This window comes from Eretmochelys imbricata, chromosome 3, assembly GCF_965152235.1.
Source record: "Eretmochelys imbricata isolate rEreImb1 chromosome 3, rEreImb1.hap1, whole genome shotgun sequence".
NCBI lineage: Eukaryota > Metazoa > Chordata > Testudines > Cheloniidae > Eretmochelys > Eretmochelys imbricata.
Window position 1 is genome coordinate 169486380 of NC_135574.1, and position 144179 is coordinate 169630558.

Here is a 144179-nt window from a genome sequence, read left to right on the forward strand (position 1 = left end):
GATACTTAAGAGACAGGGCTGGCTCCAGGTACCAGCTTTGCAAGCAGGTGCTTGGGGCGGCATTCAGAGTGGGGCAGCAGTCCGTGTCCCGCGGTGGCAATTCGGTGGCGACTGCTTGGGGCGGAAAAATTGGTAGAGCAGGCCCTGTTAAGAGTTGCACTTTAAGGGAAGGAAGAAGTGGGATTTCTAAGCATGGACATTACTAGGTTCGATAATGGGCTGGGTTCTGGCCCCTTCGAGCTGTTCTGGCAGAGCAAAGGGGCCAGGAAGCTGCCATGACCACATTCCCCTAGGACTGGTGGCACAGATTTGATGTAGGGGCCATGTTATGGGTGTGGCTGGAGTGTCACTGGTCTCAGGCTGCCCCAGGGCTGATGGAACAGGAACGTGGCTGTTACCATGCCAGCCAGGGCAAATTAGGCTCCTCTACTTGATATTAGGGGCCAGACCAGCCTTGGGCTAGCCCCTGTATGGCTGGTGTGCGTGTAAGGAAGCATAAAGTCACTTTTGGCCTCCATTCAAGCCCTGCACTGAACATAGCTCAACTAGACCTAAGGTCCTCCCATAGGTAGGCTTTCATGTCTAGCAGGAAAAAAAAATCACAGGTTTGTAGTAGCTGCTTGCACAATCGCTACAGCAGCACAAAACTGAATATCCCTGAATTTTTGGATATTCTGAGAAAATTGTTAGCTGGCAACACTGCACTACCCTTCCAGGTATGGATGAGCCCCCTTCTGAAATACATGTAATCACTCCTAGTACTGCAGGGCCTATTTTCAAACCTGGCACCTCAGTTCAGGCACCCTATCAGAGAGCTGGATCCAAAGCTTTCTGAAGTCAAAATGAAAGATTTGTATTGGTTCCAATAGGTTGTGGATTGGGCTTACAGTCCTCATTTTAAAATGAGGGCCCCCATCATTCCAAATGATCATAAGCATTACCCGTCCATTTCCTTATGGTTTATTCCAGCAAACGCTGGTATAGTCTAACAATGAGCATTGCAATCATATATTGAAGCTGAAGTTAATAAACATGGAAATGAAGGGAAAGTATTACTGCTCTGCCTATCAAGCATGGCCACTCCTAATCAAGAGAAAGTTTGGTGTATGGTGAATGGATACTGTTTATCCCATCCTCTTTTTCAGATGGACATCTATCATTCCAAACAGCTGCCTGCAATATGTATGGTCATGTATCTTGGGAGAGGCATTTTGATACTCTTGGAGGTTAACATTTAAAAAAATATGTTATTGAAAAAAAGTCCATACTTTGAAAATTATACTCATACTGCAGATAGTTATAAAAAGGGATGTGTATGACCCAGTTTGAAATCCACACTTAACTTCCCATGTGGTTCACATATGTGTAAAATGGGCATGTTTTTATGAATCATTTGTATACTCCCTGGCCAGGATCCTGTGTTTAAACAGTTGAGGAAACAACACAATACAGCTGTATAAGGAATTTTTTTTGTTCATAAATAGGATCTATAGATTTTAAAAGCGGCATTTCAAGCAATAAAGAAATTGTCCATATTGCTGGAATGTATTTCATGCTTTGTAAAATCGTTCGTTCTTTTGGTCTGGAAATAAGGACCTGAGCACATGAGATTGATGCCAACTGAACATTGTTATAGTTATTAATAGTCAAGGCTGAAGGTGCTATTCATTACGAAGATATCAAAACAGGCCTATCTATTTGGCAAGAAAGAGTAGATCTGGTGTTTCTAAAAATTAATAACATCTTATTAAATGAAAAAGTTCAGACTTGGATAGTTGAACATTAAAACACTGAACAAATTAAATGTAAAAGGTATTGCATTTACTGGCAGTTCCCTCAACATATTTCTAAACTTTTTCCCCCTGAAGACCCTGGAACGAATAGAAGATTAGACGAAAGTGGCCCCATTTGTTGTACTGAGTGACTTAAAATATCTCCTTTTGGAACTGATGCAGTATAAACAAAAACTAAAGACCTGAAAAGCAAATACTTGCCAAAATAGAATGTTGAATTTGGACAGTTTGAATACTTTTGGGGTCAAATGCACTGATTCAGTGGTAGGATGGTGCACACAGATAAATTGCGTAGTCTTTCCCTTGTCTGAGATGAGCAGATGAAGCGTGTCCAAAGTCTATCTTGTTATATAAAGAGAACCATCCTTATTCTGATCTCATTTCACCACAGTAAGTTAGGAATAACTCCACTGAAGTCAGTGATATTACACTGGAGTGAAACTAGTGTGAGATCAGAATCAGGTCCAAAATGCTTATGGATGGGATTTTCAAATGAGCCTAAAGAAGAGAGAAACACAATGGGATTTGAGTGACTATGGGAGTTGGGTGTCTAGTTCCCTTAGGTTGCTTTGAAATCCCAACCTATATTTTTAAAAGAACATATTTATGTTGGTTGTGTACAGTACTGACCCCGGGCTAAACTGTGGCATTTAGCTGTACCTTTGTGTTGGTGGCAAAGTAAAATTGTATCACCTCAGAGGTAGCACAAGGCAGCATTCTGCTTCTGACAGGCACAGTGCTTCCCAGAGCTCTCCAGTAAGGGAGAAGGAGCAAAATCCAATACTCATTTAAGGGTTAGAGCATATCGCCTCCCCCAGAGCTGGCCTGCTTTGTTGGCTGGTGCATAGGTTTTTTGATGAAGTGATTCCCAAAGGGTGCAACTCAATAGCAACTTACTGGCCTTACCCTCTCGTAGTATTTTAAAATGCCTTTCCAGGAAAGCTCACTCACATACTAGTGTATTTTTGTTCAGATTAGTTTTTGAAAAAGATGATCTCTACAGGTATCTACTAGATTTAAAAAAGTAAATCATTTCCCTACCCAGAATGCAATCAAATAAAAGTCAGTGGGTTCATGTTGACCCCAGATACGAAGAAGGAGCGTGTGGAATTGATGTGAGAGATGAGGTGCGTTCCGGAAGTTTCATAAAGTCTTCAGAAGAAAGTGAGGAAAAAAAATTAAGTTTTAACAAATAAATAAAATGTAACGGACTCAAGGGTTCATTTTAACTTTACACAAGAGCTTTTAACTAAAGTTAAGAATCTACCTACACCCTGAGTTCTCTATTCAACACGCCATTACGCAGTTCACTTCAAAAGTCACTGGCATTGCTATCTGAGCTCAAGAGGTTAATGCATTAAAACGTCATGACATGTTTGTGGTTTCAGTATGTAACGTACTGGTAATATCAGCAGCAACCACAAAATACAAAACTTCACACACAAAACTAGAGTGACTTTCTTGAAGATCATGGGTTAATTTTAACCCCCCTGTAGACACTGTACTTAAAGCACATTGGGCCAGATCCTGAGCTGGTGTAAATTCCCAATTTACACCAGCTGAGAATTTGTCCTATTGAAGTCAATTTATAAACTCTTACGCTCAGCTTTACTTTCTGCACATCCAAAAACTTCTTTAATTTCCATTTAAGGTTGCAAAGTAGAATTTAAGGAAGACGTATCATTAAACATACATACTGAAACTGAATACTGACTACTCCTGAGAATATGGAGGCCAAAACATCATGAAACACTAGGAAAAACACAATTTTTCATTAATTAGTTTATAAACATCTGTCTCCTTTCACATTAAAAAAAAATCTGGAGAAAAAATTAGTCAGTCATTCTCCTTCCCAAATGGAAGTATCCCAATTTGTAAACAAATTAGTTAATCCAGACTCCAGTCAAAAGTTAGAGTGGAAGCATCGGGCTTAGAATGGAAAAAACAGCCTTAATTACGCAACTGATGCCTCCTTGATATTGCATATTGGGGTGTATTCCACACCCTGCAGTGTACCATAAGTTTTATCCACGGTCAGAGCAATTGTGACTTAATTTAGGTAACAAGACTTCCCCCAAAGTCACTGGAGAAGAAGTTGACATTTAAATTACGCTGGTACAAATCCAAAGTAATTCCACTGGCTTACCATTGCTGTGAATTAGGGCCTGGGAGCTTTGCAACTGATTTCTGAGGGAGCTGGATTGGGCCCTGAATTCTTCCATGTATGTTGCTTGTCAGAACAGTTTTAGTTACCTACAGCATGCCATTTTCATGAGAACCCATATATTTGGAGGGCAAGACAGGGAAAGATGCTAATGGAGATCAGAGATGTTTAGACACTGTAATATCAGCATGCATTGGTAATTGAGAGAATTCTTCATTTTTTTGGCCAGAAGAGAGAGAGTGGATGTGTCATTACACAAAGTAAAACTATTTCCCCATGTTTATCCCCCCACCCCCACCCCACTGTTCCTCACATGTTCTTGTCAACTGCTGGAAATGGCCCACCTTGATTATCACTACAAAAGGTTTTTTTTTCTCCTGCTGGTCTGATGAAGTGAGCTGTAGCTCATGAAAGCTTATGCTCCAATAAATTTGTTAGTCTCTAAGGTGCCACAAGTCCTCCTTTTCTTCTTGTTACAATATATATGGTAAGACCCATTGTTTCATGTTCTCTGTGTATATAAAACCTCCCCCCTGTATTTTCCACTGCATGCATCCGATGAAGTGAGCTGTAGCTCACGAAAGCTTATGCTCAAATAAAAGTACTCCTTTTCTTTTTGTGGATACAGACTAACACGGCTGCTACTCTGAAACCTAAGAAGACTGGAGATGGACCCTACTAACAAAGGTTGGAGAAGTTCAGATTCAGGTGGGGGTGGGGGAAGGTGAAGAGAGAAAGGATAAGGGGGCAGGCAGGCAGGACTGGCGTATTGTGGAGATTGAATCCAGATCCACACTTGTAGCAAATGTGGCAATGTGTCTAAATTGAGATCTTCACAAATCCAAAAAAGACGTGTGGAAAAGTATGAATATCAGGAGATGCTGTTTGTGACCTTTAAGTTTTCTTATGCCCTGGACTATGAGAAATATTTAACAAAGCTATCAACATCCTAACAGTTAAACAGATCACCAAAGCATCTGTGATCCCACTAGAATGAATTTTTACCAAAACTGATCCTGTGACATTGAAAAATGCTTTATGTCCCTGTGTGACTGTATAGATGGTATTAGAACATATGCAAATAAGAGCCTAATTAAGAGGTTCATAACAAAACATGAAAATTTACCTGAGCAATCACCTGTTGGTTTGCAACATCCCATTCCAAAACCTCTTCTTTAATTTTTTTTTAATTAGCAGTGTGGAAACAAAAATAGATCTCCACTAGCTGCAAGTAGTTTATTCAGCTCTAAAAGTTGCTGCAGTTTTGGTTTGGGCCTCTCTCTAATAAAGACGAACTCCAAAGACTGCTCAATTAGAAAACCTTGCTAAAAGGAGCAGCATCATGCCCATAATTCAGAATTTTACACTTTCCCCCTAAAACAAGAAGGGATAAATATGGGAAATTTTTGGGGTGGAGTGTCATATGAGAGACAGCGGGGGCAGACTCCCCAGGACATGTGGGCTGTCATGCACTGCTCCAATGACACAAAGCAGCCATAAACCTAGCGTAACTGGCCAGCTAAATTGGGTTTATGGCTATTTTGCGTCACCAGAGCAGCCCAAGGCAGCCAGAGCAAATCACTGACTCTGGCCCTAGGTCGGCACAAACATCAGTAGAACAATCATATATAGATCTGAGGCTGAGATTGATTCTGTAGAAAATGTAGTAGGAGACATCTTGTTGGATTCCTGGCAGGATGCACAGAGTCAGTATCTGTATTAGTAATAGGTGCTGAGATTCAGAAGAATGATATACTCAAGTTATGCTACTTCTCCTTTAGTTCTTTCCTTTTGGAAGTAAATAGTTATGTTAGTCTAACCTTGCATAAAGGCTCTCTTCCTCATCCTTGACTTTCTATTAGGGGATTTTAATAATTTATCAGCTATTAATAGGGTACATGAAGTATTTCTGCTAAAGGCTAGCATAATAGCTAAAAGATTAAAATTTAGGAGTCAGCATAAAAATACACACTACAGACTGGTATTTAGTACTGAGTTATGGCAAACTCAGAAAAAAGCACTTAAATAAATGCTGGATTTGAGAAAGTTCAGAACATTTGCTCATTCCATTTGGCAGCATATTCATAGATTATAGGGTCAGAAGGGACCATCATGATCATCTAGTCTGACCCACTGGACTTGCCTGAATTAATTCCTGTTTGAAGTAAAGAATATCTTCTAGATAAAATATCCAGTCTTGATTTTAAAATGTGCAGTCATGGAAAATCTACCACAACCCTAAGTATGTTGTTCTGATGGTTAATTATCTCCACTGCTAAACATTTGCTCCTTATTTCTACTCTGAATTTATCTAGCTTCAACTTCTAGCCATTTGACCTTGTTATACCCGGGTCAGCTGGAAGAGCCTTGTATTATCAAAATTTCTGTTCCCGTGTGGATATTTATAGACTAAGATCAAGTCACCCCTTAACTTTCTCTTGGATAAGCTAAATAGATTGAACTCCTTGAGTCTTTCACTATAAGGCATGTTTTCCCATCCTTTATTATTTTCATGACTGCGTTCTTTCCAATTTATTGACATCCTTCTTGAATTGTAGAAACCAGAACTGGAAATAGTATTCCAGTTTCCATCATATAGTATTCCATCAATGCCAAATACAGGAGTAATATAACTCTCTACTTCTATGAGAGATTCTCCTGTTTATACATCTGATAGTTGCACTCTCTCTGAGAGCCCATGTTCAGATGATTATCTACTCTGACTCTTAAGTCTTTTTCAGAATCACTGCTCCCCAGGATAGAGTCCCCCGTCTAGCAAATATGGCCTGCATTCTTTGTTCCTAGATGTAGGACTTTCCATTTGGCTGTATTGAAATGCATAGTTTGCTTATGCTCAGTTTACCAGGCAATCCAGAACTCTTAATTAGTTACACTTCCCCATTTTTGTGTCATCTGCAAAATTTATCAATGATGATTTTATGTTTTCTTTCAGGTCAGTGATAAAAATGTTAAATAGTGTAAGACTAAGAACCAATCCCTGCAGGACCACACTAGAAATAGTCCTGCTTGATGAGGATTCCCCATTTACAGTTGCAATTTGAGATTAGCCAGCGAATTTTTAATTTACTTAAACTGTGCCATGCCAATTTTGTATCATTCTAGTCTAAGCCCTGGTCTACACTAGGACTTTAGGTCGAATTTAGCAGCGTTAAATCGAGGTAAACCAGCACCCGTCCACACGATGAAGCCCTTTATTTCGACTTAAAGGGCTCTTAAAATCGATTTCCTTACTCCACCCCTGACAAGTGGATTAGCGCTTAAATCGGCCTTGCCGGGTCGAATTTGGGGTACTGTGGACACAATTCGACGGTATTGGCCTCCGGGAGCTATCCCAGAGTGCTCCATTGTGACCGCTCTGGACGGCACTCTCAACTCAGATGCACTGGCCAGGTAGACAGGAAAAGAACCGCGAACTTTTGAATCTCATTTCCTGTTTGGCCAGCGTGGCAAGCTGCAGGTGACCATGCAAAGCTCATCAGCAGAGGGGACCATGATGGAGTCCCAGAATCGCAAAAGAGCTCCAGCACGGACTGAACGGGAGTGCTGTGCAATACCAAGTCAAATGCCTTACAAAAGACTATCACATCAACACTATTGCCTTTATCATCCAAATACATAATCTCATCAAAAAGATACAAGTTAGTTTGACAGCATCCATTTTCCATAAACCCATGATGATTGGCACTTATTCTCCCATAATTCTTTATTAATCAAATCCCATATCAGCCATTCCATCATTCTGCTTGGGATTGATGGCAGGCTGACAGGCTATTACCTGTGTCATCCCATTTACCCTTTTAAAATATTGTCACATTAGTTTTCTTCTAGTTCTCTTGAAGTTCCTCAGTGTTTCAAGACTTATTGAAAATCAACATTAATGGTCCAGAGAGCTCCCTGGCTCCTCCTCAAATGCAAATTATTCAGACCTGCTGATTTAAGTGTCTAACTTTAGTAGCTGGTGTTTAACCTGAGTTACTATTGCAATGGAAAATATTTTATCAGACACAAATACATAATCCTGTTTTTTTCCCCAGATACAGGACACAAATATTTATTGTCAACTTCTGCCTTTTTTTGCCTTATTCTACCATTTCCATCTAATAATGGACCAATACCATTATTAGGATTCCTCTTGTTCCCAATATACTCCTTATTGTTATCAACTCTTCAGCTATTGATTTCTCCTTGTGTCCCTTTGGTTCTGTTATCCATTTTCCACAATTCCTAGCTCTAAATTATGTTATCAATTTCCCCTCTCTCTCAATTGATCTATATTATTTCTATTGCTGTTTTCACTTCTCTAAGCCAGGATATATTTTTTTTCTCTCTTTTCCCTCAATTGTGGATTTTTGAGCATATAGTAAAAAAACAAAAACAAAAAAGCAGTTCCCAAATGTATTTGCTTTTTAGTTTTAAATTCTTTCTTCCAGCTGATTTGGTTCTTAATTATGCTTAGCTTTTGAAACTGGCCTTTTAAAGAACCAAGTATACATGTTATTGGTTTGGAATCTATTCTGTTTGTACATAACAAATGTGATCAAGTCATAATCACTTGCACCCAATAACCCCTAGTTTTCAGTTGTGTGATCAATTCCTCTTTGTTTTTCAAGATGAGATCTAATACAGAATTCCCCTATGTTGGATGAAGCATCTTTTGAGTTAGGTAATCGTGATCTATAATTTTTAGGAGCCTGGGGAATAAACAGTGGGAATTGGAATTGTATGACTGAATAACATGGCTGATAGGGCTAGTTATCTCTTTAATTATATCTTGCTTGTGTGTGTTTGGGATTACTACCAATGCACATGAACTATATTTCTATAGAACGAATAGTTATAGGGACAAACTCTGCTTGCAATGCCACTGAAATGGCCCGCATAGATTTTTGTCCTCATATGTCCGGCTGTATGGTTCCTGATATGGAACTCCAGCTGGCCACTATAGCAGTCCTGTGCCATGAGAAGCCTTCTGTCATTGGTGCTCAGGGTCTCGCCAGTACAGGAGGATCTCTGAGGTTCTGCTGCCTAGGGGACAGGCTGGAGCTTCTGTAATAGGTATAGAGGGGACTGCCTGTGTGCTCTGAAGCATACCTCTGCAGAGCTTTTGAACAGCAGCAGCTCTTTGGTGGAAGGGCTATGGTGGCCAGGAGATAGGACTACAGTCCCTATGCCAGGCCTTTGGCAAGATTAATGGCTGTGGAGTAGCCTGGGGAGTGGGATTCCTCCCACTGTGTTACAGAGGAAGTCTCCGGCACCCAGACAAGTTACTCATGTGAGTATACTGTCCAAACCCACTGCTGTAACACACGCTCAGTATGGAAAGGAAACCAAAAGTCACCAAAACAAATCACTCCAAGATGCTGTATTATTACTTCCTCTTTCCATTCAACCTGAAACAATTTCTTTCTTTTAAATTTCAAGCAAACTGAAAAATTCTTTATTTTGCCAGCTCTACTTACAAGGCAATGTTCAATGGAGGCTGTAAACTGGGGGAACAGCTCGACAGATACACAACACAGAAGCCTCTGGCTAAGCTTTTCCTCAAGGGAAAAGGTTTATAACCAGAAATCAAAACAAGTTAACATAAGCAAAGAAGAGTAGTAGCAGAAAACTTCCCATTGTGGGCTCAACCAAATCCTCTGACCTATTTCCACATACATCCTCCCTTTGCGGTCTTTCACAGGTTCACCTGTGCTGAGCTGAGATTAACCCCTTGCCCTCCAGAGATAACATCATGTACTCTGCATCAGGTCATATAGGCAAGAGAGGGCACGGATATTTGGCTAAAGGAACCTGTCACAAGGCACTCCACTCACTGTTTGGCTGATGCCTCTTCCTGATCACTCTGGGAATAAGCTCTTGAGGTCAACACCCGCATCTGTGGTTTGCGTACCATCGCTCTCTCCCCTCCTCTGGTCTGGAGCCCCTCTCTTGCTCCAAGAACTGCAGTGTCCTCTTTGTGATATAGTCCTCCATCTGGGTCACTCACTGTCCCCCCTTCCAGGATTCAGTCCATCAATAATACTAGGCAGTCTTCCCATTCACTTTCCTGGTACCACTCCCTCAGTGGCTGGTAGGGGAACCTGGGCCTGCCCTCTACTTCAGGTTCCAGTCCAAGGATCCTCAACTCAGCAGTTCTGGGCCTTCCTCTCTCTCCCATCAATGCTTCTTCCCTGGACTGCTTCTTACTCTCTAGTTCCCCCTCTCTCTGTGAGTGTACCAGCTCTAAGAACCCTCTTCCCAGGGTGTCACTGCCTGCCTTCAGGCTTTCCCAGCAGCCCCTGAGCACTGCTCCCTCTTCCCAAAGAGTGACTGCCCTTTCTCAGGCAGCCATTCAGTATGTAGCTGGCTACCTGGCACAGGTGAGCCTGTTCTCTAATTAGCTGCCTCCAGCCAAAAGCTCCCCTGTTTGCAGCCTAATTAGCTGATTGGGTCCACCTGACCCAATTCCACTCTTGAAAACTAGTGTGGGGATCTTTTCTCACCCCATCACAGAACCCTGGAAAGTATCTTCCTTGCTGCTCTTGAGCTCAGCCAGTTCTCAAATGAGGAGATCATGCCTTTGCTGAATTAGCTAGTAATGAAATTCTGAATACAATTAAAACCCCCAACATTTTCAGTATCTGTCTAGACACAACACCAGATGCCATTAAAAGAGACCAGATGTCAAGTATTTTCTGTTACGTCCTAAAACAAGGGGCAATAAAAGTCTCTATTTTACTTTATTCATATCAGCCCCACATGGTGAATCATTGTGCAATTATGCCCAGATATTTCAGTGACATAATAATTACATTGGGGACACGGATGTTCTGCAATGTCATGATAAGATCAGCACCTCCAGAATAATGTTTGGGGGAAATTATCTGCACGATTTACAGCTTCAGTGCTTTAGTCACAGATGAAAACTTGGCCTGACATATACATTGGGCCGAATTCTCCCTCAAATGTTCATGCACAATTCCTATCAAAGCCAATGGGAGTTGTGCACATGTCTATGAGGGCAAAATTTGTCCCACTGTCTATTCGGTGTCCCTTTTGCCACAAACCTTATTTTTAATAAAGCTAAGGGGTTTTATCATTCATTTTATCAGATACAAGAGATACAAAGGGCAGCTAGAGTCATGTTCAGCTCCAGGTATCATAGAACACGGCTTTGACCCCAGCAAAATACTTAAGCAAGTTTTTAACTTAAAGCATAGGAATAATTCCATTGACTTCTACAGGATTATTTATATGCCCAAAGTTAAGTACATGCGTAAATGCTTTGTTGGATCAGGTCCTAAACAAACTGACAGCAAGTGGTGGCAAATCCGATGTATTTGAATGAATCTGGGATACATTTCTTATTTTGCAGATTTTCTAAAATTTCCCAGGAATGTTAAATTTCCAGTTAAAATATTTATAATCTGAAATCTTGCTGCACCCATTTGATAACATCTCACTAAAGGGATGGAAAAATGAATATGACCCAGAAGCTAATGATAGAAGATGGAAGCATGTTCACCAGTTTTCAGTAGGCTAGTTGTTGTAAGCCACAGTTTGCAGTTGGGACCACTTGTGTATCAGATAAACTTTAGGGGAAACTTCACTAATATTCTGTATTTCTAAAGCAGATCAAACAGAAATCAGAAAACCTGTTACATTTTGTAGTCAGGAATATGCATTTCCAGAAAACTACATTTTCAGTGTTTATTTTTATTTAGTTAGTTCATGCTTTTGGCCTTTCTGAGGCAGTCTGGAGTTTTCTTTGTAGAATTTAATGGAAGTTGGTGTTGCTGGGTTTCATGCAAATCTTGTTGGTTGGTTGGTTGGTTTTTTGTTTGAGTGATTCTAGGGTATTTAAGCCCTGAGGCTTGGGGTTTAAAACCCAAATCTCAAAGCAAATCTCAGCTAAACACCTCAAATTTTGATTTGCTTTGTGTTGATATCAGGCAACACTCACCTAAGGCTCACTTGGAACCTGACCCTAGATTTGCTATAAAGCATTTCAGTCTTCTATGTATGTATTGATGTGGCCCATCCAAACACCTCTTCCTCACTAATTATTTTATCCCCACAACACCTCTGTAAAACAGGAAAATATTACTCCCCACTTTACAGAGCGGGGTCAGGGTAGATTAAGTCTCTTGGGGTATGTCTTCACGGCAGCTGGGAGTGTGCCTCCCAGCCTGGGTAGACAGACTCACACTAGCTTGGCTCGAGCTATTGCACTAAAAATAGCAGCGTGGATGCTGCAGCAATGGCAAGCCACTTGAGCTCAGACAGCTAGCCTGAGCCTCTGCTGGTGCCACAATAACCACATTTTGTTCGTATTGTTAGCTTGAGCCAAGCTAGCACACGTCTATCCATCTGACCTGGGAAGCGTGCTCCCAGCTGCAGTGTAGACGTACCCTTACCCAAAGTCACACAAGATGTCTGTAGTCAAGCCAGCAATCAAACCCACATCTCTTCAGGCCCAGTCCAGTTCTGCCTCCACTGGAGCATCCTTTCTACTTTTGCTCCTCAGTAAAATAGTATGAGTTTTAGGCTTCCAAAGGAACCTGAAATCAGGCGAGCTATTTTTGTGCCACTCTATTAATTTGCAAAGCAGTTGCTTCGAGAGGGGATGAAAGTGTGTAGTCCGCCTTCCCCTCCAAACATTTCAAACTTTTGCTTATCTTCATTTTTGATACCTTGCATGAGCTGAGCTGGAGTCTGGGCAGCCTTAATTTGTCTGTATGCCAGAGTACTTTGTAAGCAGTCAGTTCCTTAGCCTCTTATCTTTTGTAAGAGAAGAAAAAAATGACTTATGTGAGCTAGCCGGTCATGTCATAGGTCATTTCTTTTCATTCTTGCCAAAGCCAGCTACATTTACAAAGTGATCGAACATTTTCCTCTAGAAAAAAAAAAGGCTTTTTGAAAAGCCATTGGAATTCTCATGCAATGCATCATCTGAATCCATATACTTTTTAAGAGAAGACATTGAAATAGTAAATGTGAAAGGTTCACTAGAAACCTTGCTTAACCTTTCAGTTTTACAAAGCTTATATAGTCCAGGGTTGCACAGCAAGATGCCCTTTTCAGTAATGTTAGGTTGTTTTTTTTTCATTGCACTATTGTTGGACCCACTATGAGGAGAAGAGGTCAAGCCTGTTTGCTTTTTTCCTTGCAATTTAAGCATTCCGTCCTGTTAGGGTTCACTGTTCGGTGACCTCTGAATTCATCTAAAATTGCCCCAAAGAACCCAAGTGAATACAAGTGTGGGAACCCGCCTGTTTGTCATCTTCACAATCAGCAGACCTGCTGCAGGCAGCTTACCATTGTTTCTAAGTGGAGACAACAAACATGTCTAAGCTGTCTTGATAAAGCTCACAGATTCTCCACTCTTTATAACACTTGCCTGCTAGGCTCAGTATTAAAAATGAGTATGAATTGAAAGCTGCTGCTATTTATGTCCCAGATTTTTAAAGTGACTTATGATTTTGGGTGCCTTGATTTTCAGGAGCCCAACTTGAGACACCTTACAGATCCTTCATTCTCAAAGCAGGGAGTGCCCAGTACTTTGAAAAATCCTAGGTACGCATCTGGGTTTAGGCAGTGTACTTAATTTGCATGAGAGTGAAGATAGTTGGTGAGAGGAAAAACTGCTGAAGATCAGAACTAGAAAAAGATGCATCTTAATTATTTCCTTCTTGGAATTTTGTTGAAACTCTCCTTAGAGTCAAGAATTTTCAGAGAGTACTTACCAGACAGAGGTCTGCAGCTTTTCACTACTGGGATCTTGAATTCTAGTCTGTGAGATGGCCTGACTTCTGCCCCTTTTCCCATCTTTTACTTAGAGTAGATAACATGCAAAGACAAAATATTTCTCTCTCCTTCATTATCAAGACATATTATTTATTAATGAACTGAGCATTCATTTACAACATTTGGGTCTGTTTAAATGTCATCTTCAACCTGTATATTCAATAAGTTATTAATGGGAAAATGGCAGAAATAAACTAAAGAGTCAAATCCTCATATGTTAAACAGCTGTTTTATATGCGCATGTCCTGTACATAGCATATAAAGGTTCAGAAATGCTCCCTGGAATGTTGGGATTCAGGTTTATTCTACTAAATTTACAGTTTACATTTGCAGATATTATACAAAAGTTCTGCATGAAATTAGTTAAGCACTAGATTTAGGCAAATTATTTGCAACAAACCATTTATTTGGTGAATCTAGCCCTTTTTTCAATCCGTGAATTATTCACAAACAGACTTCAATTTTTACAAAATGTTTTTGTTATTCAAATAGAGCCTGGTCTGATGCCCAGTGAATAGAGCCTGGTCTGATGCCCATTGATTTCAAAGGGCTTTGGATCAGGGTCTTGATCCAATTCTCACTGAAGTCAGTAAGAATTGGATCAGACTCATGCAAACATATCTCAGCCAGTGAATTGCTTACAAAACTTTTACTCTATTGCATAGACTATTCATAATTCACTATTCATGTTGGATGATTGGTCACCTACGTCACAGAATATTGTTCTGCTCCCTGATTGGATTCCCACCCCCAGAAAGAGTTTGCAAGATGGCTGTGCGAATCCCTCCGGCCTGAAAAATCATTGAAGCCTTTGCTTTCTGTGAACATTTTAGAAAATTTGTGAATTTCATTCAAATGAATATTCATGAATAATTCTTTGCTGTGTCCAAACAATTCTGTTAAGCTCTGTCATGCACCTGGCATGTATTTACTCATTATCTTTCAGATGTTAATTTCTATTTGTGAGAAACAAGCTGTTGGTGAAAAAATAAACATTGAGCCTATTTTCAGTCTACAAAGGCCAGTGGTTTTGTATATATTTAGACAGGTCCTGTAGGGAACAAAACTCTTTGGTGTTCATTACTTAATGGGGTTGACATGTGCACCCACTTTGGAAAGTTTTAAGATCAGTGACCCATGGTAAAACAATACATTCCAATACACCATGATGCCAGGGGGCATTAGTTCTAACACTTATCACCTTTCAGGACAGGAAAGAAATAAAACATTATCATCTTATATCAATATATCTTTCTAGCCTTAAGGATTTTGCAGTGTGGTTGTAGCCATGTTTGTACCAGGATGAGAGAGAGACAGTAGGTTAGGTAATATCTTTTATTGGACCAACTTCTGTTGGTGGAAGGCAGGGCCGGCTCCAGCTTTTTTGCCGCCCCAAGCAGTGAAGAAAATAAAAAGAAAAACCCGATTGAGCTGCCACTGAAGTGCCGCCGAAGAGGAAGAGAGGGAATGAAGGACCGCTGCTGAATTGCCGCCGAAGACCCGGACGTGCCACCCCAATAATGCACGGTGTGCCGCCCCTTTCTATTGGCCGCCCCAGACACCTGCTTCCTTCGCTGGTGCCTGGAGCCGGCCCTGGTGGAAGGTACAAGCTTGCTAGTTTCACAGAGCTCTTCTTCAGATCTGGGGAAGGAAACCAGAGTGTCTGAGCTAGATACAAGTTAGGATAGATTGTTAAGCGTATCTGAGTGCATAGCTATATAATAACAGATTTTTTGGTGTGTCTGGGGTGATTGTTGGATCAGTGGAGATAATTGTGGTGATCTGGATTTCTTGTATATAGTCATTTGCAGGGTTCCATTTCTGAAGGTAATTGTGGTATTCAGGACATTGATGCTGGTTTGGAAGTGTTCTAGAAAGAGTTTGACGGATGGGTGGCGGTTGTGAAAATTGTAGTGGAAATCTATGAGGCAGTTTAGGTCTCCTGTGTGGTGGATAAAGCTATCATTGATGTATCATGGGTGTATCATTGGTTTCAAGGTGCATTTGCCCAGAAATTCTTCCTTAAGGCAGCCCATGAAGAGGTTGGTGTACTGGGGAACCATCCTAGTACCCATGGTTTAGCAAAGTATTCGCTGTTAAATGTGAATTTGTAGTCAGTGAAATGAAAAGGATGAGTTTGATGATGTATTTAGGGTGGATTTCCAAGCATTGTACATTATTGTGTAGATATTTGAGGCAGGCAGTGATACTGGTGTATAGGGAGGTGTTACGCATGGTGACAAGGAAAGTGTTCTGGGGGAGGTTGTTAACTGCAGAATTTCTGGAGAAAGTTGGTAGTGTCTTGCAGTAAGCTGGCCCCTTTGTGTGGTGAGAGATTTGAGGATGGTTTCTATGAGTCCCACTATTCCTTCAGTGGCCAGATATGATGGGTCTGTATGGGTTCCCTTGTTTGTGCCTCTTGGGAAGCATGTAGAAGGACCGTGGGGTGGGTTTGTGGGAAGGATGAGGTGGTTCCATTTTTCTTGGAATTGTTTGGGAAGTGATTTGATGGTATCTTTAAATTCCTGTGTGAACTGTGGTGTGGGATCTTCTTTGAGTTTTTTATAGTAAGTGGTGTCAGAGAGTTGTCTGTTGGCCCTGGTGATGTAGCCATCATGATTAAGGACTATACAGCACCCCCTCTGTTGGCTGGTGTGATGGGCTCCCCCCCCCCCCAGGATTCCACCTGGAAGTGGAGTACCTCTGAGCTCCCCGACCCACCAGCCTGGGCTCCTTTTTACATTGTACTTCTGTGACAAGCTGCAAAGCCCTCTCTAGCCTGCACTGTCACCAGCATCTGTACAGATAGGGACCCACTCAGCTGCAGTTACATGCAGGCAGGCTCCCTGACCAGCCCCTGCATGGGAAGGCTCCAGCTAAGGCACCTTCCAGCTCCTCAGGCACTCACCCCCCTCTGGAATGTAAACCCAAAATTATACAGTCTTGCCCTGCACAGGGAAAAGTACAGTGCAAGCTCACAAAATTCACCCCCTCCCTCAATTTGGAGAGGAATATGCAACAGACTTTTGCCCCGAGTGATGATTCCCATCCACTGGTTCAGATAGAGAAAAATAAATTTATTAACTACAACAGACAGATTTTTAAGTGATTATAAGGGATAACAAACAGATCAAAGCAGATTACCTAGCAAATAAACAAAAAATGCAAACTAAGCTTAATATACTAAATAGATTGGATATGAATAGCAGATTCTCACCCTTAGTGATGATACAAGCAGGCTATGGATTCTTAAGGGGCTAGCTGCACTTGCTTACAGCTTGGAAACCCCAGGTGTTCCACTCACAGGCTAAAAATCCCTTTAGCCTGGGTCCAGCACTTCCCACAATACAGGCTAGGTTCGTCAGATGTTTCCAGGAGTCTTCTTGTGTGGGGAGTGAAGAAGCAAGATGATGTCACTCCCCTGCCTTATATAGCTTTTGCATATGGCGGGCACCCTTTGTTTCAAAGCTTGGGTCCTACACCAGTCAGTAGAAAAATTCTGACATCCCAAGGTGTAGTCCAGCACCAGGTGACCTGGTCACATGTCCCTGTAGAGCAGCGGTCAACAACCTTCGGCACACAGCCTATCAGGGTAATCCGCTGGTGGGCTGCGAGACGTTTTGTTTACATTGACTGTTCTCAGGCAGGGCCTTCCGCCGCTCCCAGTGGCCGCGGTTTGCCATTCCTGGCCAATGGGAGCTGCAGGAAGTGGTGCGGGCCACAGGGACATGCTGGCTGCCACTTGCCACAGCTCCCATTGGCCAGGAACGGCAAACCGCGGCCACTGGGAGCTGTGGGGGGCCGTGCCTGCAGACGGAGAACGTAAACAAAATGTCTCGCGGCCCGGCAGTGGATTACCCTAACGGGCCGCGTGCCGAAGGTTGCCGACCCCTGCTGTAGAGTCACAGCAGCCATCCCCGATGAATTATTTGGAGCGTTCACAGGAAGGCTCACCAGGTGGGAGATAGGCTTCTCCTAAGGTCTATTGTTTCTTCCTAATGGCTCATTAACCTAAATGGTCCCTTCCCAACCAGCCATCTAGACTGAGAACATTTTGCATATTGGGCATTGCCCAGGAATAGATACATAGTCAATATTCATAACTTCTGACACACAAATGATACATGCATACACATAGGATAATCATATTCAGCAAACCATAATCTTTCCAATGACACCTCACATGCCTTATCTTGCACAAAATACATCATAATTATGATATAATCATATCATAATAATATAATCATGAATAATATGGGGTGCACTGTCACAGCTAGTTTGATCATTATCTGGTGGTTTGTATAGCTATTCTCTTGGTGGTAGAGAGATTGGAATGGATGTAATGTTTGAGGATTTTACAGTTGATTTTTTTCTTGAAGCAATTGATATAATGATCCAGCATGTGATTTTGTCTGTTGCGGATTATTCTTTTTTCTTATGACTGTCATGGGGATGTGGTAGGTCTGGGTGATGTCATTTTTGTTGTGGAAGAATTCCTTGAGGCAGAGACGGCAGAAGAATTCTTCTAGTTCTCCTCATGCTAGTAAGTTCAGTCTCCTGGACAGTTCGTATACTCCAGTTCTGGTTAGGGGTTGTCTTGATAGGTTGATGAAGTTGTGGTGTCATGTGGTGGGTCATGGTGTCTTGAGTTTCCCAAAGGTGGTGTTCTGTTGGTTGTGGAGTTGTTGTAGTTGGTTTGTCCACTTTTTGTTTTTGTCCCTGTTAAACCTTAATTGCCCATTTCATTTTAAGAGGTATCCCACAATATAACCCCATATGCTTAACAATCTGTTCCAACTTGTATTTTGCTCAGACACTCTGGTTTCCTTCCCCAGACCTGAAGAACTCTGTGAAGCTTGCAAGCTTGTACTTTCCACCAACAGAAGTTGGTCCACTAAAAGATATTACCTCACTTGCCTTGTCTCTTTCATAGCCTTAAGGCTAAAGTTAGAATGAGCAGATTCTATTAACCTTTTTTCTGTTTATTATTTCATGGCAAAATTTTAGGCTCTCAAGAACAAGAAGTAACAATTACAAATTCAAATCAAAATGAGATTACTGTCCCTAGAAATTGTTCCAACCCCAAGGGGCTAGATGGAAATTGTAGCATCCATACATTTAAAGGTTATCAGCAAAGTAGAAAAATGGATTAATGTGCTTTTTTCTTCTTTATAATATATAAAGAAGGTCTGAATTTTTTTTGTTTTTTATAGTGTTTCTTTTTTTACTTAAGAAATATTAAGTTTTGTCTTCAGTGTTGAACCCCTCATTACAGCTGATTGGAGAATCTTTGATCTAACCACATTCTGTTGGAATATGCCATTTGTCAAAAACACAACTTTTCAAAATTGAGTTGAGTTTACCAGAATTTTGTTCCCAAAGAAAACTGAGGAAACCCCCAACATCCTATTTTGATGTTTTTAGAATTAAACATTTTGGTTTTGCATTTTGAAATGACTCTTCATTTCAAATACTTTATTGTGTATTATTATATTTTCTAATATAATACAAAATAAAAAAGTCAAAATGTAAAAGAAATTTTTTGACTAACCTGAAAGAAACTTTTTTAAAAATTTCATTTGCAGAGAATTTCAAAAAGTTTGAATTTCATTCAGAAAGAAGCCAAATTTCAAAATCTCAAAATCCTTCAGGAAATGCAATTTCCATCCTCCATGCCACTCTACTCTTTAAGTCTCAAATTTAGATCTTGCATTTTTCCAACTCTTAACTGAAGAGGCAGAAGTTTAACATACATATCTTTTCTTCCAAATGTTTCTCATTTAGGTTAAATAGGTATTTTTTTAAAAAGAGGGGGGTGTTAATCAGTAGACTAAAAATCTCTTTCCCTACCAACTGAACTAGTTTCACTTAGTATCACTGATGTAATAACCCCACTAGTTCTACAATCAATCACAGAGTCTTTCAGAAAAAGCAGGGTAGAAAAGACTTGAATTTATAATATAAAATAAAACAAAACAACCCCTCCCTTTTCTTTTGTAACAAATCCAAACCCAAGTCTTATTTATATATCATAAGAAGCAGGTCACCTTCAATAACAAAAGGTTAGACTTTGACTAGTCCCAATATAAGTAGCCCTGCACAGTTCCTGTGCTCAGCTGCTCACCCTCAAGCAGATTGGTATGGAAGGTTGTGGACAGTAGCTGAGGGTCAGGCTCTTCTCCATGCATGAGCCAGAGGAGCTGAGCCAGCACAAGGGGAAAGGTAAATTGTTTGATAAATGCCTCCTGAGCCCACCAGTAACTTTTCTTCAGTACTGAAAGATAAAACAGTGGACTCCATCTGACTATGTAGTTTAGTGAGAAACACATCCATGACAAGGAACTAATAAACAACTTTCAGACAAGTCCTAGTTAACCTAGTACTTATGTATACAGACTTAGATGCCCCTGCAAACAAAATGATGTGCTCATGTCCCATGAGCACATCAATTCAAATCTGATGTTAAAACATAAAGCATGTAGTACTATAGAGAATAATAAGACAATTGCTCTAATACAACCAATGCATATCAACCCTTCTCAGGATGGGTAAAATTCCATCCATGCCTCCCCCATTCCATCTGCATAGGGAATTTCTAAACCTCCTGCTTCCAGTCTGTTAGTCTGTTAATTGCTAATACTTTACAAACATGTATCTTTGAGGCAAAGAATCTTAAGTTTGTCACACGCCATTTTAATGGTCTAGGCCCTGATTCTGCAGCTCAGAAATGTTCAGTTTCTATTTTGACTTCTACGTAAGGATAAGATTTTCAAGAGAGTGTTCAGTGCCCAACATGCCCCGCTCTTTTGAAAATAGTTTATCATACCGGTTTGTGAGGGTCGTTCGCTCCACAGCAGAGGAGAGAAAAACATGTTCATAACTAGGCAAATTAGATTGTAAAACCACAGAAATTGACTGGGTGGGATCTAGGGTAGGTGTTTTTTTTAAATTGTCTAGATTTCAAACCTCTGCTATCTCTCTAACCAACTGTTAAGTCACATGCTTTGATATTAGCCTCAGAAATGTGTTTCTGTAAGATATGCTGCAGACCAGAGCCAAGTTTAATACATCTTCTGCTAATTCATTCTCTTTTGACTCACCTGGAAGAGCTATTTCCCTATTGACCTCAAGGGCGACGTGGTTGAAGATTCAGCTGCAGTGCACAATTTAGGTCCCAGTTTTGAGAGTCAACAGTTCAAACACAGCCAAGATGATATTTAAGCGCTTCTTTTAAAAACACGTTAGATCAAATTTTGCCCATAAACAATACCATTGAACTCAACAGGATGGCATGTATACAAATGAGAAGAAAACTTGGTGTGATGTGTATTTTACCAACCCATGGAAATAAATCTATTTTCCATGGTATTTCTTTTCTGGTGGTACTCTGGATATCAGTTATAGCTACTGAGGACTGTTTTAATCAATGCTGTGGCCAATCCTCACCCAACAAGCAGAACACCTTACTTACCTGTTCTCTTTAAGTACAGAAGTGCCTTTGACCTAGAGCTATTTTATATTCCAATAGGCAGAATGATATGATGATGCACCGAACCAGACTAAAAAGAAATTATCTACTGTACGTGGCACTGGAACGACCACGGCTGGAATACTGTGTCCAGTTCTGATGCCCACAATTCAAAATGGATGTTGAAAACTGGAGAGGGCTCAGAGCAGAGCCAGGAGAATGATTAAAGGATTAGAAACATGCCTTATAGTGCCAGACACAAGGAACTCAATCTATTTAGCTTAACAAAGAGAAGGTAAAGGGGTGACATGATTACAATCTATAAGTAAGTAACTCTTCACTTTAGCAGAGAAAGGTATGACATGATCCAGTGGCTTGAAGTTGAAGCTAGACAAATTCAGACTACAAATAAGGCATACATTTTCAAGCGTGAAAGTAATTTACCATTGGAACAATTTACCAAGAGTCAAGGGGGATTTTCCATCACTGACAATTTTTAAATCAAGACTAGATGTTTTTCTAAAAGATCTGCTCTAAGAATTATTTTGGGGAAGTTCTATGGCCTGTGTTCTACAGGAGGTCAGACTAGATTATCACTTCTTGCCTTAGAGTTTATGAATCTATGAATATGGCTAAAAAAAAACATGTTTGATTTTGGGTCCAATCCTTCATTCCTTTGCACACTCTAGACTGCCACTGAAATCAATAGCAATTTCTCATGTGCAAGGAATATAGGGTTGAGTTCCACTGCCGTGTCTATACAGGATCCATATAAAAAAGAAAAGATAATCCATTTAATCCATTTTAGCAACAACCACTGTTGTGTCTGAGTACTGCACAGATATTTTACATCTGCATAGGGAGGCCCACAGTCAGAGGTGGATTAAGGTTTCCTGGGGCCCTGGGCCAGAGCAAGTGGGGATCCCCTCCCCATCCCTTCTAACTGTGGCTCTGCCCCTTCTGCCTGTGGCACCGCCCACAGCCCCACTCTTTCTGCCCCTTCCCAGGGGCCTGCCCCTGTTCCACGCAGGATTTCCCCCCATTCTGCCCCCCCCAACTGCAGCCCCGTAACTCTTTTGCTCCTTTCTGCCCCCGCCTCCCCACTGCAGCCCCAAGACCGGAGAAGCTCTGTCCCTGTGCCACAGGCCTGGGCTGCAGCAGGGAGTGAAAGCTCCTCCAGTCCCAGGGCTGCAACGGGGATCCGAATGCTGGGGCTTCCCCTGTGACCCCCCACTTCTGTGGGGGACCAGGGTCAGAGTGCTGGGCCTTCTCCTGTCCTGCCCTCCCCATACTTCTGCCGGAGAGTGGGTCGGGAACGGGGACTTGCCCTGCTGCCCCACAGCTTCTGCTGGGGACGGGTGGGGGGCACTGGGGATTCCCCTGCCTGGGGGCTTCTGTTGGGGATGGGTGGGCGGTGCTGGGGGGGAGGGGAGGAGTTTGCCCTGCCACCCTTCAACTTCTGCCGGGGACTGGGTCAGTCGCCGCTCCGGGCAGCTTGGCCTGCTGCCCCATGGCTTCTGCTGGGGATGGGATCGGGGCCTTCTGGGGAAAAGGGGAGACTTCCCCCGTCCCAGGGCTGCTGCCAGGGTTGGGGGCCACTGTGGGGTGGCTTCCCACACCCAGCGCTGCTGCTTGTGGAGTAGGGTCATGGCACGGGGGCTTCCCCTGCCCTGTCCACCCAGTGGCTGGGGCTTCGGGCTTTCGCCAGTGGCAGCAGTTAGCTGGGGACGGTGGGTACGGGGACCAGTGGCTAATCCACCACAGCCGATAGTGGACTTAATGAAGTGTGCCGCTCTTCTCTTCTCCCTCCCCTGTCATAGGAAGGTATTTTGTGAGTGTGTGTGTGTGTGTTTTATTCCGGCTATGGTGGGAAAAATTACTCAAAGATGAAAGTCTTGCAGAATGCCCTAAAGACAGAGTATATATTAGTTTGCTCTCTGGAAGCTCCACATTCCACAGCCAAACACCTTTGATTGAGAACATTTTACCTCTGGCTGTCATTCAATTCACTCTGAGCTTTGTAAGCGGCGTTGTCCAGAGAGTCACAGCTGTCTTGTAAGGTTATGGATGAAGATACGATTTCTGATGTAGCTGGGTTCTCACCTGTAGATGGCTGTGATGTCCAGGACCAAAGCACTCAAAGTGGACCAGGAGCCCATTAAGGGACTGGAACACAGAGGTGACTACTGGCCATCAGTAGTACATTAATATTGGACTACAATTAACTAGTGTGTCACCAGGCTATCATTCCACTGAAATATTTTAGGGGTGGGGGATCATAAGCCATGAAAATAGATCTTTGCAAAGTTTAACCTTTGCATCTTTCAAAATGGAATTTCTTCCTCTTACATCCTTGTCCATTTTGGGGTTACACTGCATCTGCACCCACAGTGAGCATGCAGTAGTGGGGAGGATAGAATGGGGAAGAAACCTTCCGCACCCAACATACCCCGTGCTAAAGCTGGGGATACTTGCCATCACATTATGCTTTGGGGGTGCAAGCAAAGCTCCTTCTGTGCAGTCACGGAGAGTTCAATCCATTCCAAAGTAGGTGGGGAGGGATATGAAAGGCATTGGGCCCACCTTCCTCCACACTAGCCTACAGAGTTGAGCATGTCTCAGACAGCAGGCTTCACAGGCTTACAGGATGAGGCAGTTTGTACACTCCTCCTGTGTAATGGGGAACTCAGGGCGGGTTGTGTCTCCTGTGGCAGAATCTCTCCCAGAGTGCTCCCTGGAGTAGTGCAATCCATCAATTAAAGCCCAAATTAAGGTCCTTGTAGGTTTAGTATATTACAATATGTTATATCTTACATTAGGTATACAACAGAGTTCATATGGGAGCTCCACATAAATATGCTTTTTAGGGAATTTTAGGAAATATATATTTTAGAGGTCAGTGTGCACTGGAACAGCAGGTTTGAAAACCTGCATCAAAATTTCATGACTGACTGATTTTCTTTCCCACAGCTATCAACATGGTTTCTAAGCACCTTTGGATCCAGTCTCTGAGGCTTATGTTCATCTGCACTGTATTTATCCAGGTGAAGTCAGTATTATAGTTTCAGCTACACCATATTTTTCACAAATAAAAGGAATCTTAACAATGAATGACTTTAAGAATATGCCATAACGACATGTTTTATGCATTGATGGATCTCTCTCTCTTGAATACAAAAGTTTAACAAAGCAATTCAGTGCTTTGATTATCTAATACTAGACATCAATGGGTAGAGAACTGTAGAATTCAGTGGGTTATCTTTCCTGGACTTCTCTGGATTCAAAGGGAAAAACTGTTTCCTTTCCCCAAGCAACAAAAATACTTGTCTTCCATATTGTGTGGAAATCAAAGGCCTTCTCTACACAAGGGAAATTGACTGGTATAGCTATTGCAGAATAACTATTCCAATTTTGTTATTTCAGTATAATTTAGCTATTCCAGAATAACTCCCCCCAGTGGACACTTCCTTCCAGAATAAAAGTGATTTTACTTCCAAATAATTACTCCACTTCCAAATTATTCTATAATAAAGTCTCTTTTATTTCAGACTAGATTCCACACAGGGAGTAACTATAGAATAGCTACAGAGGAATAGTTATTTCAGAATAGCTATCCTGGTCAATTTCCCTGTGTAGAGAAGCCTAAAGATTCACCTCCTCTTTTCAATAGATATGGAAGACAAGTGCCAGAAATCCTAAAGCACTCCAGAGGTCTTAATGAGTACACTCTGGGTGGATTCTCTTTAAAAAGTAATTAAGATAAACAAACCTCAAAAGAGTGAAAAGAATTAACTGAAGGCATGGTGCCAACCCTCACAGAGGGAGGCTTTCCCTCGCCTGCATGGAAAGAGGCCAGATACTGAGTATGGAAGAAAAGAATCTGAAAATAATATTTTTGCTAGCTTGGTTCCAGTACCTGGATGATGATCTGTTGGTTTGAATGGGACTTTATCCAAGTTTTTAACAAGATTGACTTATTTTATAAACAGAAAAAGCAAAGTGATTTGTTTGCCAAAGAGAGACAAGTTTTCATCCACTCAGATTAGGCTAATCATCACCCCCTTGTTCTCATTTGTCTCCACCCCCAATTTTCTCTCCAGGAGATGTACCAATAAGTCTCAGTCAAAAGAATTCTATGACCTATGGACTGTCCTACTGACTTAGTCACTAGAATTCTCTCCTATAATATTCTAACATGTCATGAATGGGATTCTGATCACAAGAACACAAAGGGTAAAGGCACAAGGACCCTTCCTGCATTGCTCAGGGACCATGGCGGGACAGTGCAGAACTTGCTAACCTCTTGCACTCTTGGGGGTGCTAGCTGTCTGACCAGGGGCAGGGTGAAGCCAAAGCCCTACACATGGTCCTGTGTGAAGGGAAGCACATGCTGCAACATCCCCCAGGGTAGCAGAACTTCCACTTGGTTCACAATACCAAGGAGCTACCCAGCAGGAATGATGCCTGAGTCAGCCAGAATTCCTTCCGAGCAGGGCCGGCTCTACCGTTTTTGCCCCGCCAAGCAGGACGACTGAAGACAGAAGCTGCCACCGAATTGCTGCCATGGTAGCCTGAAGAAAGAGGCTGCCCCCAAATTGCCGCTGCCGCGGAAAGACGAGGGCCGCCCTGATGGCACACGGACTGCCGCCCCTTTCACAGCGCCGCCCCAAGCACCTGCTTGGAACGCTGGTGCCTGGAGCCGGCCCTGCTTCTGAGTATGGTCCCTGCAGAGCTGCTCCTCCATGCCTCCTATTGGGCCTGATTCAAAGCTCATTGAAAACCTCAATAAACTATGAAACAGGCCCAGAGAGTGATTCTGCTTGCAAAAGGCAAAATCTAGCCTCATGTCAGTAGTTCAACCAAACAGTGCTCACAAGAATAAAAATTGCTCACTTAATTAAGAGCTGCAGGATCAGGGCCTACACCATTAAAACGGAGTTTGACAAACCTAACATTCTTTTCCTGAAAGATCCATATTTGTACAGCATTAACAATTAACAAGACAACAGACTGGAAGCAGGAGGCTCAGAAATTCCCTGTGCAGGTAAAATGGGGCTGGGCGGGGGGAGGCATGGATGGAATTTTGCCCATCTGAGAAGGTATTATACGCTGTGGTTGAATTATAGCAATTGCCTTTCTCTGTGCTATTACACACTTTTTTGTCTTAACATCAGATTTAAATTCACGTTCATGTGAATGTGTCCATTTTGTTTGCAGAGACAGTTAAATCTGTATGCAGATCCACCAGCACTAGGTTAACTGTGACTTGCTTGAAAGTTGTTTACAAGTTCCTTGTCACTGGTGTGTCTTTCATTAAACTACATACCCCATATGGAGTCCACTGTTTTATCTTTCAGCACTGATGAGAAGTTACTGGTGGGCTCAGGAGACATTTATCAAAGACATGACTGCTAATTTACTACACAGGGCTGCTGAATTCCTCTAGGAATTGTCCTTTGACCCTACTGCCATAAATTCTGTATTATAGAATTGGCAGACTTTAACAGCTCTTTGTTACTAAGTAATGGAAAAGAAGCCCTGACCTGAAAAGACCAAAGTATTTTAAGGCATGATACTGTATTGTATATTAGGTGTTAGATAAAATATAGGAAATAAAATATCGAATCTCTCGGGAAAGTGGCCAGATAAAGCAAATACTTAATCTTAAATGATTTATTACTTTTAGGAAAACATTTAAAACTAATCTATGTTATTAATCACTTTTAACATTTTCCCCTAAGTACTGTTTTTTTTGCCTATGTAGCTGCATGTATAATCACATACTGTATGAAACCCCACCAATACATGCTTTTCATATGAAATAGCAGGTAACATGCATTAGCGTACGTCAGGTGTTTGCACCTGCAAAATGATGGGTTAAGTTTATAGACAAAATATTTTGTATGCAACCTTGTTAGGCTGATGGGAAGTTTGGTGGATGATGAGGAATGAGTGAGCATTCAAAAGCATTCTAACTTTATCAGGGAGGTGACTACTGACACACAGAGAAGGAAATATTGTATCTGGCCACCACCTCCTCCCCTAAAGACTGCAGTGGAGGCAGGGTGTGTGTGCTTCTGCCACTCCCACTGAGGTGCACATGTGTGGCATGGATGAGCTTTACAGACTGGCAGAGGAGAAAGAAAGACTGTGCTGAATCCAAATGTAGTAAGTTCTTCTTATTCATATAGGTGGCACTGGGTCAAAGTATCCAGTTCAGCTCCTCATATGAGGAGGGACTGGAGAGACAAAGGAGATTGGAGAGCAAGGAGTGGGAAGAGAGAGAGAGAGAGGGACAGGGCAGAGGGAAGGCAAAGAGGTAGAAGAAGCTGACACATTAATAGGAGAAAGGAAGGGAGAGAGGGAAATTGAAGAAAGACAACAAAGGGGGCTAGCTGAGGAGAAAAACCAGAGAGATGAGGAAAAGTGAGAGAAAAACAGCAAACAGAGGGAAAGAAGATACAGAAAACAGAAGAGAAAATGGAAGGAAAAGAGAAGAAAAAACACAAGGACTGGGATTTTTAAAGCTGCCCAGGAGATTTAGATGCACAACTCCTGTTGCAATTCATGGTAGTTGTGCGTTCAAATTCCCTAGGCAGCTTTGAAAAATTTCAACCAGGAAATCCATCCTGCCAGAAACAATGCCTCAGACAGGAAAGCACTGCTTCCAGAAAAGCCATTTCAGGGGCTGAGTTGCATCATCTGTCCACATTTTTAAAAAAAGAGAAAGAAATGAGATAAGGCAAAGGAGAGAGGAGTGGCTGCTGCCTGGTCTGTGTGGGCATTTCACAGCATGAGCTTCCAGACTTCATACACTCTGCAACATTTTCCCAGAGAGGAACCTACTGCCCTTCCTCATTTCCCATCTCTATTAGTATTTTCTAAGAATCAGGAAATTTAGCTTCTTCCCTTGGCATCTCTTTCCTCCATCTTTCTTTCACCTCCACTCCCGTCTCCCCTATCTCCATTTCCGTCTCAACTGGCTGCTGGGATGGAGCCTGCCAGGGCTTTGCCACTGGGGCCCCAAGAGACTCGAGATCTCTAACCAAATAGAGCTACCATTTGTTATGACCTCCTTCTTCCAAGATTTCAGCCTGCATGCACCACTGATTCTGACATTTGCAACAAGATGAATAGGTTCATTGTACCTGCCTTATTAATGCTTCTGTGAAGCTACACAAAAAGGAGTACAGTAGCTTCGGTGTCTGGTATGAATGCAGTAATAATTCTATAGGCACAGCAAGGACAGATCCCACGGACAGAAGGTTTACAGTGAGTGAAATACATTAAATTGACTTCAGTTACTGTAACTGCTAAGGTTATCGAGCCTGTGGCCTTGAGCCATCTCCCCAAAATTCCTGAAGAACCTAGGAAAAGCTAGCAGACAAGAGCTAGCCATCTTTCTATTTACAGTCATCCAGGAGAATAAAATACCTACAAAGCCAAAGTAATATGCTTTGTAACAAGTTACTGCCTTGTTTCTTTGCTAAGCGGCATGTACAAATTTCTTGAAAATCTTACCTTTCAAAGAATTGCCTCCAGCTTTGATGATATCCTGAGATCAAGCAGGTTTCAGACCAAACCACAGCACCTATGATTAAGTGCTAGCACTCATCACCTACATCAAGATCAGGCAGAAGACAGATGCGTATTTCTTACTGCTTCATATGACACTAATCTGGTATGCAGGCCTACTGTACAAACTGTCATTGGTTCTACTACAACTACCTATCCTTCAGGAGAGGTTGTAGATCCTTGATGATGCGTTGGCGGGGTTTTAGTTGGGGGCTGAAGGTGATGGCTAGTGGCGTTCTGTTGTTTTCTTTGTTGGGCCTGTCCTGTAGCAGGTGTGGTGAGTTAACTTGATTTCGATTTTCTGGATCTTGGGAACTTATGTCCTAAGGGAGTGAGGAACCCAACAGTCCTATTGAACAACAACAGGTTTTGGGTTCCTCATTCCCTGAGGCCTGGTCCACACTTAAAATTAGATCAGTCACTCAGGGATTTGAAAAATCTTGTGCTCCGAGTGCCATCTTAGGCACTAATTGCCAGTGTAGGCGCAATTAGGCCAATGGAAGTATTCCTCTTCTGTCTTTCTGAGAGGTGGATTAGCTACATCGATGGAAAAACCCCTTCCATGGATGTGGGCAGCGTCTACCCTACGTGCTGCAGAGGCATTGTTGCACTGCCGTAGCTGTGCTATTGTAGCAACTGTCGTGTAGACATGGTGTTAGGTCCCTTGCAAAATCCCAGCCTGATCGTTACACTGCCCTTTCCCTGTGGGTAGCCCATCTCCCTCCATGCTGATCTGTATCCAGCATAGTTGAAGGTGCTCAGTTTCTGCCCCCCAGCTTTCCCAGCTGGAGAAGGCACAAATGTTGCCTTGCCTTAAACTGCACAATATTTTTTCCAGTTCTTACAAGGCATAAACTAGTCACAAAACACGCACACTTTGTATGCTTGTCTGGAGGTCAGCCCGTGTGAAACTGCTGCAGGCACGGTGTTTCCACTTGGCTGAAGATCCCGTGACCCCTTCCATTCTTTTAGCTTGTGTCTTGCAAACTATGTAGTCGAAAGGCTATGATAATCCATTGACCAAATTCTATGCTGAGTTACACTGGAATAAATCACTGTAGGATTTCATAAGGGAAGCAAGTAAACACTTCCCTTATAATGACTTCTAATCTAGCCTGTATTCTGAAATGCAGATATCTAGACAGACCACAGTCTACCTAAACACTTATGTGGCTCTCCTCACCTTCGTATCTGAGAGTCTCACAATCATTAACAGACTTTATCTTCGTTACACCTCTGTGACAGAGGAAATTATCATCTCCATTTGATAGCTGGGGAACTGAGGCACAGGTTAGACTCAATGCCTTGCCTAACGTCACAGAGGAAGTATGTGGTACAGTCAAGAATTGAACCCATGTGTCTAGTACCCTATCCATTAGACCATCTTTCCTATCTGTAGGCTCTTCACTAGCCAAACAAAATCCTTTAATTCAGCTAGTTAAGAGCCATAGGACCAATTCTGCCCTCTCATGTACTGGTATAAAAATCCAGAGTAACTCGACGACTTCAATGCAGTTACTACATGCTGTGTATGTGAGAGCAGAATTGGGTCCTATGGCTTTTCACTGGCTTGGCCCTAAACTGGCAAAGCATTTAAGCACTTGTGCTTTAAGTTAAACGTGAGCTTAAGTGCTGCGCTAGATCATAGCCTAAGGTGCAGTGTCTTTAGAGCAAGGTGAAGTTCTGGAGCTGCTCTCCATACCGGCTTTACTTGCTTGCATGTTGTAAACTTACTTATGGTCATCCAGAATTTGGCCCCCTCTCTGCGCAGTAACTGGAAATCCGGTTCTTTGCATTTATATTTCTATAATTATTATTATTTATGATAACAATTCTCATGAGCTGGTAGTGGAAGTCAGGTGATAGGATCTTCACTTATTATTAATTTTTTATCAATTCTGTTGTTGAATATTCCACATGCAACCTATGTTTTCATTGGCTACAAACCTTGGCTATGCCCTGAAGAAGCATGTTAGTAAATTGAGCATTAACAAATCTTTGGAATATTGAGCTAGAAGTAGATTTGGGTGTTTAAATAAAATACAGTATCTTAATCCAACAGGTCTATTTCACTCAAAATGTGATGTAAAGCTGTTATTTCAAAGACAGGCATATTTTCAAGCTTTCAAAATGTGCTAGACACATTTAAAAATAAAGTGGGAATTCATGTTTTAGTCTTTTAAAAAGTTCTGGGCAGTTATCAGCTTCCACACCAGGCCTCTGTCTGAAAAATGCTTTCCAAACTGTCACACTAAACGCTGCTTTACATAATTCCCTGCTTTTGTAGTAAGTTCTGCTTACAGACAAAACATCCCTTTGGACAGCCTTCCAAAGTAGATTTGTGGAATTCCATTTTTTAAAAAAGTCCAGAAAACAGCTTATCTGGATTCCAATAAACAGCAGATACAGCATCTATTGAAAGCCACTTCAGGGAATTGGGTGAATTTATTTGCTATGAATGGATCTTTGTGAAGTGATGATTCACTTCACATTCCTCAGACCACCTGACAATAGCTCATGCTATAAACTGTGTTCAGTATTTCCTACAGAACTGCAGTAAGGGGCATGTGGAGAAGGTGAGGGTGTTGTACTGCTTTTGAGAGGACGTATAGGTTTTTTTACTTAGGACAGATTAGACCCTGTATAACTAAATGGAAATTGCAGAAACTAAAATGTATTTGAAATATCCACCTGCATTTCAGAATACTAGCTATGTAGACTGACTTAGCAGGAAATTTCTCACTGCTCTACACCATTTTGCTTTGCCCAAAAGATATGCCTGGTTCACACACAATAATGCCTCAATCAACAGTTCAGAGCAATGGTTCACAAAGGACAGTTATCCCTGTCAAGATCCCCATCTGCACTCTCCCTTGCTATTGCTCTCCTCTGGGGCCTTCCTCCCTCAGAGTCAGAAGAGCTAGTGCGTCTGCTGTATTGACATTTTTTCCACTCCCTTACAGCTTCCTGCACTCACTCTCAGATGGAGGAGGAGGCTCACAGAGCATGGAGAGATAGTCAGTGCTTTGATCCAAGCAGCACATTAATGCTTCCTTCTCAATACTGCAGTTCTTGAACGGAGTAACAGGTGAACATGCAGGACAGAGTCACTCTCCTTTTGCTCCTCCTGCATCCCTGGATGAGCTGCTCTCCTTTTCCCAGATGGTTCTCAGGGATATATTAAAGAGGAGCTCCAGGTGGCTGCATGACACGTTGCTACCTCTCCAATCTGCGAAGCCACTAGTGACTGCTCTAATACAGGATTTTTTGAGTTGGACGTAGCCCCACTCCATACCACGTAGTGGAAACAGGCATATAGGCCAATGCAGTTACACAACAGCTGATCGTTCTGCACAGATATATATTAGAGCTGCTGGAAAAGGGAGTTTCCATTTGGTGAGAAATTCTGGATTGTCAGCATTTTGTTTTGTTCCACATCAGAATGAAACTTCAAAATCACAGAATGTCCAGCAAAATAGAATAATCTGTTTCAGCATCCGCCCACCAGCCCACCCTCCAGCTGGGAGCTGGCTAGCAGGCAAATTGGCTGGTTGGGAAGCTAGGCAGCCAGCCCAGCAACCCACCCACCAGGCAAGTTGGCTGGTTGACAACTTAAGAGCCAGCCCAGCAGCCTGCCCACCCAGGACCCAAGCACCAAGCAAGCTAACAAGCCAGGAAACCAGCCGGCTAGCCATTTTGACCAGCTATAACACATACATATACACACACACACAAACCCCTTTTGTTATGGCATCTCAGACTTTGTTACTTCTTAATAGATGTACTGGTTTAATTGGAAAATAACTCTGAACTAGCCTTTTTTTTAAAACTATACTCTCTCTTTCAGTTGACCAAGCCACGGGCCCAAAAGATAAATTGGCCAAGAGAATGAATTAACAAGCTACAGATGTGCACATTTATGTACAGCTTTCTCCCTTTTCTGCATGGAGGGCCCCCTCCCGTTCACAGGGTGGAGTGCCCTCAATTCTCAGGATACTGAGAATATCCAAGAAGCTGCTCCGCACTTCACATGATCAGATCCTTAGTATATGAGAAAACTCTGAGAATATTTGCAACAGGTGTATTTGCAACAGTGAGATATAACTGAGGATTTAATTTAAGGCCTTCACTATTGGTCAGTCCAGTGAGTACCTTTCTGTTGCCTTTTTAACATGAATCTGTGAAAATTCAAGGTAAAGCAAGTTACAACTACAGTATTCAGTGCAGGGAGTGCCTCTAAATTCAACAACTGTGAATTATTTAGGGTCTGATCCTGTGAGGTGCTGAGCACTCTCAACTGGAAAGTCATTTTATGGATAGCACCTATTATTCTATTTAACCATCACAGTCTAATTTCCCTTTGTAAATAAAATCTAGCCTGCACTTTAGAACTTATTCCTGCTTCAGATGAACTCTGTATAGCTACACCTTTGGCTAAATGGATTTAGCTTGTGCATTTTTTCCTAAACGGAGTTGTGCACGTCTTCACAGAATTATTTCTATTATGCCATGTGTGAATTTAGCAGGTAAAGGAAAGAAAATAAACAATGAAACAGCCAAGGTGTAAAGAAGAAAACATAAGCACATCCACTAAAAATGGAGATTAGGCCTGAATAATGAACCTACCATAAACCTTTGACCTTAAGAGGTGAGTTAGTATAATAAAGAAGCAAGAAATCTGACCCACAGACCTGGTTCTATTTAAATCCCGCAGCCCATCCTATGAGACAACTGATCTTGCTTGACCCCATTTGAGTGTGTTTTCAGGTCTGCTCTGCATTGCAAATGAAGCTAACCCAGGGAACATTATTTTGGAAACAACAGATGATGAATGGCATGCATAGGAGGCATTGTCTGGGGAAGGCAAGTGAGGAGGCCTCAGAAGAAGTGGCAGAATTTAATAGTAATTACTGCAAACTATTATGCATAGGCACTGACAGGCTTGCATTGTTAATCAGAGTAATTAGGATTTAGTTGAGGCATAACAATAAGCTGCACCTCATAAAGCCCTGAAAGCCATCCATTTTCTTCTCAGTTCCTAGGAGTCTTCTATTGTGATTCATAGATGGCCCAGTGGGAGGGCAGTCAGCAAATCCCAAGTGAATCAGTGTCCCTAAATCTTCAGACCTGACAAGTTGAAGTCTGACAAGCTATTAAAAAACTGCTGATCATTAGGCAGGCAGCTTGTTTCTGTCTGTATCTATTGATTTATCTAATGAATGATATTGTTTGAAGCTTAGATTACTCATGCTGCTGCCAGCTGACACAACCCGTATGGTAAGATGACAAAACATGGTCCAACTTATTGCTAAACATGCATGGCTTTCTTCTGGGTTTTTTTTTTTTTTGGTTTGGGGTTTTTTTTTTGTTTTGTTTTTGTTTTTAAATACTACTTGTCTGCCTTTTAGTTATTCTGTGGTAGTCCAAAAAACTAGTTCAATGCTGTTTTGAGAAACCAAAAATAGGGATTTACTGAATGATTGAAAACAGATATTTGATCAGCTGAAGAACTGGTATGTCTGATAGATTCAGAGCAGTAATTTTTAGATCAGCTGTTGTCCCTTCTTTATCTGTGATTTACTTGGTGGAGTTCAGAGCTGAGCTAGGATTTAACATAAATGCTGTGGTAAAAGCCCTCCTTAGTGCATTTGAGGAATCCCTAATGCCTTTTCCTAGAGTCAAAAGTTTTTTAAACCCCAAATTTAACATGCACTTAATTAAATGTACTTATTAAACCACTACAACAGCTACTAGGACATGTTACTAGTTTTACTTTCAACTATCTTTACACCATACTTAATTACAAACAAAAGAATTACATAATGTTATCCAATTTTGGAACACACTCTTCAGGTAAACAGAAATGAATTCTTGTTTGTAATTCACAATGAGATCTGTTTTTCCACTTTCCCTCATGTTTCATCCACTGTTTCAAAATTACTGGGTTTATTCAAATCCCAAAGTGGAAACTAAAGAACCAGTTCAGCAATTCTTCACCACTTATGAGTACCGCGGCTGTGCCAAACTCGTGCACATAAAACCTTTATTCTGCATAAATGCATGTGCGTCTGTGTCTAATATATATATAAATCCATCACTCAGTGAAAGGCAGCTACTAGTCCAGAACCTTTGGGATGTAGTGCATGATTTTAAAGTGGCTAGAATTTTGCACAATGCTTTAGGACAGGAAATAAAGATTAATTTCTCCAATTAAGGCTAGAGTGGAAATACAGATAGGCTGCCATGTAAATACATCAGCTGGAATTCGTCAGGGCGCTTAAACCAGTGCTATTATTATTCCTACTCTTACAAAAAGTGTCCAGGGATATTTAATGCTCACACAGCAGCTAGTACCTGAGTTTTACATTTTATTTGAGCGATGCCCCTGCAGCAGCGTATTTCTTTTTAACAGTAACATTACTACTACTGTGCACGGATATCTGTTCATCTAAAAAATTCCACAAGTTACTGATGAGGAAACTGAATCACAAAAAGTTCAAGTGAGTTTCACAAGGTTACACAGAAAGTCACTGGCAGAAGATCAAACGCGTGGCATCTTGCAAGAAAAGGTGAAATATGTGCAGCCAAGTTTACACTGTCACTTAACTGGGCATTAGATTCTAGTTATGTTTCTGCTTTTTCCCAAAAACAAACAAACAAAAAACAAGTTTACAACATTTTGTGGAAGACAAACAGCTTCAGTCTGAAGCTATCTTGGCTAGACTGTCAACTTAGATTTAATGTAGGGGAAATCTACATGTTCTTTCACAAGAAATCAAGGAAAATCTGCCAGGATTCTATTCAGGTTCTTAGACCATAGTCATCACTGTGGTATTTGAGCACCCACCTGTACTCAACTGCTAGATCCTAAAAGGAAAGACACTGCTGTATTAAGGTGGAGTGACAAACTAATTGCTGATGGACTCTGAGCTCAGTGACCATGTGGGTATTAGGTAGAGCTGGCCAAAGCATTTGCCATGAATATCATTCATTAGGAACTTAGCTGCTTTAAATGTTTACAAACTGATTCTCAGTTTCTTTGAACGCACTCACCAGACTTCTGATGTATAATTGCCAACACTGCGGGTTGTTGTGAACTATTCACTCTGACTCTCCTTATTTGTGGTACATTCATAATCCCTGTTAGGTACTGTTTGCTTCCTGACTGCACAACTAGAATTTTTTGAACAGGAAACTAATGAATTGAGTAAATAATACTGATGTGTACAGTATCAATTTTCAGACAATCATTTGGACAAAATATTTTGGGATTCATAAACATTTTCATGAAGTGGAGATCATCTGAATACTTGCAAATGCTTTGATCTAACAAATCCCAGCAAACTGAACTTTGCACTTTTCTTCACAAAAGTAATCACAATTTTTTGTTTTACTTTTACACCAGACCTTGCTCTTTATATCCATGGGACTATTCAAGTCATGGGGCATTATTAGATTATGAAGCCCTTACGCTATTTCAGTGTATTTCTAAATATATATTTTTAAGAGAGACAAGGTGAGTGAAGAAATATCTTTTATTGGACCAACTTGTGTTGGTGAAAGAGACAAGCTTTTGAGCTCCAGACCTGAAGAAGAGCTCTGTGTAAACTCAAAAGTTTGCCTCTTTCACCAGCAGAAGTTGGTCCAATAACAGATATTATCTCACCCACCTTGACTCTCATATATCCTGGGACCAACATGGCTACAACAACACTGCAAATGTTGTATTTTTAAAACATTTTTCGTGCTTTAGTGTCAAAAGTTCTGATTTGGACTCAGTTAATCCAGCCTGATCTTTGGAAATATGAATTAGACCCTGTGTAGAGGGGTTTGTCCCTCCTTATTGCTCTTACTCCTGTGGGTCTTTTTTTAAAGACTTTTTTTTTTCTTTTTTTTGAATGAAAAGGAAATGTGTTTTGTTTTACTTCAATGTTTACAAGTGTTTGCCAGGGAAAAATGGGATTTTGAAAAAAAACATTTAAGCACCATGCTGGGTGTGTTAGTGTTTTGCATTCTGCTACCACATCTGTCCCTCCTTTGAGTCGTGTTTCATAATGTTCCACACAAGGTGGGATGAGATCATATTTGCTTGGATTGTTTAATCCTCTCGGACCGGATTCTGAAAGAGTTGAAACATTCTCAAACCCTCATCAGGTCTGCTGGGAGCTGAGAGTGCTTGGCATATGGTAGTAGGTTCCCAGGACCTCACAGGATCAGTCTTTTAACTTAACTCCCATCCTACATCTATTTCATTCAGAGGGTAAAAACAATACACTTATATTTAGCACAATGGTATTTTCATTTTTAATCCAGAAGTTTCTCCTTGACAGGCAAAATAATCATTGTAGCTTTTGAGTGAGATGACATTACGAATGATGATGCCTCCTGTGAACTGTTTGAGCCATAAATGTTCAGGTGCAGGGAGGTACGAAATGTCATACTCCTGTATTTGGAATTGCGTATTCTGCAAATCCATGTTTAATTAAAATGAAACAATGAATTTTCAGGTCTGAATCATAATATATTAGCTTTTGATGCTGATAAGTTCAAGTCCCAGCAGGGAGTTTCAAGAAAATGCTTAATGAAACACACATTGATTTGAGGGGGGGGCGGGGTTTCTGCAATCAGCCTATTCAATTGTAGCGCTTTGCAGTGAGTCTTTCAGAGTATGGAATGGCAAAGAGCTGGGGGAAGAGAACATTTAGACAGAACAGCAATTGCTTGGGGCATGGTCCTATTGCCACTTACACCAGTTTTACACGAGTGTAACTCCACTGCAGTGAAATTACTTCTGATTTATCCTGTATAAATGAGAACAGAATCAGGTCCTTGTATAACAATGGTTGTATTCTTCTGGGCAATTATTGCAGAGAGCAGGGTCTGAATAAACCAAAATCATAGAAGTTTAGGGTTGGAAGAGACCTCAGGAGACCACCCCCCTGCTCAAAGCAGGATCAACCCCAACTAAATCATCCCAGCCAGAGCTTTGTCAAGCCAGGCCTTAAAAACCCTCTAAGGATGGAGATTCCACCACCTCCCTACGTAACCCGTTCCAGTGCTTCATTACCCTCCTAGTGAAAAAGTTTTTCCTAATATCCAACCTAGACCTCCCCCACTGGAACTTGAGACCATTTCTCCTTGTTCTGTCATCTGCCACCGCTGAGAACATCCACGCTCCATCCTCTTTGGAGCCCCCCCTCAGGTAGTTGAAGGCTGCTATCAAATCCCCCCTCACTCTTCTCTTCTGCAGACTAAATAAACCCAGTTCCCTCAGCCTCTTCTCCTATGTCATTCTCCCCAGCCCCGCAATCATTTTTGTTGCCCTCTGTTGGACTCTCTCCTATTTGTCCACATCCCTTCTGTAGTGGGGTGCCCAAAACTGGATGCAATACTTCAGATGTAGCCTCATCGGTGCCGAATAGAGGCGAATAATTACTTCCATCGATCTGCTGGCAATGCTCCTACTAATGCAGCCCAATATACCATTAGTCTTCTTGGCAACAAGGGCACACTGTTGACTCATATCCAGCTTTTCGTCCACTGTAATCCCCAGGTCCTTTTCTGCAGAACTGTCACTTAGCCAGTCGGTCCCCAGCCTGTAGTAGTGCATGGGATTCTTCCATCCTAAGTGCAGGACTCTGTACTTGTCCTTGTTGAACCTCATCAGATTTCTTTTAGGGTGCAATGCACCCCATCATCCAGATCATTAATGAAGATGTTGAACAAAACCAGCCCCAGGACCGACCCCTGGGACATTCCGCTTGATACCGGCTGCCAACTAGATATCGAGTTGTTGGTCACTACCCATTGAGCCCAGTGATCTAGCCAGCTTTCTATCCTCCTTATCATCCATTCATCCAATCCATACCTTTTTAACTTGCTGGGGAGACCATATCAAAAGCTTTGCTGAACTCAAGATATATCACACCCACTGCTTTCCCCTCATCCACAGAGCCAATTATCTCATCATAGAAGGCAATCAGGTTGTTCAGGCATGACTTGCTCATGGTGAATCCATGTTGACTGTTTCTGGTCAACCTCCAAGTGCTTCAGAATTGATTCCTTGAGGACATGCTCCATGATTTTTCCAGGGACTGAGGTGAGGCTGACTGATCTGTAGTTCCCAAGATTCTCCTTCTTCCCTTTTTTAAAGATGGGCAGCATATTTGCTTTTTTCCAATCATCTGGGACCTTTTCCGATCGCCACGAGTTTTCAAAGATAATGGCCAATGGCTCTGCAATCACATCAGCCAACTCCCTCAGCACCTTCGGATACATTAGATCCGGCCCCAGGGACTGGTGCATGTCCAGCTGCTCTAAATAGTCCTTAACCTGTTCTTTCACCACTGAGGGCTGCTCACGTCCTCCCCATACTGTGCTGCCCAGTGCAGCAGTCTGGGAGCTGACCTTGTCTGTGAAGACCAAGGAAAAAAAAGCATTGAGTACTTCAGCTTTTTCCGCATCATCTGTCACTGGGTTGCTTTCCCCCATTCAGTAAGGGTCCCACGCTTTCCCTGACCACCTTCTTGCTGCTAACATACCTGTAGAAACCCTTCTTGTTACCCTTCACATCCCTTGCTCACTGCAACTCCAATTTTGCTTTGGACTTCCTGATTACACCCCTGCATGCTCAAGCAATATTTTTATACTGCTCCCTAGTCATCTGTCCAAGTTTCCACTTCTTGTAAGCTTCCTTTCTCACAACCAGACATTTCTTCTGCAAAGAAGCCATGTTTATGACATCACAAATAGGCCTGGAAATGACAAATCTAACAACTCAGAACTATGGATTATACATCACGATGATAGGTGCATAACAAATAGCTAGAGCTGGTTTCAAAACTGGAAAACAAATTTAGGAAAATTTCAAAGCTATTTTGCTTTGCAGGGTTCAGTTCAAAATGCACCCAATTTCCATTTTTCATTACAACTTTACAACCAATTTTTTTATCAACACATTATCAAAATATTTTGGCAATTACTATTGAATTATTGAAATTCTATCATTTTTCCAAAAAACATCTTCTGACTGAAAAACACAGTTTTTCAATAACAATCTCAAATTATTTTGATAAAAATTTCAGTCAAAATTGACTAAAAAATCAGAAAAAAAATCACAAAAATAACTGACAATTTTTCAGGAAAGGCTTTTTTTCTCGTAAAAAAAAATGTTGCCCTTGTTGACTGCCACCTAAACACAATCACCTTTTCAGTTGTTTGCTGACAAAACAGTTCTAGTCTTGTTCCTGTTGTCATTACTCAGACACAATTCCCATTTTGCTGAAGGGGAACTGTGAGATTAAGAATCAGACCTATATCCTTTAAAGAAATTCAGTGCACTATTGGGCGGATACACAAACTGCAGGATACACCAAAATAGAATTGGATCATTCCTCAAGTGGTATAAACCTCACTAAGGAGTTCCTAGGAGGGAAGTCTATGGATTCCCCCATATCAATCACTGTAGGTAGGGATTGCATGCACTGCTCCTGTGGCCCATTCCACAGAGCAGGACCCATTCAGAAACATCGTGCCTCTCTAATGACTCACAGGAGGCCAGACCATCGAATCCATGTGGAAGCCCTGTGCTTCTACAGTGGCTCTGACCATGGTCCAACCCCAGTCCCTGCTAGCAGAGTGGTAATGGAGCTACACTAGCAAGGACTCATCTCATCATGTCTGCCACTCCTTAAAGGGAGATTTTAAGGCCAGAAGGGACCAAATAGATCATCTAGTCTAATCTCCTGTATAACACAGGCCACTGTGCCCTGTGACCCTTTGAGCCTGATAACTTGTGTATGACTGACTACCTTCCAGAAAGGCATCCACTCATCATCTGAAGACATCAAGAGATGGAGAATCCATCACTTCCCATGGCAGTTTGTTCCAATGGCTAATCACCATCAGTGTTAAAAATGTGTTTCTAATTGGAATTTAACTTCCCACCGTTGGTTTGTGTTATACCTTTCTTCACTAGATTGAGAAGCCCTTTAGTAGTACCTGGTATTTTCTCCCTGTGAAAGTGCTTTTACATCACAGTCACACCACCTTTCAATCTTCTTTGTGTTAAGCTAAACAGATTGAGCTCTTTAAGTCTCTCACTACAAAATTCTGTGGAAAAGACAACATATGCACAAACTGTATTATCCATTCTTATCGGAATCTCCCAGAGGCATGCTTCTTGGCTTGCCTAGTTCTCCCAGCTCCTCACAAGCATGGATTCTGAGTTTGAGCTGAGAAGGGGACAATGCCACAGAAGGGAAGAATCTGTACACGACAGGTGCTGACTGTATGCAGATGAGGGGAAGGGAGGGCACCATCTTCCCTGTAATAAAATGTTTATAAAAGAAAATGGATCATCTCTATTAAAATCAAGGTCATCCAAAGCAAGGGCCTAACCCTATAATTATTACATATATAATATTTTATTGCTCAGTCTGTGAGTAATGTCTAAGCAGAACTGCAAAGGGACAAGATTATGTGAAGTTTTTAAAAAGTAAAGTTACTCTAACCCACATTACTAATTACACCTTAAACTACCAAAAAGCTGTTTGTTCAAGGCAAATGAAATCCACAAAGTAAACGATGACATTAGAAGAATAAGCTGACTATAATCAATTTCTTGTTCCCACATGCTCTCACAATTTCACAATATTTCAAGTACCAGGGAACATTTGAATGCAAAAACTTTTTCTCTGTGTCACTGTTAAATCCTGAAAAAAAATTCTGTTGAGGTTAAGGCTGCAGAACTTCTTTTCCTTTTTGTAAATGCAAAAAACATAAATTGAGCCTAAATTATTTGCCTGTGTCCTTTGCAAATGTGAATGTGGCTGCTGCTGATCTCTCTGAAAGTAAGATTTATTTCACCCACAAAGTAATTCTGTTTGATGAGGATGAAGTGCAGGGGTAGAGAAAGGAAATCCATTTCACCTCTAAGCTAGGCCGAGGCTATGACCACAACTTCAGTCCCTGGCTGCAGCCCCTCTGCTCCAGGCATGAGGTGTGTTCGTGCCACTGGATTCAATGCCAAATTACATGCAGTCTACTCTCCATTGCCATCACCTGCACCCACTTATGCAGAGCTCCAGCTAGGATATTCTTGCTCAACCTGAATACTGGATTTAAATGGTAAAGAGGAACTAGCCCTAGTATTTCTGCGCCATAGGATGGAGTTGTTTAGACCCCTCTCCACCTGATTCTGAAGTCCTTAAGTCAAGCATATATTCCCACAGGCTTCAATGGGAAATTTTTCCTGAGTAAAGTCAGAGGGATGGGACCCTCTGAGGAATATACAAAGCAGCATTTTTGGAGAATGCTGTCCAGTCAGTCTTGTTTTGTTAAATCCCTGGTTTAGGTGAGCATTATAAATGTACCACAACTAGATATGCCAGCTGGCTCTTCTCCGGCCTTCCCTTCTCCAGAAGAATCTTGGCTAGTGAAATGTTCTCTAAATGTCTTTCTGACACAATAGTAGAAACCCAGGGGCTATTTAGTAAAGCAAACAAGAAAAATAAAGGCACTCTGTAGTGCTTGTTCAAAAATAAATATTTTAATTAAAAAGTCTGAATTCTTCCTTCCACAAGACATGAGGATGTATATTTTGGATCTTCCCAAGTGATTTAAGCACAGCAGCCAAGCTTCAACAGAAACATTTGTTTTGATAACTGGGGGAACACAACAACTACTAATGCATTTTGCCACTTGAAGAACTCTTGACAAACATTCCATTAGGACTACAATATAAATACATAGCTGCTTTTCCTCACTTCAACATGACACTTCTGAATATTTTTGTCATAACAAACTCCATTTTAGCTGCTTTTCATTTATCCCACTAGAATTAAAATGGCCTTTTTCCATTTATCCTGCTAGAATAAACATCTATTAATTCTCCTAGGTCACAAAACCTTCAGCTTCTGAAGGTTAAAAATGTCTGCACAGTATGCAACTCCTTTAGTGTAGTTCTGCCTTGAATCAACTCAACAGAAAGTGTCCAAATATTTGCCTGGTAATGGGAAAAATGGATGTAATTGATCCATGGCTCTTATGTACAACATCAAAGTAGTTGTAGACAAGAAACTATTGTACGACAATGACTAATAACCGTATGAGGGGGTTTCCATTAACAGACACCGAAAGAAGATGATTCTGATTTGTGAGTGTCTTGTGAAAAGTTAAAAAATGTCATGAAATATACAAGGAGTTTTTCATAAAACTAAAGCCAGGGAAAGAGGAACAGCATTTATATATATGACCTTAGGATACCACCAATTAAGGTCAGATGGTATCATAAGTTACCAGTCTCCAGTGAATCCTCATGGGGAAAATAACCATAACATAATATCCAACCAGAGTCTTTCAAACCACAGTGTTTTTGTGACAGAATTTTGGATGTCGTTGACTAAACTGAACACATGAACACTTGCAAAACCTGGTGGCCCCCCCCACCTTACAATAGAAAATATAACTTTGTGGGTTTATTGCAGGTCCCTAAGCATTCTGTTATTTGTAAGTTTGCAGTAGGTGAAACAAATTCTATTCTTGCTATGTTTACTAATTAGTCGATATATTTGTCTTCAGACAATTATTTGTTTCTGTTTCACAGATCCTCTTCCTCACTTAACATAGGTAACTGTCATAAAATCCTAGTTAGAGATGGACCTACGCTGCAAAATTTAGTTTTGGATCTAAATTTCGCGGAATGAGGGAGTGTTTCATTCAGGCTTTTCATTCATGGACATGTCTAATTGTTTCTAGGGAACATCACAAATATTTCTAGAGCTGGTTGAATAATTAAATAATTTATTTATGAATAATTATTCAATGGGGAACAATATGGCCAAAATCCACAACAACTAGCTCTCATATTTTCATGACAGCATATGGTACAAAACTAAAGCTGAAGGAGATGTGAAGTTGTAGACTCATGCAAACATGAATATATCAATGTTAAAGAGTACTAAAAATGGCTGGCTCGGGGGCTGATTCTATCACCTTTGCTTATGCTTATTCTTTCTGGGAGAAATAGCGGCAGAATCAGGCCCAAAGTAAAGTGTTTTTCATGCATTTTTTCACAATGATCTAAATGTCTCACTTTAAATTTCACATGGGTTTATCAAGAGTGGTCTTTTATCAGTTTCTATTACTGATTTTTAAATGATCCAGTTAAGGTATTAAATATGATGTATCTTGCTTTTAAAATCACACACACACACACACACACACACACACACACACACACACACAAAATCTAGAGTAATCACTACTACTTACTACATGTGAATTTCTTCCTTGAGGCTGGATTGTGCACTTGTCTTAGATGGCTGCATAGGGAAATAGGAGGGAACAAGGACCTCTCTGCTCCCCGCATTCCCTTATGCAGTTTGTATAAGCAGAGCACAGCTATAGCCCTGACACACAAGGTAGCACAAGGTTTGCATCCCAGATACTTTCACTGGGAGCAACTGGGCAGAGAGAGGCAGGTTGTAGGTTGAGTCATGCCTCCTCTCTACTCTCACATGCTGGAGTGGAGTTGTCTGTCTGTGGGGAAAGACTGTATATTGCAGCGCCATAAGGAGTGATACAAATGGCCCCCGATTTGTGCTAAAGGGGAGTACTGGGAGACACACTATTTCTGATTTTCTCCCTAGGGTGGTGCAGCTTTCTCACTGCTACTCATTTTGGCCCATGCCTAAATGAATCATAGAATCATAGACTATCAGGCTTGGAAGGGACCTCAGGAGGTCATCTAGTCCAACCTCCTGCTCAAAGCAGGACCAATCCCCAACTAAATCATCCCAGCCAGGGCTTTGTCAAGCCTGACCTTGAAAACCTCTAAGCAAGGAGATTCCACCACCTCCCTAGGTAACCCATTCAAGTGCTTCACCACCGTCCTAGTGAAAAAGCTTTTCCTAATATCCAACCTAAACCTCCCGCACTGCAACTTGAGACCATTACTACTTGTTCTGTCATCAGCTACCACTGAGAACGGTCTAGATCCATCCTCTTTGGAACCCTCTTTCAGGTAGTTGAAAGCAGCTATCAAATCCCCCCTCATTCTTCTCTTCTGCAGACTAAACAATCCCAGTTCCCTCAGCCTCTCCTCATCAGTCATGTGCTCCAGTCCCCTAATCATTCTTGTTGCCCTCCACTTGATGCTTTCCAATTTTTCCACATCTTGTAGTGTGGGGCCCAAAACTGGATACAGTACTCCAAGTGAGGCCTCACTAATGTCGAATAGAGGTGAATGATCACATCCTTCGATCTGCTGGCAATGCCCCTACTTATACAGCCCAAAATGCTGTTAGCCTTCTTAGCAACAAGGATACATCATTGACTCATATCCAGCTTCTCGTCCACTGTAACCCCTAGGTCCTTTTCTGCAGAACTGCTGCCTAACGTCTCGGTCCCTAGTCTGTAGCAGTGTATTGGATTCTTCTGTCCTAAGTGCAGGACTCTGCACTTGTCCTTGTTGAACCCCATCAGATTTCTTTTGCCCAATCCTCTAATTTGTCTAGGTTTCTCTGTATCCTATCCCTACTCTCCAGTGTATCTACCACTCCCACCCCTGCTTAGTGTCATCTGCAAACTTGCTGAGGGTGCAGTCCACGCCATCCTCCAGATCATTAATGAAGCTATTGAACAAAACCAGCCCCAGGACTGACCCTTGGGGCATTCCGCTTGATACCGTCTGCCAGCTAGACATGGAGTCATTGATCACTACCCGTTGAGCCCAACGATCTAGCCAGCTTTCTATCCACCTTATAGTCCATTCATCCAGCCCATACTACTTTAACTTGCTGGCAAGAATACTGTAGGAGATTGTATCAAAAGCTTTGCTAAAGTCAAGGAATAACACATCCACTGCTTTCCCCTCATCCACAGAGCCAGTTATCTCATCATAGAAGGCAATCAGGTTGTTCAGGCATGACTTACCCACGGTGAATCCATATTGACTGTTCCTGCTCAACCTCCAAGTGCTTCAGAATTGATTCCTTGAGGACCGGCTCCATGATTTTTCCAGGGACTGAGGTGAGGCTGACTGGCCTGTAGTTCCCCGGATCTTCCTTCTTCCTTTTTTTAAAGATTGGCACTACATTTGCCTTTTTCCAGTCATCTGAGACCTCCCCTGATTGCCATGAGTTTTCAAAGATAATGGCCAGTGGCTCTGCCATCACATCAGCCAACTCCTTTAGCACCCTCAGATGCAGTGCATCCGGTTCCATGGACTTGTGCTCTTCCAGCTTTTCTAAATAGTCCTGAACCACTTCTTTGTCCACAGTGGGCTGGTCACCTCCTCCCCATACTGTGCTGCCCAGTGCAGCAGTCTGGTAGCTGACCTTATTCGCGAAGACAGAGGCAAAAAAAGCACTGAGTACATTAGCTTTTTCCACATCCTCTGTCACTAGGTTGCCTCCCCCATTCAATAAGGGGCCCATGCTTTCCCTGACCTTCTTCTTATTGCTAACATACCTGTAGAAACCCTCATTGTTACTCTTAACATCCCTAGCTAGCTGCAAATCCAATTGTGTATCCATTGATACAATATATTCTTCAATTAGAGGCATATTCTCCCCGTGTTTTATTTGCAGAATTTCCTTTGATGCAATTAGGAATCCTGTGCAAAGATAGAGGGTTTAACATGCTCTTTTGAAGACATGTGACATGGTAACTTGTCCAAGACATGTGCTTTCAAAAAGAATGGGATCACACTGTGGGAAAATGTAGGCCCAAATGCTTCCCTGAATCGACATAGATAGGATCGATTGGAGTGTGAAGTCATGGCAAAATTTGATCCAGGTGATGTATTAACTGTTTGGTGCTCAATGGATACTGCATGTCCCATTGCTTTGGTAAATTCAAACTCTTACTGCAAGAGTTCTAAAACAGGATATCATTGAATGACCTTTTCTTCATTTTAATTAGACATGTGCACAGAAAGGATCCCACTGACTTCTATGAGCTTTGGATCAGGCCCACAATGAATGACTAACACTAGGAACAAATGGATGATTAATTTAAAAGACAGCTTCTGACACATACCTAGGCAACTAATCATCAGAGACCATTTGTGTTTCATAATTTCTGGGTTATATCCTTTTGACCTGATGCACTTTGAGACGAAGTGAGTCAGTACTGAATGCCCTTGACCCACAACGTGATATGAAGTAATGCAGTCTGATCAAATACAAAAAGATGCCTTTTGTATCAGGCAGGGAATTTCCAGCACTAATTTCTCTCTTTCTCTACTTTCTTTCTTTTCAGGTTTAAGAAGACAGCTGATGTCATCTCAGAAAGTCCTGCTGACTATTGCCTGGGCTCTCACAACAGAGTCCCTGCTGGTAACAATAAGTACTCTTGAAGGATAAATTTCACTTCTCCAAACACATCCCCTACATCAACCTGAGTAAAGAGATTTTGTACAGTTAACTCCAAAAGTTACTGCAGGTGACGAACAACAACCCCAAACCAAGTCCTAAAGGACTAAGAACCAACTCCTCAGCCGATATAAGTGGGCATAGCTCCACCAACTCCCACAGAATTATGCTGATTTTCACTAGGCTGAGGACATGCAGAGAAAAGACAATTTTGTACATAAACAAGCCCTTTAAGTAAATACAATTGTTGATTAAAAAGTTAGCTCTAAATTTAAGGCATTGTAAAAACCACGTGAATGAAATCACAATGTACCTGTGAGCAGGCTTTCTGGATAAAGCATACTGTATCTCTCAGGTACAGAGCTTGCCAGCTGTGTGTTTCTGCAGCTGCTTTTTATTGAAAGACACAATAAACACTGTAGTCGTGTAAAGCCCCTATAAAGAGCCAAGGCACAAGTTAGGCCTGCATCCTGTGTAGTGTTAAACAACACACCAACTCTCTAGCTGGCCTGCCTTACCTTGTAAAATGAGGATAATACTAATTCTTACCCACTGTTAACTGCTTTGAGAGCTTTTCTGATCCAAAGCACTTTATACCAGTAAATTCAAAGCATTAAAAATGTAGTTATTTGATTATTCTTTTATCATGTTGATCCATCTCCAATACCCCCTCAAGCAGTTAGAAAAATTAATGGCAGACAGTCTATTAGGAAAAGGAAAGGGTTATTGCTGATTGATTATTGTGGGCATGTGTAGTGACAAAATGGAAGCAGACAACAACAGAAAATGTAGATGGCCTGGGGGAACTTTCGCCTCATGTCAGAGAGTTTGTTAGATCTGTTCAAAATCTGAAAACTATCAGATTGTACAAATTCTCTAAAATTCATAACATCCCATTTTCAGTGTCTAGATTTAGGCAGTTGCTGCTACCTAATCCCCGCTCCCCCAAACCTCACGCTGAATTATAAAATAATTCTGCCTACTCCAAACTAGCCCTCATTTTAGTGCCCTGAATATAAATTCAGGGCCAGATTTAGGGATACCGGGCTTCGGGGCACCAGGCTCAAGGTGCTGTTTGTGTTGTTAGTGACAAAAGGGAAAATAGAATGTTTGAAGTAAAATGTTTCAGGTATTCTGTATGTGGATTCATTTTTCACTGTTCTCCTAGAATGTTCTGGACCTTTGCAGAATCTCATGGAACCATCCAGACTTTCTGAGAACTACATTTTCCTTGTACCTCTTAGAATGTTGTCAGCCATGCCCTTGCAGGTATATAATGGATGGGGCATCGCCAGTCAGTCAGAGAGATATTAGAATGAAGTGAAGTGAAAAGCCCAGCTGCGATATTGTTAACCTTGTTTTACTGTGGAATTGTGAAAGTGTACTTGTGTTTTAGGATGTGAAGAGTGTAAGTAGCGACTAATAGAGGACATATTTAATGAGATGCCAGAGATATCTATCAAACCCCTATCTATGCAATAATATAAAAGAAATACTGTTACTTCCTTTGCCATGCTTAACACATCATGTTTGATGACTTTCTAAGACTGTGGAACACAGACTTTTGCTTTTCCTAATACTGTTTGTTTTCCCCTGTAGAAAATAAAAGCTGTCCCTGAAGAAGCCTTCAGGAGCTCAATATAGGACACAAAAAGCTCAAGTGCAATCTAGTTTGCAGCAAGGGGCAAATTTGATGGGAAAATATCTGAAAAAAACACAGACCAGGCTTTAAGGAATTAGCTAAAGTTAAGGAATCGAAATGTGAGGAAAGTGATGGATAATCATCCAGTTTTCCTGGTGGTGTAAAGGAGAGTGATGATGAAGAATGTGGCTCATGTGAAAAGGAGAGTAATGACAAAGAAAAATCTGGTTTACATGAAAAGGAGAGAAACAATAAAGAAGATTCAGCCTCGCATGATGACAGAAACAGCAGTGAGAAAAATTGCAGACTGCTAATCATTACATCAGATCCTGCTTTATAGCCAGCAATCCTAAACTTTGCCAATATTGATCATGCAATTTTGAACAAGCTGGGCAAAATCAAGGATATGTTTCCAGTAAATAAGCAGAAGCAATACTTTTCAAAGTCACACTGCGAAAGACTGCTCAAGAATGGTGAGAAATTGCATCAGCATTGACTAGTTTACTCAAAATCAACTTTCAAAGAATTCTGGTTTTGTTGCAAAATATTTGACAAGAATGCCAAACTGTTGCTTTTGCTTTCCGGGTACAATTACTGGCATAACTTAGCTGATTCTCTGAAGCAAAATGAAAAGCCACCTGGCCATTTTATGGCCTACTCCAAATGGATTGAGGTTGAGTCCAGGCTCAAGCTGAATAAATGAATAGATGCAGAAAACCAGCAGATTATTAATGTAGAAACCCAGCATTGGAGGAACATGCTCAAGCATCTGATCTCAATTACCTTCTTCCTTGCAAAGAACAATTTGCCTTTCTAGGTCTCGTTGGATAAATTTTTTCCTGAACATAATGGTAAATTTCCTTGGTTTGGTAGAACTCCTTGGGAAATATGACGATGTCATGCATGAGCACCTACATAGAGTAGTTCATGAAGACGCTATGGACCATTACTGCAGAAAAACAATTCAAAATGAATTGACTGACCTTATGGCAAGGAAGGTGCTTGATAACATATTGATGCAGCTCAAAGTGAAGTACTATGCTGTAATTATGGACTGCACTCCTGACATTAGTCACAGTGAAAAGATGTAATTTACAGTAAGATTTGTTGATGATAAGGATGGCTGTATCCAACTTGTATTCATTGGAAGATGAGACAGTTTGGTTATCATGGCAGAGATGAGGTGATGGGAAGCTCAGAAGGAAAAATTCAAGAGGGACTTTTTTTGCTCACTCATTGATACTGCTTGAGAGTCCATCGAAGAAAGGTTTGGACAAATGAAGCACCACAAAAAGACCTGGGTGGTTTTGTATGACCTTATGATCTGCCAGCAGACAGGAAAACACTCTTGAACAACTGTACAGTCCTTCATCGGATACTGACACATGTTTGGGGAATGTTTGGACATCAATGATAAAAACCTCTATGTTGAACTGGACAACATCTATCACATTTTGCAACAGTACTTGGGAAGTACTTTCCACTCCAAGTTGTTCAATTCATTCATGATGCAGAGCTGAAGGACGCTTTTTCTAATGTGTGGATAGCTTTGAGGATTCTGCTCATGCTGCCGGTCACAGCCACGAACGGCAAACGCAGCTTTTCAAAGCTCAGGCTCATTAAAACATATCTTCGATCGATGATGGCCAAAGAGAAACTGACATGGCTTGCTATTTTATCACTCGAAAATGCCATTGGCCAGTCTTTAGATCTCGCTGACACTCTGCTTCAGTTTGCAAGGGAAAAGGCAAGAAAAGCGACCTTTGAACTAAAGGACTAAGGTTAACATTCTAAGGCTGTCACCTACTGTAACATTATGTAACACTTGTCCACCCAGTATTGGTGCACAGTTCCATTTCTTGATGTTAGTACATTTCAGTTATTCTTAAAATTAAAAAGTTTCTATAAGCTTAGAGAAAATGATTTTTATGTGCTTATATATGGCATGAATAAATACAGATTTACAGATGCTAGAGTGCAAATTTATCATCTTATATGACAAAATAAATCATCCATGAAAATCATGCATCAGTCATGAAATGGGCTACAAATGCAATAAAAAAAATAAGGCCTTCAAAAGTTTAACAAATGGGGCGGGGGAGGGCACCGAAGATGCTCCTCACCTGGGGCACCATTTGGCCTAGGGCCAGCCCTGTATAAATCTTTCGGAGTTAAACCATCTTCTGCTCAAATTCTCCATCCCCATCAATAGCTCACATTCCTAACAAGAAGCTGTTTCTCCTAAGTGGCCCAGTAAACTCTACATTCTTGCCAGAGACTCTGTAGTGAACACTGGGCAACAGGAAGAATTCACACAGACCCAGGAAACATACACAACATCAGCAATGCAAAAAATGATTGGAATTTTCAAAATCAGATATGGAAATGCATTCTGAGTGAAGCCGGTGTTGTTCCTGTACTCTTTTCCTTAATGTAATCAAGCAATTGCTGTCTGAGGATAATGAGGGTTGTGTGTATAGAGAGACTCAGCAGGGTTTTCAGTCAGACGCTGAGCTAGGCAGGGCAGGATGGCAGCTGCCGTTGGGGCAGAGGGCAGGAGGTGGGGCAGCACTAGACATAGGACAGGGGCCAGTGAGGACAGTGGAGGAGACAGAAAAACAGCTGTGGGGAAGAGGAAGCTTAATTTCACAGATAGAGAAATGTTGCCATCATTAAGAAGGCAGCACTTTTCCCATCCCTGTCACAATGTGCTACTGAGCTCAGAGAGAGATTTTTGACTCCTCTGTCGGATGGGGCCTGAATGGAGCAGGGATTCAGAGGCAGAGCAGCACACAGCTGATTGCCTGCCGCATTGGGTTGGGTTGCCTTATTTGGGAAGAAGGTCATGGCATCATGAATGGGAGGATATCTGGGATAGGCAACTGGAAGTGTTGAGTGGGACAGTCCATCCCTGAAGGCTCCATAGGTGAGCTGGCAGGATGGGCAAAATAGTCAATAAATCTGGGCTCATTTAGCCTTCCCCACCCTTATTTTTGTGTGAGTTCTGCTCATTACTGCTGAAGGGATTCAAACCAGTGCCCATCAGCTCAAAGCCCAACAAAATTCTCTTTTCGTAAAGCCTTTTACACCACTCCAGAACTTTATTTTGTTCTTTGTTGTTGTTGAGCCAAGGTCTCTCTGGGCACATAGCTTGCCTCAGTCCAGCAGTTATTCTTTGCATATCTTAACACTGCTCATGCAAATATTATTAGTGATACAGAATGGGGACAGAACACTACACATAGTTGGCAAACATACAGTGCCAGAATCTACATTGTTTTTAAACAGAATGTTTTCCAGGAGGCATAGGCTGCTATTTTTAATTAAAAAGTAATTAAATGGAATCAACCCCGCCCAACTGAAACAGCTTTGCAAATGCTGTAATGGTTAATCACAGGATAATGATGAGAAACATGAATGGCTCAGTCACTGAAGAGTCTGGTGGGGAATTTTTCATACAGGCTTAGTGCTCATGAAAGGTGCTGGATTGCTCCTTGGAGACGGATGGTTTCTACTCAGTTGCTGCACAGCAGACTTCCCCACCGTGCTCTGTCAGTGTACCTAACTTGCAGGGGAGCTGGGACCAACTCTAGGGTTAAGGGGGGGTCATTCCTTTTCCTTTCTGATTCAATCCTGGGCTTCTCTTCTGAAATTGCCAAAAGGGTGACGAATTGGTGTCAATTGTGTTAGGGGTCTCCTATCCACTGGGAACTGGACTGAAACTCCTAACTCATTTCACATAAACTACCAGTGAGCACCAGCAGTCACTACCAACTTGGGCTGGAATGGAACACTTCAGACTGCACTGTATTATCGATCTCTAAAGTATCCACTCGCCCTGGTGCAGATTTTTTCAGCAAGCTCTTGGGCCTGATTCTGAACCCTTTATTGTAGTAGTCCTTATAGAAGTTGTTCCATTTAAATCTGTGAAGCTATTTACATAAGGAAGGAGTCAGGAGGTTGGACAGTTATACTAGAGTTGGGTGAATAATTGATTTTTTGGTTTGCTGTCAGTTCCAAAAAACTGCAAAATAAAATTAATTTAAAAATGAATGACTATGAATTGCCACTTTGAATAGTCATTGGGCCAAAGTAAGAGCAACTCTATAGCCTGGTGGTTAGAGCAATCATGCAGGCTGTGAGAAACTCAAGTTCAAATCCTTGTTCCAATAACTAATTGGTTATGTGCAGTGGAACATCTTCAATGGGAAAGATCAAGAGCGACCTTTCACACAATATCCCATAGCCTTTGGTTAGGGAATTCTCCTGCAATGTGGGAGACCCAATTTCAAATCCATTCTCCACAATGGATAGAAGGGGGAATTGAACCTGGGTCTCCCATGTCCAAAGTGTGTACTCTAAGCAGTGGGCTAAAAGTTATTAGGACTTCTTTTACCACTGTCATCGAGTCCTGAAAAAAAAATGTTTGGCCAAAAATATTTAGCAAATTCCTGTGAAATTCACAAATAGTTTCGGGTCAACCAAAACTACATTTTTCAGCAAAGAAACCATTTGTCTGAAAAAATTCAACCAGGTATGAATCAGACACATAGTAACCAATTTTTTCTTGTCATTTTAGCTTAGAATCATAGAATATCAGGATTGGAAGGGACCTCCAGTGGTCATCTAGTCCAACCCCTTGCTCAAAGCAGGACCAACCCCAACTAAATCATCCCAGCCAGGGCTTTGTCAAGCCTGACTGTAAAAACCTCAAAGGAAGGAGATTCCACCACTTCCCTAGGTAATGCATTCCAGTGCTTCACCACCGTCCCAGTGAAAAAGTTTTTCCTAATATCCAAACTGAACCTCCCCCACTGCTACTTGAGACCATTACTGCTTGTTCTGTCATCTGCTACCACTGAGAACAGTCTAGATCCATCCTCTTTGGAACCCCCTTTCAGGTAGTTGAAAGCAGCTATCAAATCCCCCCTCATTCTTCTCTTCTGCAGACTAAACAATCCCAGTTCCCTCAGCCTCTCCTCATAAGTCATGTGCTCCAGTCCCCTAATCATTTTTGTTGCCCTCCACTGGATGCTTTCCAATTTTTCCACATCCTTCTTGTAGTGTGGGGCCCAAACCTTGACACAGTACTCCAGATGAGGCCTCACCAATGTCAAATAGAGGGGAATGATCATGTCCCTCGATCTGCTGGCAATGCCACTACTTATACAGCCCAAAATGCCGTTAGCCTTCTTGGCAACAAGGATACACTGTTGACTCGTATCCAGTTTCTCGACCACTGTAATCCTACGTCCTTTTCTGCAGAAGTGCTGCCGAGCCATTTGGTCCCTAGTCTGTAGTGGTGCATGGGATTCTTCCGTCCTAAGTGCAGGACTCTACACTTGTCCTTGTTGAACCTCATCAGATTTCTTTTGGCCCAATCCTCTAATTTGTCTAGGTTTCTCTGTATCCTATCCCTACCCTGTAGCATATCTACCACTCCTCCCAGTTTAGTGTCATCTGCAAACTTGCTGAGGGTGCAGTCCATGCCATCCTCCAGATATCAATGAAGATATTGAACAAAACCAGCCCCAGGACCGACCCTTGGGGCTCTCCGCTTGATACCGGCTGCCAGCTAGACATGGAGTCATTGATCACTACCCGTTGAGCCCAATGATCTAGCCAGCTTTCTATCCACCTTATAGTCCATTCATCCAGCCCATACTACTTTAACTTGCTGGCAAGAATACTGTGGGAGACTGTATCAAAAGCTTTGCTAAAGTCAAGGAATAACACATCCACTGCTTTCTCCTCATCCACAGAGCCAGTTATCTCATCATAGAAAGCAATTAGATTAAATTAGGCATGACTTGCCCTTGGTGAATCCATGCTTTCCTCTCCTCCAAGTGCTTCAGAATTGATTCCTTGAGGACCTGCTCCATGATTTTTCCAGGGACTGAGGTGAGGCTGACTGGCCTATAGTTTCCCGGATCCTCCTCCTTCCCTTTTTAAAAGATGGGCACTTCATTAGCCATTTTCCAGTCTTCCAGGACCTCCCCCGATCACTATGAGTTTTCAAAGATAATGGTCAATGGCTCTGCAATCACATCTGCCAACTCTTTCAGCACTCTCAGATGCAGCGCATCCAGCCCCATGGACTTGTGCTCATCCAGCTTTTCTAAATAGTCCCGAACCAGCTTCTATGTGGTCACCTCAAATGTAAGAGTATTTTGAATGGTAATGTATATTTCTGGAAGAAAAGGAGTCTTCTCCCTGTTACCTTCTTGTTTGCTGTTTCTGGCTTTCTAGCAGAGATGACCTGTTGGCTACTTTCTGACTGAGGAAAAGAAGTAAATTAGTGATAAAAGCATATCCTGCAATTTGCTAGGAATGAAATATGCATCACACATTTACTGAGTGATGCGCATGAAAATCTGTGTACTGTACATGGCACAAGAGGGATTTTTTAAATATGAACTGTGCCCAGAATACTAAAATTGAAACCTTGGTCTGGGTGGTCTTTATTTTTGGCTGAAGACTCCTAAAAGTTCCATAAATATTGATTTACGAAGAGCCCAGAACACAAGTGAATGTAGAACTCCCCACTTTCTTGGTGTTCTCACATCACCTTATACTTTACTATTAATATTTGCTTATAAAACAGTGAAAATACTGTTAAAAAAATCAAATGAGACTTTTATCATTGAAAAAGTTTGTGGTTTGCTTATTCGGGATAAAAAAATTTTCAATAAGCACATGCAAATAATAACAGAAATGAGGTACAACAGTACCAGTTTTGACATCAGCCCCATTTGTTTCCTCTGAAACAGTTTGCCAGCCTAGCAGCCAGAGATTTCAAGAGCAGGCTCAAACGGGGAAGATTAAATGTGTGTGTTTTCATAAAACAATGACATCTTGTTTTCAAAGCCCTGCAAGTTTAAAATGAATATTAGAGCAGTCACATATAAACTACAATTCCCAAGGACAAGTGTTTAGCTTAAGTGCCATTTAATGTTCTCCTAAATGGTTCCGCTGTTTAGGGTGCAATATATCTTCTAGATTAGAGCTTTAATCCTTAACATTGTGCTTGCTGTGTCAAAGAGGGCTTCACGCCAGCTTCATCCAATTGGTGGGTCTCGGCCTCTCTCTCTCTCTCTCTCTTTTATAGGCATATGAGGAACATCAAAGTCTTATGTTTTGCCTCTCTTAAACCAAACAAGAAATCCAGTTAAAAGTTTTGTTAACTGGAAACATTAAACATTTTAAAGTGTTTCCCCCTGTTTCCCTGATTTAATTTTCACAGATTTCATAAACACAGCCATGGAGAAGAAAGGCCTGAACTAGTTTACAAAGAATTTTTTTAAATGAAAAAAAAAAAAAGTGACATAGCTTACTTGGATGCATTTAATGTTCATGTTGATTTAAGATGGCTGCAATTTTCATACCTCAGTGATTTAAACAGAGGACCAGAGAACTCTTTGCCATTATAAATGTGGTACACAAAGCAGACTGTGTTTTTGCACATGGTGTTAAATCAGACAGAATATGAGCATTAAGGAATGTCACTTTTTCCCCCTGCGCTGGCAACTCAGTGGGCTGCTATTCTAACTAGAAGGACCGTCATTACTGAAGGACCCTAGTGTAACCACTGCATCGCTGCATAAGTCAATAGTTGGTTTCTGGAAGCTAGCTCCAAATTTCTTGGTCTTGGCCATGCTTGCATTTGCTCTTGGGAGGGAAATTAAATTGGCCTATATGGCTTAAAAAGCAAAAACATCTGCCGGAATTCTGAGCAGCCTATTGTCCGAGTTCAGCAGCAGGGAGGTCGGCACTTGTTCAGCCCTGCCTCACTCCAAGACATAGTGAAAACCAATGGGAATCATTTCCAAGGGCTTCCGGAAGAAATGTGGGGAATAATGTCATCAATCAAAAGGGCATTGAAAAAAGGCCACCCCAATGCCTTGGCGAGCTGTGCATTAGGCTACCACACAGGAAACCCAGGTTTGGGACAGAACTCTGTACTCTTGGCTCCAAAGGCCAGTGATGGACTGCAGCCATTGGAGAAAAGAGCAACTCTATGTCTGGGAAGGTTAGCTTGTGGTAGCTGGCAGTTGGAGGAACATGCTGCAAGCGAAGCTAGACTAAGTGGGTGGTGAGGAGAGGAGTCAAATACAATGGCCCAGCTTCAACCTTTGGTTAAAAGAAACCCCACAACCTCAGTTTATCTAATTTGATAACCTGAATGCCTGCTTGGGGGAAAGGGAGAGTTACACAGGCTACTGGTCCTCATTAGGGTTGGCTGGTTGCAAAAGAGTCCTTACTCATGTTGATGCCTGAGGTCCAAAGCCACACACACAAAACAAAACCATCTCCCCCCACAAAACCCCCAATATTGGCTCTTATTTGTCACTTCTATTATCTGGAACTCTTATCCCCCAGGAGAGATTGTTTGCTCTGCAATTTGGGGTATAATGCCAATAACTAATACAAGAAATACATTGATTTGGAATTTTTTAAAAAAAATCTCATTGCTTTATTGCTGGTGCTTTTTTCTTTTTTTGTAATGTCACCAGCATATGTGTAATGTAGATGTATTGCACTTTATGTTCAGGTCCAGATGCAAATACATCTGAAAACCCAAAGTTTCAGTATCAGATGTGATTCACATTTGGATTTGAACAGGAATAAAATATGAAGCCAAATTTCAACTGTCTGAAAGAGAACTAGAGTCCCAGTGTCGAATTAAAAAGCAAATAGACAAAAGAACCCACTGTAGGCATGGGGACAGACCTCCATGTCTCCACTCCATCTCACATTCTGTCTACGTGGGTGGAGGAATCTCTTGAGCCCCTGAGATGCCCTGGTGGTCCAATTTGCTTCAGGAGGAAAAACCTCAACTCCTGTAGATGGAGTACATGTTCTCACAGTCCCTTTCACTTACCACAGCTACTCAGGTCCTACCTAGGCTAAAAGCCTTTCAAATATCCCTGGAAGTCCAACTGAGTCTTCCAAAAATAGGTCTTTAAAGTAAACATTCATGAAGTCCCTGGCCACAGAGACTCTTCCACCCAACCATTGTTTTCTCCCTCTGTCTGAAAATTGTCTCTATCACAGAACAGTACACATTATTATACTACAATAGAACCAGCCATACATCAAGATAACCAAATCCTTTTTCAATATGTTGTCATTACAGGGACCTGAAAGAGAAAGATCTTCATTTATGTAAGCGTCCATTCAGGACAGGTTCAGTTAGAAATCTGAATAGAACTCCTGTTAAAATGGAAATAAACTATTAAATGTATTAGTTTAGAGAACAAGTGGTTTCTTCAGAGCCTGTGATTTTACAGATCTTCTTACAGCCACAAATATGGCCGATCAAAGTTCCAGGAGAGCTAAGTCTGTGGAGATACTCAGTGAAAGGTCAATGGGCCAGGCTGTTGGCCTCTCGTCCAGCCCCTTGTGTAGCTCCTGCAGTGCAATGGGACCATTAAAACTGACCTAACAGTATCTTCTGGCATAAGGGAATCCCCAACTGGCGGAGACCTTGTATAGCTTGATTTTATATCACCCCATCCTAGCCCTGAATAGCACAGGGGGCATGCTGGTCTTCAGGTGAGCTGTGCCTAGCAGGACAACCCCTGGCAGCTATTGTAGGTAAGAGCTGCCCTGAAACTGCTACAATTTACTTTGAGGATAGAACTGGCCACCAGCTGCAACCAGGATTGGGGGCGTGTAAAGGTTCCTTTATCCCCTCCCCTGCCCCTAAACCAGACCAGAAGATAATGCCCACCTCTATGGTTAATTGGACATATTCTATCAAAAGCAAGGAATCTAAGCTCATTAGCTTCAGAACAGCAACCAGCATATGGAACAGTCCTGGCATATTTTAGTTTCACTGCAGGACATTCAGTCCTTTGCTATAAAGCCTTAAAGATAAAAAAGGAACATAGATATAAAAAAATCTTTTTATATAGTGCTCTGTAAAACAAATTGAGATGAGTGTCCAAGTCCTCAAAAATGTCAAGTGTTAATATAATTTTTTTATGTACACATGTAAAGTTAAAGTGGTTGTCATACTAGGAAAACAGCGTACTAAATTTAAATATAATATATAGATTTTAGCTTTTAAAGTTTTACTATGAAAATATTACTTAGTCAGATATTTGGTCAGATTCACTAGTGAACCCTGGCTGCTTAATGCTGCTCTAGTGATGCAAAGCAGTTGCTAACCTGCCTTAATTGATTGGCTAACCTGGGTTTATAGCCTCTCTATGTTGCTGGAAAGGAGCATAACAGCCAGATGGTATTGTTGAATCTGGTGCTCAATCTCTTATTAATCAAAGACCTCCCACTAGCTCTCTCTCAGGCATTTTGTATACGTTAAAATTTTAAATACACTCTAATCAACATCTCCACTGCCTGTATTTAAATAGATAAAAATCTATGTGAATTAGCAGGATGCTTAAAAACTTTACAAGTCTATGTAAACTACCATTTTAGACAGTTAAAATATCAAAACTGGTACAATCTTGATATTATGGAAACAACTTTAGGAAATCATTTGTTTAAACCAATATCTTAAATTATCATTTTTATCTATACCAGTGGTCCTCAAACTTTCAAGGTCTTGCCTCCCCTTCCCTCTGTCCACACCCACCCCCGCCTGCCCCAGGAGCCAGGCAGGGCTGCAGCTCTCGGGGGGTGGGGGGCGGGACGGGACGCAGACAGAGGTAAGGGGGCTGAGGCTGGGATTGCAGCTGGGAGCAGGTCTAGGACTGTGGGTGGAGCCCTGGCTGGGGACTGAGATTGGGGGTGGGGCTGCAAGTGGAGCCCTGGCCGGGGGCAAGGTTGGGAGTGGGCCAGGTGCAGGACTGGGGGCGGGGCCATGGCTGGGGGTGGGGCCATGGCTGGGGTCGGGGCCGCAGCAGGGCTGGGGGCAGGGCGGGGAGGGGCTGGGTGGTACTCCCTCCATACCCCCCAAGGGGGCTGGCCCAGGACCTGCTGCACCCTGAACATTCCTCCGCACCCCTCCGGCGGGGGCAAGCCCCACAGTTTGGGGACCTCTGATCTATATTAAGAATCCATAATAAAAATTCTTGAAAGACTCAACAGAAAAGCAGAAGATTGAATAGCCATGGAGAGTAAACTACCTTAAGCTTGTCCTTCCAGAACAAGTTTGAGGTACACTGGCTGGCAATGGCAGGAAGTTTGCACCGCTGCTGCTCATGCCATGTTTGTCTGGTGGATAAAATTACAGGAATTCAACCTCTAGCACTATGAGTCTGGCACCTTTCACCAGCACTAAATTCATTTAAAATAAATGTATATGCTACTTCTTTATATATATATAGAAGTAGCATATAGATATATATTTATATAGCATACATATATATAAAGAACGTCTATCTATTTATCTAGGACCTGAGAAGGTCATACAAAAAAAAAAGGCTAAGAACAAATCCCCTTTCCGTGACACTGTTAATTAAAATAGCATTCTTAAAAGTTGGTTTAGAAAATTAATACAGAAAACCACCTGCTGAGCATTTGCTTTCTCTGTGTGTCAAGGCATGACCACCCTGTTCTTACAAAAAACTATTTCAAAGATAACATCTTCCTTCCTGAGCGGGTTTCCCATGGACGACAAAAAGTAAGAAGAGCAGAGGCACCAGATGTAAGGAAGCATCCATTTTAAAGGTAGCAGATAGAAATATTCATTAATCTGAAACACACTATTGTGTGACTGCTGAAATGTGCAGAACTTTGGGAGTCTATCCTTTCTTCCTACTCACAGCTGCAAAGATAACACTGTGTACTGTTCAACGGTTCCATAGGGAATTCTCCATAACAGTTATGTTCTTTCAATTCCTATTAAGATTTACATCCCCATTGAAAATGATGATCAACCTGCTAGCTGGGTCAAATGTTGGCATAAATCCCATCAGGAATTATAACATTAATTTGACAATATAATTCCAATCATGATAGAGTATATGCTGGGCTTTACAGTATGTCAGGCTGGATTGCTTGTCTTTTCCCAGCCTTGCAATCAGTAAGTAATGCATAGAGAAAATTTCCCATTCAGATACATTCAGCCAACTAATATTCCCGTGATGATGATGATATACATTTATGATGTATTAAAAATACCCCCAAACCAAAAATATCTTAGAGAAGAAACATGTGTACTGAGGTCCAGATCTAAAGCCTACTGAAGTCAGAGGGAAGTTCTCCATAGATTGTAATGGGCTTTGGATCAAGCCCTGAATTACTTGTTTAATGATTAAACCAGCTGATGCACTGCACCAATTTACACAACACTTTTCAATATGCCAACTATAAATGTAGCAGAATGCGTCTCCTGGTTTCTTTTCATAAACACAACTTTTGTGAAGAAAGGCTTATGCTTCTCTTGTCCAGGCTTCTTAGGAAGTTAAATTCAATGTTTCATTAGAAATAATTTCCAGATCTCTTGAAATATTGCTGCAGATATATTTAGAGGATGCTCTTGGCAAGCTCAGCGTCTCAAGAATCCAGCTCTCTGTCTAAAGATAGTATTTTCCAAATGCTTACTCTGACTAGACTCTCCAGTTACCAGAAGGGGGGAAAACAGATTTCTAATAGCGTCATATGAGAGGCCACATCATGCAGTGTTCAGCACAGGAGAGCTTAAACACAGCATTTGGCAGAGAAGTCTTCTGTACTGGGAACTGAGCAATATGTGGGGGATGGGTGCCTTTAGATATGAACAAAGAATGGAGCCCTAAGCGAGAGTGTTAACTGCCAAAATGCCAGTCCTGTAAAAGAGGGGTTTTAATAAGTTTAGGCTTTGCAGATTACCTCTCAATTAACAGGAAAAAGGATTTTCTCAACCTTCTGATGGAAGTTCCTATATGCTGGGCAGTGAAAATATCAACCTTTCAGCGGCCTACTTACACGCAAGAAGCAGAAAAGCATTTTTAAAAGTCATGCATATTATACATCTGTAGAGACTGAGAATCTGATTTTCCTCTCTGTTACACTAATCTAACTCAGTGAAGTTAACAGAGTTACACTCCACTGGTGGGAAAACGATGTAAGTGAGACAAGAACTAGACTCAACCTTTCCAAAGAAAGTTTGCAGAACCTCTGATGTCTGTAAAGTGTGCTGCAGAATAAACTGTTGTTGTTAGGTACTCGTGTACTTCTTGCCCCTTTAAAACATTAGAGCCTATTAAAAGTCAGTTTTAAAAACTGTTTTGATTATCTCAGTGTGTCCAATAGTTTTACTATAGTCCATTGTTATTCTTTCACAGATTAACTAGGCCATTATTCCACTGTGTGCTTTGAGGACTTTTGGTTTGTAGCATCTGTGGATTTACAGTGTGTCATCCCAAAGGTTATGGGTGGGAGAATATGTTGGCAAGTGAAAAAGGGGAAATCTTCATTCTGAAAAAACATTCAGATGAGGAAGGTTTGAGGGTTTGGTTCAGAGAAGTACCCAAAGTGCAGATGTTTAGCTTAGCTGGGTGAGCTACCTGAATCTGCAAACTTGGGCTGGAAATCCTGTGAGTACCAGGCTTTTTTGCAGGGTAAGGTTTCTGATATTTACTGCTTCTCCTTGGCAATCCCAGTTCCAGCTGGGACAAAATACAAGAAGTGAGGCTGGAAAGTATGGAGAAGAGCACAGGTCAGAAATACCAGAAAAAGAGTTAACCAAGTTGATCTAAGGTCTTGTCTACCCACAGTTTTTGCAGAGGTATAACTAATTCAGTTATAGGGGGTGAGACTTTTATACCAAAATAGCTAAAACAGTACATCTCCTAGCATGGATGCAGTTATATCACTATAACTAATTCCAATAGCTAGACTGGTATAAAGGCTCATCTACACTACAAAGTTAGGTCAGCTTGACTACGTCGCTCAGGGCTGTGAAAAATTTCATGCCTTGTGTGACACAGTGAAGCTGACCTAAGCCCTGGTGTAGACACCTCTATTTGATGGAAGAATTCTTCCATTGACCTAGCTACTGCCTCTCAGAGAGGTGGAGTCACTACACCAATGGAAGAACCCATTCTGTCACTAAAGTGCCTATGCGACAGCTGTACAGATATAGTTAAAATTGTACAATTTTTGTGTGTAGACAAGGTCTATTTTCAAGTTTTGAGTGAGAGTTCAGGGATCATTAAGAACACATTTGTATGGGCAGAAGTCTGATCTATACATATTTTTGAAGCTTTTTTAAATACTGTAATACGACTTTGTAGCTTTGAGAGGTAACACGCCTTGAACCGGACAAGAGGTTTTTTTAAAGGACTAAACGTATTTGAGAAAACAAACCGGTACAGGAATCAACTCTTATTATGTATATTCTGAACACTCACATAGGATCACTTCCAGTGCAGATGTCTGTCATTCAGTATAAACAGAAGCTCTCACTTGTAAAACATTATGGGAGGTAATCTAAAGAAAATGGCTTACACAGCTGTGTGCTGGTGGATCTAGGACTTTTTTTCCTCTGGCAGCATTATAAAACTATGGATTTTATTCAAGATTCTTTAAATAAAAGCAAACAGACTTTGAATCCTGTTAGTTAATGTTCTTCATAACTTTTATGCACCCCAATAGTGAATTAATAAGTGCAAACCACACAAATTCCTGATCTTCATGGTTTTAAAACCCCACCTCAGCACACGCAAAAATACCGCTGGAAAAACAGTCTAGGAAAGAAGTGGTACCTTGCTGATCCTAGCACGTTCAAGTGTCCTGAACTGAGCCTAAATCATTAGGCTGAGCAGCACCTAGGATTCTAACACTATAGTCTTACTAACCTTGGATCACATTTTCCAGAGCTTCATTAGGAAAGTGCTGCCAGGGTGTCAAAACCCACGCTCCCCGTGGCTGAGCCAGTAGACAAACATCTAGATTCCACATGCAATTTTGTTTAGGAATATTTAAAGGTCACATTAAGAACCTACCTGTCTTGCGCAGTTAGGCATACTCAGAGCACACACAGCAGATTGGGCCCTGCAAGCAAGAGAGGTGGAGGAATGCCTAGTTTGTCAATCCTGCTGGGACTTATGCAAAAAAGCAGCTCCACAGCAGCAGGGCTTAGGTGGCTTTGCGCAGGCCCACTTGTAGAAATTTCGGTGCCTATGGCATTAGGTGGTAGTTGGGTGGAAGTTCTCAGGATGTCAGTGGTACCTGAATATGGGTTTAGGTGCCTAAAGTGGGAATTAGATGCCCAAGTCCCTTTGTGGATCTAACCTGAAGACACCAGTGGTTGTGTGGTCAGAAGCGCTGAGCGGAGAGAGACACGTATTCGTCTAAATGGGATAGTTGAAAGGGTTTAAGATAATGTGTACTTGATTCCATTTGACATGCATACACCATGGCTGTAAGTTATAGAGTGCCTGCTGAGCTGATGTTGGAGTAGTTTCGTCAGACTCCAGTTCTTTGTGTACAGGTTGTGGTTGGTTGGTTTGTTAAGCTTCCTGAATTCCTGATGGTCACTGTGGAGTTAAAACTGTTGCAGATGTAGCCATGTGACCACAAATAACTTGCTTTCCTGCTTAAAATTGGTCACATTTACCTCACATTTCTCAAGATGTCTTCTCCCAAGTATTTTCTTAGAAATCCTATGGAAGAGCTGCAGAAAAAGGCCCCTAACGTCTGCAAGGTCTGTTGTACAACAATGACAATCCTACTCATTATTGTAGGCATGCTCGTTACTGAACAGATGTGTTGGCAGATGGGAGAGGGCAGTGGCATTGGAACAATTTTTATCATGGGGTGCTGAAAGCCATTGAACCAAACTGTAACCCCTGTATATGATGGAAACCACGTCAAGCCGGGGCGGGTGGCAGCACCCCAGCACCTGCACCCCTGGGAGAGGGTGACCTGGGATATTATTTGCTAGGCTGGCCTTACACTGACACACTGCATATTTCCCTGCAGGTGAATAGAGTCAACAGATACAGAAACCCTCAGCTCGCTGTCTCCTCTGCTACAAGGGATGCTAGCTAATATTACCACATAAAAACTACATAAAAGTGTGCTTACCAGTAACTTAGGAGTCTAAACGTTAGAGGGATGTTGTAATTGTCCCAAATCCAAGCATCACAAACCCAGGAGATTCAGAATTAACATTAAATTAAAAAAAATCCAAACACGTTAAGATATACACAATATACATTTATGGCACTGAAACAACCTTAACTCACACTGCCTACACTGACACTATGCCATAACGGTTCACTTATGATTAGAGCATAATGTTTTTGATCCCAAATTAAAAATCAGTTTAATCTAAGGACCTATTCAATTTTTTTTTTCATTTTTTCCCCTCCTGGTGTCCATACAGGACGCTTCTTCTGTCAGTGCCTGCACATAGGAAAGCACATGCTGCACCTAGCACAGGAGTGACAAAGCTCATGTGTTCTCAGAGCCCACGGAGGAATTCTTTCTGAGGCCTGGTCTACACTGGCGGGGGGTGGGGGGATGGGGGAGGAAATAGAGTAGCGGAAGTTGACGTACTTAGAGCTACTTACCACGGTGTCTTCACTGCAGTAGTTCGACGGCTGACGTTCCCCCGTTGACCCTGCCTACACTTCTCACTCCGGTGGAGCACCAGAGTCAATGGGAGAGCGCTCAGCAGTCGATTTATCACGTCTTCACTAGATGTGATAAATCGACCCCCACTGGATTGATCACTCCGGAGGTAAGTGTAGACATGCCCTCAGTCAACCAAAACATCTACAGGGAGGTCCATGCCTGCATGCCCCTCCATATGCTTTTTCCCTTCCCCTCCTCCCCCCCTGCCATGGGCTCTGGCTTAAAACTTGCAATATAGCTCTTAATTAATATAATGTGTCAACTGTTCTCCCACTGAGTTCAACAGGAATAGCACAGAGGCACATCATTTGAGGTTTTGCGATGAAAGGCACCATATTATTAAGACTATTTTAATAATGACACCTGTTACTCTAAAGGATCCCAAAGTGCTCCACAAACTATATTATGGAGCCAAGGGCTGCAGCTGAGTTCTAATATAAACCTGATTTTGATCCCCATCCTCCATATAATCAACATAGTGTCACTTAGACTCAACTCATTCTTGGATGGAGGGCAGCAGCCAGATAGACATTATCAATAAGTTAAAGATGGAACATAATTAATTTGCTTAAATAAGATGGAATGGATAAGAAAACTATTTATTGGCTGCAACCAGTGAAAATGGGGAAATACAAGGCGAAGAAACATGGGAAAACAGCACAGGAAAAGATGAAGCTACACAAGTGAACCTAAATAGACTGATGACAGTAGATTTGAGAGAGACAAGGTCATATCTTTTATTTGACCAACTTCTGCTAGTGGAAGGTACAAGATCTTGAGTAACGCAGAGCTCTTCTTCAGGTATGGGGAAGGAAATCAGAGTGACTGACAGCAGCAGTGAAATGTACAGAGTTGCTGCTTTTTCAGCACCATTCATTCATTTGACCTGTAGATTGCCAAGTACTGTAGATCTACTGGGAGCATTCTCTCATCTTTTAGGATGACATAGACTTTTATTATTCATCCTTATTCATTATTTTTTTCTTTTGTTACATCCCATTGTTAGGAAAAGAAAAAATAACCAGTACAGCTGCAAAAAACTCAGCAGTTTGGGTTCACAAGGCTCATGAAAAACTCCCCTCCCAATTTACTTTCTCTCTTTGGTCATTCCTCCCATTGTTTGGTTTTGGGTTTCACTCACCAATGAATATCAAAACAGAAAGTAAAACTCACTCAAAACTGTGAATGTTGCATGGATTTGACTAAACCCTAAACTGGTTCAGGTTTGTTTGAAATTGGGGGCAGGTTTGCGGACGTTAGGAAACCTTCTGACGAATTTGGGCTGAACTTCAGCTTGCAACACAATACTAAACCATGCAAGTTTCAAGTATTTTCTGGTTTTGCAATGGAAATTTTGGACAGAACTAATGACCAGTTTTCATTTCTCTTAGCCTAGTGCATTATAACCATCATGTACACAGCATAATCCTGTTGGCTAGATTCATCCCTGGCCTCAGTGGAGTAATAGTAGGCATGAATTTGGCCAGGTGGGTCTGAATTTAAGAAAGAGTTTGGTTTGAGGTTCAAATATATGGTAATTGCTGCTCTTTGCAGGCATGATATAATCTGTTGAAGAACATTCTGCTGTTTTTTTCCCCAAAGGAGAATCTCAGGGTGCTGCATAAGCTTCAGCATGCTCTGAGTTAATTATTTAAAAATACTCTCTGTGTTTTAAAAGCAATTCTCTTCCTGTCTTCATGCTGTGCTGATAAGGAGGCACAAGTGGAACTCTTTAATGTTAGTGGAAGATGCTGGGGGAGTATCCAGCTCCCAGGTTAACTCACCCAATACAGCAACATTAGAGGTCGTTAGAAAGGTCTATTTAGTTATATTTTAAATAAAGCACCCCCCCTGCCTCCATGACCTTTCCTTTTGGAAAACAACACACTTGAGGTAGACTATGCCCAGGTACTCAGTGTGGGGAAACAGTAAAAGGAGCTTTCCCTCCCCACTTTTCTCCTGAGGATGGGGCACATTCCAAGCCCTTGAACGCACTTTGCGCAAGGACCCGGCGTCTTTAGGGCTGCTGGGTGTGCTACAATTTCCAAAACTCAAGGAGGGAAGGAGCTGAGAGATGGGGATGTCCTTTCAAAGGTTATGGCAACAGTCCATCTCTCCCAGAGACTGCTTCAAATTCTGCCCAGACTTAGACCTTGTGAAACCTGCTTGGATCAGCAGGGTTACACTGCATTTAAATCAGGGCAGAACCAGCCTCATTGCTCCTGCTTTAGGTACAACGATCCTCTGGAGGATCCACAAGATCTGTGGCCTCTGCACCAACCTCTATTCAGGGATGTGACTCAAAGGCACCATTGAGCTGTCATGGTGATAGTAGCCTAGTAAAAGCTGGACTGCAACCACAATAACTATGCTTTCTTCTGACCCTTTCAATTACTTATCACGCCTCTCAGGTTTCCATCCACACAGTAAATAATATCAAAACCAATACATAATTAGACCTAACTCCAGATGGAGCTACGCAGATTTACAGCAACTGAGGATCTGGCCCTAAAGTCTAATCCTGCATTCCCTGCTAATCCAAAATGTCTATTGACCCAATCTTAACCCACTCCATTACTGCATTCAATGGGTGCTGCTTATTGATCCTTCTGTAATTGATTCTCTCTGCTGGATAGATATTGGCGCTATAAAACCTAATTAGGTGTTTTCACTGTTTAAATATATTCTGCAGTTAAAGGTGTGTCCTCTGTGTAACACACAATATTTGCAAATAATAAAATCCTACTTTTGGATAGTAAAAATGTCATTTTACACACTAATTTTAGTTTTTTACTAGAAAAAATTGAGTGATAAATTACTTCGCAAACATTGGACTATTGGGATCTTTCCATTATCAGCAACTAATTTTACCTGGTGACATAAACATGATAAGTAGGGAGGTACTAAAGTAATTTCATCAGCTATTTCAGAAAGAGATCCCATTGTTGATTTGTGAATCAATAATTATTTTTAATCTGGAACCATTGATAAATGGTCAGCATGTAGATACCAGGTAACTTGTTTGACTCTTGGTGCTTGAAAGCTTCATGCTCAGACATCCAGTGAAGTTTCTTTTGATGTCAAAAGCTTAGCAACAAAAAGGTTTTGTCTTAACTTTATGAGTTGAGCTGAAAGTCAGTGCCACTCTTTTTTTTTTTTCCTTTTCAGTGACTCGTTGCCATTATTACAGGTTAACCAGGCTAAATGCACATTTATGTGACAGACATGTTGACGGAAGTTAGACTAGAGAATACGAAATATAATCAGGTGTGTCTCAAGTTCAATGTTAAATTACTTTTTCATTGTTGTGCATCCTAATTATCTGCATTTTAAATTGAATGTTTTCTTTTTTCTCTCGCCCTCCCTTTCTGTTTCCCACTCTCCCTTTCTGATTCTATTTCTCTTCAGCACATCAACAGCCATGAATTGCAATAGACTGGTCACAGATCTTCATTTCTTGTGTCCAACTGGTTGAAGACAGGGAGTATTAAGTTAATCGGAGAAACTTCAACAAGTCCAACCTATCCACAATTATATAGTTTTGACTGCTTATCCTAATCTTCTTTTCTACAATTGGGACATATACAAGCAAAACTTTTCTTATAGGGAAACCAGAAAGCTAGCATTACTTCCTTGCAACCTGAACCCAGGTTTTCCATGATTACCAAGCTCGCAATCACATTAACACAGTCATACCAGAAACCCCTGGTGTCTACGCTATACTTCCTTGATATCTTAAAAAAATACAGTCCTGTTACTTTAGAAACAGAAGCAACAACAGACACTGAATTGAGGTGGCCAAGAAAAGTGACAGTGTTAAATGGCTGTGTCATAGCTGGCAGAGCACTAGCTGAAATTATCCAGGCCTAAAGTAGCTGAGATTGAAAATGTTCTCAATCAAGTTGCAAAACAAGAGGAAATTCCAGTAAATCAGTTACTTAATGAGAGCAACGTGTAACTGATTTTTCCCCCTTAACAAGGACAAAGTCAATATTTAGTTATCACCATTTTGTTTCTGTTTCCTAAATTGCCATATTAGAGGCCAAAATAGTTGGCACTGTTTTGGATCTAATCCTGCTCTTGTTTATATTGGTGTGAATCAGGAGTAACCAGTAGAGCTGGTTGCAAATTTTCCAAATAAATATTTTTCTGTCCAAAAATGCTGACTCAAAGAAATCAAAACCTTCCCCAGGATGGAACTCTGACAGTCTTCTGACAAGTTCAGCTGCCTCCTCTGCAGCCTGCGTGACAGGGAGCTTGGGAGCAGGGCTCCAACGATCCCAGACTCTTCAGCAGCCCACCTGGCGGGAGCTGTGGACCACTGTTCCCAAGGCTTTGGGTTCCCAGTTCCTCAACAACTCATCTCGTGGGCTGCCACAGAGCCCGGTCTTCCAGGCTCCTCGGGAACATCTTTTGTTTCTGAAACACTGAAACATTCAGAAAATGTGGGTGTTTTCACAACTAAATGTTGAGGAATTTCATTTCTACAAAAAATACTGAGTTTTGGCTTTACATCCCACTTCGGGATGACTTTTTTCCAAAACCTTGACATTTTTCCATGGATGTGAAATTCATTTCCCCAGCTAGCTCTAGAAACTGCATGGAAGTGACTGGAGTTGCACCCTTGTAACCGTTTAGGGAAGCTAGACACTGAGGGCTAAATTCAAAACCTGATGTTTGCATATACAGTTCTGCTGACTTCAGTGGCACAGATTCACCTCTCACGTAATTCATCTGAACTCAGCAGAGTTACACCAGTTCACAAACTGGGGCAAAGGGGCTGCAGGGCATCAGTGAATTGTATCCATTTAGCCCTGTTGGGATCTGGGAAGTGGATGGGCAAAGCTAAAGGATCCCCTCCCCCCGCAGCCTAAGAGGAGGATCCACAGGCCCTGGACACCAAATGATTCCGGGGGACAACTAATGAAATAACCGGTACAGGAGAGTGGTCGTTTAGCATAAGGCAGGCACAACGCCTTCAGCAGCACTAGGGGAGTGCAGTTCTTACACTACTCATAAGAGGGAGCTACTTGATATTGCCCCCAACCTCAGCACAGTGCCATTTAGTCTTGCCACCTTAGGGGGCAGGAGTCCCACAAAGGGGCGAGATACAGTCAAGCCCAAATTATTATTTAAAAAACAAAATGCTCTGCTTATGCACTTAAATAAATAACACTAATATGTCTCTATTCTATAACAACTTCCATGGAAGGATCTCGGCAAGCTTTGCAACCAGTTACTTTTAACTTGAGAAAGGGCTTCTGTTCTGACAGGCAGACAGGTGTCATTTGGAAACCTGTTCTGATGATCAATTATCTGACCTCTCAAAGCTTTAAACAATCTGTGTGCAATTAAATTATAATTACATTGATTTTTATATAATTAATAATGTGTACTTACTAAATGTTATCAGACAACTAGCATTGTCAGCCAGGCTGTGGGACAGCTGCAGATAACTGATATTAGTTATTTTTATAGGTTAAAAAACAGCTCCCAAATAATTTGAAACCATCACTTCTGGTGATTTTATTAATGTCATCATTAGTTTTTGTTATACCCACTTGTGCCTTCTCATTTCAAAATTAGATTGTGAAATTTTTGGGGTAAGACCCATGTCTGCATGTGTCTTTGTACAGCACCTACCACAACTGGGCACCAATCTTGACTGGGATCTAGTGCAATACAAATAAATAACAATAATATTAATATACTTCCAATGACATACTGCTGCAACTAAAATCAGCAGAGGTGTTTGAGCTGGACCGTCATCAGTATAAATGAGAGAGAGTAGCTGGGAGGGAAACTTCTGTACCTTGTTCCACCAGCACTCAGAACGTTAATCTTTTGGGCATGATGTGATGTCCACGTTTGCTGGCATTTTTGCTCCCTTTCTCTCTCCCCAAAGGCTCCTGAGGAGAGTGTGGATGGTGTCATAAATATAAAGGGAAGGGTAACCACCTTTCTGTATACAGTGCTGTAAAATCCCTCCTGGCCAGAGGCAAAATCCTTTCACCTGTAAAGGGTTAAGAAGCTAAGGTAACCTCGCTGGCACCTGACCCAAAATGACCCAAAAGGACAAGATTCTTTCAAATCTGGAGGAGGGGGAAAAGGCTTTTGTTTGTCTGTCTGTGTGATACCTTTGCCGGGAACAGATCAAGGATGCAAGCCTTCCAACTCCTGTAAAGTTAGTAAGTAATCTAGCTAGAAAATGCGTTAGATTTTCTTTTGTTTAATGGCTTGTAAAAGTCACTGTGCTGAAGGGAATGTGTATTCCTGTTTTTGTGTCTTTTTGTAACTTAAGGTTTTGCCTAGAGGGATTCTCTATGTTTTGAATCTGATTACCAAGTATTTACCATCCTGATTTTACAGAGGTGATTCTTTTACCTTTTCTTTAAATAAAATTCTTCTTTTAAGAATCTGATTGATTTTTCATTGTTCTTAAGATCCACGGGTTTGGATCTGTGTTCACCTGCATGAGTTGGTGAGGATATTATTATCAAGCCTTCCCCGGGAAAAGAGGTATAGGCCTTGGGGGGATATTTTGCGGGAAGACGTTTCCAAGTGGTCTCTTTCCCTGTTCTTTGTTTAAATCGCTTGGTGGTGGCAGCATACTGTTCAAGAACAAGGCAAAGTTTGTACCTGGGGAAGTTTTTAACCTAAGCTGGTAAGAATAAGCTTAGGGGGTCCTTCATGCAGGTCCCCACATCTGTACCCTAGAGTTCAGAGTGGGGAAGGAACCTTGACAGATGGATATATATATAAGGACAGTCCTATTTTTATTTTGTGATTTTTAATGTAGGAGATAGCTGAAGAGAGCTCAGGATGGGCATATCTGGTTACATTTTAAAAATGTGAATAAATATATTCAATATCTAAGATGTTCAGGCTTCACTTTCATTTTCTTATCTCAAAGAAAAGTTTTTAAGGCCTTTTCCCTCCAACATAACATTTATAAGACTTATGAAGTGGCTATTTAGAGCCTCTCTTTTACTCATTATCTGGTATAATATAATTTTTGAATTGATAAATACAATTTTTACAAAGAGCTATTTACCTAATATGTGCAACTTAAAATGGCAATACAGAATATTCAGCTATTGCTTGCAGAAAGATGTTTATTTTATTGGCATTTAGTTTTTGTGGCAAAATTACCTTAGCATGAGATAGATCTCCATGTGGACATCTGGTGCTATTGATCCTACTGACCTTGATAGACATTCTAGGAGATGGAATCTCAGGAAATGTTTATGTGATTTGCTCTTAAAAAGAAAGGTTTTACTTTCCTTTATGATCAAATGCTAAGTGCAAAAAAAGAAATGTATTCTGGCAGCTAAAAATTTTGCTGTTATTCCTTTTGTGACTTCTATGGCTAAGATACTGAATGGATTCCATAAGTGAGAACTTGTCTATATGCCAACTCCACATGGTCTTCTTTCTTTAAAAAATGCCTTTGATTTTCACAGACTCCAGCTCTGTGGACAGACTTGTGCTGAAAAAAAGCATATCCTGCTGCTACAGGAAATAGTTTTCTCAACACCACTGTATGTTATTTATTTTAATCATTACTTTAAAAAAATTTCATACAAAAATCCATACAATATTGTTTGGCATATCAGGGCAGAGCAGATTTCAAATGTACCTTTTTAGAATTTGCCTCAACTAAACATAAAAGTTCAAAGGGTTAACATGTTTGGAAAAGCCTCGAAAATGCTAAATGGATTTTTTTTCTTAATTTAAAAATCCAAGAACTAAATGTAGCAGGGCATTAAATTAGTCACTGGATTCACATTTAGCAGGAGCAGCACACAACAGGATGAATACAGAGATTGTTCTGTTCAGTATCTGATTCAATCCTATGCAATTTACAGTAGGTGGTCTAATTATTGCCCTACTTAAGGTTAATGCCTACAAGCTTGAGAACTGGAGACTGGACCAAAACTGAAAACCCAGACTCAAATACGGCCAAACTTGTGCAAAATTCAGAACCCAAATCCAAATCTGAATTTTGTGATAAGCTCTTATGTCTTGTGTTCATACAATCCAGAACCTCAGATCCAAACAGCCTCATTTGCAGATCCAAACTATGAAACTCAGACCCATGTTATCAAAAGTGAAGAGTTTTCATATACAACACTCCTTTCCCTCAGTACTTCACCATTCTGAGTGCTTATGCTATACCCATATCCACTGAGGCAGATACTTCACCAATAGCCTACAAGAAGCACAAGTTCTCGATTACTAAAAAGAGAACTTTTGACAGAGAGTCCCCCCAGGTACTTCAAGTACTTGACATTTGCTGGGTATCATGGTATATGGCTACAGATACTAAAGATTGCCTGTGGCAGATTTGCTACTGTGAAAAACTAACACAAAGAAAATGCTTATAGACTCATAGACTTGAAGGTCAGAAGAGACCATCATGATCATCTAGTCTGACCTCCTGCACATCGCAGGCCACAGAACTTTGCCCACCCACTCCTATAATAAACACAGAACCTCTGGCTGGGTTACTGGCATCCTCATATCATGATTTAAAGACTTTAAGTTATAGAAAATCCACCATTTGCTCTAGTTTAAACCTGCAAGTGACCCGTGCCCTATGTTGCAGAGGAAAGCAAAAAAAAAACAAAACAAAAAAAATCCAACCCCCACAGGGTCTCTGCCAGTCTGACCCAGGAGAAAATTCCTTCCTGACCCCAAATTTGGTAATCAGTTAGCCCCTGAGCATTTCAACAAGACCCAACAGCCATACACCTGGGAAAGAATTCTCTGTACTAACTCAGAGCCCTCCCCATCTAGTGTCCCATCACCGGCCATTGGGGAGATTTGCTACTAGCAGCTGCAGATCGGCTACATGCTATTGGAGGCAGTCTCATCATACCATCCCCTCCATAAACTTATCAAGCTCAGTCTTGAAGCCAGTTAGGTTTTTTTGCCCCCCACTGTTCCCCTTGGAAGGCTGTTCCATAACTTCACTCTCCTGATGCTTAGAAACCTTTACCTAATGTCACATATACTAAAATTGGAACGATACAGAGAAGATTAGCATGGCCCCTGAGCAAGGATGACACGCAAATTCGTCAAGTCTAAACTTGCTGATGGACAGCTTATATCCATTTGCTTAAAATACTCTTCACAGGTTCACACCCCCTCCTGTTGAGAACAGATTTGAACTGGGTCTCCACTGCGTCTCCATTGGGCTATGGGATACTCTTAACTTAACTTAAATAACTCCTCTCCCTTCCTGGTATTTATTCCTCTGATGTATTTATAGAGAGCAATCATATCTCCCCTCAGCCTACTTTTGATTAGATTAAACAAGCCAAGCTCTTTAAGTCTCCTCTCATAAGGTAGGTTTTCCATTCCTCTGCTCATTCTAGTGGCCCTTCTCTGAAGCTGTTCTAGTTTGGATTCATCTTTCTTATCATGGGAGACCAGAATGGCACACACTATTCCAGATGAGGTTTCACCAGTGCCTTGTATAATGGTACTAACACTTCCCTATCCCTAATGGAAATACCTCACCTGATGCATCCTAGGATTGCATTAGCCTTTTCCACAGCAACATCACATTGGTGGCTCATAATCATCCTGTGATCAACCAATACACTTAGGTCTTTCTCCTCCTCTGTTGCTTCCAAATGATAAGTACCCAGCTTATAGCAAAACTTCTTGTTGTTAGTACCTACATGCATGACCTTGCACTTTGCAGTATTCAATTTCATCCCATTTCTATTACTTCAGTTTTCAAGGTTGTCCAGATCTTCTTGCTAATTAGATACCTGAGCATTTTGAAAGTAGATGGCCTGGAAATCCATGATGTACACAAATATGAACAGTGTGAAGGAAGATTAGAGTTGTGGGTATTATCAGTAGAGCTGGGTGAATTCTTTTCAGCAAATAGTTTACTCACCAAAAAAAATTTTAGTTTTGCTCAACTCAAAAGTAGTCACAACAATAGTGTTGAGTTTGCCAAATAGTTTTGACCAAACTGAAAAAGTGAAGTGTTTCAGCAATGGCAAAGTTTTAACTTCTCATTCATTGTGGCAATTCATAGTCATTCATAATGACAATGGACTGTTACTAGAGCATGGTAAACTGACTTTGTAGTCCTTTGGTTTGGGCATTCACAAAGGATATGGGAGAATCAAGTCCCTGCTCCAATGACCATTTCATTATTTATAAAAGGTGGAACAGCTTGAACAGGAGAGATTAAGAGTGACCCACAATAAAAAAAAAAATGTCAAACAAAATGTTTCATTCTGAATATTTTTGACTTTTCAATATTCTGAAACTATTCATTTTTGGTTTGACCAAAAACAAAACTTTGTTCTTAATGTTTCAGAATTGCCTGCAATCTGAAAAATCCATTATTCACCCAGCTCTAATTATGAGTTGAGGCTACATTACATCCCAAGCTGGCATCAGTCAATACAAAGAGTTCCATGATCCTGGATTCCAGTGTGAAATATGTCAGCAGGCTTTCAAGACTCTTCCTTATACATGTTGTATTTATATATACTTACAGGGCCACCTGCAAGAGAAAGGGAGTATCGGATTCGGCATGTATCTAAAATGAGAAGAGACCAATTCTTAGTTTCTAATATATGAGAGGCTGTTATAGATTCACTTTTCTGAGAGACTCTTGCTTTCATGGGTCAAAATCCTCATGACAAAGACCACTCAGGGATGCCATAAGGCCTTGCAGTGACTTAAGATCTTAATGAATGCTTAAAGTATTTTGAAAGGTTAAGCCACTAGGAAATGTTTGTGGTGAATGTTCACTATGTTATCCAAACTGACCCTATCTCTAAAGGTCAGATATTTAAGAGGTCCAGCCAAATCATGCATTTCCTTTTTAGGGTCAGGTTAGTTTCAGGTTTCAGAATAGCAGCCGTGTTAGTCTGTATCCGCAAAAAGAACAGGAGTACTTGTGGCACCTTGGAGACTAACAAATTTATTTGATCATAAGCTTTCATGGGCTACAGCCCACTTCATCAGATGCGTAAAATGGAACATATAGTAAGAAGATATATATACATAGAGAGAATATGAAAAGGTGGAAGTTGCCATACCAACTCTAAGAGGCTAATTAATTAAGCTGAGCTATTATCAGCAGGAGAAAAAAAAACTTTTCTAGTGATAATCAAGATGGCCCATTTCAGACAGTTGACAAGAAGGTGTGAGGATACTTAACATGGGGAAATAGATTCAATTTGTGTAATGACCCAGCCACTCCCAGTCTCTACTCAAGCCCAAATTAATGGTATCTCTCCTGCTGATAATAGCTCATCTTAATTAATTAGCCTCTTAGAGTTGGTATGGCAACTTCCACCTTTTCATGTTCTCTCTATGTATATATATTTTCTTACTATATGTTCCATTCTATGCATCTGATGAAGTAGACTGTAGCCCATGAAAGTTTATGATCAAATAAATTTGTTAGTCTCTAAGGTGCCACAAGTACTCCTGTTCTTTTTGAGGTTAGTTTCAGAAGAGAAAGATATTGTGACTACTGATTGATTTTGATAAATCCACTTTGAAACAAAAGACATTTTCCAGTGCAAATGAGTTTTGGTCTGATCTAAAAAAGATTTTTTTAAAAAATGACTACCCAGAATTAAAGCAAACGGATACTGAATTATCTGAAATATAAACTCTATGAGCTTTCAGAAAGGCTCTCGAGAATGCTAGAAATTCAGTAAATCAGTGGCAGGGTTGACAGTTACAGAGAACAATATTGTATACAAACTTTTTAGAATTCCAATTAAATGACCTGACTTGTTTTTTATACCCGAATTCTGATGCCATTAACAGAAAAAAAAAAATCAAAAAACAAAAAAAAAACACTCAAAGATTCCAGTTCATTCAAAACTTTACGCTAAACAACCCAAATGCTATCCACAACCTTGCAAAACTGGAGTCAGTGCCAAAATGATGGAGACAATATTCTGAATAATCTCTGGACACCATATTTTCTTTACTACCTTAACAAACTAGCATATTCCTAACTTGATTTTAAATAAAACGTGCACAGAGATATGTTCTGTTTAAATGTAATGAAGTAACCTTATGGATAGTGGATAACTCCCTAATTACATTTTATGTTCTTATGGTTCTTGAGTTTTCATTTTCCACAAATGGAGCAGATGTATATGAGTTCACATGACTGCTCCAGCTCAGGCAGAAGTGACCACGGCCGCCAGCAAGACTACTTAGCCATTAGACACATAAGCTAGGTAGTACTGTATGTTTAATAGAACTAGGTGTAAAGTGATGGTTCTTTTTTCACTGTTTATTGCTAAGCCAACCTGCTATAAAACATTGATCTCTCAGATACAGGAGACACATGACTCCCATGCCTCTAGGTCCAGTAGGCTTAACCTGTTGAACCCAAAGTGCTAAAAGGACTTAAAATGTAATCATTAGTAGATTTTTGCAAGCAGCTGGTAAAACAAGACTTCTAGGCAGTCAGGGTGCTTTAATTTATTTCTTAATCCTGCTAAATCATCAGAAAAGTATTTTAACTTAGTTCCACTTGGCAGGCAAAAGTTAGAATTCCAATAGGACACTATAATAAAAGGCATCAATGAAGTGAAGAATGATAAACTTTGTGCAGTGAAAGAAAAGTGACCATCAGCCTTGAGGTCCAAACTTTTATTTCTCTTTTGAAAAATCAGAGAATTACTGCACATCAGTTTGGCTTGGTGTTCCTGGCAATATATTTAGTTTTTTCAAAAGGCTCAATATTTCCAGCCTCCATTAAAACCATCACAGTCTAGCGAGACAGACGGCAGACAAAAGAGATTATTGATTGACACACAAGACAGGAGTTTTGTTTTTTTTTATAGTTACTGCACTGACAGGTAAATTGCAAGTCACCCATTAGTAACTGTTCACTTTTCATGTTTAAAGAAAACATCATGATGGCCAGTCTTTAAGACCAGATCTTCCATTGTGCAGGCTTGACCCCATCACTGCTAAGGAGAATAGAAAATAATGGCATGAAATGCTATGGGATAGCACGAGAGGCATCATCACAAACAAAATGAATGAATATTTGATAGTATTTAAAAAGAATTATACAGAATATGTTGTGAACAATTCCATTTATTTCTTATGTGCCTAATTAGTACATCTTATCTAGATCTGAAAAAAGTAAACTAAGAAAGTTATGACCATGGTTTCTTGTCATTTTGCACCTAGCTACAGAATAAAATCCTCAGTGTGCAGTAATTATTCTTGGCTATTAAATATGCTACAGTGATTGCAGTACAAATATAGTCCACGAGCTCATTTTCACGACATGATTTAGATGATCTGTTTAATCTAATGCAATCTGCAGACTTGATTTCTTGCCACGTAGTGCACACAGGAAATCCTGGAATAATATCCAAAGACTGTGCTGGACTGAAAGTGAAACCTTTGGTTTAACATGCTGCCAAAAGTTTTAAAGAAACAAACTCACAAAATGAAAATCCTCTAGTGTTTTTGAAATCATGATGTGCAGCACTGGCTGATTGGAGCAATACTACCTGCATTGAAATTTGAATTAATGATTTTGAGAGTCAGATGAACTATTAGTTTGGTGAAAGGGATAAAAAAGGATCTAAGAAACAAAATGCTCTGGCTTTTAAAATGAAAATTGTAAAACAAATGGGAGGGGGAAAAGGTGAGCATTACCATGTTAAATTAATTTGTTAGAGGGTTTTTGGATTTTTGCCATTTTTAAAAATCAAGGTGTTATAGAAGTGCTTATATTAACTGTTACTGAGTCACAAAAAAGCAAAAGCCAGGCCAGAGATTTAAAATTGCTTGCTGTGGAATTGGAACCTAGAGTGCAGTTTTACTCTGAAAATGTACTCTATAAATATGGAAGTGTTGGGTTCTATGTTCATTGTGTCTCACTGATTTCCACAGTACATTTGCTCAGTTTGTAAGTACAGATGTTTTTTCTAACTGCAGGCTCCAAGAACTTTGGGATCTGATGGCCAAGCCAGCTCGTTTCATTTCACACACCATCAAACAAACTGCAAGCTACTGGGGTTGTCCAGATGTCACTGAAGGAAGACTCTGAAGAGAACTGTGTTTTACAGGTATAGCTATAGGCAGAATTTGGCTTACAGAATCTTTATTACTGGGAATGGTGCGTAATATGAAAAGAATCCAGAGTGAGACTGTGGAGCCTACGATTAGGAAAAATATCTTTTGAGCTGCAGACTGAGCAAATGTAATAGGAAAACGAGTGAACATAATGAATACAAGGCCATTGTTATACTCACTTTAAGATGCATTGCAATTCTACAAGCCTTGCCTATCAATAGCAATATTTGAGCCACTTCATTTATAAACTTAAAGCTTAGAGCCATCCACGGGCTGAAACGGCAGCTTTCCATAGTTGTGAAATGTTTAGAATATATAACATTACCATGCTGGATATCAGAATTAAAGATTGCACAAAAATATAATTAATATTACCCAAACATAGTCCCACTAGTTATCCAACGGCAACCCCAACCTCAACTGCTGCTTTTCAACAGGAACTCTGTATTAGCAGAAACTTGAGAACTCAATATTTTACATTACAGTGCATTTTGATGCTGAACTGCCTTTAAAATTCAACCAAGAGCTACTGTCTGGAGAATTCCCTGAATAACAGCCTACATCTTCATATTTATATGCTTTGTAGCAGCAGCATTTTCAAAATCCTCTCTCCCCGCCCCTATTTATTATTACAAAAAGCAGCTATAAAACTGCAATCTCTTTCTTTTATTATAGAGTGTATGCTCCTTGGGACAGGGACCTTGTTTTATTTATATGTAATGTGCCATACACACTTATGGGACTATATAAAAATAATAATTGGTGGTGGGCCAAAAGAGGAACCTCGAATCTGAATCACTTTTTTTTAAAAAAAACCCACACCAATTTATTTGTTTGTTTGTTTTTTAAGAGAAACAGGACTCCTATGGGTTAGATCTTACTCCCAGTTCCAAACCCAGTCCTAGAATTTTGCTCCTACATCAGACATAAAACCAGAAAGATTCAATTTTCTGGTTTGGATGTGAACAAAATCTTGCATTCAAGATGGCAGAAATCTCATAGGAGCAGCTCATCTCAAAAGAGTCCCAGCATTTGAGATTGAAATATCATGAGAATAGTCTGGAATAGTTTCATGCCAGCAAATCCAAACCCAAATCCTAGTCCTGATTTGTCTTCAAAACCGAACCGTAATCTCTAGGGTATCCTGATTCGTAGCAAGCTCTGAAATCTACCTTCTTGAGCTAACTCTAAAAATAAGAGTATTTCTATAGCATATTATTAGCCAGGATTGGTGAAATGTTCTAGTAGACACTAGCTAGCCAGGAACTGATGGCATCATATGCATCCACTCTAATCCATTTGAAATGCTGCATTTTAGATACAGCCAGCAGTACAAATTATCTGTCCTTTAGTATGACTGAATACCAGATTTAGCAAACAGCTGATAAGCGGAAATGGTTGCACAATCTAAAAATGCAAGGGGCCTTTGTTTTCCTTAGAAATTATGTTTGTCTTCACTTTCATCAGTTACCAACTACTATGTTGCATATGTTCTTGTTTTTTTTAATTCAATATCACATTCTAAGGATAAACTGCAACCTTCCTGTGGAACAGTAAGAGTAATATGACATTCCAAGATCATTGGCATATTAGTGCCAATATTCTACTTTCTACAAAGTGTGATACAGCATGGCCAGTAGAAAGTAGAATATCAGCACTAATATGAAAGTGAAGACAAACATAATTTCTAAGGAAAACAAAGGCCTTAGGCCTTATTCCCTGTAGAGGGAAGAAAGGTTTCTATAGATTAATTAAAAGCACCTGAAGCCAATTAGAGCACCTGGAGCTAGTCACGTGATAAAAAACCCCTGCTTCAATCAGCCAGGGGAAGGAGTTGGAGTAGAGTGGTTTGGAGTTGGAGCAGAGAGCAGTTTGAAGGAGTTGGAGCAAAGTGGTTTGGAGTTGGAGCAGTTTGGAGGAGTTGAAGTAGAGGAGAGTTTGGAGAAGTGCCACGGCTGGCTAGAAGACCAAGACCCTAGGTAAAGAGACACCCGGCTTGTGAAGAGAGAGAGGGCAGGAAGCCCCACAAGCTGAAGAGTAGAAGAGGGAAGTAGCCCAGGGGAAGGAAGCACTACTTCAAGTGGTTTACCACTATCCCTAGGGCCCCTGGGCTGGGACCCGGAGTAGAGGGCAGGCCTGGGTCCCTCCCTCTCCACTACCCTTCTCTGGGTTACTTGTGGGACAGTAGATACCCTAGTTCCGGGGAAGGAAACTGCGCCCTGAACCCCCCACTGCCCAAAGAAGAGGAAGCACGGGACCCATCATAATCATACCAGCAATTTGCCACAAAAGATTTGTTATCAATGGCCTGAATATAGCTTTTAACTTGTTAAGTGTAAGTGCTCTGTTCTTCTCTCCTTATGTGTGTAAAAGTCCTACTGACATTCATGGGAGTTGTATTCACATAGGAAGAAGAGAGCAGAATCCCAAATGTGGGACGCGGGCCTATACTATAAAATATGCAACAAGGATCCAATCCAAAGGAAGTAGCAAACAGCAGAGGAGGTCAAGGACTAATCCTGTGGGGATCTTGCTTCACCATAAAGAAAAGATTTTGGATGAAGATTTCATGATTCAGTATACCATCATGTTGATAATTAAGCTAAAAATGGAGATCACAGGTGGTCTTTGTGGGAGTGTGCTAAGTCTAGATTTAAGAATGAGTAAAACCATTGAGGTACCTTAACTGGTAGACTGTACTTTGCAAACTGTGGATACAGTTCTGCCCTTGGAAGCATGAAGTGTGCAGCTGCTGGGGGAAAATGGAGCTGTACCAACTGAGCACAAGGACTCTCAGCCATGTTCAGGGAGCCAGGAGTAATACACTCTAAAGCATTTCAGACTTCTGTTCCAAGACCAGTAAAAGTAATACACAGGATATATTTTATATGGGATCGGATGCTGGCTGAGATAGCAAGGAAAAGACAGTTACTTACCTGTACTGTAACTGTTTTTCTTCAAGATATGGGTGCAGACGTGTATTACACTCAGGTGTGCATGTACCCAGCGCACCAAAGCCGGACAAGTTTGCTTACCAGTAACCATCGGGGCAGTGCTCTAACCCTCTGGCCCTCATAACCCTGCCCACGGCTATATAAGGGTGCCACCACTCTGACTCTCCTCAGTTCCTTCACATTGGAATCTAAGACTGGAGACTCCGATGCAGTGGAGACAGAGGGTGGGCAGTGGCATACATGTCTGCACCCACATCTCAAAGAACAACAGTTACAGTACAGGTCAGCCACCGTATTTTCTTCTTCAAGTGGTTGCAGACGTGTATTCCATTCAAATGACTTACAAGCAGTACTGGTAGGAGGTGGCGCTCGGAATCTACTTAAACAATGACTGCAGAATTGCCTGCCCCAGGTTTGCACATGACCTAGATGATGCTATACCAGCATAATGTTTAGTTAAATGATTTAGTTGGGGTTGGTCCTGCTTCAAGCAGGGGGTTGGATTAGAAGACATCCTGAGGTCTCTTCCAACCCTAATCTTCTATGATTCTAAAAGTATTACAAAAGACCACAGTATCGAAACATCACTGAGAAATATGATAGATATTGCTTAATCTCATGTCAAATGAACCTGTTATGTCTGTGGGGGTGTGGTCTGAGCTACTCCATACGCCACGTAATGTAGGAGGTTATCCACCTGGAAATTGCCTGAGTGGAGACTGGCTGAATCTTTCATTTGATCCGCATAAGAAACAAAAAAGGCCGATGCAGTGAACATAATTCTTTTCATACAGAATGCCAAGCACTGCCTCTCGTGTAAAGTATGAAGATGCTATTCATCTGCATTTGAATGTGGCTGAGGAAAGAGTACAGGTGAGTAAATAACTTGGTTAAGGGGAAACTGTGAAATCACTTATGACAAAAATGTCGGCTGTGGCATAAAAGACACTTTTGTCTTTGACAGGGGCGGCTCTACCAATTTTGCTGCCCCAAGCAGTCGCCGCTGAATTGCCGCAGCAGCAAGAGCGGCGGAGCTGCCGCCGAATTGCCGCCGCGGGACACGGACTGCCGTCTCGTTCTGAATGCCACCCCAAGCACCTGCTTGGAAAGCTGGTGCCTGGAGCCGGCCCTGGTCTATGAAGAACTGTGTATATGGAGGCCTGCCATTAGAGCCTGCAATTCACTGACCCTTCGTGCGGATGTTACAACAACAAAAATCAGAGTAACAGCCGTGTTAGTCTGCATTCGCAAAAAGAAAAGGAGTACTTGTGGCACCTTAGAGACTAACCAATTTATTTGAGCATGAGCTTTCGTGAGCTACAGCTCACTTCATCGGATGCATACCGTGGAAACTGCAGCAGACATTATATACACACAGAGATCATGAAACAATACCTCCTCCCACCCCACTGTCCTGCTGGTAATAGCTTATCTAGTGTGATCATCAAGTTGGGCCATTTCCAGCACAAATCCAGGTTTTCTCACACTCCGCCCCCCCCCCACCACAGACTCACTCTCCTGCTGGTAATAGGCCATCCAAAGTTGGATGGGCTATTACCAGCAGGAGAGTGAGTTTGTGGGGGGGGGGGGGGGCGGAGGGTGAGAAAACCTGGATTTGTGCTGGAAATGGCCCAACTTGATGATCACTCTAGATAAGCTATTACCAGCAGGACAGTGGGGTGGGAGGAGGTATTGTTTCATGATCTCTGTGTGTATATAATGTCTGCTGCAGTTTCCACGGTATGCATCCGATGAAGTGAGCTGTAGCTCACGAAAGCTCATGCTCAAATAAATTGGTTAGTCTCTAAGGTACCACAAGTACTCCTTTTCTTTTAGCAACAAGAATGTCTCTCCTTTCCCAAAAGACAGCCTAAGAGAAAGTTGTCAGAAGCTCAAATAGAGGAACCGTGAGGGTGGCCCGAACAGTATTAATGTCCCACAATGTGACCATTTCCTTCACAGGTGGAAACAGGCAGACAATACTTTTCAGAAATCTCAGTGCTTTGGAGTCTGAGAAAACTGCTTTTCCCTGGATGGAATGTTGAGATCACTGCCAAGTGAACCCTGCACAAGCTAAGAGGCAGATCAGTGGACTTTAGATGTAACAACTAATTTGAAATGTCCTGAACACAAGCTAATATTAGCGCAACCAAACACTGCTCCCATGCCCCACCAAAAAAAAACTGAAAAAATTCTACCCTAAGCAGAATTTTTACCCAGAAAGGGGAAAAACTGCCAGACTATATGAAGTCCATTTTATGTGGAAAGTGCTCAGACACTAAAGTGATAAGCAGCCATATAAAACCAAAGCTAGATTAGATAGATTTCTTTTTAATTTGATTTTGATGTAATTTTTCATTAAACAAGTTCAAATTTCAACAACAAAAGGAGGGAAACTGAACATCCCCTCCCCCATTTTTGACCAGCTCTATTATTTAACTGCTATCTCTTCCTGAAAGATTAAAAATGCCAGTGGTTTCTTCAAGCCCTGTGATGGTAAGTGTTAGGCCCATCCAGTCAGGGAACAGAATCAGAATCATGTGATGTATGTGACCAAACAATTCCTAGCAAAACAACACATTATGAACTTAAATATTGAACATCAAATACTCACAGCAAACTGTTCACGATCCATAGTGGAAAACAAACAACAACCTGCTGAGCAAATTTAACTAACACTCGTGAATAAATCATGAAGCGCTCACACTTACGTCATGAGCAGAAAAAAAAAAAAGGCTAAATTTTTCAGATAATTGAGTCACTGCAAATTATTCACTCATTTGTACAGCAGATGCGATATAGGCCTGGATTCAAACATTCACCCAGTATTACAAAATCAGAAGAATGAAACTTGCACCATATCTTAGTATGAAGAATGTATATTTGAAATTCTCTAGAGGTTGGTTAGTTTTAATTGTACATATAGGTTATAATGTATTGTTTCTCTTTCCTGATTGGATGAAGATAACTCTTAAAAATAGGTTTCTGGTGTGAAAACTCAAATTTTTAGTGCAAAATGCACTTTCTGGAAATACCTTCTTAAAATTCATTGTCTTCATGAACACGTCTGGTGGTGAAGGTACTTCCTAGAACAACCACAGAAAGCAAACAAAAGGCAAATTCAAAGGGTGAAATCCTGGACGCAGTGAAGCCACTCGGAGGTGGGCCATTGACTTCAGTGCATCAGGATTTGACCCAAACAATTAAATTGAGAGAATATTTGTGAACAGTTTTTTGGGGCATTTCTTAATCAGCTCTATCTGTTCCTGTGTGATGGAACTGCACCCTTTATTGCCTATATCAACTTTTTATAGGCCCATCTTTTAAAAGACACTGTGAACACAACTGTGTGTAAACTAGCATTTGCAGATACAAATGACCACTCAGGCTTCTAACTATTCATCATCATCATTTATTATTTGTATTGTGGCAGTGCCTAGGAAACTGACTCATGGACCAGAGTCCCATTTTGCTATGTATGACAAAAATACATAACAAAAAGATGGCCCTTGCCTCAAAGGCCTTACCTTTGCATATGTAAATACTTGATTTGCAAGCCCAATGGAAGTAATCGCACATGACTACATAGGTGCACATGACTGTGGGTGTCATCTTAAAAAAATGTAGCACTAAAGTCCTGCATGCTGGGTTAGTAATTTAACATGACTTTAAAAACATCTGAATTATCTTTTTAAAAATACTCATTTCAGGGGATAGATCATGCCAGTCAGGCTACTATTTTTTTGTTTTGTTTTTTAAAGCAGACATCTTTGCGGAGCTGAGGATAACACAGTAAAAGGGCTGGTTGAAGAATCAGCTCTAAGTTTTCTTCCAAAACTTTTTAACAAATGGAATGTTTGACAGAGATGAGTGCAAATCTAGCAGCATTGCTTAACTTGCATTTTCAAGACAGAAATTTAAATATCCCTTACCACCACCTTTAGTAGCTAATCAGTGAAAACATGCTGTAGAAACAAAGTATGATCAATTGTACAATACTGTTCCCCATCAACTAAAATAGTCAAGTAGTAAAATCTAAGCTATTGATTTCAGTTTCTGCAGACTGTTCAATATTTATCAGCCATGTAGGCCCTTACCTAGTTCACTCCACCAAAAGGACATAGAGCACTCTGATAAATAAATGGCAAGTTTTCAGTGAGAAACATTTCGCTGGCAGGGAACATTTTGCCAGGACATGCCATCCTATGAGTAATGAACAATCCATCCATCTTTATATTTAGCAAGTTTTCCATTTCATCCCCTGCCCTTTTTAGTGTATGATTTAATTCACAGCACATAAACATTTATACAGGAACCTTGTAAAAACGAAAAAGTGCACAGTTATACTGTCAGTGTGTTTTCTGAGACAACTAAGGGCAGCTGGAGAAACTCATTTTTAAAACGAATCCATGTCCTGTGTTTGTTCTCACTGTGCAATCTCTTATATTTTCTCTCTTTGCCTGACTGACTCCATTTATTGTGACAAAGTTCCTGCTCTACCTTGGTGGGTCTTGCGCTTATTGGCGGATTTGCTCGCCTTGGAGCTTCACGGCAGCCCTCAGCTTGGTCATTTATCTGAACCCACAGTCCAGGTCGACTCCTCCTGTGTCTGACCAGGAGTTGGGAGGATTTGGGGGGAACCTGGGCCCGCCCTCTACTCCGGGTTCCAGCCCAGGGCCCTGTGGAATGCAGCTGTCTAGAGTGCCTTCTGGAACAGCTGTGCGCCAGCTACAACTCCCTTGGCTACTTCCCCATGGCCTCCTCCCAACACCTTCTTTATCCTCACCGTAGGACCTTCCTCCTCGTGTCTGATAATGCTTGTACACTTCAGTCCTCCAACAGTCCGCGTTCTCAGCCTCAGCTGCTAGTGCCTCTTCCTCCCAGCTCCTCACACGCACACCTCAAACTGAAGTGAGCTCCCTTTTAAAACCCAGGTGCCCTGATTAGCCTGCCTTAATTGATTCTAGCAGCTTCTTGATTGGCTGCAGGTGTTCTAATCAGCCTGTCTTAATTGTCTCCAGAAGGTTCCTGATTGTTCTGGAACCTTCCCTGTTACCTTACTTAGGGAAAAGGGACCTACTTAGCCTGGGGCTAATATATCTGCCTTCTATTACTCTCCTATAGCCATCTGGCCCAACCCTGTCACATTATATAAATCTCCCTCCTCTTCTTCCTTTTTAAACTATAGCCATTTACAAACATTGGACCTGACCCTTCAGGGTTCTGAACAGCTCTTATATAATCGCCAGTAATTTGAAAAGTGGCCCGGGTAAAATTTTGAGCTCTGTGAGGGCTATATGGAGCATGAAGAATGGTCCAATAGTTAGGGTGTGAACCTAAGACTTTGTGACAACCAAGTTCTGTTCCCTACTCTACCACATACTTCCTGTGTGACCAAGTCTCTAAGGCCTGAATACACACAAGGAGTTAGATGTGTAAGTCTCTGTTTTAAGTGCCTATGTCCCAGTTTTGGGATCCTGCAATACACAAAGCTCCCCCTAAACTCTAAATTCACTCTTTGCCTAAGTTTTTGCAGTAAAAGTTCCCTATGTTTCTGCTTCTGAGCATGCACCCTGCAGCCTCCCTCTAAGTGCCCAGGTGCCCATCTCCCAGAGCAATTCTCAAATCAGGGGAAGATAGGTGTCTGGCCCCCAATTAGGGCCAATCAGGTAGGCCTGCTGAGAGGGTGCCTACCAGATCGGACCCCTCAGGCTAGTTCATATAGAACAGCTGAAGGAGGAAGAGTTCTCTCGTAACTTTTAGCCCATTTGGGACAGAGAAAGAGTGAGAGAGTAAGGGTGTGAGAATAACTCTACAGTCTGGTGGTTAGAGCACTTACCTGGGTGGTGGAAGACCCTGAGCCCAGTCCCTCTGTACCAATGATCCTCTCATTATTTATCAACAGTAAAACAGCTTCAACAGGAGAGACTGAGGGAGCCCTGCATCAGAATATCCCATCGCCCAGTAGCTAGAGCACTCACTTTAGAGGTAGCAGATCCCTGTTCAAATCCCTACTCCCCTGCAGGCTGTGGGGAGACTTGAACCAGGGGTTGCCCACATCCCAGGTGAATACCCTAGTTATGAGTCTTTCTTCCCCCTCCCCCAACTAAACCAGCACAGGTGTTGGCATTAACACCAAGATAGGGTTTGTACCTGAGATTCCCAAGCAGAGGGAAGCACCCTCCTGCAGCCCAGACTTCAGGGCCTATCTCTGCAACAGGAGCAGGGCTTAGCACCCCCCAGGCATGTCCCATTCCCTAGCACAGGGGGCTCCCTGCACACCTTGCTGGCTTTTGTGAATTGCAGCCTAAGGCACCTATCTCTCCCCATTCATTGTATAGGAGCTTGGGTGCCTAACTCCGGCTTTGTGAATCTCTGTGATTTTATAGGTGCTGAGCGTCACAATGTCTAATATCTTTTGTGCATTCAGGCCCTCGTGTCTCTAGGCCTCAGTTCCCCATCTGTAACATTGGGATAATACTTCCGTACCGCTGAGGCGCCTTGTAATGAAAAAAGGTGTTAGAGCGTGTGAGGTGCTCAGATACTCTGGTAGGGGGCAGAGTACAGGAATATCTAAGCTAGATTGTGTACACATCTTGGGGAATTTGAAATGATTTTAATATGAATTCTCAAAGTCTCAGGGGATTCGGCTATGCAGTCAGAATCCATGAAGACAGTGTCCTTTCCCACAAAGCTTCTCCTCCCGCAACTGGTGTCTTTTCCCACCCGCTTATCTGCAGTTGTCTTCTTGGGAGGGGACCTAGTGGGCTACAATATTTTTATACCCAAAATCCATTTTCATGGAGAAGCAAAAGGCCTGTTCAGCCCTCTGGCATCTCCAGCACTTTGTCTATTGTGAGATGATGGAGGTGGGGCATAGGGTATGCTCCCACTCACTCCACTGAGGGGCTTCCAGCCCCTTCCTCTCCCTCCTGGAAGATGAAGAAATATCATTGCCCCCTTCCCTTATTCCCCCCCGCCATCATGAGGCTGACCTAAATCAATCCAGGGCCATTGTCACACTCCCATATGACACCGTATCCAGGCTGTGGCCCTGCCCCTCCTTGGGGTATCAGCGGGTTCCAGAGTTGGGAATAAACCAGTTCACACATCTTAGATACTGGGTGAAATCCTGGCTCCGTTGAAGTGAATACCAGCTCTTCCCTTGACTACAGCGCAGCCAGGATTTCACCCATTGTTTCAGGCTGTTTGCAGATTTAAACATGCCTCAGTTACAAGCAAGTCACATTTTCAAGATTTTCGTTGCACCCCTCAGAGCCAGAAACATAATTCTAATGATAGTTGAGATTTCCATCAAATCAGGCAATTCCAGGATCTCAGGCCCCATCCCCATCAGAGATCCTCTGTGCACTCCCTGGCAATCTGAAAAGTCAATCCGTCCCTCCCACAAATCAATTCCCTCTACTCTCCCACATCTGCCCCTGTGCAGTAAGTGGGCTATTACTGTAAGAATCTTTCACCCGTGGAAACCAAAACAACACTTCCTTTGAGAATGGTTAGGGAGCCAAAAGGAAACACTGTGAGTGTTTTTAATTGTACTCCTCCACCTCCTCTCCCCTGCAAGAAATTGAGATATTTAATGAATCTCAGTTATTTACATATTCCTTGAAATTTTCCTTTTCTATAAGGGTTTCTCTGTCTTTTCCCTGGGGTGGGCACACATTACAGTTCTAAAGCATTATCACAGCAACTGCTGGCCTGAGAGGCTTGACCCAGAGCCCTGCACCAGTAAATTATTTCCCCCTGACACATGGCTTAAGGCTCAAGGATTTGAACATTTAATTGGTGCATTTTCTGCAGGGCTTTAGAGGCTTGGCAAGGTGAGATTCCTGCTAATCAGGGATACAGCATGGAAACAGTTCCTGCTGTGCATCACTGTCAGCCTCTGCCTACAAGAATGGATTGATCTCCTTGAGCTCCAAGGACTTGTATTATCTGTGTCATGGACTAAAATCATCTCTCAGAAAAGCCATCACTCCGTCTTTCAGAATTTTTATTCATCAAAAATTTTTTATTCATCAAATAGATCATTCCTCTATTGCCTTTTGGAATAGGAATTAGCTCATTCTTTTGGAGAAAATGGACACTAAGATCCTTTGTGGCTGAAATTAAAACCTCTCCAAAACTTTTTGATTTTTCAGCTAGCTAATTTAGGACAAAAAAACGAGAATAGATGCCCCCCCGAAACATTAAAATGTAGACTAAATGTTTGCATCTCTTTAACTCTCACTCATTACCAACACCATTGGAAAATATTAGGGGTATTTTTTTTAAAAATAATCCCATTATACCATTTGCATGCTGTTCTTATGCTGAATTTTGAAATCTAGATTGCTGTGAAATTCCCCACATGTGGCTGATATTTGAGCTTCTCTGGAAAAGCTTTGTTAAGAAAAAAAAATCCCACAATTTCCACTCTTGCTGATTTACTCCCACTGAACTCCTTAGTAACAGTACAATCCTGCAAGCCCTCTACGCACTGACTTCCTGCTGTAGTCAAAAGAAGTTCTGCACATGGAGGAATTGCAGGATCGATGCCTAAACCTTGTATGAAGTGCTAAATAGGTCAAAGCTTCATTCACCGCTATATTTTTCCAGAGCCACAATAAATATTCAGTCAAAATGAGCTTTCTATTAAGAAAACAAGAAAATGAGAGAAAAATTCTGGTTCCCATCAAAGAGCAGCAAACTGCATCTGAACACAAAAAGGCCGCTACTTCTACAAAAAGGATTGGAGAATTCTCTGCGTTTAAAGATGCAGTATGCAGAAAACAAGCCATAGCTGGTACAAGCTGCTTATATCATGACTACTTCGGTAAGTATTCCACCAAATTTTACTAACAGTATAAATAACTATTGAATAAAAAGATTGTTTGCTGCTATTCAACAAAGTTTCTTTCTTCTAAACAAAAATGGCTAGCAAAGGGATGAACAATGCAGAGTAGCATGGAGACGTTCAAAGAATAAAGTACTTATGGCCCTAACTCAGAAACTGTATGGTAGGAAAATATGTTTTTTTACCCCCTATTTTTTCCTTTTCACTCTGCTAAACATGTCTGATAAATTGGGAGATGATACAAAATTCCCCACTTTCTCCATTCACAGCCACTGAGTATCAACATCTTCAGGAATTTTATTGTTTTTCTGTTTCATAGACTCTCGAGAAGGCTTTTAGTTCTGGCATTGTGTGGAAGCTTTGTGAGAGCTGGGGTAAGATAACAATCACAAGTAAAAATTCGGACATAGGTAACCTTGTGCAGTCTTGTTAAAGCCTCTTTCTCTTTCCATGTTTACACTAGCATTATCCACGACTGTGCAATGCCTTTCTCTCCTTAGTAAAGGATACTGCTCTTCAAACAAAAAGCAGGCTCATTTTGTTAAAATACATTTGACAGCTTAATCAACTTTGCAAACTGGCATCTCTGGAATGTCAATTGTAATTTAGCCAGGAGATCAATTAAGAGATTAATTCATTTTCTATGTATATGGTGAAGTATTTTTTGCATTAGCAAATACCAATTTACACTTGTTAACTTCTAATAAGCTTGCTGATAACTCCGGGGTATCACTGAAATAGACTCTTCACAGATACAGTAAGTGTACTTTTCATCCTTTCTTTAACTGTACTGTATTAGCTCTTTGACAATTAAGCAAGAATGCTTTTATCAGAAGGGATAGGAGGTGGATTCTACCACAGTTATTATTGAATACCTTTTCTTGTCAACCCACCAGCTAACACTTAATTTAAAACAATTAGGACCAAATTCTGCTCTGTTACAAACCTGTAAATCCAGTGTATTTTCTATTTACTCCATTTAACGCCTTACGCCCTTCATTTGGCTCTTCTGTTTTTACATTGTAGGGTACTAAGAATCTACGGGTTTTGTTGATACATTCATGTAACACACTGTGCGCCTGATCAGCCTTGAAGGGAATCCTTTATCTCTGAGTTAAAACCCAAGGATGACGCAACCCTGGGGTTAATATATTTGCTTTCCTGCAACTTCAAAACAACATTTCCCCCCCAAATTAAGTTTGTGGGCTACGCAGCACAATTAACACACGTGCAATTTACTTTTTCACGTGCAAAATGCTGTAACTTCTCAGTAAGATACAATTTTCTGATATTAAGTTGAATGAAGAAAATATTACCAGTAGCTTTTTGTGTGTCTCTTTGTCCAATAGTGTACCTATATCACACAACATAGCAATGGGTATGTAGTCAACACCATTTGACTAATATTGTCTAGCTGTAGGGATATCGATAAACCAATTAGCTTCATCCTTTAAATCCTTCTGTAATGTTTAACATGCTATTATATTATTTTGTTTGGGCACTGGGATTCAGAAAGTAAGTAAGGGCACCAGGGCAGACTTTTGAGGACACATTTGGGGTTTGTGGGCTCAACAATGGGTGCCTATAATACATAAAACAGGGCTGCGTGGTAAAGGATTTCATTTCACTTATATGACAAGCAGCCAACACAACCCTGACATTGCAATTTGCCACACTTTTTTATTATGATCTGCATCCCATTGAAGTCTCATACATCCTACCCACTGCCATAGGCTACTGGTCTAGAACAAAGCTTGAGCAAAATATAATAAAATAGGGTTTGAGAACAGGAGAAGAATCACAATGGAGATTTTGTCACCACTGATGTTAGCAATCCTGTTCCCACAAGAACTATATATTCTGTATCAGCTGATACTGAGTAAGAGGGAACTACTGTTGATCCACACAGTTAGAGTAGCAAGAAGGGGGAAAGAAATCCCAAGGAGGATCTATGTGTGGACAAATGTGGGTGTCCTCTTTACTACATATGTACACAAACATGCTCAGAGAGAGAAAGAGAGAGGATGCAGAATGGTGTGCTGTTATAAACAAGTTTTATAAACAAATGTTTAAGTTGGCAACATTACAAGTGGCAAAGTCATGAATGAGTTAAGCAGGTTATTCCAGATGGGTGGTAATCAGATCTTTATATCATACCATCATGCATTCCATAAATAGCACAGAAAAAGTATTCTAGAAATGTTAAAGATAGATACATGTATTTTGTAAATACTTCTGCCTGGAAAGCCAGGTCCCTTAAGTATCATAAATCCAATTGTAAAAAATTACCTAAAATAGCTTTTAGATATATATAGAATATTACGGCCTTAAAGTCTGATATCACAGGTTTTTCCAGGGCTAGAAGTGAGTTTTGTGTGTCCTGCTGGAAAACTGATATAAAATTCTATAGGGCTGCAAGATATCAGACTTTGTTGCCTGAATATTAATGAATATTGTATGTTGACCTGGTTATGGAGATGTTTACTGTATTAATATATTGATTTAGTTTAGTAGGCAGCTGTAAGGAAAAAGAAACAGAAAGGAAAATGAATAGCCCAAGAGAAATCACTTCTCTGCAAACTCTTGAGAGTTGTTAAGAGACACTGAGCTTGTCTACACTTAACGGAGGATTGACGCTGCGTCAATTGATGCATTGGCAGTCTAGTGAAAACCCGCGAAATCGACTGCCAATCGCTCTCCCGTCCACTCCTGTGCTCCAGCTGATCGAGAAGAGTAAGGGGAGTCAACGGGAGAGCATCTCTATGTCACATAGTGTGGACCCCGTGGTAAGTAGATCTAAGCTACATCAATTTGAGTTACACTATTCACGTAACTCAACTTGAGTAGCTTAGATTGATTTTTCCCTTAAGTGTAGACAAGGGCGCTGCCTGGACAGGAAAAGGTTTGCTCTAACAGGAGGTCAAAAGAACTATGGCAAGTTTAAAAAGGAGCACTCCTTCAAGACTGGTGAAATTTGTTCAGAGGAACCTGCCCAATGCAGGCACTTTTCTGGACTGTCTGAAGAAGTGAAGTCTGCCCAAGTTACCATCAGGGAATTAGATAGAATATACTTGAGTGCAGGCTGTTTGTTGTTGTAATACTCACTTTCTCTAAATCGTTTGTTCCTACTGTTAAAATAAACAATACTTTCAGGTATAAAAAGGGTGTCTGGGCACTTTATAAATCACTGGGCACAGACTCCCAAAGAGAAGTCAGACCTGCTGGGTAAGCATGGTTGATACGCAGGGTACTGCAGCCCAGGATCCTCTCTGACAGTGGGAGAATTAAGGGATTCCATCCCTGAAGAGGTAAAGGCATGAGGCCTGACATCTGAGTGGGTGCACTCACAGACTAGTGAGGAGGACAGAGGTGCAGCTAGTCCTGTAACTCTAGTGACATTTTATTTAGAAAAAAGTCCCCCGTCCCTCCCCAAAGGACTGAATATTACCCATCCTGGGCTGCAGACCAAGGTAATGGGTTGGTGGGAGTAGGGAAATCTTTTTTTTTTTAAAGGTGAGAGAAGCTGCTTAGTGGCTTGCACAGTTATAAGTAGGGCCCTACCAAATTCACAGTCCATTTTGGTCAATTTCACTGTTATAGGATTCAAAATATCTTAAATTTCACGATTTCAGATATTTAAATCTGAAATTTCATGGTGTTGTAACCGTGGCGGTCCTGACCCAAAAAGGGTTTCGGGTGGGGGGTCACAGGGCTATTGTACGAGGGGTCGCAGTATTGCCACCATTACTTCTGTGCTGCTGCTGGCGGCAGCGCTGCCTTCAGAGCTGGGCTCCCAGCCAGCAGCCATGGTAATTCCTGCAGCCTGTGGTGGTTTCTGGAGGTGGGTCTGACCCAGAGCTGAGAGCAGCCCATACCTCCCCAGCCTGGCCGGGACTAGCAGTTGGAACCTGGAGCATTTCAGCCTGGGTGCTCCCAGCCCTGCCTCTGCCTGGCTCAAGGCCCAGCACTTAGGGGTTAAAGGGGCCTGGGCTGGCTGTGTGTGTGTGTGTGTGAGACCATGGAGCCTTCCTGACCATGGTGCCCTGGGAAGTCGCCCACGTTGCCAACCCATAAGGCCAGCCCTGCCCCCCTGCATACCAGGCCACCCTGACTTCTGCAGTGCTGCTGGTGGTCACACTGCCTTCAGAGCTAGGCACTATAATAGCCCGATTTCACAGGGGGGCTAAGTTCCCTCTAAGCCTCATGGCTGCACAGCAGGCTATCAGGGCCACACAGGCAGGGAGAGATGCCTCTCCCCTGGCCCCAGCCCTGGAGCTGCCCCAGTGGGGAGAGGCACTCTCCCCCAGCCCCTGGCTGCTGCAGTGAGAGAGGGCTAGGGGAATCCTCTCTCCCTGCCATAGCCTCAGGGCAGTCAGCCCCCCAAACCACTCATCCCCAGCCCCACTCCAGAGCCCACACCCCCAGCCAGAGTCCTCACCCCCCCTCACCCCAACCTTCTGCCCCAGCCCTGAGTCCCCTTCTGGCACTCTGACCCCCTTACCCCCGGCCCCACTCCAGAGCCCATACCCCCTAGCCAGAGTCCTCACCACTCACCCCCCACTCCAACCCTCTGCCCTAGCCCCGAGCCCCCTCCTGGCACCCTGAACCCCTCATCCCTGCCCTCACCCCAGAGCCCTCACCCCCAGCCAGAGCCCACACCCCCCTGCACCCCAATCCCTCTGCCCCAGCCCTGAGCCCCCTCCCACACTCCAAACCCCTCAGCCCCACCCCCACCGCACATCACTGCCATATTGGTGCACATAACAAATTTCATTCTGCACATGGATGTAAAAAATGAGAGGGAACATTACAGGGGAGACCAGATTTCATGGTCCGTGATGCGTTTTTCATGGTCTTGAATTTGGTACGGCCTTAGTTATAAGTCTTGGGGTCATGGGGGAAATGGATTACCATATGGTGGGAAGGTGGGGTGATCAAAGATGCATGATGAATGCATTATATAGCCCTACAATTTAGCACATGGGTATCACCTCTATGGATAAGAGATATATATTTTCATTTCCTTTGTGTTAAAGATCTATATTATCCTTGTGGAATGGAAATCAGAAAAGGCCATTGCAAAGAGGAGTAGTCTAGCATATTCACCACTGCTTTGCTGTAATATTCATCTCAAAGATAACTGAAGCTCACAAGCATTAGGAGAAAAACTATCCCACAAAACAAAGCAAAGAAAATAAATTTAGATTTTTTTAAAAATGTTGTTTTGTTCCCCATATTGGAAGTGTCACAATATTTTAAAGAGATGGTCATGGACATATAAAAAGCAAGACGTTTATGCAATAATATTTTAGGGTGTTTTTTTTAAATTAACATTGAAAGATGTGGGATGAAAAGGTAGACAAATTACACATAAGATTATTTATTTGTTGGGTCTCTGCACACAGACTTCTCCTGCAGCTTCTGAATTAACTGAGGTCTGTGGGAAATGGAAATGTTGACCAGATACAACTTTTTCTCTGAAAAAAGATACACAAAACCTTTTAAACAAAGCCCTATTTTTAAATGACGTTTGCATCAAGCTCTTCTGAAAAGGTCTGATATGTTTTATTTCACTTTACCCAGAGGAACACAGATGTAATTGTACCTCAGTCATGGTTGAAGTCACACTGACGTTTCCTGTCTGTGTCTGGCAACCACAGATCACATGATGAAGAGACAGGTTTAGTGAAAGTTTTTACATGCTAGCAGGTATAGTTTTCATATCCAGGGCTGGCTTGGTTAGGTGGTCTTAATTATCCAGCTAGCATGGGTGTTAGGTAGCTATTGTAGGGATCCATATATGTCAGCGTGCCTGAAATCTGGTATGTAACCTCATATTCCAGTGACAAGATGGAGGGGCCCCTTGTTAAAATTATGACACCAAAAGGAAAGGAAGAGTGGGCTAATTTCTCTGCCTCTGATGGCATTCATTCCCCCTAACACTGCATTCTACCAAAAACCCTCTGCTTACAATAAATGGCTTGTGCCTGGGACCCACCAAACTATTTTTGAAGAGCCAGTTTTCTTTTTGTTCTTGGTGTGGGCTAGACTACACAGATGAGAGGCATTTTCAAAAATATTTCTATGGGGAAGGGAACCCCAGGCCCACCCCACAAGGCCTTCACTCCCATTATGTATTACACAAGATGAACAGTGTGCTGAAATATTACTATTGCACACAAAAACCTGTACTATGAACAACATGAGAGATATGTATATATTGTGTCTCTCTTTGTTTGGTTATTGTTATTGCTATATGGAGCGTTACAGGTTAACTCAGTCCTCCATGACTTTGTAGCCCAGCCACGAAGATAAACAATGTCTAACTTATTTGTCAATACTTGAATGAATAATGCAGGTGTTAATTCCTTTGAAGCCTATCTCCACCAACGTGAAATCAGAAGTCTGGCTGATCTGGGCATGGGAGGGTCCTACCCTGAGACCTCAGGGACTCTTCAGGTGGGAAACTGGGAACAAAGAATGGGAAAACTGTTAAAAACTTGAGCCCCAGAGCTGAAAGCATGTAAGAAGGAGATAGTAAGTCCTGGGGAGACTCTGTCCCACCACTCCCACATGTAATGGGGGTTGGAGGTAAGTGAAACCTACTTAAACCAAATAGGTCTTTTGTTGTTTTAATCCTTGTCTCTGATTGCCATGGTCCTTAGGATAAATAAATATTTTGTTTTGAAGATGCTGTATTGGGTCATTACATTCATCTAATGGCCACAAGTCCCAAAGCAAAATCCATAGCTGGGACCAAAACTCAAAAGGGAAAAATAAAAGATAGTACCTGAATTCCTGGGCTTTCCCCCTGCCAAATTGCAAAGGGCAGCTGTAAACAATGGAGGTATTAGAGCTTCTCAACAAGTAAGTGAGAATCTTTTATATAGAAAGTGTTATGTAACCTAAATGTAAGAAGAAAAGAAGTACTAGTGGCACCATAGAGACTAACAAATTTATTTGAGCATTGGTGCCCAATAAATTTGTTAGTCTCTAAGGTGCCACAAGTTCTCCTTTTCTTTTTGCGAATACAGACTAACACGGCTGCTACTCTGAAACCTGTCTAAATGTAAGAGTCACTACTTGGTCCCAATACAATACTCAGTTTATTTTTCAGGAAGAGAGGACAAACATTTTCAGCAACATTCAGCTTAATACAGTTTTGGTTGCCCAGGGTTATTTCTTTATGATTATGTGAAAATGGGCCTGTTTAAACTAGAAAATAAAGGGACAAATTCCTCCATCCGTCCCCAATCTGCACTCTGCAAACATCACCCCCTGGTGCATAAGGGTTATGAAAGGCTACGGAGGACTTTTTCTGAGTGGAATCTGTTTCTTAAAATAATGGAAACACGTCATCGTCATCTTCAGTGATACACAGTGTTGCGTCCCCCCCCAAAATCCAGATAGGTTCAAATCTACACCTAGAATAGTAAATCCGTCATTTAAAATACTACTCTTTTTTAGATTAATATAATTGTTATGCCCAACCACTTGCCCTTGTGGCATCATGCACTTTTTGACATGGAAGATTACCTTTTATTGATAAAATTAATCTGTAGTGATGTGTGCATATGGAAAGGGCCCTGGTAGAGTTGCCAGTGATAATGGCACTGGCAATAAAGTAAGTGTGCAAAGATTTGAGGTGCCAGAATTACCAGTGAGCAGATATCAATAACAACCTATGGCTTAATCAAACAAGTTATTGCTTGCAGCATAGGGGGAATTCTGTGGCCTGTGTTATGCAGGAAGTCAGACTAGATGATCTAATGGTCCTGTCTGGCTTCGGAATCTATTAATTTAAAATCAGTATCTGCTAGGGTGTTTTCCTGTAATTACATGTGTGGTTTTCATGTTTTAAAAAAAAATTGGGATTAAGATGAAAGATTTAGTGCATAAAGGCCAGGAAAAATGTACTACAGATTTCAGTCTTTTTTTTCCCAATGGACTGGCTGCATGTAATGCAACTTGGGGGTCTTGAGGGCAAAGAATGGCTTGGAGATCTTAAGAGAGAATTCTGCTTTAGAACAAAGAAATTAAGAATAGCCTTCACTGCTAGTAAAAAGAGATGCTAAAACCTCAAAATTGGAATCTGGATTTCAAACAACCTAAAAGGTCAGGGCTATAAGGCTCTGGGTTTTGTTTCTGGCAATTATAAAGGAAGGATGATCTTGCTGTAAAGGCACTGACGAGGACTCCGGCGATCTGTGTTCTGTTACTGCCTCAGACACAGACCTCCTGCATATGACCTTGATCAAGTTACATGCAGACAAATTCTCTAGAGTGGTCACTGATTTGGGGTGCCTCAATTTTAGGCTGTCTCAAATTGGACACCCAAAATCAGAAGCCCTTTTGAAAATGCTAGCCTTAATCTCTGAGTGCCTTTAGTTCTCAGTTGTATAATCAGGATAATAATACTTCCCTATTTCCTAGGGAGTTGTGAGATGAAATTAATGAATGTGTTATTTGTATGTGATAAGCACCATAGAAAATCCTATCAAGAAAGTAGAGATGGGACCAGCTGCAATATATGAATTCTGCTCTGGGTTCTAGGGGCATACAGAGCTGGGCAGTTTGGATTAATTCCTCTCTGATTTTTAGTTTTATGTGTAGACACTGTGTTGAAGAACAGGGCCTTATTTTTTCTTAGTGATGGGAAGCGCTTTACCTCACTAAGCAAAATCACATTGATACACACAGAAGGATTTGATGCTTTGCGCAGATTTTTTTTTTTTTTTTTGAGGACCACTGAAAAGTCTGAGAATGCTTCTTGTTACTCACACTGAGCGGAAATGGTAGTCAATGGAAAAATCTACTCTGTGCGAGTCAGAGTTGAGATTTTTAGTTTTGCCTAAGTAAAGACTGAAGGATTTGGCCAGTACTTTATTTGTACTGCACTCACCCTCTTGCCAGAGTTTGGGATATATTTTCTTGTTTTATTTTAAACAAAATATAAACGAGTCCCTTATATTCCTTGTGAATACACAAGTATTCATAGGGAATGTAAAGCATCCAATGCAGACTGTTGACAGAGCTACTCTGCTTTACCTCCCTGTCCTTTCAGCCTGTATATTTATCTCATTGGCTTTCTGAGACATGTTGTCTCTCTTTGTTCTGATAAGAATAATCCTTTGATTCTTGTCCTTCCTCTGCAGTATTCGCACAAAGGCTGGTGTGGGCTAACATCTATATAGCTTTCATCCCACTGAAGGACAGTAAACAAGCTGCAGTACTATGGAAAGGCAGATCAGCTGGAAAATAGGACTGAGGCACCCTGCACAAACTGCTAGTTTGCTTTCATGTTACAGTGTATTCAAGTTTTAATACTTGAATATTTACACTTTTTCTGTTGCACCCATTGAGCCACAGTGAGAAAGGCTCTTCTGCTGGAGTGTTTAAGCATCCTCCCCCATGCACAGCCCATGCCAGAGCATCTCATACCCCCGACTTCAACATGAACTGCTTCCTTGGTGCAGCACAAAGAGGATGGGAGCAGAGCAGATGGGGTTCACTGAGGTTGGTGGGTGTGTGTGTGGACAGGGGTGGAGGGGAGGTTGCATATCCAAAAAGATGGGAGAATCTGCACAGTTCCCATGTGCACCAGGCAACTGCAGAAGGAACAATCCCTGCCCCTGGATGGGTGGCTCTGCTCTGTTATCTTAGCCTATTCTGTTTGTGTCTGATATATTGCTGTTCTTTTGGGATGAGTTGTACAACAGTAAATTAATTTAATACGGAAAGTGTCATAATCAAACTTTGAGAATATAAATCCAAATTCCTCCCCAGTGTAATTCTACTGACTTGAATCTCCCCATGCACTTTAGCACATCCTCCTGGAAGCCAAAAGATGAAATATATTTTTAACTATTTTAATATTCCTCCAGTAGGGTTAGGGTTATACAGGGTAGGGCTTTCCAGCCTACAGACAGGGTTATACAGGGTAGGGCTCCTCAGACCAGGGTGGGTGATATAAAAGATAGAGCTCCTTGTGGCAGGTATGGGGATATAAAGGATAGGGTTGAGGTTATAAAGGACATAGCTCCTAAGGCGAGGGTTAGAGTTTTAAAAGGTAGGGTTCTTTGGGCAGGGATTAGGCTTTCAAAGAACAGAGCTCTCCCAGCTAGGGCTGGGGTCAGAAAGGGCAGGCTCTCCTGGTTAGGGCTAAGGTCTCAAAGGGTAGGGCCCCCACTGATAGGGTTAGGGATGTAAAGAGTAGAGTAGGGCAAGGGTTAGGATGATAAAAGGTGCAGCTCCTTTGGTTACGGTTACAGTTATTAGGGGTACGGCTCCTCAGGCTCTGGTGATAAAGGGTCGGGCTCCGCAGGCATTGGTTAGTGTTATAAAGGGTAAAGCCCTTTGGGATTGTATAATAGTTTTAAAGGGGAGGGCTCCTCGGTTATAAAAGGTAGGGCAGCGCAGGCTAGGGTTAGGGTTATGGAGGTTAGGGGTCCTCAGGCTAGAGTTAGTGTTATAAAGGGCAGGGCTCCTTGGGCTAGGGTTAGGGCTTTAAATGGTAGGGCCCTTCTGGCTAGGGTTAGGGTTACTGAGGACAGCTTTCCACTGACTAAGGTAAGGGTCCTTCTGCTACTGTTAGGATTTCAAAGGGTCAGGCTCCTCAGGCGAGGGTTAATATTAAAAAGCGTAGGGCTCCTGCAGCCAGGATTAATGATATAAAGGGTGGGCTCCTTAGGCTAGGGCTATTGTTTCAAAGGGTAGAGTGCCTTCTGTTGGGGTTAGTGTTAAAAAGGGTTGAGGTCCTCAGGGTAGGTTTAGAGTAATCAAGGACAGGGCTCCACTGGCTAGGTTTTGGTTTTTAAAGGTGAGGGCTCCTCTGGCTAGGGTTAGCACTTCAAAGTTTATGGTACCTCCAGCTAGGGTTAGCGTTTCAAAGGGTGGGGCTCCACCAGCTAGGATAGCGTTCCACCAGCAAGGCTTCGTGTTATAAAGGGTAGGTCTCCTCCGACTAGGGTTAGCGTTTCAAAGGATAGAGCTCCTGCGGTAAAAGTTTCAAAAGATAGGGGCTCCTATGGCAAGAGTTAGGCTTTCAAAAGGTAGGGCTCCTCATGGGATGTTTAGGGTCAGAAAGGTAGGGCTCCTCATGGGAAGTTTAGGGTCAGAAAGGTAGGGCTCCTCATGGGATGCTTAGGGTCAGGAAGGTAGGGCTCCTCATGGGATGTTTAGGGTCCGAAAAGTAGGGCTCCTCAAGCTAGGGTTAGGGATGTAACAATTAGGTTCCTGAGGCAAGGGTTAGGATTATAAAGGGTACGGCTCCTCTTGTTATGGGTTGATTTATTAGGGGTAGGGCTTCTCTGGCTCAGGTGATAAAGGGCAGGGATCCTCGAAGAAGGGATAGGATTATAAAAGATAGGGCTCCTCTAGCTATGTTTAAGGTCATAAAGGGTAGGGCTCCTCCACCTAGTTTTAGGCATATAAAAATTAGGTTCCTCAGGCTAAGGTTAGGACTATAAAGGGTCAGCTCCTCTTGTTTTGGGTCGATTTATTAGGAGTCAGGCTCCTCAGGCTCAGGTGATAAAGGGTATGGCTCCTCAGAGAAGAGATGGAGTTATGAAGGATAGGGCTTCTTTGGCTACTTTTAGCATCATAAGCGATAGGGTTCCCTATGCTAGGTTTTAGGTTATAAAGGGTAGGGTTCCTCCTGCTACTGTTAGGATTTCAAAGGGCCCCTCCAGCCAGGGTATGGGTTTTAATAGGTATGGCTCCTTAGGTGAGAGTTCGAGTTATAAAGGGCAGGGCAGGTTTAGGGTTATGAAGGGTCAGGCTCAGGTTTCTAAAGGTAGGGCTCCTACAGCGATGGTTATTGTTATACAGGATAGAGTTCCACTGGCTAGGGTTAGGTTTTAAAGGGTAAGGCTCCTCCTGCTCCTCCACATCACCTTTCACCAATAGACTGAGGTCCTGCAAAAGGTCTTTGTGATGTCACTGCCACACCCATCCCTCCCCTGCAGTGCTAATGTCCTGCCGCTGGCCAGACACTTTGGAGGTTTGAGCTACTCCCTGTGGATCACCCCACTCAATGAGTGTTCATTCTAGGAAGCAAGCCAGCTAGACAGTAAAACATCAGAGGCTGCTCCCAATGCTACACTCAGTTTTTCAGAAATTAGTAGACTTTAGATGCTCTAATGGTCTCTTCTGGCCATAATCTGACCCCCTGCATATCACAGGCCTCCTGTATACCATAATAGCTACTTTTTGGGCAAACACATTCCAGAAAGGCATCTAGTCTTCATTAAATGACATCAAGAGATGGAGAATCCACCACTTTCCTTGGTAGCTTGCTCCTGTGGTGAATCATCCTCGCTGTTGAATATTTGTGCCTTATTTGTAATATGAATTTGTCTCTTCTCACCTTCCAGCCATTGGGTCTTGTAGTGCCTTTCTCTGCTAGATTAAAGAGCCTTTTAATACCCAATATTTTCTCTCCATTGAGGCATTTCAATACTTCAGTGAAGTGAAGTTTCAATCTTCTTTTCATCAGCTAAACAGGTTGAGCTTTTTCAATAGCTCCCTAGAAGGCATTTTTCTCCAGCCCTCAGAACATTTGATGGCTCTTTGCTGCCCCAGCTCCAATTTCTCAACATCTTTTTCAAATGAGGACGCCAAAACTGGAGGCCATATTCCAATATCAGTCTCAATGATGCTGTATCACCTCCCTAGCCTACTCACTGCTCTGCTCCTACTTCTAATGATGGCTTTAGCCCTGTTCACTACAGCATGACACTGGGAGCACGTGTTGAGTGGCTTCTCCACTATGGACCCTTGTAATGGAGCACCGCCTCACCCAGCGCCGCCTCCTGCTGGTTGTCTGAGGATTAGCTCTTTTTACCAGCTCCAGAGCACCCTCTGCTAGTGTCTTGCAGTCACTGGCCCCCAGTGTCCCTCCTGGACCCCAGTGCCCTTTTGCCTGGAGTGCTGCCCCTCCAAGCAATACCCTACAGATCTGGGTGTCCCCTCCACACCTTGCCTCAGCATATGGGCTACTGCCAGTCACCATCTAACCCCTTTCACTGGGGCCGACTGCAGTCTGTATAAGCCAGTCACCATAGGCAAGGGGGGTTTGGGCCTGCGGCCTCCGCCTGCCCTTGGGCTGCCCTGTTGCAACCCCAGTAGCCTGTCTTAGACCGTCTGCCAGGCCTGCAGCCTGGTGCTTTTCCAGTCTGGAGCCTCCCAGCTCCTCTGGCCTTCCCCAGCCCTGCTTCACCTCAGGTACCCTGGTGCACTCCCCAGCAGCCAGGCCCATCTCCCTCCACAGCTAGAGGAGACTCTGTGTGCTTCTGGCCCACTGCCCTCTAATAATGGTCAGCTGGGCCCTGATTAAGCCAGCTGCGGCCTGATTAAGGCATGGCCCCCAGCTGAGGCTGCTTCTCCCAATCAGCCCCGCTTTTCCTTCCCTGCCACAGCTCTCTTCCCAGGCTGTTTTAAGCCTTTTAAGGCAGGAGTGGGTGACCACCCCGCTACACACCCCCCACCTCAAGATCCCCTCCACCGGGGCGGGGTTGTTCTACCTGCCCAGCTTCCCTCTCAGCTGGGCCCGCAGGAGGTCTCCCTCCTGCCGCAGGTTTTCTATTAAGAGGAGTCACCTGCTTCCCTCTATAACAGTCTGGATCCCCACCGTAGGCCTTTCAGCTCCCGTGTGGGTTTCCCGGTTTTTCGGGGGCCTCTCTGCTTCCAACATTCCCTGGTGAGGGGCCACAGCCTTGCCCGTACCTTCAGCCCGGTCAGGCTCAGACTGGGCCCCTGGGTTGGTGCTCCCCCTTTTTCTTAGGGGGCAGTGCCTCTTTACATGGCCCTCATTGTGGCACTGGAAGCACCTCTCGTGCCTTCCCTGGGCCATGGCTTTCCCACAGTTTGCATATGGTTTAGCCCTTCCTCCAGAGCTAGCCTGGGCCCTGCAAGTCCCCTGAGGGCACACCCTCCTTAGGTGCCCGGGCTCCTTGCAGGCCCAACAACTTTGGAGCCCCCCTGTTGTCCTCACAGGGGGCACTCTGGCAGTTCCTGCTTTTTCCAGATGGGGCCTCTGTGCTCCATCCCAGTAGGGACACTCCCATTTATAGTGTCCCAGTCGCCCAGAGGTGAAACAATTTTTCGGCCCCCGCACCGGCCTCCAGCCCTTGGTGCCTGGTCTCTGTTGAGGTACATGTGCCCTCCCCCGCAGCAGTTGAAGCAGCCCCAATTGCTGCTCAGCAAGCTGGGCCACACAGGATCTCCAATACCAGTCTATCTTTGGTCTCTCCACCTTCTGTTTCTCAAGTCTCTCGGGTCTTGGCAATAGTCCCACAGTCCTTGCCCTTGCCCCTTGTAACAGGGGCGGACCGCTTGTGCCCGCGTTCTCCACCACGATGTAGTGATGCAAAACTCACCCCTGCAGCGCCTCCTTCTGGCTGTCTGGGAAACAGTATTCCAATATCAGTCTCACTGATGCTGTGTCACCTCCCTAGCCTACTCACGGCTCTGCTCCTAATGATGGCTTTAGCCCTGTTCACCACAGCATCACACTGGGAGCTCGTGTTGAGTGGCTTCTCCACTATGGCCATTAAATCTTTTCAGAGTCACTGCTTTCCTGGATACACTTCCCCATTCTGAAGGTGTGGCCGGCATGCCTTGTTGCAAAGTATAGGATCTTGCATTTGGCTCTGGTCAAACTTGTTTTCTTTGAATGGGTCCAGCTAGCCAAATGAGCCAGACTGCTGCCCTCTCCTCATCAGTAATTACCACTCTGCCAGTATTTTGTCACCCACCAATCTTATCAGCAGGGATTGTATGTTTTCTCCCAATTCATTGATAAAAATTATTTTAAAAAATTAGTCCTTGAGAGCTTCTTCAGACCCTTAGTACCCACTCCTCATAGCACAGCGAGAAAAGGCCGTCCAGCCCTGCTGGTACATAAGGGATAAGCACAGAACAAACACATGTTTAGGAGCTGTGTTGTCCATAGTCTCTGAACAACATGTGGGGATTAGCAGCTTACAAATGCACTACAGACCTGTAGTGTAGACAGGTCCCAACTGTGTCTCTGTTTCCCACCCTGCAAAATGGGGAGAACAAACAAAACCTTGATTAGCTCTATTTGATAGTTGGGGAAACCGAGGCACACAGCAGTGAAGAGACCCGCTCATGGTCCCAAAGCCAGGAATAGAAAACAGCAGGTCTTCTGATAGCCAGTCCTGGGACCTAGCCCTGGTTATCTGGGCCTGGCTGCTCTAACTTTAGTCACAGCCTCCACGTCTTTTCCTCCATATCCCATAACCCCACATCACTGCAGAAGACTGTTCGCCAGCTGGCTCTAATGCATGTGGATGTCATTCCAAAAGATGTGCTCTGACACAGTCCCATGTTATGGTTGGCTGAAGGAACCACTTGGTGACATTCTAGGGCCTGAGATATACAGGAGGTGCGACTAGATGTACATAATGGTCCTTTCTGACCTTAACATCTATCAATCTGTACATTTTCTGCTGCTAGGAAGATAACTCTGGACCTATTTTCTCTCATTCACTTTCAGTTGCAATAATTTAAATCCAGGCCGAAGGATTTCCTCTTCCATTGTGACTTCAGCACCTTTGAGAGCAAACAGTTCCTGTTATCCCACAGGTTCCAGTTTCAACCTGTCCCAGGGTGAGATGGCCAGGACAGGGGTTGGAGCTCAACTGCACCTAGCCCAGGTTAGGCAGCTCCCTAGGGTGAAGGGAGTAAGTGTGGGGGTCACGTGGCAAGAAGCAGCATGTGACTAGGACCCAGGCCTGCTGAGAGATAGAAGGGCAGCCTGTGCTCAGCCAGGAGAGAGACCCCAAGGGGAGCAGGCATGGGAGGGGCTTGGAGAGTCCTTTAAAGGTCAGGAACAAGCCAGGAAGGGACCAGGTTGAGCACTTAGGACAAGGTCCTAGGAGGGAAAAACAGGGCAGTTTAGGTGATGGGGCAGACAGTCAAATTGGTTTAGGCTCCCAGGGCCAGACACCCACAGGTGAAGGTGATTGTCAGGGCTTATGTCCTTCTTCCCCAGGGTAGATTTGATAGCGGATAAGACTGATGCCATAATGGGGAAGTGATTCTAAGGGAACAAAATCCTAGTTAGGGAATAAAATTCTGCCATCTTAAACTAGTGTTTTGCACGCCTAGAATTCAGCTGGCACCAGATGTATCAGACTGAACAGTTTCTAAACCTCTCAGAGGCTCTTACCTTCTAAACAGGGATGTCTGTTTTCTAGTAAAATCAGGAAAAGGAAAGGAGAAAACTTGAAAGAGGTTCCTCCTCGCGCTCACGTACGTAAACCCTAATACTCTCTCAGTCCTCAAAGAGAGACCTCGAGAAGGAGACTTGCTGAAGCCAAGCCACAGGGGTCTCCGAGGTTTCCCTAGCCCTGCGCCCCTGTCCTGCCTAGCTGATGTCAGCATCTCTCTGTGAGGTCACCACCTCCTGCTACTGCTAGGATTTCAAAGGGCACGGCTCCTCAGGCAAGGGTGAGGGATTGTTGCATGCAGGTTACAGTTTTAAAGGGTAGGGGTTCCCAGGCTAAGGTTAGGGCTCCTCCTGCTACTGTTAGGATTTAAAACCGTAGGCTCCTCGGCTGAGGTTTAAGGTATTATGGGTCTGGCTTCTTGGGTGAGGGCTAGGGGTTGAAAGGGTAGGGCTTTTTCTGCTAGTGCTTGCGTTTCAAAGGGTTGGGCTCTTTCAGCACAGTTTGGGGTATAAAAAGCTAGGTTTAGTTTAGGGTAATAAAGGGCAGAGCTCCTCCGGCTAAATGTTAGGGTTTCAAAAGGTGGGGCGCTCCCAGCTAGGGTTAGGATTATAAATGATAGGGCTCCTCTGACTAGGATTAGTGTTAGTGTTTCAAAGGGTCAGACTCCTCCAGCTAAGGTTCGGGTTTCAAAATGTAGGGCTGCTCAGGGTAGGTTTAGGTAATAAAGGGTAGGGCTCTCCTCACAGGCACCAACTTCTGTCGGCGCTAGTGGGTGCTTGCACCCCACCCACCCGCCCCCGCCCCAGCTCCACCCCTCCTTGCCCCTATTGGATCCCTCCCCAAATCCCCGTCCCGGCCCCGCCTTCTCCCCCAAGCGTTCCACGTTCCCCCTCTTCCCCTCTCCCTCCCAGGCTTGCCGCATGAAACAGCTGTTTCGTGGCTCAAGCACTGGGAGGGAGGGAGGAGGGAGAAGCAGGACCCAGAGGCGCACTCAGGGGAGGAGGCGGAGGCAGAGGTGAGCTGGGGAGGCGGGGGAGCTGCCCATGGGTGCAGAGCACCCATCAATTTTTCCCCGTGGGTGCTTCAGCCCCAGAGCACCCACAGAGTCAGTGCCTATGGCTCTCCTGGATAGGATTAGGGTTTCAAAAGGTAGGGATCCTCTTGCTAGGGCTAGCATTACAGAGGATGGGACTCCCCTGGCTAGTATTAGCATTGCAAAGGATAGGCCTTCCCTGGCTAGATTCAGCATTTTAAAGGATGGAGCTCTTCAAGCGAGGGTTACGGTAAAAAAGGGTAGGGCTCCTCCGACCATGGTTAGGGTTTCAGAGGGTAGGGCTAGCGTTATAAGGAGTAGGTTAGAGCTTCAAAGGGTCAGTATTTCTGGGGCAAGGTTATGGTCTTAAATGGCAGGGTACCCCTGGCTAGGGTTAGGGATGTAAAAGGAAGAGATCCTCAGGCGAGGGTTCATAGAATATCAGGGTTGGAAGGGACCTCAGGAGGTCATCTAGTCCAACCCCCTGCTCAAAGCAGGACCGATCCCCAATTAAATCATCCCAGCCAGGGCTTTGTCAAGCCTGACCTTAAAAACTTCTAAGGAAGGAGATTCCACCACCTCCCTAGGTAACCCATTCCAGTGTTTCACCACCCTCCTAGTGAAAAAGTTTTTCCTAATATCCAACCTAAATCTCCCCCACTGCAACTTGAGACCATTACTCCTTGTTCTGTCATCTGATACCACTGAGAACAGTCTAGATCCATCCTCTTTGGAACCCCCTTTCAGGTAGTTGAAAGCAGCTATCAAATCCCCCCTCATTCTTCTCTTCCGTAGACTAAACATCCCCAGTTCCCTCAGCCTCTCCTCATAACTCATGTGTTCCAGCCCCCTAATCATTTTTGTTGCCTTCCGCTGAACTCTTTCCAATTTTTCCACATCCTTCTTGGGTTAGGGTAGTAAAGGGTAGGACTCCTCCAGCTTGGGTTAGGCTTATAAAGGGTAGGGCCCCTCTGGCTAGGGCTAGGTTTGTAAAGGCTAGGGCTCTGCTTGACAGGGTTAGGGTTTCAAAGGTAAGTCTTTGTGGTGCAAGGTTATGGTCACAAGGGGCAAGGAACCCCTGGCTAGGGTTAGGGTTATAAAGGGGAGGGCTCTGCAAGCTAGGGTTAGGTTTTCGAAGGGTCAGTCTTTCTGGGGGAAGGTGAGGGTTATAGGGAGTAGGGCACCCCTGGCAAGGTCAGGGTTATAATGTGCAGGGAGCCTATGGCTAGGCTCAGTGCACACTTTCTGCAGCAAACATTTTCATATCAAATGATGGTGGTGAACTCATGCACATTGCACCTTTACATATTGCTCTGGCTATGTAATTAGAGTGAGCTGAAATACTTCAAACGTCCCTGGAAACAGAAATTTCAATAAAAGATGGAGGGGTGGGGGAATTGAAGCATTTTTTCTTTTTACTATCGCTTAAAAAAATCCATGTCAGAATTATGTAACACATTGAGAAATCAGGAAATGTTTAGCACAGCTACCTTATGCTGCCCCCTGTTTATATGCACAACAATGCAGTCTTTAATTAGATCATCATACGCTAGTTCCCCAGTAATATGAAACACCAGACACATTATTTCTACACCCTTGCAAACGATCTTTAGAGCAATATTCACTGTTTAATAGTGCAGCCAAACCAAAATCAATGTTCAATACAACACCAAATAGAGCACGCACTTCCCAGCAGGTACTATTTCCATGCCAAATTTCAGCTTTCTACTCTTAGCCGTTTCGTTGCTTCAGCTATTATGTAGAAAAGATTTTTTTTTATAACGGGGAAGTGTTTTTCTACCTCTCCTCATATTCCCAGAAGGCTGGACCATTTTTGCTGAAACTTTCAAGAACCAATTACAAAACATTTTAAAATTCTAAACTACCTACTTATGTATCGAGCCATTTTGTGCTGCAGCAACATCTAGGTACATACAAGACAAAAAGGTTTTGCTGAATAGATTTGGTTGGGTTTTTTTTAAATCATTTTCATCAAAATTTCAAAATACTGTGACCAATTCTGGAATTTACTGGAAAATAATATTACTATGCCCATTTAGGCCCTGATCTTCAAAGTCGATGGGACTACTCACCTGCTTAAAATTAAGCACATGGTAAGTGTTTGCAGGATTGGGATAAATGCTTTACCCTCTACTGCAGAGGTGGCCAACCCGAGCCTGAGAAGGAGCCAGAATTTACCAATGTACGTTGCCAAAGAGCCACAGAAATACGTCAGCAGCCCCCCATCAGCTCCCACACCCCGCTCCCAGCGCCTCCCACATACCGGCAGCCCTGCTGATCAGCTGTTTCATGGCGTGCAGGAGGCTCTGGAAGGGAGCTGGGAGGAGTGAGGGCACTGCAGGCTCAGAGGACAGGGCAGGAAGAGGTGGAGTGGGGGCAGGACCTGTGGCCAGAGCCAGGGGTTGAGCAGTGAGCACCCCAGGCACATTGGAAAATTGGCGCCTGAAGCTCCAGCCCTGGAGTCGGTGCCTGTACAAGGAGCCGCATATTAACTTCTGAAGAGCCGCATGTGGCTCCGGAGCCACAGGTTGGCCACCCCTGCTCTACTGCTTATGTTTAACAACTGATATTTAACAGCCTGAATCTTGTCATTACCCGTTTACAATATTTTGCTGTATAGCGACATACCTCTGAACTTTAGAGCTGTTCAATTATCCATTTCAAACAATGTACATGTTGAATGTAACCATGCTGGAAACAGATTTTTTCCATATGCAGACTATCTATTAATATATCAAAGTTTTTGCCGTCTTTCCCTCTCACTGCTGCTTTTGCTGGTGTTATTTTTTTTGTTACATTTGAGAAAGCCATTGTTCATAAAACACTCTTCTAGTCTCTCCCCACTCCCTAATACCATCACTCCCAAATACACAGAAGTATTTTATTACAGGTGGAACAGGGAGTGCGACTTCTTGTTAAGGTTGTCCAGTGCTTCTCATTATAAGACCTTAATGTCAGTTCCTTATAAAACTTTGCCAAACGATAACTGTTCTGGCTAAAAATTTTCATGCCAGGTGTCTGCCTCAGGTTGACTTTTTAAAGTTTTAGCTAAAACTGTTCAGTTGTTTCAAAAAATGAGGTGAGAGAAAAATACATTTTTCCCCATGTTAAAGAATTCTTCCAAATATTCCCATTGAGAAGCTCCAGTACCCTCATGCATTGGAACAGGAACTTGAAATTTGGCAGGGGAGTTTCACTGGTGCCAGGGATGTGTCTCTTCCATCCCTGTGAAAGTCTTCCTAAAATTGGCCACATTATAAGCCTATTGTTAGAATGTGGCAGCTAAATGCTTCAAAGATTCATCTGTACTGAGCATACTTCAACCCCACAGAGTTCCTGCATGCTGACTGGACTGTATATGTGCCATGCCCCACAGAGCAGCTGAGCACTCTCTATCTGGGGCTGCAAAGGCTGGGTAGGACTTTCCCTGCAACCACTCCTCCTAGAAGCTGGGGCAGCCGTGGCTCAGGACATCAAAAATGAGAGGAGGCAGACTCTTCCAGTGCTCCCCCTGCTGGTGCCTGGGCAGGGGAGAAGGAGGAAGCCACCTGAGATGAAGAGCAGAAGGCAAGAGGGCAAAAGGTTGGGTCAGAGAGTTGAGGAGCAGAGTGGGAAGTGGACCGGAGAGCTGAAGAAGAGCGGGGGAGACAGTGATAGGAACAGAGGAGCATGGGGGGAACAGAATCAGAGGGAGATAGAGCCAGGAGAGGGGAGACAAAGACAGGAGTTGGAGAGTGACCAAGGACAGGAACCAGCAGGGCTAGATGGATAGGAGCAGAGGGAGTAGAGGCAGAAATGGGTACAGGTGGATAAGAGTGGGGCTGAAGTGAAAGGGGAAGAGGGGCCAGGGATAGGAATCAATGATAGCGTAGCAGATAGCAGCAGGAGACAGAGACAGGCTAGGGGTAATGGGGGGGGGGGGAATTAGGTAGACGAATTTATAACACCTGCAGTACACTCTGCTCCAAAACCTGGAATTGTACCAAAGGTTTCTGAGTCTCACCATTCCCCTGCTGTCAGAAAACAGCTGTGAAATCCACTGGAAAAGAGAGAGGGTAATAGACTATTGCTATCATTTACTCTCTTAGCTCCCGTGGTAGAAGCCAATGGCATCCATCTAAAGGTCTCAACAGCAATGTGGAGGATCAATATGGTTCCCCCACAGCCCACTGATTGGCTTATACAGGTTTATAAACTGGGAAGCCATCCCGGGGAGCTGCCTGACAAAGATGCAGACTGCCTGCTTGCTTCTGCTCCAGACCTTGCCTTGCTGTGGACGGCCCCTCAACTCCACCTTCCGACCCTGGTTCATCTCCAACTCTGCTGTTTGCCTCCTGTCTGTAAGCTGTTGCCTGACCCTGCCTTCCTGGTATCCTGACCTGGCTCGATCCCAACTCTGCTACCTGCCTCCTGACTGCAACTTGATAACTGCTGCACACAGGCCACCCACCCCCGACAATGCCCATCCTCCCATGTGGTGTGTATTGTGTCCCAAGGGGTGTACAGAAAGAATGCACAGGCAGCTCTGCAGGACAGCTTTTCCCAGACAATACTGCACAGCAGATATCCCCACCCTTATTGGATCAGTCTCTGGATCCCTGAACATTGTGTCCATGTTGGAGGTGGAAGGGAGTATAACCAATGGATTTATGTGGGATCTTCTTGCAGTCGAATACTTAACCCAGTCCTCTCAATACTCATCTGCAAATGCTTTGAGCCCAGCCTAGAGACAGGGCAAACCCCCGAAGGCCCTTTGATTGCCCCCCACCCTCTCCCGCCACTGAAAGGTACCAGGATTCAATGCACATTTTTCTTCCTAAACCATCTCCAAGTTACTATTGCATGCCAGGTTAGGGGGAAGGAACAGAGGCATAGGTAACTTCCCCAGAACTGCATAACTGAGATGTGCATGAATGCAGGCCTTCAGGGTAGTCATAGAGTGAGATTTCCAGTTACTCAGGAGAAAGGGAGGAACCAGTGATAGGCCCCAGACAGGGCCACTGTAAAAGCTGAGGCACTGATTCCTTACAGGACTAAAGTTATCATCACCACAAAGCTTTGTCTACACACGGCAGCTCATTCTCCACACCATGTGGTGCTGGATTATAAGTGGTGAATACCAAGCTAGTGCTGGTGGGCTGTTCCATAACCTGGGGAACTCCTGCAGCTACAGGTTTAGCAGCATTGTCTGAACTCAAGAGTCTCATTGCCTTACTCCTTCCAGACGCTGCTGATGCAATGCTCTTGAAATGACTGCGAGCATACCAACATTTTGGATTTCTCCAATACCAGTGTAGCACATAACATGATACCTCTCAATTTCAAAAGATAATTGAAATCCCCATGGGTCAAAGAAGCTTACGTAACACTTGTTTCACTCATGACTCGCTGCAGGATATAAGAAGTCTTGGCTCGTGATGATGGATAGGCTCAGAACAGCAGTGGTTGTCATTTTCTAAATCTTGCTCTCGTAATATGTTGTCTGTTTACACAGTTGCAATGAACATTCTCCACCGGCTTTTATCCTGCCTGATAAATAAAGCACAAGTCTCCAGCTAACCTTGGATACTCTCACGGATAGTGCTTGGTTGATCCGACCTGCATTTTATCTTGGGTGCCTTTGGAAACTTTCCAAGGAGCTCTCCCCAGGGGTTAGGAAGCATTGACATTGATTGCTTAAAATTTCTCCTAACAATTATTGGCTGGGTGTGATTTTTTAGCATACAATAGCTACATATTTAGCTGGTTTCTTTAAATCTATATACAAGACTCAGAGTCGAGAGATAAGCAATATAGAAAATCCTTAGCCATACAGAGAGACAGACCAGAATTACGTTCCAGTTTCTGCCTCTACATTGCTATGTGCCTTTGTGCAAATCACAAGCAATCTGTGTCTCAGTTTTCCATATATAAAATGGAGATAAGGGGCCTGATTCTTCTCTCACATATACCTGTGTAAATCAATAACACCACCACTGGAATTAAACCGGTGCCGGGACAGAATCAGGCCTTCTCAGTTTATCTACCTCACCTGGGTGTTGTGAGACTTAGACATTCATGTTTGTAAAATGTTCTCAGATGGAAAGCAGTATAAAACAGAATTGCTCTTATTACTATTATAATACCGTTTCTGATTCTGAAACGCGGTGGTGCTAATGTGCACGACTAGTACGTTTTCTAGTTATTTCAGAATAGTGCATCACGTTTGTCACCAGAGAAAGGTTCCAGTCATCTCAAACTAGCTTGTGCTATTGCTAGGATGCTATTAGTAAGGTGCACCAAGTAAAGGCATTACTCCAGGGGAGAACAAGGAGGAATTCGGCCTCAATGACCCACAACACCTACCAGAGTTCCCAGTTGCACTGGGTGGCGTGAGGGGCAGAGAATAATTTGCAACATCTCTTTATGGGAAGCACCATATTTCTGCTGGTGTGCAGGGAGGTGGGGCCATTTCCCACCTAATCCCTGTCTCTCCTGTTCCACTTGTTCCTGCCAGGGGAGTATCTGGTGCACAGCTATTGCACTCCTACAAGTACACCAAACTGTGATCAGAGCAGCCTTAATGCTAGCTGGACACGGTGCGGATCTTTATACCCTTCTGCTCCCCTAGGCGATCGCATTAGGTCTAAGCACAATCTGACACTTGTGAGTAAAACCTCATGACTAAGGCTAAGATTCTGTCATGGTTATTTTTAGTAAAAGTCAGGGACAGGTCATGGGCAATAAACAAAAATTCATGCCCATGACCAGTCTGTGACTTTACTAAAAGTAACTGGGGGCAGGACTAAGTTGGTGAGAGGAATGGAGTCCCATGGATGGGGGGGACGGGGGACTGACAAGCCGAGCCCCCTGTGGTGGGGGGCACAGCCCCAGCTCCAGCAGCCACAGTGGGTGGCATAACCATGGGGGGGGGGGCACATAGCCTCTGCTCTGGAGCTGGCAGCAGCTGTGGGACAGGAACTCACAGCCCAGCTGCAGCCCCTGCCAAGCCCGAGTGGCAGCTGGGTGGGGGCACACAGAGCTCCAGGAAGCCATGAGTGGGACACATGGCACCTACTGCAGCCACTGGCCAGGAACACATGGCCCCAGTTGCAGCCCCTGGCCCGGCTGCAGCATGGCCCCAGCTTCAGCCCCCAGCAGAAGCTGTGGGCCTGGGGCACAGCAGGGGACGCAGCCACAGGGGCCATGCAGCCCCCGCTCCAGAGCTGGCCGCAGCTGCAGGACAGGGGTGCACAGCCCCAGTTGCAGCCCCTGCCACACCCCGGCTGTGGCCAGGGCATGTGGTGCACAACCCTGGGACGCTGCAAGGGGGGCGCAGGGCCCCGGCTGCAGTCTCCAGGGGGAGCTGTGGGGCTGGGGTGAAGGGCCCCGACTGCAGCCCCTGGTGGAAGCTGCGGGGCTGGAGCGTAGTGGGGGGCGCAGCCACGGGGGGCGCACAGCCTCCTCTCTGGAGCCGGCTGCGGCTGCGGGACAGAAGCACACAGCCCAGCTTTTGGTCCCCTTCTCCCTGCAAGCAGCAGGGAAAGGGCTGCAGCGTCCTGGTTCCAGCCATCCAGCCCCAGTTGTAGCAGGGCAGGGGAGCACAGTTCCACCTCCAGCCCGGGCTTCAGCTGCTGACAGCTGAAGCGGAAGAAGTCACGGAGGTCCGGTCAAGTCACGGAATCTGTGACTGCCGTGACCTCCATGACTAAATCGTAGCCTTACTCATGATATGTTCTGAAAGCAGACTGAAAACACAGCCCTGGCTTCACTTCACTCTGCTCATCTGAAAACCTGATCTTTTCCACATGCAAAACTCCTAGAAAACTCACACCAATTTTCCCCAAAGAGGAGAGGAAGGATGGGCCAGTGGTTAAAGCACACTAGCTCTGCACTTGGGAGCAAAGGATTCAATTCCCTGCTTTGCCACAGATTTCCTGGGTGACTTTGGACAAAGCACTTGGTCTCTCTGTACCTCAGATCCCCACCTGTAAAAATGAGGATCATTACCTCCCAGGGATATTTTGAGGATAAATACATTGAAGATTATGAGGCGTTCAGATACTATGGTAAAGAGGGTCATATAAGTACTATAGACAGAAGAGGTCCTGCATTGCTAAAGTTGTTTGCCAAATAGACTAGCACACATATGCTACTATTCAATGAAATAACACCTAAAGAATTCATTCTAAACCAAACATACAACATGAGCGAAATATATTGTTTGTAATACAGAATGGGTACTTATTCTATAATTCTGACACTTATTCTATAACTTGTGAAATCCAGTAACTTGTGGTGTCTTTCCAATGTCAATTCACCTATTTCTACTGTAACTGGCTTCATTTTGAAAAAGTGAATCCAGGATAACACCCTCCGTCCTTTCCCCTTCCCTTGTCAAAAGCCCTTGTACATATGAAGCACATGTGATATAAGGTTCTTCATGCATTCTTCCTTTTCTATTTGTAACTCTTTATAGTACAGTTTGCTAACAAAAATAGCTGCAGATCAAAGCAGGCCAGTTGACACCCATGAAAACAAGAGATGCTGCTGCTGAAATAAAACCAAAGAGCAAAACTGATTAAAATCCTCCACTACACAACAGGCTAATGACAATCAAAGCTGACTGCAGATTACAATAAAGAGGGAGATAAGCAGAGAAGCAGGAAGGACTGTTGAAAACCAAGAGCTGCAAACTCATGAAGAAGGAGAATCAGAAGCTGATGGCTTCAGACTTGGGTTTTATAATCAGAACTATTGTAATGCATTTAGAATTTACGAGAGGAAAGCATTGACTGTAGTATCAGCCAAATAACAGCAAGAGAAGTTTAAACAACACGCCCCCGAGAAAACAGAATAGCTTCAGGGACTGGGAATCTTTCACCTCAAGATCACTGATCTGAATGTTGCCAAAAGCAGGAGAGATGGATTGTTGTACCCCTGCTCTATTGTAGAATCTGGAGCTGGCTGGGCAGCCCAGAAACTGGGTAGGACCAGCTGGCTGCACAGCATCTGGGACATGCGCTGATTCAGTGCATCCGCCAGACAATTTCCACTGGCAAAGCTCCTACAGAGCTCAGGCTGGAGTATTAAAGCTATTCCTCCATGGTAGAACCAACCCCTTGGAATTCCCTGCTTTGTGACAGCTTGCACTGTGGGTGCAGAAGATTCAATTGCACCCCCTTTTATCCATGGAGGTAAATCAGCCTAGTGAGTTATTTGAGTGCTAACACACAGTTTTATTTGTTTATTAAAAACCACCACTTCACAACTGTCTATTTATGCTGTGTGGCAGAATCAACAATAGGCCCCAGGAATCCTGATTCCTACACCCCTGCTCTAACCACTAGACAAGTCTCTTGCCCTCCAGTTTCTAGGGAGTACATAAAATGTAGGTAAACGGGCTTTTTTTTTTAAAAAAAAAATACCACTGTAAAAAACAAATGGAGTTAAACCACAAATATGGTCTGCTTTAAAACCACAAAACCAATGGAATTCAGAGACAGGGTTAAAAATTCCATCTTGCATTCTGCCTGTAATTCTTCTTATTGTCCTTAGGTGCTATAGGTGGTGACCTTACCATGAGAGCTGCTATGACTCAACACAACGGACTGAGTTAACAACACAAGGACATTGTGATGAGGTTTTAAGCGCATTTTCATGCCTACTTCTTTAATGCCTGACTTAGCAAAAAGAGGAAGAAAATTAAAATCACTAAAGCTTTGGATGACTGAGAAGTAGGTAGAAGATGAGACTATGTTTGACATCCAAACCCAATGTTTATACCACATACATCCAGGTAATAAAGGATGATTCAGTTAAAATGTGAACTACCTGTTTAAGTGCTCCATTCTGCTCCATCGAAGACAACAGGAGGTTTCAGAGTGGTAGCCGTGTTTGTCTGTATCAGCAGAAAGAACGAGGAGGACTTGTGGCTCCTTAGAAACTAACACATTTATTGGAGCATAAGTTTTCGTGGGCTAAAGCCCACTTCGTCAGATGCATGCAGTGGAAAATACAGTAGGAAGATAGATGTGTGTATATATATATATATATATATATATATACAGAGGTGAAAGTGAGCCGGAACGGGCTGGTACGGCATACTGGTAAGAACCCGCACCGGCCCATACCCAGCCCACATTAAAGCACTCCCTGCCCCTTTTGCCTCCCCTGTCGGCAGCCCTGCCGGTACGGACCCTACCAGCAGGGCCGCCCATGGGGTGGAGATGGGGGGGGTCACAGCAACATTAAAGTGCTGCCACCGCAAAGGACTGTCCTTAAAGTGCTGCCGTGTCAGCGCTTTAACGTTGCTGCCCCTTTTGCCCCCCTGGCTGCCGACAAGCCGGGGGGGTGGGGGCAAAGGGAGCAGCTGTCCTGGGGCCGGCGATTTAAAAGGCTCTGGATGCCGCTGCCACTACCGCAGCAGCGGCATCCGGGGCCCCGGGCCCTTTAAATCAACGGGAGCCCCAGGCGGCAAGGGCCACACAGCATGGAAGGGCTGGCTGGAGGAAGCTGACCCCCCTAGCTCCGCCCCTTCTGCTCGAGGCCCCGCCCCTTCTGGGGGCCAGAGGCCCCCCCTGCCCCATACCAGTAAGTGTCCTCAGTTATTTTCACCCCTATATGTGTATATATATACAGAGAACATGAAAAAATGGGGGTTGCCATACCAACTCTTAACAACCCCAGTCGATTAAGGTGGGCTATTATCAGCAGGAGAAAAAAAAACTTTTGTAGTGATAGTCGGTTGGCCCATTTTAAACAGTTGACAAGAAGGTATGAGTAACAGTAGGGGGAAAATTAGCATGGGGAAATAGTTTTTAGTTAGTTTTGACACTGACTTAGTGGGAGCAGAATCAACCTTGAAACTGTCATTCCCTAAATTCAATTCACACAAACTTTTCTGAAGATTTTAAAATATTCAGTGAAGTATCTGCCTCCCTCTCTCCCAGACTGCAAGCTTCCAACTTGGCCACAACACCATCCTACTAAACCCTTTTTTTCTACTTCAGTCATGGGTGATCTGAGATGACTACTGCCCATTCCAACCTTTTTAGAGAGTACCTGCTCTTTGCTCTGGGTCAGAAGAACTCAGTAATTTCTCTGATGAGTTGTGGTGCTCTACCCATTTCAAATTTTATAAGCTCTCTCAATTTCACACCTTGTGCACAAGTGAGATGCAAAGTCTAGATGATCACACTAGGACCCTCTCTCAGTTCCATCTCATAAGAAGCTCTGATTGTGAGGAAATGGAGAGATTGATTTGAAATATCTGAACCCTGATGTTAACAGGGTTTCATTGCCCCAGAAACACGTTGCTCAGTTGCCTCCACGAAACATCCAGAAGGTTCTCTAGTCTCCCTTTCATCCACACTCCGTTTCCAGTGATATTAGTGAGAGTTACACACAGGCACATAAAATAGATCCCTATGGCTTTAAGCAGAAACAAAGCCATTTGTACTACAAACAAGCTGGCCGGTGAAAGAGAAAGGGTGGTTCATTTGTAATACATCTCCAGTGATGACACAGCCAAAGGATGGAATGTGGAGGGGACGTCCGGAGCAAGATAAAGAGAAAAGAATACAGATCTGCACTACTGCAGCAGGTAAATGTTAGCCAGAGGGATGAAGTGATCATTGTAGCTACAGGTGCCCTTATGTATCTCCTTTGTACAACTCTAAGCTCTTTTTTTCTTAGAAAGTTGAGATACCTTTAAAAAGGTGGTCATCTATACCATCTCTCTATGAGAGACTGGAAAAGTTTAAAAAGCTATGTAAGGTAACATAAAACCATGGTAAGGTTCCCTCACCAAAGCACTGTAAAAGGTGATCACAGGCTCATTCATCACTGTACCACTCCAGTTTTACACTATTGTCACTCCACTGATGTCAATGGAGTGAGTTTGGCATTCAGCTGAACACAGCACACTGGTGAACCAGGTCCATCTAAACAATGTGTGTACAATGGAATCCTGTTACAAGGCTGGATTCTTGCAGCCCCATTTTTGATCATTATAGCTGAATGATCATCCAATGTGAATCCATGAAACAAGGAGTTTCCCTATAACAATCATGCACAGAGAAGCAAAATCATCATCATGCAAGGACAAAACAAGTTCTAATATATATTTCAATGCCAAAGTGGATCAGTCATATTATTATTGGCTCCAACTGGTTCTCTCATAACCTGTAATGCACTTTAACCAGAACACTTTAAAAGGTGTAAGACTTTTTCCTGTCTTTGAAAACATCAGAGGCCAAGACATTATTTCCATCACCTCCTTAATAACAAATGCCTACTTATAAGTAGAAGTGAAGGGCAAAAGTATCAGACCCATGGCATTAAACAAGAGTGTTATGTATTAATACCAAGAGTGTACCCCACTGCTCTTCTCCAGAATGACATATTTTTATTTTGTTCAGCTCTCAGCTGTAGTGACTTGTGTACAAGCCTATACACATTTAGCTTGCTGTTTGCACCAATCTCAACCTGCTCCTTCCCTTACATCCACTCCAAGCCCCACTCTCACTGCTCTCCACGTCCCAGCCAGCCTTTCTTTCCACCATTCCAATCCCCAATATGCCTCTTCTTTTTCTTTGGTCTCTTCCATTCCCCTGCTCCTACAACATCATATTCGCTTGTTTCCCCTCTCATCCTACCCTGGCCCCACATAATAAATTAAAAAAAGTCAAGCACACATATCGCATACATGGAGTGAGCACCTTGTAGGACGACGGCTATAGAACATAAACTCGTTAGGTCAGGGACTGTGTCTTGTTATATGTTTGTACATCCCCTAGCACAATGAGGGTGTCTTTGGAATACAAATAAATAAAGATAATAATTCTGTATATTAATTATATATACTGTAAGATTAACCTTTGTTTTGTGTACTTTATAGCTTTACCAAAACTGGTCTAGGGTCCAAATCTTGCAAAGTTATTTCTGTGGGAGTATTTATCGTCAGCAGAGTTAAGGATAAGAAAAAGGAGTTTTTAAACTATATTAGGAACAAAAATAATCCTAACAATGATATCGGCCCACTATTAGATGGCAAGGGGAGAATTACTAATAATAATGAAGAAAAAATGGGAGTATTCAATAAATACTTCTGTTTTGGGGAAAGATGCATGATGTAAATCATATAATATGATAACACTCCATTCCACTAGTATCTCAGGAGGATGTTAAAAAGCATCTACTAAAGTCAGACATTTTAAAATCAGGAGGTTCAGATAACTTGCATCCAAGAGCTGGATGAGGAGTTTGTTGGACGGTTAATGTTGGTTTTCAATAAGTCTTGGAACACTGGGAAGTTCCGGAAGCCTGGAAGAAAGCTCATGTTTTGCTAGTATTTAAAAAGGGTAAATATAGACCTGTCATTTGACATCAATCCCGGGCAAGATAATGGAACAGCTGATGCAAGACCTGATTAATAACCGAATTAAAGGAGAGTAATATAATTAATGCTAATAAACATGGGTTTGTGGAAAACAGATCATGTCAAACTACCTTGGTATCTTGTTTAGATGAGATTACAAGTTTGGCTGATAAAAGTAATAGTGTTGATGTAATATACTTGGACGTCTCTAAGGCATTTGACTTGGTACCACATCACATTTTGATTAAAAGACTAGAATAATGAACATAGCCAGTTTTTAATCCATATAGTGTGTGCTAACTGATAGATCTCAAAATATAATTGTAAATAAGGAATTATCATCAAATGGGTGTGTTTCCAGTAGGTTCCACAGGGTTATTGGCCCTACACTACTTAACATTTTTATCAAGGGTCTGGAAGGAAACATGAAATAATCACTAATAAAGTTTGCAGATGACACAAAATAGAAGGAATGGTAAATAATAAAGAGGACAGGCTACTGATACAGAGCTATATGGATCCTTTGGTAAACTGGGGTGCAAGAAAATGTGTTTTATTACAGGTAAATGTAATTGTGTACATCTAGGAACAAAGAATGTAGGCCACATTTACAGGAGGGGGGACTCTATCCTGGGAGACAGTGACTGAACAAGATTTTTGTTGGGGGAGGGGCAGGGAGATAATCTGCTGAACACGAGCTCCCAGTGAGTCTCTGTGGCTAAAGGGCTAATGCGATCCTTGGGTGCATAAAGAGGGGAATCTCAAATAGGAGTAGAGAGGTTATTTTACCTCTGTATTTGACACTGGTGTGACCAATCCTGGATTATTGTGGACAGTTCTGATGTCCACAATTCAAAATGGATGTTGATAAATTGGAAAGGGTTCAGAGAAGAGGCACAAGAATTATTAAAGGATTAGAAAACATGCCTTATAGTGATAAGCAAAATAGATTGAGCTCCTTATGTCTAACAAAGAGAAAGTTAAGGGGTGTTTTCGTTAGAGTCTATGAGTATATACATCGGAACAAATATTTGTATTGGGCTCATCAATGTAGCAGAGACAGTAACAACATGATCTAATGGCTGTAAATTGAAGATAGATAAATTCAGACTAGAAATAAGGTGTACATTTTTAACAGTGAGGATAATTAACCGTTAGAACAATTTAGCAAGAATGGTGGTGGATTCTCCATCACTGGCAATTTTAAAATCAAGATTGGATGTTTATCTAAAAAATCTGCTCTAGGAATTATTTTGGGGAAATTCTATGGTCTGTTTTATGCAGGAGGTCAGACTAGATGGCCATAATAGTCCTTTCTGGCCTTGGAATCTATTAATTACTCCAGCACTTCTCAGGAGGCTCTCAGAATGCCACAGGAGCAGGCCTCTACAGATTGACCCCAGGTAGTTTTACAAAGACATGCACCAGCTGGCATCTGCTGCTGGGGTGGTTGCCGTACAATGAATACCCCTCAATCCTGACAGATGAACAGCAGACTTTAAGCTATAGTCTCGAGTCACAGTTTTTGCTAGATGAGAATTGGAGACCTTTGATGATTTTTGTATGCCATCTGGACATGGCCTAACTATATCCCATAGGAATGGGAAATTTTAAAAATTAATACTTCCACCTTTTGAAACTAAAAGGCAAAGTCTCTAGTGTGCCTGAACACAGCACGAGCTCAGGAACCAGACAGCTTTAATGTGGTGTCATTAATTTGACTTGACCAGAAGGATGTATGGTGTACTATACTGTATGCCCATTGGGCCATATAAATAAAGAGATTTATTTATCAAGCGAAGTCAGAGAAATTCCATCCTTTCTAAGGTATCTGTTCCCTGATGCCAGACATTCTGTAGGCTCACAGTTAGTGCATGTACTTGTCCACAATTTGAAGTGTTTTGCTTTGCTTAATTATCATTTGCTAAATACACCATTTACTTCTCCTGGTGTTGCTTCCCCAATGCGTTGGAATTTCACTAATAAGTCCTTGTATAAATGCAAAGCTAATGAATATTAGAATAATTTGTACTGAATAGTTTGTGATAAATTTAGCCCCTTCTTATTTTCCTTGACATTGATGACGAGGTAACAATTTCCTCTGAAGAATTCATTTTATTTTATTAAAGTTTCTACACTCTTCCTCTATTCTATGGCATACGATTTAAAAAAGGCCGCTGAGTTGTGATTGGTCACATGGTATTCTGTTAACTACTAAGATGATCAGTTCAGATAGGTTTAGGGTTTTGATGGGAATGCTCACTGACAGTCAACTGAAGATACACTTCCTTTTAGTGATCAAGCACAACAGATTAAAATTCACTTCACATGCGGCTTAATGCCAGTACAACTGAATCCCATGAGTATTCATGAGAAAACAAGAACACCACAATCATGGATAAACCACATTCTTTTAAATATTCAGACAAACCTTTGCAGAACCTTTCTCCCTCAGTACTGGCCCCGTTCTATTTGGATGTATTACGACACGTGTTGCATGTTTATTATTTTGAAATACGATTTTGTGTTTAGGAAAAGCAAGAAAATACGTACTATGGTTTTCAATACATAAAGATTAACCATATACTTTCACTCCTAATTACCCTGACTTTACATTAGAAAACAATAAAACAAGAGGACTAAAGTAACATCTCTGTGTCCTTGTCTATACTAGGAAATACAAACGCCTACTTAACCACTGGTACAGATCGATCAATTGCAGCAGCAGCGAATGCCTCTTTACACTGTTAACTTTACTGCACCATGTCATCTAAGCCTTCTCGGAGTAACAGACACAGTGATAAAAACTCCTGAGTAGAGCTGGCCAGGAATTTGCCATTTAAATAATTTTTCAACTAAAACAAGTTTCTGTAAAATTAAAATTTTCCATGGTAAAATTCTGATTTTCCCAAAGTTTGATAGTTTTCCATCTGGAAAACCTAAAGTAAATATTTCATTTCACGTTGGTTCAACCCGAATAAAAATATTTTTGTTTGTTGAAGTGAACTGAAACATTTCATTTTTGAGCCAGTTCAACATTAATCTGCATCTGTCTCTGGTGCTGTTGTGCCTTGTGGGCACTTTATGCCCCATTCTTCCTTAATGACAGGTTTCAGAGTAACAGCTGCGTTAGTCTGTATTTGCAAAAAGAAAAGGAGTACTTGTGGCACCTTAGAAACTAACCAATTTATTTGAGCATAAGCTTTCGTGAGCTACAGCTCACTTCATCGGATGCATACTGTGGAAAGTGTAGAAGATCTTTTTATACACACAAAGCATGAAAAAATACCTCCCCCCACCCCACTCTCCTGCTGGTAATAGCTTATCTAAAGTGGGGAGAGAAAACCTGGATTTGTGCTGGAAATGGCCCATCTTGATTATCATACACATTGTAAGGAGAGTGATCACTTTAGATAAGCTATTACCAGCAGGAGAGTGGGGTGGGGGGAGGTATTTTTTCATGCTTTGTGTGTATAAAAAGATCTTCTACACTTTCTACAGTATGCATCCGATGAAGTGAGCTGTAGCTCACGAAAGCTTATGCTCAAATAAATTGGTTAGTCTCTAAGGTTCCACAAGTACTCCTTTTCATTCTTCCTTAAGGGGCAGGCTCATTGGCCAGATTAAGTCTCCCGTGGTGCACCAGGGTCTCCCCTCTAACCAAATCACGTGGTGTATCACAGGAGTCATATAACAGCAGAAGACATAGCCCAGCCTGGCAGCCTGGCCCATAGAGAAGAATGGGGCATGAAGTGCTCAAATGACAACTCCCAGGAGGCATCATGGCACCAAAGGCAGCTGCAGTTTAGCATTGAACTGGCTCAGAAGGAAGCATTTCAGTTCAGCAAATGCAAGGTTTTGATTCAGGAGTATAGAGACATTTCATTTCCATCAAAAATGTCAAACCATAATGGTTAGACACTTCTAAGTCAACATTTTTCCAAACTTTTTTCAGTCTGTAAAAAATGTCAGTGTTGTGACTTCTTGTTCTGATTTGGGATGAAAATAAGCATCAAAGCGTCAAAACTCCTGCAGGATGGAAATCCTGATTTTCACGCAGCTCTATAGCCTCCAGAATTGCTACACTACCGGCACAGCTCTGCTGGTGCTATTATGCTTCCCTGTGTTGCCAGTGGAGTAGATGCAGTTTACGAGAGAGCGTATACTGTATGTGTCTCTCTGCTCTGGAGCAGGCTGCATCTGACAAAACATTGCAGCAGCCTTTGCAGGAGGGCGTAGGAGTATTTCCATTTAAAGAAGTACAGAGAAAACAAGTGATAACAGAAATAATCTACATACAGAAATAGGGCTAAGTTTGGGAAACAGTGTAATAATTGGCAGCTCCCATTTCTCACACGACATCTGCTCCAGTGGGTGTATCTCGAGGCGGATGGTTCACAGCTTGCTCAGTATGATTCAGGAAGCATGCTCTCTGTTTCAGTGAAGGAGCCCTGCTTCAAAGTGCAAACTACTCGTCACAGGAAATAAGAACCTGAAACTTGTAGAGAAAAGGATGTGGAGTATACAGAAAGTTGGCCGATGTAACTGCATGCCAGGGACGATCCCACAAATCCATAAATATTGATGACTTTGCAGTCTCTGAACGTGGATTATTCAGAACAGTGAAGCCTGCAGCTGCACATTCACAGCTTGTTATTCTCAGAAAGAACATTCCTAACCTGGGAATGTGCATATCTTATCTGTCTTTAAGAGTTCCCCACTGTTCTTTTTAACAGAGCTAAAACAATGCTTTCCCCTCTGTCTCCCTGAATCAAAACTTGATCATAATAATGAAAAGGGGCACACACACACACACAAAAGAGGGTTCATTTTCAAAGACTTTCACCACCTTTTTACTAAAATACTTCAGAGAGTATGCTGTAAGGATGGGTAAGAAATGTAAAACATTCAGAATCGCTGTTTTATCCAAAAGTATGTTTCTTGTGGATAAACAGATGCATGACATCACAGTAATCACAATGGATATGTTACATGTATTACACATAGGTTGGATAGGTAAGATTTAATAATGTCAGAAAACATCTTCTCAATTCAGGCACTTCAGAGATGGAACCCAACCAAACCTTTAGATTTAGACACCCCTTAAAACTTTATTCAAGTAAAATTCAGAGATCACAGCTCACTTTACATAACCAAAAATATTTACTGTACCATTATGCTGTGGATACCACTCCACAACTGGGTACCTGACTGACCTAATCAAGGATTTCTTGTCTCTGAAACAAATTACATTCAAAGGTAAACTGATTACAGCTCTGAATATTTCAAATGGGCTAGACATAGCCGGAGTACAGTACTGAAAGCCCAGAACTCCCGGGATTTGATCCTGGATCTGAGACAGATTTGTTGCACAGTCATATCACTTAAATTCTCTGGCCATGTCTACACTACTGAGACTATAGTGGAATAGCTATGCCAGCATAACCCTGTAGTGTAAATGCAGCCTACCTCAACAGAAGCGTTTTTTCATCACTGTAAGACCACCACTACCTCTGGAAGCATTCTTTCATTGACCTTGCTGCTTCTACACCAGGGGTTAGATCAGCATAGCTATGGTGCTCAGGGGTGTGGATTTTTCACAAATGGAAGAATGGAGAGGAAATATTATATGAAGATCCACACAACTGACCATGAGTGAGGGTTCTTTCTGGTGCCACCAGTCAAGAAGGTGGCAAACCCAAGGAGTCCAGCAAAGCATCAGAGACAAACCAAGATGAAGACAAACCCAGAGGATACAGGGTTGGTGAGCCCCATCCCGAGTGACTCCCCATACCCTTCCCCAAGAGCACACAATCATATTTTGAATGTCTACACACACTCTACTGAAAGTGACATCTAATTTTGGTGACTCCAGGAAGTGGAGCTTATTTTGTGGCTGGTGTTTGGAAGAGCACCATTGATACTCCAACTTGACCCCTGGCAAAATGTGGATTAAAAGTATTATCTGCAGTACCTACTTCACAGTGGTGGTAAGTGTACTAACTGGATAATGTTTGCCTACTGCTTTGAAGATAAAATCATTAAATAATTAATGTTCTTTTATTTTAATTTCTCAGCAGTAGGCTATCACAACCTAAGACTTAGGACTGATCTGGCCACATTTAGTAGTGACTTTCTCTGTGAGTACTCCCACTGAACTGAGTGTGCTCAGAATCTGCTGTGCTCCAAGGAGGTAGGTTCGGGACATGATCTCTAAATCATTGTCAAAAGCACTTAGGGCCACAAAAGGATGGCCCTGGGTGCTCCAAATATAGTCACATGGCCCTATTTTAGGGCAGCACTTAAAGATGTGCTTAAATTTATGCACATTTAGGCCATACTGACTTTTATGGGACTTAAAATAAGTACATGCTTAAGTGCTGTCCTGCGTAGGGATGCTTTCCTGAATCAGGGCTTAAGTCAGGAACTGCAAATTATCGTACTCAGGAAAAAACAGGGGAGTGGAACTGGACCCATGCACGCACCATTACTGGATATGCAACTAAGCATGTATGGTAATCAATGTCATCATACCATATCACCTTAAATATTGCTTCAGAATGCATCAGATAACATGGTTCATTTAGCCACAGCGATTGCTATTACCATGTTTACCAATAGTAGTATCACATATTACTGTATTTCCCTGCACATAGAATAGAAACAAACAGTGGCATCTCAGATACTGTGGTGTGGCAACTACTGGTAAATGTTGACTTGTAAAGGGAGATCAACATATAAAGAATCACCACTACATCCTGCCTAAGTGGCAGGAAGTTAGCTCATCCAGAGACTTCATTTTAACCATCTTCCAAAATGTGAGGCATAACAGAATGGATTCTTTGGACTTATTTAACATTTTTCATTCATCTGTCTCTGTTTTTACTTCAGTGGCCAAAATGAAAGATATAGAAAGCTATGGACTCATTTTTTTGGTGGGCAGATGGTGGTGTTGAAATAATTTTTCATGTTGAAAAACAGATTTTCCATTCTCCACAATGAGTTGTGTTCTGTATGAAATCCCAACTAAAGCAGTAGTGATTAATTGGCAGAAAAGTAAATTCAAAATGTGAATGCAGACAGAGTGTCCCCTTCAAATAGGCAGTAGTGTCTGCTTTAAACTAAGACAGATTTCTCTTTTTAGATTGCCAATCAGTCTTTTGGGGGAAGGCAGTGCTGCTCCGGGTAATAAAAACCTTTCTTTAATTATATTTTTCAGGTTTTAAATGTCTTCAGATGTTTGAAGGGAACACCTCTGTGCAGATGGCTAAGGCATTTGTGTATTATGAATCTTTCTGACTTTTGTTTAAATGAATCACAAATTTCATAGTGAGATTTAGTCTGACTATTGGATTAGCTGTCATCAGGTTGTAGATTTCCTATTATGAATTGCAGGCAGTTAAAACTAAAATGGCCAGTATCAGGAACAACATGAATCTGGGACAGTTTTGTGTAATACATATATTGGACAATTATCTACATTTTAGAATTTTTAGCATTACATTTTATGTCTGTGGGTATATTCCATTTCACACAGACTTCATGGGTATGTTGCTCCCAGGGCACTTCCAGCTCCTTGCAGGATCATACTTATTGTCTGTGTTTAGAATAGTCATTAATAATGTGGCTAGTTTAGGTTTCTCTCTTTCTGTGCTTCAGTGTTCTGTTTTTCTTTCCAGATGAGTGGCAAGAATGAACTCAGAAGCTCTTCCTTTTGAGTATATATATTCAGTGTGGGATCTATAAAGTTGAAAAAAAAAACTTCCATGGACTCACTCCAGCTTACTTCAAACTCTCGCTCTCCCTCCTTTTCCTGCTCCCTTTGCTCTCCTTGCCCTAGTCTTCTCTGTCACCCTGCAAAAGCTGGCCACTGTTGGTACAAGAGTCCAGTGAGCTACTCCGCACCATCAATCCCACTGAAGCCACAAGGAGCTGTGGTTGCTCAGACCCAGAAAGAGTACATAATACGCAGCAGTGATATGCACAGATAACAGACATGGGCCAAGACATGTGGCCTCTAATTTTGGGTGTTGCAATATTGCACGCGCTACTTGGACCACTGGCACCCAAAAATAGAGTCCACTTTTGAAAATTTGGGCCACAGTAATTTGTAGTCATTGCTGTTAGACTATTCCTCTACAAAAGCCTGACCCTGACATCAATGGGAGCTGCAGAAGATTAGCACTTCTCAGGATCAGGCCCTAACTCAAACTGCAACCCTTATACACATAAGGCTGGAAAAGGATTACTCATATGAGTAGGGACTACAAGACTGGGATCTAGCTTTTCATAAACAAACATTCTTAAGAATATAATCTCTCTAGCTTTGCACAGCAAAACGTTGTTTCTTTCCTTTTATTCCTGACATCTCCTTTGCGCAGTTGCATTAACGTTAATTAACTTTTACTCCATTAACACTCCAGGGCTTACTTTACATATTCCAACGCCTCCAGTGAGAGTTTTCTGTACATATCCAGATGCTCAGATTTGCCTGACTGTAAAGGATTAATCTCTTTTTCCTTTAATATTTATTTCCACATTAACTTCATAAGATCTGACATCAGTGTGTTACCGTTACAGATATATAAACACAGAAAAATTATTACACAGACTGAACCAAACTTGTGCAGAGTGTGTGTGGTTGAATTTTAAACACAAACAGCTTCAGAGAGCTTATCCACATAATAGTAATAATTAACATTCCTAAAGTAATGACTACTCAGTCGGGTTTCGTTCAAACATTTGCATGCTTTCAGTATGTGCGTGATATGCTTCAGTCTTAAAGCTGCCAAAACACAGCAGGTTACTGAGCATGCATGAAAAGAGCAGACATTACAGTCAGCAGTGACATTTTCTTTGAATGATCCTTCATGCAAGATTATTGCAGCATTCTGTGTTTCATTTATGCAAAGTCAGAAGGCAAAATAATGGGAAATAATTGCACTATTTAACACTGCCATCACTTTCCTGCCTTCTGTCCCAGTACTCGATGTGTTGCTTTAGGTGAAAATTGCCAACACTGGTTTCAAGTCAACTTCACTACAATCAATGGAGTTGTTCAAGGAATGATGTTGGGCCTTTGTGTTACTACCTTGGACATTAAGGGGGAAAACCCACAAAATCATGTATTTCATTCACCTGTAATAAAGTCATAAATATTACCTTACATCCCTAGGGTACCTTTTAACCAAAAGATCTCAAAATACAATCTCCAAACCTTTCCCTAAACTGCTACTGGTACCTTTCATGGAAAAATTCAAAGCCCCCTGGTGGTTTCTTCAAGATTATCCTCCTTCTGGTTCAGCTCCAATTGAAATCAACGGGAGACTTTCCATTAATTTCAGTGAGTCAGGCACTATAAGATGCTAAATTTATCTAATCAGGAAAGAGAAACAATGATTTATGATAGATTAAATGGTAGTTAGATGCCTACTTTTGATTTGTGCCTTTGAAAATCTCCCCCATTATGTGCTCAATCCAGGCAGTTAAAAAAAATTGCAAAACACTTACTGAGTGGATTTGAATAACAAATACATATCTGGAAATCATGATGATCTGATTGCAGAAAATCCATAGCACAAAAACACCATAAGTAACAGTAAATTATTCACTGTGAATTATTCAATAAGTTCCAGTAATAATCTCTCTGATTGCTGTTTGATGACCTACTTTATTAATGTAAGTTTATACTTCCTTTCCAGTAGCTATAGAACAGGCATCCAAATCACAAAAAAACCCATCATAAGCAGCATCAATTGTCACCTGTGGCAGGCAGAGCTGCTCTGCAGTGCTCCCTTCAGGACCACATGTGGTACTGCAGCCACTCCCCACAATAGTCTGCAAAATATGGACACCTGTTTCGGGCAGGTGTGCGATAAGCTCAGCATCCGTCTCTAAACAGTCAAGTAGCAATATAGCAACTCAGGATTTGGCTGTCTGTGCCTTTAAACAAAGGGAGAGGGGGGAAAACCTTCAAAAATGCAAGCACTTAGTTGCACGGCTTAGGGCTAGGCCCTGACGTAGGCCTTGGTTCTGGGTTAGCCCAGAGGAGCTCCTCCTCTGTCTCACCCTCACCAGCTCTGCCCTGCCTCCTGAGCAAATGCAGGCAAGTCTTCTTAACTGGCCTGGTGGTTCCTAATTGGTCAGTATTTCCTCCTGCCCCTTCTAGGTCTCTGGAGGACTGTCTTGTGAGTCAAAAAGTCTGAATGGATTTTCCTTGGGAGAGCAGTGTCAGGGCACTGAGCCTTCAGCAGGGAGCAGAGAAGGCCTAATAGACCCACCACACACTATATTGGAAGTTTCACCAGAGAGGTCAGGGACTAAATTGGCACTGAGAATGGAACATATATCCCTAAATGTGGTCCCTTTCTGGCCAATACAGAAGAATCATGGGGGAAGCAGTGCAGGAGAACTCTGCTGCATAATGTATTGATAAGTGAAAGAATTCAATCTATACTGAATCATAGAAACTTTTATGAGCACTAATCTCACTTCAAAAATTAAATTACTGGTTGTCAGTTTTTGCTAGGAAGCAAACCATTTTTGAACTTCCTGACTTCCTTGATGTTAAATTTTCATTTAATTTCAATTTGTTCACAGCTTGCTCTAGCATCCTGGCTCCCATTGGGAATGGCAACATGAAAGCCTTCTGTAAGTAATGACCAAGCTGTAGCTACAGCAGGTTCGTCGTACTGCTAGGCTCTAGCATTTTCTTTACACCATTTAATAGCCCAACTGGCAAAAACTCATATTTCAGACTTATTATACTAACTCTCATCCTGTGATCAACATTTGGATTACTATCTAGAGCTGTTAAATTTGTCATCAGATGTGAACATATACATGTGTTATAAAGCTTTACCAGAGAGGGGCCTAATTTTAAGGATATAAGTGGTCCCACTGAATTCAAGAACCGCTCGTGTGCTTAAAGTTACATATGTGCTGAAGTGCTATTGTGCTGGATTGGAGCCATGGGACCTGATCCAAAATGCATGGAAATCAATGGGCAGGGTGACCATATTTCCCTGTGCTGAATACAGGACATCTGATAAAATTATTAGTATTCAAATAAGTTCAACAGCAATCAATCAGAACTATGCAGTACAAATGTTCAAATTAACATCAAGTTGACTGAGCCTCTGTTAAAAAGAAATACTGCATAGTTGGAGTCTTTTTATTTATCTTCTTATCTTTAAGGCTTTAGGGTTCACACAAGAAGAGGTGACACACACACACTCCTGTACATCTTTCTCACATAGGGGCAGGGAAGGGAGTGACCGACCAACCCGACTCTCCCTGCCCAGCGCTCTCCACGCTCCATGCCTGGCCCCTTGGGATGGACCTGCCTCTCCAGGTACCTGGCGCTGCATCTTCCTGAGGTTGGGGGGGGGGGGGAGGGAAGAGAGGGCAAAGAGGGTCACATGCCTCCCCTCCCCAGATTTCTGCCAGGGTTCACACCAGAATGTGGCCAGCAGCAGCCTTTTGGCACTGTGTGGGAGGGAAGGGACAGGAGCTGCTTCCAGCCGCAGAGGTGTTGGGGAGGGATGACCTGGCCTGTGCCTTTGCAGAGCTCATCTCTTCCCTCCCTCCCCACTCCACTGTGGCTGGAAGCAGCTTGTCCCTTTCTGTCCGCACAGTGTTGAAAAGCAGCTAACACCTCCAGGCTGCTGCTGGCCACCGACATAACCCAGGCTACAGCACAGGCAGGAAGGGGTTAAGTCCTTTAGGATGCGTTGTGCACCAGGGCCCAGGGAACCTGACTGCAGGGGCTTCAGTGAACCTGGACAGAGAGGTGGCTCAGTAGGGGAGAGTGCCTAGGGGACAGAGCAGCCCTGTGCTCTCTGGGGGCAAGACCCAGGGTGGTTGGGGGGGGCAGGGGAAGAGGGTGCTAAGCCTCTGCCCGGGGGGCTGCTGTGGAGCCTCCAGGGTTGGGCATGAACAGGCTGGAAATCACTTCTCCTCTCCACTTCAGAGCTTAGCTGAGGGATGGAGAGACTTCCCCATGCCAGTGCTGTGCGAGACTTTGGCTCATGCAGGGCTCAGCTCCTCCTGGCTAGCACCCTGGGACGGAGGGTCTTGGGTTTTCCTGGGGTGCCAGCCCAGCCAGAGGCAGTGAGGGCAGGAAGGAGCCTGGCTGCCAGGCTGTTGGTGAGCTGAGCGCTCTGACCAGGGACTGGTTCTCCGCACAGTGCTGGGAGCAGGGCGTGTCCCACCTAGCGGGTTATGGAAGAGCAGCAGGGTTGGGGGGTGGTGGTGAAGGGGCAAAGTAGGGAGAGGACATTGAGGGGGGAGCACGTAAAGGGCTGATGGGTGGGCAGCAGAGATGACAGATAGCCGGCCACCTACCCGCACTCACCAGCCACCGCAGCTCGCAGCACACAGCCAGCGCCGGCCAGAAACAGGACAGGAGGGCAGGGCCCTGCTGGCCGAGAGCCAACACACAGCAGGGGCTGCGCTGAGGGACCAGCAGGGGGAGCAGCCACCTCCACATGCTGCAGCTTCACCCCGCCACCAGCCTTTCACACCCACCCCAATCGTCGGCCACTGGACCCCCCCACTCACCACTGGTGGATGGGTGGCTGGAGAGCAGGGATCTAGCCAGCAGCAAGACCCGCCAGTATTGATGGGGGGGAGACAGAAAATACCGGACAATTTGCCCGTTTTAAAGACAAAGTCAAGACACTTTCAGGAAGGCTGAAATACGGGACTGTCACTTTAAAAACAGGACATCTGGTCACCCTATCAATGGGAATCTTAATTGACTTCAATGAACTTTGCAGTCCGTACTGTCTGCTAGATGTAACAGCTACATTTTTTCCAAGTAAAAAGGGTTAGAAATAATATCTAGAAATCTTTGATTCTGAAATAGTGGGTCCAGGAATTAAGAATCAGTGCCTTTATTATTACGTAAGCTACCACAGCTCTCAAGTTTACTGATTAAAGAAAGCATGAGAAATGTTGACAAATACATATTTGGATATTCAAATAAGTATTGGAGACTAAACGGTAAAAAAAAGGTTTTTTAATACTCTAAAATATTAAACTAGTCTATATCAGAAAGTGCATAATGATTTCATTCCACCCTTATTTGTACAGTACTAAGCCCAGCATCTAAGATGATATTTCATTTTACATCACTTGTTTCTTTAGATGTATTCCATAAAGACACTGTTTCAGCAAGGTCAGCAGGGCTCAGCTATGATGAACAACGAGTGAAGCTGCCTGCTTAATTCCCTTGCCCAGTGGGCTGAAAACTGCAGTGAGAGCAAAACTCTTTTACCTCAGGACTTACATCTAAGAGTCTGCATGTATCATTACATTATCCAGCCCACACTTTCAACAGGAACAATGGTTCAGTTTTATGTTCATTCATCCTTGGCAGTCAGTTTAAGAAAAGGGTTTTTTAATTTAATCCTCCCCAACTGGGCCAAATCTTGCAGTTGTAATTTAGCTCATGCAAAAATCCCTTTGACTTGGAGGAAGCTCTGCCTGAGTCAGGAGTGCAGGGTTTGGTCCAGTTCTCTTCCACTGTGCTCAATCACTGTAGTATCTGAGCACCTTCCAGCAATGTGGCTAACATCTGTCACGTGTTGTTCTCTCATCCTCTCCCAAGGGGGAAGAGTGTGTGCCCTGGAGTATCTTGGACACGCTCCTTGTCTCTTGATGATGCGTGCTTAGCCAAGTTTGTCAGTGGAACTTTCTACTTGGAAGATTATTACATTTTGCAGCTCATAGTGAGTTCAGCTATGTATCACTATAAATTAATCTATTGCAGGCACCTCACTCACAAAAGCACAAGAGAAGATGGAAATTAAAAGCAAACAACACATTTGTGAAGGATTAACTAAGATTGCTTTGGGATGAACAAGGATGAAATAATACGCATGATTGCCACTGAAGTAATAAAGCTTGCTAATAGCATTTTAGTAATCCACAGTGTAAGAGAGAGTAATTCAATCATTAGATAACTGATCAACTCTTTCCCACTCTTTACCTTCTCTTCATTCAGACCCAGAACACCTACTTCCTACATGAAAAATCTACATATCACTAGCCAACTTAGTATATTTTTTAAAAAATTCAACAAAAAAACTTTTACTTTATCATGCTGCATGCTTGAAACCTATATGATCTTATACATGTTCCTCCCCTGCCTTTTATGGAATCATGTCTGTTATTAGTTTGCAAGCTACTTGCGACAGGGACCACATTATTATTATTTCTATTGTGGTAGCACCTAGAAGCCCTAATATGGACTAGGGCCCCCCTAGTACAAACGCTGTACAAATGGAACAAAAAAAAGGTCTGTGCCCCAAGGAACATATCTCCTTATTTCTATTATGAGGTGCCCAGTATACTTTTGGGCATTATTAAAATAGCACAAGATAAATAATAATCCAAAACCCCAGATTAAATATGGTTAAGATGATATGTCTGAGGTTTTGGGACTAGAGCTAATGGGGAAATTTCTCTTGAAACTGTTTTTTTTTTTTCTGTCAGAAAATGCTGTTTTGATTAAACTGAAATTTTTTTTTTAAAAAAAAGAATCATATAGGTTTCAATGAAATGTCCCACAAATTCCTCCTATTACCCCCCCTCCCCCCCCATTGAAACAAAAACATTTCATTTCTGAAAATTTCATTCTGGAAAGTTTTTATTTAGAAATTTGTTTTATTTTTGCTTTTATATTATTGGTACATAGTTTCTTGATACATCAGCAATCGAAGTGCATAATATGCTATACCATACCATATCATGTCAATAATAGTACATAACATGAAATAACATCATTTTATGCACTCCCACCACTGCCATATCAAGAAATTATAAAAATAAAATTTTAAAACAAAATAAATTTAAAAATGCAATATTTATTTTTAAATGAAATTTCAAAATTTTTACTCAATAAAATTTTCAAAATCAAAGTTTTTCAGAATTTCCATTTCATGGGAAATTTTAAAGTATTTTTTGTTCCAGTTTGGAATGAAAACCCATTCTGAAATTTCATCGTTTCCCACAAAGTGAAAATTCTGAGTTTTGACCAACTCTGTTTGGGACACACCAACATGTCGGATTCGTACCAGAAAATTTTAACAGTAGCCACTGGAGTCAGTGAATGGCAGCCCTTCTTATATGATGGGAAAATTAACCATTTGTAACCAGTGTCTGGTGATTAGGGATAGTAAATAAAGTTCAGTCTTACCAGCACCTTTGTGGGTTACACTTTTATTAAAGAACTAATCTGTGAAACACTAAAAATTCACATCTGTGAATTTAGAAGTGTTTGTTTATACAGCAGCTGCGTTGAATCCTGAAATCTGATTGGCTGATGGGAACAGAATGGCTGATAGTGTTTAAACATATGAAATCTTTCTTTCTAGGATATCTGAAAAGAATTAAGTTCTTAGAAATTGTTTATATCTAAATGGCAAAGATAAATTACTAGTGTCCTACTGTAACAGCAGCCAGTTTCATTATCTCCATTGGTTGAAAAAAAATATATGGTGCAGCTACTGCTATTTCCTGGCACCATGTCTTACTTCCGTTCATTAGTTTTGTCTTACACTTTAAGACATCCAGTGAAATGTTATGCTTCCCATGAAAAAAATCCAAAGAGGGAAAACAAAATATTATTTCTTACACTGATATGCTATTTTCTCTAGACTGTGACGTTATAGACTCGTGGGGCTAAACTGAGCCCAGTAGAGTTATAGCAGGGATAAATATGCACCCAAAACAGTATTACAGTGGGTTCTACTCTGAAAGAAACTAAAAATGACACATTCTCAGTAGCGTAGCTAGGGGGGGAACAGGGCAGCGGCCGCTCCCCCACTGAGCACAAGTGGCGCCGTGTAAATGTCTTGGTGCCTTTAAAATTTTCCCCTGTCGAGGGAACAGGGGCAGCGATCCCCAAAAAAGGTGCCACCCACTGCGGCTCTTTTACCCACCTGGCGGCGCTCCGGGTCTTCGGCAGCACCTCGGCGGCGGGACCTTCAGTGCCACCAAAGACACCGGGAGCGAGGGCCCGCCGCCGGCGTGCTGCCGGGTGAGTAAAATCACCACAGCGGGCGGCGCCTTTTCTTTGGCTCGCTCCCCCTGTTCCCTCCACCTGGCTACGCAGCTGATTCTCACTCAGATATCATCACAATTATTTATTTATTTGTAGTACCATAGCATCTGGAAGCCCTAGTCATGGACCAGCACCCCATCATGCCAGGGGCTGTACAAACACAGAACAAAAAGATGACCCCTGGCCCAACAGACTGGCAATCTCCCTCTATGTGATTTCAGTCGCATCTGATGGCTTTAGCAAAAAAAGAAAAGGAGTACTTGTGGCACCTTAGGGACTAACCAATTTATTTGAGCATGAGCTTTCGTGAGCTACAGCTCACTTCATCGGATGCATACCGTGGAAACTGCAGCAGACTTTATATACACACAGAGAATATGAAACAATACCTCCTCCCACCCCACTGTCCTGCTGGTAATAGCTTATCTAAAGTGATCATCAAGTTGGGCCATTTCCAGCACAAATCCAGGTTTTCTTGTGCTGGAAATGGCCCAACTTGATGATCACTTTAGATAAGCTATTACCAGCAGGACAGTGGGGTGGGAGGAGGTATGGTTTCATATTCTCTGTGTATATATAAAGTCTGCTGCAGTTTCCACGGTATGCATCCGATGAAGTGAGCTGTAGCTCACGAAAGCTCATGCTCAAATAAATTGGTTAGTCTCTAAGGTGCCACAAGTCCTCCTTTTCTTTTTGCGAATACAGACTAACACGGCTGTTACTCTGAAACTTAGCAAAAAAAGTAAGTCTTTTCTGCTTCTTACGCCTGTCAGAGAGCAAGGTGGATTCTGTTCCTTCTTGTGCATCAAACGTGTCTATTAAATTCCAGTCACTTACACCTGTGCAATCTATTCAAGGCAATGGGATTGCACAGGTATCACTGAGGGCATCATTTGGCCTGCAGATTGTTACTGTTAATGATGACCGAGGGGCAGAGCACTGCTCAGCTCCCACACACGTGTGCTGGTCAGGGTGGCACTTAGCAATATCACCTTTTAATTTGAAAATCAAACACAGTTGATATTGAAATCACTGGAAGACAACAAAGAATCCCACAGTACCATTTTTATAGTCACTCTTCCAACCAGAGTACTTTATGGGTCTGATCCAAAGCCCACTGAAGTCAGCGGGAGTCTTACCGTGGACCTGAATGGGCTGTGGCTCAGGTCATAAAAACCCAAGACAAAAGAACAATCTGATGCTAAAAGAGGGCAGAACATCCCATGAAAACATTAGTATATGCACAAGCTAGAGATAAAGCTGAAATAACGTAACATTTTAATAACATTTGCAATTTCTATTGCAAAGCTGTCCTCTTCTTCATAACTGAATGCAACCCCAGTTTTAATAGTAGTTTTCCTTCAACAAAAGCAGCTTTCAGCTACCAACTGGAAAAAATCAGATTTTGTTTTAATAAAAGAGATATATACAGTATAGAAAAATATGAATTCTGAAAGCCAAGCCTCTGTTTTCCAGCAGGAGGAAGTTCAAGTGTGCCAGGTTCCAATGGTTCTTGGTTTGGATGCTGTAAGCATGCATGCTGTTTATTGACTTCTAAATTAAAGTAGTCAAACTGAAGACTGAATTGAAAAAGGAGGATAATGGAGGCCAGTCTTCCTTATTCACACTGTGTGTGTGTGTAAAATAGCAATAATCAGCAAAGCTTTACCAAATGGATTGCCACCAATTCAGAAAAGATATTTTGAAAACAGGAAAAAGTCATCAAGCCAAACATGCCAGCCCTCCCTTTTGTTTATCTTATTCTACTTTCCTGCTTTTCCACCATATCACTCAATCAATCCCATCCTTTTGTTCAAGCAACTCTAGAGGTACCTTGGATTGATTTACTCTCATTATTGACTTCAATCGTTCTCCTTCATTTGCTAACTTTTTCCAGATGTCTATAACTAAAGCCGTATGAATAATTCACTCGGCAAATTTACCTTCTTTTTCTTTTAGGGTTTTCTCAAATGGACTCATTGTGAGAAATTATTCACCACTTAATTACTATGAATAGATCATCATCTGAGGATTGCTTGTAAGTATCCATGGAACTGGTGAACAGTGTCACTGGTCAGGGAATGGAAACAGAGCTCAAAGTTTTAATCTTTACAAAGCCCTTTTCTCAGGGCTTTCTTATTATTTACCAACAATCACAAAAGCAAATCAGCTAAAAAAACCACTAGAAAACAATTCCCCAGAGACTTTTCCCCACCTTAGTCAGCCCTCTTCCCTTTTGACCTAGCTTCCTTTTCTTTTATACCCCACGCTCAGAGCAGCCACAGGACCAAATGGTGCCTATTAACTCTTTACAGGCTGCAACACCTTCACCTTGTCGTAATCCTATATCCAATACTTACTAGCATGGGAGTGACGACGCAGCTAAGATGATGTAGTGTTATTATGGGAGATACAATGCTGCTATATAGGTTAAGCCTCTGAGCATGCTTTGCATGTATTAGATGTTTCCAGAGGCCTGGGCAGACTGAGCGTAGTGCTTATTCAGTTAATAAAATGTTGTACCTTGTCTCCTCACAAACCTGACTCCTGAATGCTTATTAACACACGCTGTTGCAGCAGCTCCCCCCCACCCCCTGCCTTTTTTGATTCCCTAATACAAGCCAAAATTCCTGAACATTAATTTACTGAATTTTATTAATTAAAAATCTATATTCAAAATGAAGGCAATGCCAATACTTTTCAAGGCCAGTAATGTATAAATTTACCAGACCTACATTTTAAGCACAGTTTGTCAGCACAAAACATCATTTTATCCTTGTTATGCCACAAGCACATATAACCGTCAGCCATGAAATAAAATCAAAATAGGTCTAATGGGTGAGTCCATAGCGGGTTTTTTCCCCATGAAAAAAGTATTTATTGGATTGCACAAAAGCTCCACTGAGATCTGCACTGCTGCAGTAACAATGGGCTGGTGAATTTCAAGGAAACACACAATTCTTTATTTTAACCACCCTTTCCTGTACACTACTTACCTCTATAAGCATATTTGATTTGGAAACACTCAGTTTTCATACCTCCATCAATAATCTGAAATGAACATTGGAGAGCTTTGGGGAAATATGAGGATGACATCATTATCAGGATCCTGAAAATAATTAAAAGTGACAGGTGAGCACAGTTGGGAAATAAAGCTAAATTGATAACATATTTTGTCTGACTAATTATAACTTTTTAACCTACAAATCAGCATGGAATTATTAAAATACTGTTGCATAGTTACTCTACTGCAAGTATGACTTCAATGTCCATACACATAAAGGTAAATGCAATAGACCAAATGTTGATAAACACAGGCCCTATCCGGCAAAATTTTAGTTACATAAGTAGGCTTCCCTCATGCAAGTCATCCCACTGAAGTCGATTTTATTCATGTGACTAAAGTTTTAAAGGATCCGGTCCTATATTTGTATTTCTTGCGTCCCCGAGAGGACACTTAGCTGCATGACTCCTTTGCGTTCATCATCATATAGTTCTAATTTCTTCTGATTGAACTGACTGCTTATCTTGAGTCAAAACATTCAGAAGAAATAACTATCCAGTATGGAAGGGTAAGAAAGTTTCACATACAAGGAAATTACTCTGTTTATATGGAAGCAGTATATTACACCACGCAGTATGAGTTACAGGTCATTGAACTCACATATAAACAAACACATTTTTAATTAAACTAGTTTATGCTCCTCTTATAAGAAACATTCATGAAGTCATTTCTGATAACTCCTATGGAACCGTTGATCCATCCTATTTGGAAATGTATCTGAAACCTATCCAAGATTTTATGACTTTTCCAGAAGAATAATACATCCTAGTTTTTCCAGCTGGAAAGGTTGGGCAAGTTCCATTTAATGAGTGTTTTTAAATCTCCCAAGTATTAACATCAGGACTAAAGCAAGATTCATTAGTGGAGTATATAGTATATTTCACAGGTGTGTTTGAGGAGACATTTTCATCAGTGATGTTTAGGAGACATGGCAATATAACTTATTATTCCTTTACATTTCCAAGCGTTCTTTGCAACAAATATCAGGAAATCAAAGAGTCAGCAAGAAAGGGTTAGGACAAAACTGTGTCTGAACGAACACTGAAGTGTTAACAATCTGACATTGCTCTCAATTTTCTTGATTTTTCATCCCCAAAAGCAGTGATTGAACAAGTAAAGCTTCTATTCAGTAAAAATGTTCCACTGCTTTTGCAATGCTCAAGCCAAGGAGGTAATGGAACAGGCTTTGGCACCCAGATGAGCTATTAAGCAGGAAACTTAGCTGGGACACAGAACCAGATGCCTCCTGCAGACAGCCTTCAAGAGGTGGAGATTCTATGTTTATGAGTGTCTCCATCCTTGCCTTCCTTTTATGCCTGATTCAGGAGTTAAAACTGGTCTTGCAGATGGAGAGTGAAGGTGATAATCTACTGAAAAACCAGTGATCTTCCTTCCAAGCTGTAGATGACCAATTGGTGTCTCTTTAGCTCCCCTTTTTACTAAAATAATCCTATCTGTTCTTTTGCCATTGGGATTCCTTCTACGACTGACTGGGGATATTTATTCTCTACCAACTTTCGTTCTACTTCCAAATATTAGGGTTATGTCGCTGCAGTTAGGCCCTGATGCAACACCTACTAAAGTCAAAGGGAGTCTGTCCATTGAATTCAGTTGGCATTGGATCAGGCCTTTAATTTTCAGCAGCCTCAGAGACCTGCTTCCCCTAGAAGCTGAACTTGGTGTATGCTCAGACTGTTCAATAGACTCCATACGGTTTTACCACTGGCCAAATTTCATTTGGCCATTAAGGGAGGCAAAGCTAGAGGTTCCTTTGACTAAAAGGGAGGGAGTAGAAACCAGAGATTAAATTCCACATCCAAGGCAGGAAACATTTTTTCAACTTCATTAGAACTGGGAGAATAATTTTATGCAAATATCCTTACAGTTTTCTAAATGAGTCTGCTTTGATTATTTATACAACCCTTTGTTCACTTTCTGGCAATATGTGGCAAGGGTGTTTGCCAAAGGAGTGGATTTTCAGAGAGTATTGCAGAATATTTGCAGAAAGACAATGTCAGATACCTAATCTTGAGTATTCACATAGGAAATATGATTCTAAGAATTAGGCTCTATCAGAAACAATAGGAGGTGTCCCGTGTCTCCACTGAAAACAGCTCTAATTCTGAATTTCAAATACTCACAGCAAACTGGTGCTTACATCAAATGTTAGCTCCTAAATTACTGAACAACAAAATTAAATTCTGCTTGTGAATGACTCATGAAAGAAAAAGAGAAGGAAAATTTGTTGAATGAATTATACATTATGAATTATTTGCTCAGCTCTATTTTTGATTCTTGGAGTCCCTCAGGGCCTGAGCCATGAAAGATTGAGGAATACAAAATTGATTTGGTACCCTCATTATACTGTTGATTGACTAATGATTTGCATCTTGGCTTGATAAGACACTTATGGTTCCAATGTACAAGACAAATATGCAGTGGTTTAAGGGGACCATCTAGATGACCCAGTAAGTACTTATTTATACGTCTTCTGTTCTCTGTGGAAGAACTGTGATCTTAAACAGGGACACTATCAAACAGTTAAGACCAACTTCTGATGTACTTTCTAAACAGGTATAATATGCTGGGGAAATGACCTGGAGATTCTAAATAAGTTCCAGCTTGAAATCCACTTCTTTGTCAATGAGAAAAGCAATCAAACAGCCATGGAGATTGGTGGATGAGACTCAATATTTGACAAAATAGGAAAGAACAAAAGTTGGAAGAGGAATTCATTTAAATTAAGGTCTGAGTCTTCATCTGTGCAAATCATGAGTAACTCCATTGAAGATAGCCGTGCTACACAAGTGTAAATGAGAGGAGAATCAGGCCTTTAAGTAGTCTTTAAGTTTATATGAAGATATTGCTAACAATAGACAGTCAAAATACATTAAAGCAGTATTTAAGTAAAGTAACACAATTGGTTTATCTCTGGATATTTATTAGCTTTAAGAACTCTACACTGTTGAAATAATTTACAAAACTAACATGTTCACAAGTGCGATACATCTCAACAGCTCAGATGCTATGATCAAAATAACAGATTCATTTCATCATCATTAAATCCTCATGAGCAGAACTAGCTCCTAATGAGTTTATGGTTCCGTCATAGAAAGATCTGCACTCAGGAAACAGAGACAACTGTATTTTCTTGTTGCAG

The 144179-nt window shown here is 42.2% G+C and overlaps 1 non-coding gene across 1 annotated transcript; it reads left to right on the top strand.

The window, feature by feature from the left end:
• The first annotated feature begins 74358 nt into the window (after positions 1–74358).
• LOC144263332 (U6 spliceosomal RNA) lies at positions 74359–74461 on the top strand. The gene has a single exon (XR_013345797.1). It is a non-coding gene; the product is annotated as a U6 spliceosomal RNA (small nuclear RNA).
• Positions 74462–144179: the final 69718 nt, after the last annotated feature.